Source organism: Acanthopagrus latus, chromosome 12 (genome assembly GCF_904848185.1).
Source record: "Acanthopagrus latus isolate v.2019 chromosome 12, fAcaLat1.1, whole genome shotgun sequence".
Taxonomy (NCBI): domain Eukaryota; kingdom Metazoa; phylum Chordata; class Actinopteri; order Spariformes; family Sparidae; genus Acanthopagrus; species Acanthopagrus latus.
Genome location: NC_051050.1, coordinates 3,595,350 through 3,738,248, shown reverse-complemented (window position 1 = coordinate 3,738,248; position 142,899 = coordinate 3,595,350). Strand labels below are relative to the sequence as shown.

The following is a 142,899-nucleotide window of genomic DNA, read 5'->3' as shown; positions in this document are numbered from 1 at the left end:
TGAGGGGAAACACACATGAGGGCACAGCTCTGCCGTGCTGCTCGCGCAGGCTTTCAGACGACAGCGCCACTCACCACATTGTAAGAATCCAGAGGCAGCACCTGAACCTGCAGCTGCCTCCTCCGGCCCTGCCGAGCTATCCTCTGGGCCGTGTCCTGGGCCGTGCCGGTCTGGCTCCCATACAGGACCCGCAGGGTGGGCTCCGACATGATGACCGACAGACGACGTTACAAAGTAGTCCGTTACTTTAGAAGGACTTGACTGGAAACAAACACATACAGAGCAGCTTAAAGATACGCGTGTTAATAACATTAGCATTATGTCCGGCTGTGTTCTTTGTACGGTTCCAGTAGCTTCATCATATTGTTGCCGCGTCGTGTGTTCACTTCCTGACGTCTCAGTGAGCTGTCATAACTGCAGTGACGTCAACGCGTATGGCGTCGTGCTTGTCTTTTAACGGTTCAATGTTAACCAAAAGGTGTTCTTCTTACAGCGGGAAATACAAGTAACACATTGACACAGTTAACATTACACCTACATTACCAAGACTGACTCTGAACACTGTGCCTGGCTCCTGTTAGCAGTCAGCAGGCTAGTTAGCTGTTAATAAAATACAGACAGATATCTAAATCGCACATGTTGCCCACACCAAGGAAACTTACCACCTGCCGCTGCTGCCTGCAGATGTTGCTGCCCACCACTGTAACCTACCTTACATAAAGCTAGCACCTGATCAGACTGGGTGAGACCCAGCCGGCAGCTCCTCACTCGCAACATCGACGTCACACTTTACGGCAAGCCCGTTTCACGTTGTGATTGGCCCGTGCGTTTGCGCTACATTCAAAGCCACACAGGAAAAAAATTAAAGTAAGAATCAAGAGAGACTGTAGAGCTATAGAACAAGACATGTAGCACATGACATGAGTGGTCAACACAGAGAGGAACCGTTCAGTTTAACCTCCTTTTACACCCTCAGAATGACTATCGGGGCAGCAGTGCTCTTTTTATAAAAATCGTTGAATTTCTGATGACGTGCTGTATTTCTGACTTCTTCTGCATGTTGTTCCTTAATGCCTTTCAACTTTAAATCTCTGATTTTCCGTGTGCGGCTGTGAATGTAGCACACTGTCACGGGCCAATCACAGCGTCAAACGGGCTTGCCGTAAAGTGTGACGTTGATGTTGAGAGTGAGGAGCTACCGGTCGGGGTTTCGCCAGTTAGATTAGCTAACAGCTTGATAGTGTTATTGAGGGCGGCAGCTGGGTAACAGCAGCAGGTAGCAGGGGCCGTATTTAACTAAGCAAATTGGTCAGAGCCTTCCATTGGATAATTACTGCAGTGAAGTTATTTAACCCTGTCTGATGCAATGAGTAGCTTCTCGTTTCTTTGACAGCCATGTCTGAAGACATATCCTGTGGTCGTGGAAAACATGTTGACACTGTTTCAGAGGAGTCAAGTTATGGGCCTGCAGTAAGCAAAGAGAAAAACTAAGGAGGTTGCTGAAACTACTAACACTGTATTAAGAACTATCCAACGCATTATTACAACCTCATCTTAAAATCAGTTATGCTAAATTAAATTAAATACAAAAAAGTCACCACTAATATTTGGTGAAATCAAATGGAATAACATTGACAGTGGAACTCACTGCTATGATTAATAGTAAAAGTAAGAACATTTCCACACTCACAATGTAAAGATAACTCAAGGGATCGGGGCTAAGCAGCTGTCTAGCCTAGAAAACCACTTATCAGTGAGACTTATCTGAAAGAAGGCCTCAGTTTGCTAGGAAGCGTAAAGAGCGGCCCATCAAGGTAAGACCCATCATGCCTAGTGGTTATTGCACAAGCATGTGGGGGCAGTGTTATAGTCTGGGGTTGATTCAGTTGGTCAGGTCTAGGTTCAGCAATGATGTGTGTCCAAAAACAATGAGGTCAGCTGACTACCTGAATATACTGAATGACCAGGTTTTTTCCATCAATGGAATTTTTTTCTTTTTCGTTTATTCCAAGATGACAATGCCAGGATTCATCAGGCTCAAACTGTGGAAGAGTGGTTCAGGGAGGGTGACACAACATGTTCACACATCGATGGCCACCACAGAGTCTGGACTTTTTTTGTCTGGGCAGTGCATTTCTGAAGGGTTTTTTTTAGGTTTATAGAGGCCATAATAGGAAAATGAACAGATATCAGTTGTCAGTGATTAATCAGAATCCCATGAGAATAAATCAAAAATATGAAAAAAGTCATGTCACTGATAAATAAAGAATAGGACTTTTCTTCTTTCCAGCCTTTAACAATCATGTCACAACCCCTCAGCTTTATTGTGACCCTGTGAAACCACCGGTCTCAGCTGTAAATGAAATAGTTCAAACTGGCTTCTCCACAACAGTAAAGAGCACCAGGGTTAACTATCTCATGGTGTGATATCTCACAGAGGCAAGTTTTTTGTACTTGAAGCTCATTTTTATGATATTTCTGTATTTTTAGTGAGTTGAATGTTTGACTTTTACTCATAAAGTAAAAGGAGTACTTCTGTCACCAGTGTTTAAATGTACCACATTCAGCCTCATTAGGAGAACAACAGATTTCTATGGTAAAGGCGCAGCTGAATGACATCTCACTCCCTCCGTGTGTTCTCATCTGAGCCCCTCTGTTCTTTATTTTGGTAGCTCGTCTGTTTTAAACGTGGCTGCCTGGTCACAGACCTTATCACATTACCGCTAAACGATGACGCAAAATGAGCGCCATAAGACAAACTTTACAGGGACACTTAAATGGCAACATGCTGACTCTCTCCGAGATCTCTACCGACACAGTATTTAAAACAGTTTGATATATGGAGACCCGACAACATCACTGGGCTTGTATACTGTATTTCAGTACATTTCCAGATGTGGCTGCTTGTGAAGTCACAGACACAAAGCTTTTACATAGACCACGATGTGGGCGCAGGAGAATGACACATATACATATTCTGTTGATTGAAATATGTGATTGATATAGAACACACAACATTTAACAGACTCACACACAGTAAAGATATTTCCTGAAACATGCTGAGATGTCAAAGTTAAGAGCACTTGAAAGAGCAGAGTAACATTAGTGATGGCGACCGACAGGTGATGTGTACCATATGTAGCATTAAAAGACGTGAGAGACAAGTGGAGAGGAATGTACAGTGAGGTCAGAGGCTGGATCAACATCCAAGTGAGCATACAGCTGCAGACAGCGAGGGCAGGACAGGTTGAGTGACACATAGAAGAACAACGAGCACTGAGAGCAAAAAGCAACAATGTTTAAAACACTATGTCTTAGTTAACTTAGATAAATGTTGGACAGGTGTTACTTTGGTTGACAACACAGGAGTATTGCTTAAGAGATTTCCAGAAAAAGGCACACATCAGTTGAGAAGATAATAAGGCAGAGAGTCAGTCTTCAACAAGTGAGTGGTGTAAAATACATATTTAAAAAAAAACAAAGAAAGAATTTAAAAGAAGAAATTACAACATGCCTGGATGCCAGTGACGACCAATAACGCATAAAAAAACCCCCAGGTCTGCTTCAACATGTTTCTGCATATACATAAAGTACTGTTACTGGTTAATACAGGAAAGTGGCTCAGCTCATTGAAAACCTTCTAAAAGCTTTTCTATACATGGTACAGTTAACTCATGCAGATATAAAGTACATTGCAGTGGGCGAGCGGGGGGCTCTAGCTATGGTAGAGGCGTATCCGCTGGGATATGTTGCTACGACACAGAGGGCAGTTCTGCAGAGCGTCGCTGCAGACCTGACAACAGCAAACGTGACCGCAGGGCAGGAAGATGACCTGAGCCTGCAGACACACAGAGACAAGGCACAGTCAGTCCTCTGGATGAGTGTGAGTGTATGTGTGCAAAGGTTTTATATTTGCTCTTTCTGGAGTTGCTGAAGAATGATCATCTGCATGTAAAGAGTTCTTATCTTTTTTTTTTTAGCAAAAAGCAGCAAGACATAAGTGTGAGGAAAGTATCTAACAGTGTGTTAGTTTGTCCTGACACAGGGGGTTCTAAAGTCTGACACTCTGGCCACCCCCTCACACAAAATCAAGACAAATGGGATTTGGGGGATATAAACAATAAGTATGCCAAATGTTGCCAATAAGTCAGTGTCTGTTTCCTATTCTTCATCTTTTCTTTGTAGATAAATAAAATGATGATGAAGTGTTAAATCTACAATCATTTCAAAATGGTTACAAAAGCTTCATATTACCACTATCCGTAAAGAGTGAAGCATTGCATCATGGGTTTATTGGCAGAAAAGTGGTGTGCATGACATGAACGCATTTTGTTCCATTGTTGAGTTCTGAGTGAACAAAATTGTATGCACACTCAGAATTTAGACCCTCATATAAAAAGGTGGACAGTGAATATAGAGTGCTTTCTGACAGATCTGGTCAGTCAGCTGTGGGCTGTAACTAGACTCCCTTTTTCTATCGTCAGCATTGACCTTTAGGGAAACTGGCACCATTTAACATGCTGAATTAACTATCAGCACTTCCTGTTTGTAGTGCACGAGCGATTGTAGAAACAACTTTCACTGGGTTACCTCGATTGAAAATAAAACAAACCAAAAAAAAAAGAAAATTAATGAAATGAAAAAGATGATTCTCTTGCTAATTTACTCAACAAACAGTAAAGGACACTTGGCTGCTGTGGGCAGAGGAAATGAAATAAATGAATACTTCACTGAAAGACTGCTGCTGTATTCTTTCTGTCTACTTTTAATGTAGCCTTCTTGAAAACTATTATTCCCAATGAACAGGTGAGTTTAGGCTATATTTGTGCTATCAGTTTGTTGCTGCTGCCATCTGTGCAGCTGAGATTTAATTTGTTTTTTACAAACAAAACAGGACCAGGACAAAGCCTTGGATGTAGCTGTGTTATAAATCATTGATGCCATGCTGCTGGTGTAAAGTCCAGGTACCACGTTCATGAAACAACAGGAACAAATGTTGAGTTGATTATTATAACAGAGTGTTTTTCTTACCCCGGTCTCCATGCAGACCACACACTCGGAGGTTCCTGGTCCCTCCACAGGGCTGGGGGCTGACGGGGTGACTGGGGTCCCTGGGGTCCCTGGGGTGGGTGGTGTGCTGGGCATCTGAAAGGCTGAGTTGTTGGGAAGAAATGGAGGGGAAGGTGATGGAGCTGTGGGGACGTCTTCGGCCTCCTCATCCTCCTGGGGAGCCTTACAAGCTCCTGGTAGAGGAGAAAAACAAACAGGTGGGTTTTTCATTGACTTCATTAGTTTGTAAATTGGATTTACACATGTTTGACATCAGAAACTTAAAATTCCAAGATGACAGATTGTTGAGACTTCACACATCACATCGTACTCCATCTGGTAACTTGTTGTGTGGACAGTATTAATGTATAAAATAAAGAGATATTGGATGTGTGTGTTGTACCTTCAGGAAGGTCCTGAGCCCATTTCAGAAGAGCTTTCTGGATTCCTACTTCATTGATGCCAAGCTGACAAAAGAGAAATGGACAATGCTGATTATTCTGCACATCAGTTACACCTGCATCTTATCAACTTTTAAGCTGATATTGTAAAAATGTTAGCAGTCATTTGGAGTCATTAATGTCCACTTGGAGAATTTCACTCAGATATTCCCTCTCTCTTCAGCTCTGCTTATGGTCTTAACCCCAACAGTCACCCAGAGATGCTAATGGCTGAAACATGAATTGAAACTAAAAATAGAAATTCAGTCTGACTTGTAGGCTGGTTAGGCACACTTTCATGACGGACCTGAGATGGCATGTTTTATGTGCTGGTTACAGTGTGTAGTCAGGTGACAGTGTTATTAATGATGCCGCAGACTGACCTTCTTGAGGTCGGAGGCGTTCATGTGGCGAAGGGCCTCAGTGGTCACTCGGTGATGAGCCAGGATGGGCAGGTAGTGCTGAGCTGACAGTTTGCACAACAGATTGACCAACTCTTTCTCCACGCCGGCTTCCTGCAACCAGATTAGAGGTTTAGGTGCAGCACAGTTTGGTTTCCACATGTTATGCGTGTCCTCCTCTGCTCTTTACTGTACCTGCATGCGCAGTGACAGAGGCTTGGCATCCAACAGTCTCTGGTACTGGATCATCCAGTAGTTCTGCTGGTTGGACTCAGACTTCCGCTCCATCTCCGCCTGGAAAACACACAGTGATTGTTGATCTCACTTAACCACTTGACAACATGGGAGAACAGACTGAACATTTCAGTACACATGACCACTAACTGATACGTGTGGTTGACTGAACAAAAGGCAAATGTCTGCAGCCAATAGCAACAAACAGGATGCTGTCTGACTCTCTCACTCAGGGGGAGGGATCTCTTTTTCTGGGGGAAAGTTCACTGAAGTCTCGGTCGTCGGAGGGGATCACTGTCGCTGTGATTTTTTTTCCAAGGTAGTAACTACTTATAACACAATAGTAGGAGGAGACAAATGCTTGGTCAGTTTAAGTGTTTAGCTGTCAGAATGTGAACACCATCAGATGGACACGCCCTGGCTCTTCCACTCACACAGACGCCAGCTCGCCTCTGCTGGGGCTGATACGACCTCTGGAGGTACATCAGAGCCGCAATGAAACTGTCCCCCCTCTTCACATCTCTAACTTTCGGCGCATGATCCCCACTCTGAAAGGGCAGTGTGAATGGGGGGTGCTGTTTGGTACTGAAAGGAAAAGTTTCCTCACCAGAACCTGTCGCAGCTCCTGCTCTCTCTGGTCTCTCTGCTTGAGCAGCTGCTGCAACAAGTCACTGAGAGCCGTGCGCTGCTCCCCCAGAACCTCCTACACACACACACACACACACACACACACACACACACACACACACACACACACACACACACACGCAGGCGTAGAGACACACACTCATTAGTAAATACTGTTGAAAGACTCAGGCTCTGAAATAATCAATACTATGAGCATGAGTGTATCGACTACCCTTCATTTCCTTCACCCTCAGTATGTACAATGATAAACAGTTGTTGCGATGGAGCAATGACATGAAATGATACTGTAATCATAAACAAAACAAAACAAAAAAAATCTGGTAAATTTGGGAAGGCAAAGAAAGAAGGTGGTGACACCTACCTGCAGGTTCTCAGCATCCAGATTGCGTCTTTTAACCTCCAATTTAGTCAGCTGCTTTAATTCACCCTCTATGAGCTTGATCTGGGGACAGCGGAGGAGCAAACATGAAGCTAGCAGGAGAAGGGACATGCTACTGAACGCAAAAAAACGAAAACACTGATGAAATGACTTTCTGTCTGCGGGCTATACTACCCAGGTGTCCTGGGAACATGACTGGTGAAAAAAAGTCAAAAGCATTTGCTTCAAGAGGATGAGTTAAATGAATTAGTAATGGACTGGCTGCTAGTGAAAAAAAGGAAATGAAAGAAGAAATGTCAATAATGCTCAGAGTCAGCAGCATATAATTTCACCTTCAACTTGAACAAAGGAACTGTATCTCTTGTAACAGCCAGTGAGAAAAACAAACCTCTTACAGCTTTTTCACTCCTGCATTAATTTAGTTTTTGGCCACCTGGAGGCAACATAACAAGCTGCAATCATGACACTGGCTATATATACATTTTAAGCTGATATGGCATACAGACACAGAGCAGCACCGGCATTTAAATCCAGTCTTTACAATCTTGAAACTATGAAATTAAACAAGCTTTGACGTACTGTAAAGCTCCCACACATTCTTTAACATCAAATTCAAGGACCTTTTTCTGGACTTTCCAGGCCTAATTCAATTAGATTTGACACACAGAGCCGGGTTATTTACAGCGGGTTATAACTCAGCAGGTATTCAAACAACATGCTCAAAAGCAGTGTAGTGTTGACATCAGTGAGCTACAACAACTGGCGTCAGCTTTCAGTGTCACTGGTTTCTGTCACAATTTAAAAAGTAAAGAGCGTAAAGAGCGACACAGAATGTTAACTTGAGGAATGAAATGCAGAATCTATTCCTGTTATGAGAGATAAGAGATGAGTGTGCTTCCTCACCGACTGAACAGAAACATGAATCCAAATATAGCTGATCATGTTATGGTGGGCTCCATTCTATCAGTACCATAAAAAACAGACCCCACTGACAGGTTTTGACCCTAACCCCACCCATCTCCACCCTCCCACACAGACCTGGTTGCGGATGTAGCCGTGCACAGAATCTTTCTGCAGCTGCAGAGCCTGGAAAGCTGCTTTCTGCATCTCCTCCTGCAGGGAACAATCAGAAGGGAACAATCACAATTCACTATGTCTCAGCAAGCTGGAATGATCCTGGTGTTATCTACAGCAGGCACTCGGTCACCACATACCTCCTGTAAGATTTGGGCGATGGCTTTAGATTTGTCCAACACCTGGAGGGACAGCATCTTATCAAACTTCTTGTCCAGAGTCTCCAAACTGTTATAAGACAAGGGAAGAGAAAACACACTGGTTTGTTACTTTAGCATCCATCTGATCTGGGCTGGTGTCTGTGTGTGTAATTGTGTGTGCATGTTTGACCTTCGGCAGGCCTCAGACACCAGGCTCTGTCGGCGAACATCACTGGCCTCCTGCAGGAGGCTCATAGCAAAGCTGTCTGACAGCATCTTCTGCATGGCCGCTACAACACACAAAGAGGAAAAGAACATCTGTCGTGAGGCAGACTATACAATGTCTTGGATTCTGTTTAATCATTATGCCGTAATAAGTCGTAATGGGCTCATTACATCTCATTGTGTTAATCTCATTGTGAGAGATGTCAAAGTATTGTTTTGTATGTATCGTTTCACGACAAAGCCTAAAATACCACAGTATTATTTTGAGGCCATGTTGCCAAGCCATAATTAAAACCTGTAAGGTTTATCAATTTGGGAGAATGAATGAGCCCAGTTACTATTATGCCCCTGTGCTTATGAGATATCTCGTGTGCAATGTTTATTATTAAGTCCTGAGGGTGGTGCCAGAAGAGAAGGGGTCTATCCTCTGGGGATTTTGAATGTACACTGAAAACTGCTAAATGTAAATGAATGGAAAAATTTTAATTAGCGCTTAAAATGACAGCAGGTCGCCGTCAGAATTAGGTACATTTTTGAGTCTTTAAAGGGAAGTACATCAGCCAAGCTGCTTACTTGCCACTTCCCTCTTCCTCAGTGAGTTGGCTTCTTCCTGTGTGATGGCAGCCAGATGTTCCATACGGATCCTGGGGAGGACATCAACAACACGTTTACATTAAAGCTCTCCTGACTTCTAACTGTCAGCAGGGGGAAAGAGAGTGAAACCTGCCAGCTTCACAGCTCACCCAACTACGAAAACATTGTCTGTTTTTAAACTCTGTCAATCAGTAACATTCATTGGACAATTTCACCAACAACAGTTGCGTTTAAAAAGGAAGAAGTATCTCCAGAAGGAGACTATGGGACGGACATGATGATGTTACATCAGTAGGGTGGTTGGGTTAACCACCAATCAAGACACTGCTACACCGCTGACTGTGAACCAATCACATTACAGCCAGCCTGACTTTTACAGAATTAACTTTCTAACAGCTAATCAAGTCATTCAATATTTTTTTTCCATGTATGTTTCCACTCCAGTATGCTGCCGTTCCAGAAGGCCTCCTGTGTCGTGTAATTCTGCACTTTGTGTATCTTACTTGGAAAGTGCTCTATAAATAAGCTGGGCCTGGTTAAGTGGAAAACAATTGGATGAGTGCTACTGTGTGTTGGAGTGACTCATATACTCTGGCTGTAATAGATCTGGATGTTATGGATCAGTAGTCTGTCCACTCACCGATCTTCTTCCATGGCTTGAAGAAACTCTGCACTTTTCTTCTGCCTAGAGAGAGTGAAATAATACAACATCTATAATGTGACTGCAACTATTAACCTATTAAATTAATCGCTAACTATTTTGAAAATTAATTTGAGTCTTTCTTTGAAGAAAAAAACCCCTCAAAACTCTGTGTTTATATGTTTGCGTGTGCTGGACTAACATTGTTTTTTGAAATAACATTTCATCTTCTCCAGCTGTATTTTCTGGTTTCTTTCCTCTCCTGTGACACTGAACTGGATATCTTTGGCTTATGGACAAAACAAGACATTTGAGGATGTCATCTTTGGCTCTGGAAACACTGGTCAACATTTTTAACCTTATTCTGACATTTTATTGACAGGACATCTGATTGTTTAATGGAGAAAATAATCTCCTGCCTCAGATACACACTTCCTTCAGTTTCTACCTGTTTTCATCCATCAGCATGTTGCTGACGCGACTGCTGATGCCATCTTCAGCCTGTCGGACTTTCTCCAGCACCAGCAGCCTCTCGGCCTCCTGAGCCCTCTGCTGCTGGTTGACCCCCAGCTCCACACGCTCCTGCTCCTACGCATCCGACAGATAAACACACTGATGTAGTGGAAATAAACACAAAACAATCACAACAGCTTTCAAACACACAGAAGAACACTCTCCGATTGGTCCGATTGGTGGTTAACAAACGCTGTCTGTCTTGGCTGGCTCACATTTACCTTCCGCAGTTGGGGTAAATAAAGGTCCTGAACACTGTCTGAGGACATACGTTACCTAGTGAGCATGCTGTGTACCTGTCGGACCGAGTTGAGAATGTTCGCCTTGCGGGACGTGTTCATGAGCATAAGCTGGGTGTGCTCCTTCTGCTTCTCCTCCAGGTGCCGCTCGAAGGCCAGTTTCTGCTGATTCTTCTCTTCCTGAGGAACAGGAATATATACGATATGTGTGTGTGGCATGTGCATGGCAACTTATATGCTACAAACCAATCGACTGTTTATAATCATATGGATGCTGTTATAATGGGTAGTGATTGACATCCTGACCCACCATGCATTGTTCAACGTGACAAAGTTACGTTTTTCACTCTAAATTACTTAATTACATTATCACATCAGTAAATAGGACCCTGTCTGACTCTCACTCAAAGGGAGGAAGGCTGTTTTCTGGGGGAAAGTTAACTGAAGTCTCGGTCAGGAGGGCTGACTGTCATGGTGATTTTTTTCAATACAAGTTATTACAAACAGTGACTACAACAACACAGAAGCGGAAGGTGACAAAGACAGAGTTAAAATGTTTTGCTCTAAATCGTGTCACATAATCACTGCCATTCAACAGACAGAGCAGTAATGTGAGTCGGTAGGACAGACAAGATGACAGACACTTTTCCATGTATGGATGCAGTATTTTGTTCCTCATATAAGATGCTGAAGACACAACCTGCTACCACATTACTGTTGTTTGGTTCTGTAATGTTGCTTTGTGGGTCATTTCTCTTTTATTTGGTGAGTGAAGGATCTGTTTAGTTGTCAGACTGACACACTCCTGATGCCGTTTCGCCTCTGCTGCGGCTCTGATACTACTTGCGGATCAGAGATGGAACTAAACTCTCCCCCCTTTCCGCATCTGTAGCTTTCACACAGATAGCAAGGTGGCGTATCGGCACATGATTCCCGCATTGAAAGGGCAGAGTGAATGACATTAGTGACTGTGTCACAGGAGTCTCGTACCTTTCTCTTCTCGTAGTCACTGAACTTGCTCTGCAACAGAGAGTGACAAAAGACTAAATGACACATCCAGTTAATTCAGTATAAACAGCAAATAATAAGGTCCAAGTAAAGAGCACTACATTCTACTTCTGAGTGTTATTGTCACATATTGTACCTGCCAGGCAACCTCCAAGCTGTCCAGACAGTCAGTCGGTTTGCCACAGTCAGTCTCCAGCACAGGCAGGAGATACTGGGATGGGGGGCAGTACTCCTCTCCCAGCTCTGAAAACAGCACAGTCAAATACAGTTACACGACAATATTAAGACTTACACTTCACTATCCCAAGGGTACATTTCCTTTTCAGAGCACCATACCCATCACACAGACCGGTTACCTTTTAAACTTTATTTCCCATGGATGGATTACCCCTCTTTCCACAACTCCTTCAGTGTGCTGCACTAACGTGGATTAACGTGGCTCAGGTTTTACACCTGCTGGACATATTGTGAAAGCTGTGAGATGCTGCAGCAGATGCAGCTTTACTTTTAATGCTGCAGGACTCTACTGTCATTAAACTATCATAAGAACTAAAAGAAATACACAAGAGTACCACTCTTTGGATACCACTGCATTGGCTGATGCTACCACTGTGTTGCTTCAATACAACTGAGGCATATGGTTCAATGTTTGCACAGCTGTGACCTATGAAGGCAATATATATGGGAAAGAGCGTGTCATCAGAGCTCAGCCTTGTTGTATAGGATGTAACTACAAATACCCAAACTTTTATCATTGTATTACACATTATTTATTATGATTACTTTAACGTTCATGCATTAATTTGGGATGTCTATTGTCTATTATTATTATTGTTTATATGATGAGTTGCAGTACCGTAACTTAGGAATGAGTGGAGTCACATTACATTCACCAGTTATATTCATAGATTTCTTTTGTTAAATACATTTGACTGATTATTAAGACAGCTGTAGCCTGAAATACATGTATTATTCAGACCTACTGATTAAGAGAGATGAAGGGCTGAAAAATGCTCTAAGGCCTCCTGCATAGATGCACCTTCAGTTAGTTTTTTGAATGTGTTTTCAGTTAAATGACTGAAATAAGGTGTGGTTACCACAGACTTAGAAGATATTCCCATTTTACTATGACATAAAATACATTAAACCCCCCGCAGATTATTATAAAGCTGTTGCGTGTGTTTATATGGGCAGTTGCTAACAAGTGTCTCAATGAGACTACAGAGGTTGTCATGGAGACTCATAAACTTGTGTTTGACTCAAAGATTTTTTTCTGCAATAATCCAAATGCCAATTTAATAATGGAGTAAACCTCACCAGAGCAAAGGAAGCGTTGGATGCTCTCTGTGCCCTCTGTACACACAGACACGGGTGGGTAGGTCATCGTGGCAGCGTCAAGTGTAAAGCTCTGTCACACAGCACAGACACAGAGAAACACACACACACACACACACACACACACACACACAGGTTTGTATACAGCCATATATCAGTGTTTAGCATTCCTGTGTTCAAGTTGGTTTCTCAAGACACACACCTCGAGGGTTCGGATGTAGGCCAGAGTTTTGGGCAGCTGGACGATGTTGTTGTCGCTCACATCGAGAGTGCGAAGGCTGCTCAGTGAACCAATTACTGACGGCAGCTCACTGAGAGAGTTACCTGTACAGGCATACAGTGAAGGGCAAAATCAATTAATCAATGTCATGTGACTTGTACATGTCCTCTCACTCATGGAGTCAACAGGGAGCTGTGAGCATGATACCTTTCAAATTGAGCGTCTGCAGAAGCCGCAGATCCCCGATGGAGTCTGGAAGCGTCTTTAAACGGTTCTTCTCCACATTTAGAATCTAACAGACACACAACACACACATGGATGGTGAGTACCATTAATTTGCTAATTTCCTCTGTATTGTGACTCTTGGTCAGAAGAGTATTACCTGTAGTGACGCCAACTTCCCAATGTCCTCTGGAAGACAGGTGAGCTTGTTGTCATGCAGATCCAAAACCTTTAAAAGGTTGACAGAGTCAGTCAAGCTTTTCTGTCTTAGTGATGCAGCAGGGCTCAGAGAGAGACCGCAAAAACTGCCAAATGAACAAGTGGTTTGTAATGTTTACTGCAATAACAGCCACTTAAATGTTCCATCATTGCTTGTGTCTAGCTTACATCACCTTTAAAGTGACAAGAGAGTTGATGTCACATCCTTTGGGCAGCAATGTCCTCAGCTCATTGTTATGGAGGATAAGGACCTGAGGGAGAGTAACAGAGGACATGTCTGACTGCTGACTGTACAACCAGAGAGACACACACAGACTCGGTGTGTGTGTGTGTGTGACTGTGTGTGTATTAATGTATATGGTAATGTATCACCAGTAATTCTTGTATAATCACTGGTGATACAGTAACACTGAAGAAAATTGAAAGCACACTGACATATGTAATTGACACAAACAAGTATGTTCCTGGAAATGTCTCCATGTTGCACCCTTACCTTCTTCTGTAGCACCCTGCAAATGGAAAAGGCACTTGAGGGAGCCTGTAACAGAACAAACCATGGATTTAGATAAATAATGAATAAGCATAGTGCCAAAGGAAAGGTAAAGGTAAAGCAGTGGACATATTCTAAATATAGCGAACACTCAAACTAATATTTATTTCTTCGGTAGGTGAAATACGTTTTGCTGCTGACCCCATACACCACACGCAGCAGTACAATGCTTAAACCTAACTCAGTACCACTGTTACAAACTGTGGGCCAGTTACTGTAGGAACTACCCTGACTATGTGCCCCACACAACCCCATTTAATAAACACCAAACAAACCCTTAAACAGTGCCTTTGGTTCAACTCAACTTGTTCTACAACATGAACCCATTTATTCAGGGGCGTTTGCTGAGAGCAATGCTCTTTTTCAGGTACACCCTGATCACATTTACACAGATACACATTCACACCGTCAAATGTTTGACAAGGAACATTCAGTATAATAATAATATAATAACTGTTGACATACTCACCTCTGAGAGCTCACAGGCTGAGATGTCCAGGATGTCATCAGCACCTGCCTCCTTAGACTGAAGAGCAAGGAATAGTTATTGGGTCTTTTTTAAACAGATATTCCATCTTTAGGCGAGGAAACATAATGTTACGTTCACAAACTTCCACACCAGAAATGAGACAGGTTTTTGATGAATAACCTGCCTCATAAATGAGGGCAGTCATTATAAGTTGTTGACGTGGCCCTCAGCACCAGCACCAGGGTGTTCTAAAGCTGTGCAGTCAGCTGGTTAACACAGTGACATCAACATGCTATTCTTACCCGGCATAGTTGATATTCCAGTCTCTTCTGGGAGTCCTCGCTGAGCTTCTTCTTTCTGAAGAACAGAGGCATCCTGAGTCCGGCCTGTCTCCCTCTCTGTCTGTCTGTCTGTCTGTCTGTCTGCTGGGTTTCCCTCCTGTTCCTCCACTACAACAAGAGCTGCTCCAGAGTATTGATGGGCCGGTTGGAAAACACTCAGGACACCACCTGCGCACTAAAAAATTAAGAACAGGGCGATATCATGGACTAATCATATGAAGTGATGTCACTTGAAGTCACTCTGCACTGAAACTTTTGAACTTCCATAACATGCAATAACTATAATCAATCAAAAGTGGAAATTATGTAGAGGGCAAAGTTTAATGAATTATTTGGCAACTTTGGGGCAGCACAAATAGCTAAAAACACACAATACCAACTTCAAATTTTGACAGTGGAAAAGTGTTAACCTCCAGTTGCCTATTTACATGATCAGCAAGGTGGGTGACTTTAGTATTTAGTTGAAATCATGTATGTTTCCAGATGCTGATGTCCACGAAAGTCCAATATTCACTCTCCTGTTGCTCTAGTTTTGGTCTGCATCAAGCCATCAGAAACATGTATGGCTCTTTAGCTGCTAAATGCTCCACTTTGCTCACCAGCTGGTCTCTTACAGGCTGGCCACACTGTCTCCTTGTGTGCTGTGTGGCGGCTGCATTGCTGAGCTGCTGCTGCTCACTCTTGTGTCCATGTGTCCACACAGGCAGCATAATCTATAGGTCATCTCCATATCCATTTATGATGAGAACCACACTTGTTGGGGTAAAAACAGGCGCCACGAATCTCTTTTGCAGCCGTGCTTGATATGCGCATGAGCAGCGCAGCACGTGTAGCCAGTGTGTCTGCTCGAACCTGTTCATATGGCATAGAAATTAAAAGCAAGACACCACTCCACACACTGATCACAAAGCTAGTATGGCCAGCCTGTTAGAGAGGAAACTATATGCCCTAACCACCCTCTTTAAGCTGATTATGCTGATCTGAAAATGTGTAAAAATTCATTGAAAAATGAAAAAATATCTTGGTGGAGTACCCCCAAACCATCTAACAACACATCAAATACATCCACCCACATAAGTCTTTCTCAAACCAGGGGAAAACACTGCATATTTTACATTAAAAAAAGCCTTAACACCTGGAAACAAGAGAGCAAAGGGTTTCATGCAGTAAATAAAATATAGTCTAGTTAATGAATGGTCAACTAAACCAAACTGATCACGAGACAAGATGTCACCACCATGTATCTGCACAGTTTTCTGATTCTTCTTCTCAACTCTCAACCTGTTCTAATTTTAAAACAACAAAAACAAACACTAGAGTGGCAAAAAATATTCGTAACTACAGATAGTCCAGCTTTGTTGAGCTCGCTACGCAAGACAGAAAATATGAATCAAGACTGCCTGCAGTTGTCACGTGATAAAATCCCAGCAGCATGTTTCCATTTCATTCTGATGTACAGGGAGAGGAGGAGTTAGCTTCATCTGTACACAGCAACAAACCTCCTAGACTGTGTGGTGAGATAATCTACTTGACAGTTTTACTACTGTTACAGCTAATACGCCTCAGACAGCAAGTGCAGCAAGACAAACTGTTAGTGCTGGACTGCGGTGTAGCAACAAATCCTAAAGATGAAACATACAAAGTTGTGGTGCCTTGAGGTCTGGCCTTGTGAGACTGCTAAGTGGTTTGCTGATGCAGAACTGGCTGCTCGCATTGGCCGCCGGAAAACATGTTTCAGAAAGAGCTGGCTCTGTGTATTATCTTGATGTTGACAAGCAGAAAATAGACATCCATTAAATCCCCCACCCAATGTGTGTGTGTCTAATGTGTGGAGATGTAAGAGAATCAAAATGTGTCATCCGCCTTGATTGACAGCAGTCAGCCTCGCACTGTCATGAGCCATGTGTTTGATGAAAATTATGACTAGTAACAACTGGATTGAAGATATCTGAGATGGGAATTTTTCCTAGCAAGAATTCTGTTGCAGATATCCAGAATTTTAATTCTAGATATCCAGAATGTAATTGTGGATATCTGAAATTGAAAGCCCAATACACATGAATGGCAAAAGTAACGTCATTTGTCCTAGGAAGAATGTCATTGTGGATTTCTGAAATGACAACTGTGGATAGGAAGAATGTCATTGTGGATATCTGAAATGTTCTTTTTGACGAAGAAGAACTGAATTACAGATATCTGCAATACATATCCAGTCTAGCTATTAAATGTTAAAACGGCTTGCCATAGTGGCTAAGAAGTAGTTCACCCCTTTCAGTGACATTAGTAACTACTGTGACCCTACTACTGTTACTGTGTAATAAAGTCTCACGAGTGACTAAACTTGAACCAGTCGGTCTGTTGATTGTCCACTGTGGTATGAGACCATTAACGGAGACGCATCTCACAGTCCTGTCTTAATGACAGTAAAGCGGAGTCTTGTTTGTAACACGGGCCTGTGGGTGTAGCAGAGAGGAGGTCTAACTGTAGCTAACGTTACACAGACACACAGCGAAGCTAGCATGCCAAACGGTTATCAACCGCGCACAACGTTCCGCCTTATAACAACCATCACAAAGCTTCCTATGCTAACCCCAGGAGCAACACTACGAGTACTAGCTCGCTGTACGTAGCAGTGGTTTCTAGCGACACCGCGAAAGGGTTACGATGTTGACAATGACAACTTGCCGGGTCGAGCTAACGAAGCTAGCACGTAGGGATTAACTCGAGCAAATTAGGAAGTCAGATGAACGCTGGGTATCATACTCACAGGCTGACAGGCTTCACTCGCGGCTGTCCAATGCCGTGGAGCTGGGAAATACAGAGGGCGACTTCCGATGATGGCTGGGCATTTGACGTTAGGTAGGTTTAGAAATAGGCCAGGTCAGTTATCAACACCAGAACTGAAATCGAGCATATATTCTATTATACTCCTGTACTTCATACAACAAGATATATCCAGCAATAGTCTTGGTTTTCACCGTGTGAGCCCTGAGCAGCTGATTCATCCTCCTCTACGAAGCCTGCTTAATGAAATCATAACAATCTCTGACTTCTTCCTTTAGTCGGAAGCAGAGTGCGACCTGACTGCAACCGATGCATACCGCCCCCTGCAGGATGGAGTGTGCAGTGTCATGTCCTCCAGGCTGCAGCAGAGGTGAATCAGTCTGGTCACATTGACACATTGTTTGGTGTATAAGTAAACGTAATTCTATACGGCTACCATTCTCCTCTACTATATATGCTTCTTGTCTACGTGAATGTAAATTAGTAGGTGGAAAGCACCATGTGATTTCATAGTGGTTATAATGAATTTATAATTTGTTTTGCATTCACTACAAGTACCTGCAGTTACACCCAGAGAGCCAACTGAAGGGACCTTACATGTAGGGTGCACATGAACGTTGTTAAAGGATGAGTTCACCCAAAAATGAAAATTGAGTCACTATATCCTAATGACCATGTTGATTTTGTTTGTTTGTTTGTTTGTTTGTTTGTTTTTTTTATTTGTTTGTCTTCTGTTTAATTTAGCTGGAAAGCATTATGTTAATTTATTGCCAGTGCGTTTGCATTTTTCTAAGTTGGAAAATTATCAAAATGAACAAAACTAAACTAAACTCAACCAACACTCAGTCATTATCTCCTCACAACTGTGCTGATGGACAAAAAAAAAGAAAGAAAGAAAAAAAAGAACAGAGGGTGAAACAGGACGTAAACACAGAAGCCAGGAAACGTTTTGGTTGTTTTTCTTTTACATTTTAAAGTTGTTTACGAGAGGTGAATCTCCAGGCATGTTTTGTAGATTATGAAACTTCACCTCACTCTCCATCATGATGATAAGTAATCACTGAATTTTCAGTTTTTGGTGAATTTATCCTTCATAATTCCAAGCAGAATACTGTAAAATAAACCTACAAAAACTCACAAAAATGGACTGAACTTTGGGGGGGTTTCATCAGCATATAACTACTTATTATTATTCAGAGAGTCTCAATGCACTCATGTTTCAATTTGTTCATAGACTGAAAAATAAGATTTTCTCGTTTGAACATGGCACAAAACTTTTGGTGTATTGACTTCCTGGTTCATTGTTGCTTCCTGGACAAAAATACTTGTTTGGTAAGGAGAACCCTATATAAGGCATCAAGGTGAATGTGACGTACATGTTCTATTCCACTTGCTTGATTTTGTTTGACATTCATCCTTGCAATTTATTGGTTTTTCCACCAGAGGTCACACTCCACATATTTTTGTTTAAAGACAAAGTGTCAGACAAGATAAGGTAAGATAGGCCTTGATGCTTTAGTTGGGGCTGGGTGCACTCGAATGATAACTTTGTCATTCTCTCAGCTGCAATAAATCACATGTTTAATTTATACACATTGACTCATGACACAGAAACAATTTACATTAAATGAGTGTTTTATGCATTTGAGTGTATAACAGCAGTGTAAAGACAGAAATATATAGACAAACTCACTAAAACAGGTGATAATAAGCATATGAAAATGGTAACAGAGTAAAAAACATTTTGGTTCCATAACATCTTCTCATATATGTCTGCACTGGTTAATAAGACTATGGACACAACCAGATAATCCCTCAGCAACACAATCCCATGCACTCAAACTCTGCCGTGCTTATTACAGACCTCTGCAGGTGTGACGTGTGACTGGGGTTCAGGCTCTAGGCTTTGTTAGACCGCAAAAGGGAACCTGGAGGGGGGGGGCAGACCACAAAAAAAGAAAAGAACATAATTAAAGGTGTTGAGAGGCAACTGATGCTGTGGTTAGAGCAGTGCTCCCCTGAGCCCTGTTTGGTTACCAAAAGTCTCACAGCACTGCAACTCAAAGCCACAACTGCATCCCCAGAATATCTGCATTTGCAGGCCTATCCATCTTAACTCTATTGTTGACTAGTGACAGTGCTGCACTGAGTTTTGTATTTACCGTGATATATATCTGTTAATGTGGTGAGAACTGGTGGGAAGTGCTTTTTTCAAGTACTGCACCCAAGTACAATACATGTACTTTACTTGAATGTGTCCATGTAATGCTACTTCTGCTTCACTACGTTTGAGATGTAAATGGCCACTGCATTTGTGTAACAGTCACCAGCTTTGGTAAGAAAATAATGGACTTAAATACACAACACAGCCACACAGGTGTTTTCACTTATGACGCTGATTAGACTCACTCAGAATATCTCTATTGAATGTATTTAAAACACTGGGCTGACTGGCTGGGAGCATTTGATATTTTGCAGGACAGAAACAAATAAGATGTATTTGTGACGAAACACTTTAACAACTTGTATTTGTGTACTTGAAATACTTAAAATACATGATTTAATATGTCTTATTCCTTAATAGGACATTTTATTTACTTCCAGGTTTAAATGTAATAAGCAACAATTTGTCTCATCACAGTCCATTAGATGGTTCTATTTGGTTATGTGTCATATTCTGTCGTAGTGCTACTGTTTTGTGTCTTTTGCATCAGCTCGCTGTTAAAGCTGACGATTTTAGGTATTTAGTTACTGCACTTACAGTACATGTATCCCTCTTGAAAAGGGCGTTGCTAAATGTCTTCTTGTTACTGTCATGTCCAAAAAAGAATGATACATTTTTATTTATTCATTTCTTATGTGATATAGTCATTATCTTTTTGGATCTTGGGGGCTCCAGATGTTTAATACAAAGGAGACATTCTGCATGATGTGTATTTTACATTTAAATGTTGATGTGTCAGAGGTGGCCGAGTTGGTTGTATGAACCTGCTCCTGCACTGAACAGCAGAATGACACATCAAATAAAAAGTTTAATACACATGTGAAATCGTATTTTTATACTTTTATACCAAACATGAGGTGAAATATTGCAGTTGTGGATATGATGAGGTCTAGTATAATTACATTCAATAATTAAAATCGTCTATGTGGACACACACCAATCAGAGGTGAAAACATTAAACAAATCATCCATAATCCATACAGAAATGTAGGATCAGTTTACACTTGGAGCCACTGTTTTGATGACTGGCAGTTTGACTTAAAATAATAAATGACTTGGGGCTCGACTTGGAAGTTAAGGACTTGAGACTAGACCCAACTTGAAACATGATGACTCGAACGACTTGTCTGTGTTCGTTTAACGTTTTCAATTCATTGTCATACTTTTTGAACAGGTTAGAGAAATAGACAAAAACAAATGAAACTCTGGACTTTCTTGAGACTTGGACCAAATAATTGGGTGTTACGTGTGCTTCTTGCTGAGCTGAGCCGAATACAGTCTGCCATCAGGGAGAGCTAACATCCCATGTCCCATGTAGACAGGCGGCGGGAGCCACGCCCCCCCGGCACGTCACCAGAGGAGTGCCTTATAAACGTGTTAAACCAGAGCAACCGGCTCACCTCCTCTCAGGGACAGGGAGAGGGACCGGGACAAGGACAAGGACAAGGACACTGAAGGGAACCGGCCGGCAGTTACTGAGCTGTTGTTGTCTGTCTTCGGCCAGAAAGCTTCGTGTCGCGAGTGGGACCAGAGCAGGGGAGTTTTGCTGACAGTCCCCGGGCAGTGAGCACAGGAGACTACCGGAGAGTACAGCAGCTGAAAAAGTTTCCATCCGTCTCGTTCCCGCTCGAGCGGAGGCTGCTGCTAAATCACCTCGTCAGCCCGCCCGCCTCCAGCTGCAGCCAGGTGAGCAGTGGACCCTTCTGTCCGACATGTTAGTGTAGCTTCACTCTCCTTCTGCAGCACTGGAAAACCACACATGTTCACGTCCTCCCATTATCGCCTCCACGGAAACTGACGGCCGTATGTTTTTTTGTAGTAGTACGACTAATAACTCATGGGTGAGCAGGAACCTGCCGCCAGAAGATCCGTCTGTTCAGGTTAGACACTTTAAGGAGCAGGCTGTAGCTTAAAGGAGCAGTCAGTAGTTTAAATGAGTTTTTCTCTGCTAAACAAACTCTCTTTTTTTCATAACTGAATAAACGGAATACTTATTAAAACTGTAAATATAAAAATGCTGAGAGTCTCTAAAAGTACGTAGTGCCCCTTTAAGGTTTGGATCAATTCTATTGCAGATTTTTGTCTTATTCAAATAACTAACTAATGTGATGGGTAACACTTCATAATAACCATTGTAAGAAATTGTAGATTTAGAGTTAATCCAACTTAAGGTAATAGTTGACTAATAATTGACTATTGAGGGACAGTTAAGCATTTAAGAAGCATTTATTAAGTCATTGTTTGTTTGTAAAGTTGTAACTGATGATGTCTTTACAATGACATGGCTTATAAAGCATTTCATAGTTTGTAAGCAGTGAATTACCATTAAATTAAGGTTAATTAACTATGAATTTACCATTTATTAGTTATGGTTATTATTAAGTCTTACTCTGTAATGATGATGACGAAGACGCTAGAAATAATAATGAAATTAAGGAGGAGTAGTTGTATTAGGAGAAGAAAAATGAAATGATATAAAATTATTTAATTTGCCTCTTTTTTTTCCCTTCTCTCCTCATTTTATCAAACACGTTAATTCACATATGCAGTGAGCCACTGGTTTGTACTGAAAAGAGAGAGAAAGTGAATCTGTCCCAGTATGACCATGACTCTCTGTGCTACTGGAGACTCTGGAGATGTTGCTGCTTTCATACTCACTTGGTCGCTTTCCCCTGATCTGTGTGTGCTGAGGTTATTTGTTACTGATACCTAAGATGCAGAGTGACTGTGACATTGGTGGTGGAGCCATGTTTCATTGATTGTATTTATACAAAAGACGGAAGGAGGTAATAACTCCTGGATAAAATGACTGCCCCAATAAAGTGGTGTCATTTCACATCTAAGATCTATTGGGCTGTAAATTAGGTCGTAAACTGCCGCTAAATCGTTCCCAAATTACAGCCGAAATGTCAGGAAAACAATGTGGACCCGTGTCTGATGGCTGATAGGTCGAACCTTTGAACAAAATCTTTTTTTCCTGCCTCTGTGTCAATGTGAGCACAGCAAGCAATTGGAAAGAAACAAGTGAAAATGAATGCCAAGACTTCAGTTTTTCAGTATAGACCAAAGTTGCAAATCACATTGCCTCAGGGGCTTCACAATCTGTACAGTGAACAACACCCTCTGGCCTCTAGTCTCTCGATTGGAGTGAGAAAAAAAAAAACAACTTTCTACCAGGAAAAAAGGAAGAAAGCTCAGAAGGGTTCACAGAGGAGGATCCCTTACCCAAGACAGACAGAACAGAACAACAAAGTGGCGGAGTTGACAAACTACAATGACAAAATGTCTGAAACATATAGATTATAGATAGGGCTGGGAGAGTAAATGCATATATGTAATGGGATTACAGATACAAAGGGGATTATTAACAGGATTACAATTTTAAATTGAATAACTATATACTCATCTGTAGTGTCTTAGTGATATTCATCTTCTCTCATCTCTATTTGCATATGTTTGGCATTGAGTTTATTCGAAAGTGACAGAATAATAAAGCTACTTTTTGATTTGATTATGTTACTTAATACATTTTTGAACATGCGATTAGTAACTGTCAAACTGAGCAGGCCGAGGCGTCGCTCCGTGGTGCCCGAGCCACACGACCTCCTCACCTCTGTGGCGACCTGCAAGACGATAGGCTCCACAAGCAAAAATACATCAGAATGGGATTTTTGATCCAGATGCATGATTGTATAGCATTAGTGAGCAATGATCTATTCATAAACATTAACTTGTCCGGCCAGTAGTTTACACAATAAATGATCTCACTGCAGTATGTGGGACCACACAATCTTTTTAGCTTGATCAGTAACTTTAATATTTTATTGAAGTTGTGGCCCATTAAATTTCTATTGACTAGTTGAACAATCTGCCCTTTATTTGACTCCTTTCTTATCCTAATGCATGTACAGAACCTCAGTTACCAGTCATCGTCGTGGATCATGAATAACAACCCCTGCAATGCCTAAAGGTGATTATTAGGCGTTAACCAGTGTTAACCAGCGCAGGGTGTGATAGGAGCTTTAATCCATGAGTCTTTCTCGAGGCGTAGGCTTTTTAATGGAAGCAGATAACATATCATTATAACCTTAAACTCTTTATGCTAATAGGATATTCATATTGTCATGGACTTAATGAAGACAAAATTAATCCTGTGTGAGATTTTACAGTGTGTGTGTGGTATCAGCCTGTTGCATTCAGTTTGAGCGAAATGAGTCATTATTGGCTCTGTCAACCTGAAAACTGCATGTAATCCATCAGAGTGTCCAGGCTGCAGTGCAGCTGTGTTTCTCTCCATTAGCTCCTGTTTTTATTGACTCCTTCATCAGAGCGTTTGTCAGAGCAAGAGTAGCTGCTGATTTACTGGCCTTTGTGTTGCGCGAGAGGTTACAATTGTCTGTCAGACTGAACAATGGGCGTTAGAAAAGGTCAACTTGCTTGAGATGTGTATCTCAGGGGAGTGACTAAAAGCTACAGTTAATTCAGCAGCTTTTATAACCACGCTGTACTGAAGTCACATATGTATTTATTGCGTTTCCAGATTAACATGGTATTTATTCATTTATCCAGCTTTTACTTAGTAATCAGTAATTGTTGTAAATTGTTGTAATTGTGTCCTGAATGGGTGAATTCAAATTTAATTTTTGCTGCAGATGTTTATCCGTTATCACTCTCCTTGATAACTAATAATCAGTGTCAGAATAGGCCTTAAAAAACATATTGTTGGACCCCCTACTGTGAAGAATGAAATAAAGAGCACTTGAGAGAGAATCTTGCTCACTCAATCAGTCAAGACAGTGTTTCCCTAGGAGGAAGTTAGGAGGAAGTTTTGGCAGTCGTGCAAAGTGTGCCCAAACCCCTAACCCTAAATGTGATTTGCCAAACAGAGGCAGTTTGTTTTTTAACTCCCACTTTTCTTTCACATTCTCTTCCTCCCTCCCTCCCGCTCTCCCCCCTCTGGATTTCTCGCTCTTTCAGCGGGGGAGAGGAAAATCACATCGTCATACTGTATTTATTGATAATTATCAAAGTCAAACTCTATGCAAACGGACATGGCAGACAGGAACCACACTCTCAGGTGTGTTAATTGACCTAGATATGAAGCATCCATAGTGCAAAATAATGTAACTTCTCCCTTCTCTACTCCTCCTTCTCCTCCTCCTTCTCCTTCACCATCTGCATCTCCTTCTTTTCTCCTTCTCCTTCTTCTTCTCTCCTTTCCTTAGCAGTACCAGTCAAATTTGATCAGCGCTGGTGTACATAGGGGAAACACTGCAGGGCAGCAGGACAACAGGCAGTTTTATTTGCAAATTTCCTAAGTATCTGAATTACAGAAGCCCCAGTTTTTTCTTGTGATGACAAATTTAGATGTTATTGCTTTCATAAAATCCTGAGTTATTTATGTCATCAAATCAATCAGAGGTAAAACCTTGAAACTGCAAGTTCATAAGAAGTTCATAGTGTTTGCTTTAAATGTCCCTGAACCTTTCTTATTGTAGTTTTGATTATTAATGATCTCCTGATGAGTAAGCAGCATTTTAAAGTTGTCATGAAATTATCCCTCAGTGCATTCTGTATTGTGTATGTATGTGTATGTAACAATGTTGGACAAGTTACTTTCAAAATGCAATATATTTTAATGTTACTGTCTTCACAGGGTAATAAATTACTTATTAAACTATTTTTTAATTACTTTCAACAAAATGCCCTAATAACCTATAGCCTAGATATTTTTGAATGAAGGAAAGGCCTTGGACAAAGGGATAAGCAGGCAGACAAAGGATTATTGTCTGATATATTATTAGATAGGATTGAATATTTTTAATTGCAGGCTTAGTCATGTGAAACATGATATAGCTATACCTTAAATGATGTAACCTCTAATGACATGATAAGACAAACATCCCTTTTTCTATGGCTTCTTATTGTAGTCACAGAACAAGGAATGCATGGACATGTGTGATTCAGGGATGTAAATTAAAGTGCGCTCAGAGGATCAGGCTTCATCACCTACGAACTACAGCTCATTTCAGTCACACAGAGACTGAACCAAGAATTTATTGGCTCAACTATATTAAACACAAACAGATCCGATATTGATATGGTCATGTTCGTGTGGATGCATTCAACAACAAGCTATTCAGTTCAGTCGGTAACGCGGATTGTAACGCATTACATGGCATAACTTTAGTACATTAATACATTTAATTTATACATTGCTGAAATATTATTAGGAACACACTATATTACTCCCTTACGTTAAAAGAAATAAAGCATTGTAACCCCCAACACTGATAGTAAATTTAAAAAAAGAGCAGTGTTTGATTCCTAATGTAGTGGAGTAAATGTATGAAGGGGAAATTCTTGAATAAAGTACAAATACCCAAAAAAAGAAAAGAAAAAATCAACACCACTGACTTTTCATAAAAGCACAGGCGTTAATTCTAACAGTAAGGATGGCTCTGTTTTATTCTTGTGTAGCGCTAAGTCATGACAGTGTGGCAGGGAATCATTCATTTCATTATTTACACCTGAGCTTTTCTTCCTGTCACATGTGTAAGGCTGTGTTTCGAATCACATACTTTATTTCATACTAACCATGATGTCACATTGAGTATGCCGTGTGTTTGAACTGCAGTGTCCTCCTCAGCTCAGCAGCTACTTACAGCGCTGTGTCCATCTATGAACTGATTTTACCTTTCCTTCTTTATTCTTTAAACCACGTCTCTTTACCTTTTTTCTTTACTTTGCCTGTGTAGTATCCATGGAGTGGTAGACATAGTGTTGGCTCACATTTGTGTAAGTAGCTGGCACATAGCTGTAAGGAGGAGATGTTTTGTCCACTTTACTTAAGTATGAACAGTCTACAGGTAATGACATACTTAAAAGTGTGATAAATAGGCCGATTGAGTCATAAGTAGGCAGATAATACCTGGAGCATTTTATCAACAGATATAAAATCAAGGGTAAGTCACAAGTTAAATGAAGGTGTCGCTCAGAGATGTTATGTGAAGCTGCCTCAAAGGAAGGATCACAGGGAATGAATTCATCTCAGTGATTCCGACCATGATCGAGCCATATATGGAGGTTTTTTAATGTTTGGACAGAGGATGAAGAGGATGAATTCCACACTGGAGCATTAGCACAAACCTGAGCATCAACCAGCTGCTTGGTTACAGATAACAGAGTGAATAGTACTGTTAACAGACAGCTATACATGCATGTGTATGTGTCTATATGCATAGTTTCCATAAGAGAAGAATGCCTCAACAGTGACAGAAGTATACAATCTCTCTTTTCTCTAAATAATCTTAACATAGTCCCTCTTAATCAGCGTGTCCAGGTGGAGAGCATTTCTTCATGTTAAATGAACAAGGCACATGGTTCATTTATGATTCATGACCATCATTCTACAACAAAATGCAAGATGTAGTATTTACATGGGACTCACAAAACAAAAATAATATGAATGAGCCATTAGATAATAAGTCATGAAAATAAACAATTTGCTCCTAGTCACCACGGACAGATTTAACAGAATAAGAACACGGATGACTGATTTTTTAAACATTCTGACCTGTGGACAGCTTAGATTATGCAGTCTTGTTTAACACTGAAATATCATTATTAATGCGTCCACTTCCCGAGACTGACAGCACATATCAAGGCGATGTAATGCAGAAGATGATTTTATGCAGGATTTGCATCTTAACTGGATAAGAATTGTACCGGAGAGCTATTTGGCAGATTGGAACATCCTGAATTAACACAGGTGTTGGTGTGATGATTACAGTGGCTGCTCCTCTGCAATTAGTTCCACGTGTGACCAGGAATATTTAACTCAGATTAAGGAAATGTCACGTGTTAGCCTCTGAAGGATTTAAGGACTCATTATCTGGACTGCTTTCACTAGCTGCAAACTATCCAAAAGAGATTCTAGTGATAACTGCAAGTAAATGATAATAGAAGGGACAAAAGGTGGAAGAAGTTATCACGTTGGTGCATGAGCTGTTTGATCCATCCACAAATTGCGCTGACTTTATTTCACAGGGGTGGAAGCTGTTGTATTATGCAGACTCGGCCCGCTAATTGATTTCACGGCTGGTGATGTGCCGCCCAAAGGAATCTGGCACTGAAGACAGGAAATAGATGGGGGGAAAAACAGCAAGACCATTGAAGCACAGGGTGACATAAGACATCCTGTGTTCTCACTGTAAATCTAGTAAAGTATTATATTCATGTGACGTAACAACCACTTCACATTTATTGCTTATAATTCAGTTGTCACATGGCAGAGTTTAGTCAGAGGCTGAGCTTTGTGATAACTTTAGAAATAATGATCATTTCACTCATTCAGATGCATTCAGCAGCTGTGGTGCAGTGCTGTAGTTCTGTATGTGTATGTGCTGGCCCAGGCTGCTACTGACATTTATTTTTATAACTGATGATACTTTTTTTCATGATTTATTGGTAATTTCTAAAATGTCAGACAATGTAAAAAATGCTCACAACAGTTTCCTCAGGGCCCCAAGTTATGTCTTCAACACTGCTTCTTTTAAACAAAGGAAAGAGGTAAATGTTCACATTAATGAAGATGGAAGCTTAAAAATGATTGAAATGTTTAATCCATTATCATAAGAGTTAATTATAAAAATAGCCTTAGTACTATAATAGTATTCAATAGGGCCCAGCTGATTTAGATTATTTTTTGGTCAATACAGATATTAGGCAAACATCAAACATTCAGATATAACAGCCAAATACAATTTTAAATAAAAAAGACTATAAAAAAAAACATATAAAACTATACAATATAAAGAAAAAAAGAATTGTGCCCTTGGAAAAACATCAGTGTTCCCTTGTCAAAACATAATTTGAAATGCACCTCTCTGATGCCTTCTAAATGTTAATTCACATTTTCTCTCTTTTTCACCTTTTGCAGTTGTTATTTTTTAGTTCGTAATGGTTTCAGTCAGGCAAGAGATCCTCTCAACATATCGTACGTTAATGAGAAAAAACCACACACGGTGCGCTGCAGTGAATATGATATACGTATACATGTGAACATGTATAGTAAAGCAAAGTTGATGCTAGCTGTAGAATGGTAAAAGTATTTGTTCATTATAATGAGGAGGTTCGCATATGTTGTGAAGGTCTCAGTGACACGGGAGTATTGGCCGTGGCTTCCCTCCTCAAGGCTTGAGCTGTTATCCTCAGGAAGGCCTCGTGTCACAGCTCCTTCCTTTTCACATTACAAGCCGCCATGGCCTCTCACACACACACACACACACACACACACACCACAGGCCAACAGGGTTTAGAAGACCACACTGCGGCATCTTGTCAAATACATTTCTGTGTTGGGTTGTGGCAAACTCCAGTGTGCTCTGCTGTGTTGTTTTTAGTGTGTTTACATAGTCCACATCAACTCTTTAACTGGAAAATTCTCACATGTCCAAAAGCTGATTTAAGAAGTGGACATGGACATGAGGATCCTGGGTATGATCGATTTTTCAGTCACACGATAGTACATGCAAACATCATATTCTTGGGCCTTTTTACAGAAGTCTAAATTCCAGTCTCAGCTTAGTTAAGGTAGGATTACAGTTGTTGGTATATTGATTGAAAATTGAGCTAACCGTCCTAACAGAAGAATTTTCCAAGTTAGGAAACATAAGTGTGTTTGGCAAAGACCTCGTCCTAAATTCAAAATAGTGTGAGCATCAAAATATTATAATTAAAATGCTACATAAAACACAACTGTTGGAGAGGCTAGCACTAATGTTAGCCTATTAGAGAAGCTAACACGGATGAATGGGGCTTCACTCCCAACACTTTGTCCAGTAATAAAACTTCCTTAGATTCATTCCAAATTCCTTCCTTATTCACGGGCCAGCACTGGATGTTACAATGTGTCATCACCTCAAGAGGGAGAATTTAGTGTGTTCACCCAGATTCATTTGTTTTGATCAAAGCCCAGCCGAGCTGAGGCGATAAAAACATGGGTCTACTGCAGAGTTAGTTGATTCGGGTGTATATGCAGAGTGTACACATTCCCATTACATGCACAAGTCCCATCTTAGCGAGTTTAAGTGGGATTTTTGACCAGTGGAAAAGGTATAAAAGAGGCTAACTGCGGCATCGCACTCAAGATATCAGGCATAGAATGTACAGATAACTCAGTAAGGAGAGGAGACAGATTAAAAAGGCTCTTACAACATCTATACACTGTAAGCTACCCAATGTCCACGTTTGAACAGGGACAATGAAGGCATCTGATAAGTCTGAAAAGGTAATTTTTTTGTGTATATATATTTTCCTATAGTCTTGCCCTCATTTTGTGATTTTAACTTGACTTTTGATTTTAACTTGCTAATTATGTGACTGCTGACCTACTCATACTGATCATATGACAATTTACCTACCTGCGTTGTCTGTCATGTGGTTATCTGCACCAGTCATGTAACTGCTGACCTGTCATCATTGATCATGTGTCTGTAACCTATAAATGTAAGAGCCCAAAGGTAGCTATTTTGTACTGCCCTGAATGCATAGGCATTTTTTTTTACTGTTGTTTTGATTCAACAGCCATGACTAATTAAAGGATTTTGAACTCATCACCCTCTTGAGTGCCTCAGATTTTTCTGCAATTCTGAAAGAACGAGATCCCTACACTGATGAGAACCAGAGGGACAACATTTTCCACAACAAAGCAGCACTCCTTGCATCCTGTTTTTTGACTGATGTTAGCCTTGAGTTTGTTGAGCAGCCAACTCTTTTTTGTAACAGGAAGATGAAGACATGCATTTAGTATTTTTTTTTTTTTTACTGTGTCACACAATTTAGGATTATTCCCACATTAAAAGCCAAACACTGTAATCTGTAGACAACTAAAAAAACAGATACTATAGCATGTCACTGGTTAATCAGAACAACAAAACTATCATGAAAGTGGACAGTAGAGCTGAGGAAATATCATACAGGTCAGAGTCTCCCATTACTGCTGAGCACATGACCAAGGCTAATCAAGTTCAACAGGAAATTCTTTAGTAAATGAACAAAGCTGGGTTCATCCTGAAAGGCTGAGGTAACTCTTCTCAGTTTATACAGTGATGCAGTCCTGGATACCATCCCATAGGTATGAATAACCAGATATATTATGTTCTAAGTAAACATCATGTCCTGTCTATAATCGAAGCCAGAAAAAGACCATAAGTGTTTATTTACCTGATATATGCACTGTAAAAGTTGGAAAAGGGCGACATTTCACAGTATGTGAGTGATTGATTTCAGCTTGTAATCAGAGATCAGAGAAAGTAATGCTAAGAATTGTGACATCAAGATTCAAGGTGGTTAATTGTAAAGTTGAATTTGTGAATTAAATTGACAGATTTTAAAAGATGGGCACATTAATGAACAAGCCTCCACTAATGGGAAGGTTTGGTCTGGGTGCATGAGGCTGTTTGTGGTTTGAATGCAGCCTTGGGCTTCTTAACATGATGTTCCTGTGGCTGATTAGAGCCAGGTGTCTACTCTAGGAAATGAGGGTATTGAGGGCATCCTGCTTCACTGCACAGGACCAGCTGCTGCAATCTCAAATAATCTTGTGGGAAGGCTAGTCGTAAAGCTAAACATGCCCTTGCTGAAATTAGATGCTCAGAAGACAAATTGTGCTGCTGTTGCTCATTTGGAAAATGAAATCTAGCCCTGCAATTATTTTATGTTGTTGTTGGCGCTAATTATAAATCATGGAAGCAGCTGAAGAGGCAGTGTTGCTGACTCATTGCTGGGTAGCACACTGCTATGTCTGTACCCGGTGTGGTTCAAAAGCAATATTATTCCCAGCTGTGCATGAAATCAGTTTGTAATGGAAAAATGAAGAAAGCAGAAATACAGTAAATGCTGCCCGACAGCATATGTCTAACACTGTCCATCAGCAGCTAGAGCTCACTTTTCAATTATGAAACAGTTCTATAATAAGTTTGGCTTTTGCGGAAAGAGATGATGAAGAACCGAGCAGCTGAATCAAATGAAACTACATTTCCAGAGAGTGTGGGCCATAACATCTGTTAGAGGAGCAAACGCTGCTCCGCTTCAGAGAGCGTCCTCACGGGACATGTTACCAAGTTAGAACAAGACTTATAATGATGTAGGTCCAGATCAGAGTGTGTGTGCTTTGTTTCAGCTTTGAACATTTGTTGCTGTGTGTGTTGTCCTGTCTGGATTTCAATTCAATGGATTCATAGACAGCATGACATTTTTTGTAGCTATGCCTGAATTTAGCATCCCCCTGGTTTCTTTCACAGTAGCCTACTTTGAAATACTGCAGACTAATATCTGTGTCAAAGACAAGTTTTTAAGCATAAATTAGATCCCGAACAGTGAAATGTTAATGTTAAGCTATAAATAGACTACATCACAAAAATGTGAGTATCTCTTCAGCTTGTGTTAACCACACGGTCATCTAAGGCCTTGACACACCAAAGCTGTTTGTCAGGGCCGTTAGCGAGCGTCCGTGGCTCTAGTCGGTGTGGTTGGCACCTTCAGCACCAGGTTTTTAAAAGCAGTCCACTGATATAACTTCATACTCCTTTAACACTGTTGGACTAAATGTGGAGAGTTTTAAAACAGATGATGAAAACTGATACAGCAGAACAGAGACATCACCTGTTATTCCATGTGGTCTTCATCCTAAACCTGGTGCCTACATTACCCACAGTGCAACTTAGACTGCCCCCAGTGACTTTATACTCCCTTTTTACATAGACAGTAGTACTTTCCGACACTTGTTCAAACAGTTTAGTGTGTAAAACTGGTGGACTTGCCCTTTAAGTATCAGTACTTTTGAGAAACCCATACTATTACCACACAGTGTTTCTTTACATTTCCACTGTCATGCTTCAATTGTTTGTCCTCTGTCCTTTCTTCAGGTTGCTATGGTGAACAGCAGGGTGGAGACACCCACGGTGGCAGTGATGGGTGGTGGCGGGGGTGCACCGGGAAGGTCATGTGCAGGATGTGGAGGTCGTATCGCAGACCGCTTCCTGCTCTTCTCTATGGAGCGGTATTGGCACACACGATGCCTCAAGTGCTCGTGCTGCCACGCTCAGCTGGGCGAGTACAGCAGCACCTGCTACAGTAAAGGAGGCATGATCCTCTGCAAGAACGACTACATCAGGTGAGACATGACATTACTGTCACATAAGGCAAAGACAGGCAGCAGGTCTTCACAGTTGAGCTGCTGGAACCTCCTAGCTCCTATTGTTTTGAAAAGAATTACATAAATGATCAATCATTTCTCAAATTAGTTGTAGGTAGATTTTTTTCTGTCGATTGACCAATTAAATAATTGAATAATAGTCACTTTGATTGGAATTTGTTTACTAGTTTCAAAACATCCTGCACGTCTTAATCCTCTCAGGTTACGCTCAAAAACATGACCGACAAGAAGTGTTGCGGTAATTATTCTTGTTATGTTAATTGATATAACAAAGGCTAGAACTCATATGGATTTAAAATGCATGGACAAACATACTTTATCTACATGATACTTCACATTTTATCAAAAGGTTTTAACATTTGGCTGAGGTGGAAAAGTTCTCATATGAAACCTATTTTGCAAACCAGTTACTCAAATGACATGTTGAGACCTGCTAAAACTTTGTCCTATTTTTGATTTCAAACAAAAAATTAGCTCAGTTGGGAGTCACATGTACAGGGGCCTTGTCCTTGATGCAGCTGCCTCGGGTTCGAGTCCTGGCCTGGGGCCCTTTGCTCCATGTTGGCTTTGTCAAATAATGAGCTGCAGCTTTATCGTTGCAATGCCAATTTTCAGCAGGTCGATTACCCCATTAGTTTTAAAAAGTGTCCAGTTGGACTGAAAGCCTGTTTCTCTATACAGCCTATTCTTCGTAAATGCTCATTGCTCAGAAGGCTGTGACAATACACATTTCACTATCACTAAATTACACGCTGTAAATAAGCAGGCATGTGGAGTAACAGAATCATTGGAGCTGTGTCATTTAATTAGGATACAAAAACAGTAACTGTATTGTATGTCAATAACAGAAGAAAGTACAAAAGATGTAATCAGATTACCAACACATTTTCTTACAGTGTGGATCATTACATTATCAGGATTACACTTTCAACAGAGCTGCCCGCTGTCATGCACCGACTGTGAGACTCACCTAGTGAATATTTCTCACATGCTTCCACGCCAACCGGTATAACTGATGTAACTGCTGACGATGTAGCACCTGACTTAGTCCTATCCTGCACAACCGGACACACTGAGATATTACACGCAAAAAACTGCAGGGAGAGTGTGTGTTTTTAGAGCAGTGGGTTTTGTTTTTGGGATACTGGACTGTCAGATAAAAATGGTCAGCTTCATCAAGGCTTGAGATAGAAGCTAGTGCAGATAAAGAGAAGAAAGCAGGTGAAAGGGCAGACCTAAGGGAAGAGGGCACTACTGCATGAGCAGGATGGACAGCACACAAAGTACATGTCAAACTGGTGATAGTAAAACAGGAGAGAGCCAGCTTGTGTCTGTGTTGTGTTCTGTGTAGACAGTGAGCCATTTAATGTCTGCGAGGCAGCCTGATGTAACACAGACGGGGATTCTGTTGGTGGCCATGTCTCCGGGGGCAAACACAGGCTGGATGTGGAAAGCCACAGCTCAAGGCCTGCTGAGGTGGAGCTGAGACACAGCACACTTTGTATGTCAGGCCAGTAATAATACATTGGCTTTTCAGGACCTCTCCTGAAATAAACAGAGCTCATACTGTACACTCAAATTACACCACCATGTGCAAGAAGATACACTGCATAGTCATGAGAGTTCTCTGTGTGCTGAAGACAGTCCACATTTAGTCCACATTTGAGACGTGTCAGATATACACGTTTATTCAGGTACATTTCAAACAGCTGATTGATATTCATGTGCTATAACAGTAGTGTTCTTCCGTATCGGAAGTTGGATGTAGAGAGGTTCCTGCTGTATCTGTGATGAGCCTGAGGTCAAGCTAACTCGACCAGCTCAGTTTTAATCAGTGTGGTTACAAACTTGGACTGGACTCAGTTCACTGTTTCTGCAGATTTACATGATAATGATAGTCAATACCACATTTCTTCTCTGAACTCACTCTAAGTTTGTGTCACATACATACTGAAAACTATTTATTCTTGTATTTTATGTGACTTCTCAGTGAAGCAGATGAACGCTAAGATTTTCCTGCAGCAAGTAGAAACTAGGTGGGGTGGCCAAATGTTTCTCTAGGAGGACCAAAAACCAAAACTTAATGGTGAGCCATGGCCAAAAGCAAACACCTTTTGTATTGCATAGCTACTAGCAGTGTTGTTACGAAGGAATACCATTGGCTGGGTGAGCCTATGTGTTTGAAAAGCCTACATGCGCTCTAGCATATAGTTTATATGAATGTGTTGAATTTGATGCTGAAAGCAGCCTCTGTAATCATAAAATCAGTGTATGAGTGGTGTGAACCTGCCTGTGTAGACGTATCTTACTATCTGAATGATGCGCTCATTGAGTAGCAGGAAGCAGACTGTGCCTCTGACTTCAGACCAGCTTTTTGTTGGTCTATGGCGCTGTCACTTTCTGCCATCAGTTCGCTTAACCACACCTCAGTTTAAGACAAACATGCCCAAGGGTGTTTGCTGTTTACACAACGTGGGCGCTGGGTGCAAAAATGATAACTGCGTCTGTCTGAAACTAGCAACAACACTTGTGCTGTGCATTGCTTTGCACCGAGCATAAGCTAGAGCCCAGTCAGGTACAGAAGAGGCTGTGAGTAGGATGGACAGCATATTGTTCTTCTGCTGGAGAAAATAAGTAAATGATTGTAAATAGTTGTAATGTAGGATGCTAGTGGCCATCGCAGGTCCAATAGTTCAATACAACCGTGCCCTGGTTCATGACCCCTCTGTTATGTGTGCTTTCAACAATGTTTTAAAAATATAGCATCCATTATGAATTGAAGGAACACAGACACTGAGCTGCATTCAGACTTAATTCTAGTTATTCTAGATCTAGTCAGCCTACCTTTCTCTATCAGACTCCTGTCTAATATAAGCTTGGAGAGATGAGAGGAAATGGGATGTGAGAGATGGGGTGACACGTCAGATTCAAACCCAGGGCCACTGCAGTGAGGACACAGCCTCTGTACATGCTCCACCAGCTGAGCTGCTGTGGTGCCTCAGTCTGCGTCTCTTCATGGTGTTTCACCGTTAGCAGTTTGTTTAAAGTTTGTTAGGTTACACTTAGTTTGGTCGATCCTGAGTCATAGACAACATAGTGGTGTAATTTCATTGTATTTCAGTGAAGTTTGTGGAACATCACGTTAATAGTGTGTTTGTTTTTTTGTTTGTTTTGTGGCCATAATAATCGCATCATAAAAATTTGATACCATCACATCCTAAGTTTACACTGTTTAGGAAATATCGATTAGAAAATTGTGTAAAGTACAGCCACATAGTATCTGTTACCACATCAATCACAAAGGAGCAGATGTGTTTTCATTATGCTTGTTAAACAAAAATAGCATGCCTCCAACTCACCTGAAGCCCACATGCAGGCCTTTTTTTATTCCTTAAATAGCCCCAAACCAGAGAGACAAACCTCTGACTTAAAAGGTAACACCACCAATTTCCTATATTAAAGTGTTTTTTCAGGAGTACTGCTGCATATGTGAACAAAGTAGTGTAAAGTGTTTTGAGGCTTCAGAGGAAAATAGGTGATATCTCTTATCTTCGGTTTTGATTTTGATCATTTGTTCTAAAGCTGTACATAATGAGTTAGAGGAGTGTAATGTTGTAACTACTCGACTGGTTCCTGGACTGTTCCAAACTGGTTCATGGTCGACTGAAGCCCAACTAATCAAGGTGCATGACAGGGTCCATCATGTGAATTTCTGTCTTGTGTTGACCTGTAGAATTATTATTTGTTAGTGTATTTGTGGTAGGTGGCAGTTTATTCGTGTATACTATTAGTCAGCTGTGCCAGGTCTTCATATTGTCTGGCTTAAACTTGACATTTATTCAGTTTTATCGCTCATGTTAGCAGACTGCTCTCTGGCTCTGTGGATCAAGACCAATAGCTAAGTTGGAGAGCTGAGGTGCACCAGAAAGTGCTGACCTGAGGCCTGGTTCAGGTCGGGTCCTCAGATCTTCACCCTTCATGCCAGTAAAGCAGGATGAGCTGTAACTGAGCTTGGAGAAGTGTGTGTGTGTGTGTGTGTGTGTGTGTGTGTGTGTGTGTGTGTGTGTGTGTGTGTGTGGGTGGGTGGGCGGGTAGCTTAATTAAGAAGAACAGGAATCCTCTCAGGCGTTCTCATTAAATGACTGTTTGGATTAAGATAAAAAATTCATTACTCTGTGCAGTTGCTGAAGGAGAGAGAGCAAGAGAGAGACTGAGAGAGAGATAGAGAGAGAGAGAGCAACAGACAGACAGAGAGAGAAGCACCCAAACTGGTCAAGTAGGTGTCACAAGGCATCACTATCACAAGAGCTTGTAATGATGGCAGAGACCTGAACCTGCTGCAGCTCAGGAGCTGACATGCCTCCAGCCTCTGATAGACACAACAACACTGACTGTTGCTGAGAGCTGCCACAGTCAGAGAGCACAGAGCTGACTTCTCTTCTCCTTCTCTTCTTTATGTCTGTGAGCATTTGTTGAATGTGCTGTTTTTGCCAGGGATGTTGCTTAAAGGAAAAGTTCACCAACAACATAAACTTCAGGCATTACTCTCCCGTGTCATTTCTCCTAAACCCCTCCATGCAGATGGAAAGTCAGGTGAAGTTTTGTAGCCCACAGAACATTTCTGGAGCTTCACAGCAAAACAGTGTTGCAGCATTCTCCTAAACAGCTGAAGTAGCTGGAAACTTGTTTTAATATGCCCTGAGATCCCAAACTGATTAAAGATGTTATTTACACTCTAAACATGTGTTAGAGCTTGTGCATACTAATGCTTTTAGCTTAGCACAATAGTGAACATTTGGGTTTAAAAAAGGGGCTTGTATGGAGCCATACATATACAAGTCCCTAACTTTCTGTCAGCATTAGGGTGAATGGATAATGACTTGAAAAGTTGTGCCAAATGTGCTGATGCTGCAGAGCTTGTGTTTGATGAGTGAGTTTAGTTTATTCTCACCAGAGGCCAGCGTGGTTGAGGTGTTTCTGTCAGATGCAAATGAAATATAGATGGCTTGTAAATAATGCACATGACCTGGAGGTGCCACACAACAGCAAATCCACATGGCTGTGATTGCTATGGCAACGCACGGACATTGCATACAGCAGTACAGGCATGAGACAAATTTCACAGACTTTAAGGATCTCAGTACAAGCAAGCAGCCTCCCCACACTCAACCAAACAAGGAAGCATTAAGTTTGTGCTGCAGGATGAGTATGAGCAGAGCTGAGTCATGAGATGGATTTATTTTACTGCACCAATGTAATCACAAGCCTGGAAATGTCAAAACAAGCTCTGTGTTTCATTCAAAAGCACCACACAGCTCCATGTTGGTGCACTGTTTGAGGTTTAGGTGAGACAATGAGAGTTCCTGCAAAGCTTGTTTGAGTCATGGATCCATCCACTCAACACGACAGACCTCTGTAAAGGTATGATGGCATCAGCCTCATGGCTGCAGGTCTGCTTCTGCAGGATGAAGACTGCACAATTAATTAAGTGACATCAGCAACTGGAAGTTTAAAAAAAATACTATGAGCGGTGAGTGGTAGATCTCCCACCAATCATCATCACAAACTGCATGCAGTATGTGTTGTGTTGAAAAGGAAGAATTTGACATAACAAGATTAGAACTTCATGAGGATGGGGCTCAGTGAACAATGGATTATGACAAAGTTACCTGCTGGACAGACCTCATACCTGAAACATGACAGGAAGAGCTCAGCTCACATAAACAGATCAACATCTGCTCAACACTCAGTCAGGACACTGAGCTCTCCATTGTGAACTAAGCATATAACGACTGGAGTCTGAACTGTGTTCAGCAAAAATGTGTTTGGCAGTGTCAAATAGCAGAGGACTGCTGAGGGTAACAATAATCAGCCTGCATCTGAAGTGAACTACACTGCTATAAGTATTGGCAAAAATGTCTTCTTAATTTCAGCCTCAAATAACTGAAATGAAAAGAACTTGGAGGACTTTCAGGTTTAGGTGCTGAATGTGTCAATTTAAAAACGGCCAAGATGGTGGTAGTAAGGATGGACAGAATGAAGATAAGGGGAAAAACTGGGGGGACTTAAGGCGGTGAGGAATGTAGAAAGAGACATCCTCATACAAATAAATCAGACCGTCTTGAAATGATCAGTTCCTTATTAAAGAAACTTTGAGCACTAAAGTTGTGCTTTTGGAAACGTACTGTGTGAGTTGTGCATCATGTCCAGTAGCTGTTAACAGTGACAGATGGTTTCATCCGCAGGCTGTTTGGACACAGTGGAGCCTGCAGTGCGTGTGGACAGTCCATACCAGCGAGTGAGATGGTGATGAGAGCACAAGGCAACGTTTACCACCTCAAGGTGAGCGGCATTATGTCATTACTCAAACATTTACATTAGCACATCGTCACGCTGTTATCAGTGTGGTCATCGTGGTTATGAGATGGTACAAGAGAGTCATAGTGGCATCTCCTCTTTGTATATTTCTTCCCAGTGTTTCACCTGCGCGACCTGCAGGAACCGCCTGGTCCCTGGTGACCGCTTTCACTACATCAACGGGACTATCTTCTGTGAACATGACCGGCCGGGAGCAGGTCTGCTCAGTGGACACCCAGCCTCACTGCAGACCAGCAGCATGATGTCTGACCAGAAGGTGAGTCGGATCATTGCAGACTTCAGACTAAACTATTCAAGATCAGTGATACCCAGTGAAAACATTGACCCTTATCATCATCTTTTAGAAACGCCTTTAATTTGACATTATGTCAAATGTGCAGACTTTATTACAACACATAGACACACACAATGACGACAATAAAAACATAAGCTCTTACCCAAGTAGAGAGTCTGTAGATGTTTTCTCAACCACTGTATATATAATGTATTATACACTATCTTTGGCAGTCAGTCAGAATTCAGAAAACTGTTCATACATACATAAATCTGGGTTAAAGTAACAGTATGAAAAGAGATGAAGAGAACACAATGGGCAGTCTCAATTTAGTTTCCCTCCAAATGAGGTCCCAAATTTAACCGAATTTACAGAATGAATGTGCATTTCTATCTATTATTGTTGTGTGAATATGGCGAATGGCACACATTGAGATTAAAAGCTGGTGACACTAATACTCTGCTTGGGATATGGCACAAAGTGATGACGTAATTAAAGAAGCAGTTAAAGTCAAATGATGGAAATCTGTGTAGAAAATATGGTAGAGACATGACAACATGACTGTTGCAGTGTACCAGTGATGATAAACAGCAGTCTCCTGAATGAAAGGCTTGTGCTTGTTTGACCCAACCACCTGTCCCCGGCCTCCTCCGCATGCAGACACTTTGCTCTTTGTACTAGATTTCCTCACTTTCTACGTTGTAGTAATTACTACAGGTGCTAGAGGTTGTTGCCCAACACACATTAGCTGCTATACAGGTGATCTATATGGTAGTTTTTCTGATGTGGAATGGCTGAACTGGTGGATGAAAATGGATTTATGGTGTGAGAGCACAGGTGTTACTAGTGCCATTTACTACGTCTTGTATCTGCTGTTACAGGTCTGCTGAGGAGGAAGAAGTTGGAAAACCAGATGTGTGCCTTCTCCCCCCACTTTTCTCCTCTGTTTCTCCTTCACCCTCCTCCTCCACCTGTAAATCCTGCCATTGGCTGACTTCATTCTGATGGACTGTCACTCCACAGTCTGGATGTAGTCATACTGCTACAGCTCCAGTGTTTTGTTGGAGGCTCAAGAATGCTGAGGATGGTTGGAAAGTGTTGATGCAGTAGAATGTTGTCTGCTGTGAACTATGGCCATATTACTGATAAGAACTAACATGGGAGACTGTCATGGAAGGATCATGTTTGTGTGAGTTCAGCGGAATCATCTGTAACCTTTACCCAGCGAGCCAGAGTTGGTGTTGAATAAACAAGCAACAACTGACAGCTATGTGATTCCTGCTGAAGATGAAGTATATTTCCAAAACAATCAGTGAGACCACGCTTGTACTGTGACCATATGTTGGTTTGAGGAAACATGTATGGATCTCCTGAGTCGTGATGTCAGCTGCTGGATGTTTCCTTTCACACTTCAGGAGACAGCTGAACAACAAAACATCTATATTGATACTTAGACTTGTTCTCTGTGTGATGCTGTATGAAATATTCAACAAACATGTTAGTGTCTGGGCTTTTCTTTTGTTTTTGTGATAGTCTGAAGTGATAGCATTCCTACCAAAGACAGAGGAGCTTGAGTTCTCCAACTTTTGTACAAAACTGGTATCTTCTGGTAGCTAAAATGTACTTATACAGGACCAAACCAGGTTTTGTCATGTTTTAGCCCATTAACTACAAATTGTGTATAAAGGGCATTTATTTACCTTATTGATAGACAGAGAAAAAGAGAGAGAGAGAGAGAGAGAGACAGAGAGAGGGGGAGAAAGAGAAGCCCTTATTTCTAATTAACCCTGTTATCCAGTTCACAGATTTACATGTTCTGGTGTGTAAATTCATGCTTTCCAAAAGTTTTGTCTCTGGTCGGCTCCACTGGTGTTTATAGCTTCCTGAATGAACAAAAACTTCACCAGCACACATGTCATAGACAGATTATGATCTTCATTAGCTTAATTCTCACTACCCAGCAGGCCACTAATGTTACAGCTTTGTAATGGTCTTTGTATGATGTTAGCAAGCTAACTGCTGGGTGCTAATCAAAGTCACACACGGTTGCCGAGCAAATGAATTCCTGCAGTTTGAACATTTGTTTTTTCTTAAACGGTGCCATATCGTTGTTTTTTTGTTTTATTTTCTAGGGCTATCAAGTAACTTCACAGCAGCAACACACACATGGTGCTTCACCTAAGGTTGAGTTGTAGCAGCGGAGGTGTCAGACAAGCACAGATATGTTTTTGCATGTTGTCAAAGCCTCAGAGGTTGTGCCCCCGCCGCTGTGATTTACAGCTATGTGATTTGACAAACAAGCCATTCGTTTATATGACCCCCATCACCCACTTGGTCTAAAATGTACCGGTCTGTGCAGCTGACAGCAGAGCAGTGGTGCTAAACTCTTTCATTCAACAGAATGCTAAATCTGGCAGTCTGACACTTACCAGAAGAACAATGTTAGATCTTTGCAGAGGTAGTTCTCAAGTCATGCTGGGGATACTCACATTGGGACAGGAATATTTAAATGACTTTATTTCTGACCTAGGCAGCCCACAAAAAAACAGGTATATCTTATTTTTCTCTCTTACATCACAGTTTGTAGCTTTGGCCATTGATTCTGTCAGTGATGATAACATAACGTGACATGATACACAACATCAAGCCATCATAAAACAACCTGTGCAGTCCTTAAAAGCAGCAATGCCATAGATTCAGCCTTTGTTGTTAAATTGTGACATATGTATATGAAGGAAGAGTTTGTAGAGCTTCTAACAGTGGGGCTTCTTCTCTGTATTTCACCTATATTCCCCAAAGGCCTAAACCTGATTCCAGTAAGTAAGCTGTTCTGGGTACAGCATTAAGGAGATTTGTACAATGATTCCTGACTTTGGTAGGAATGCAACCACAGTACTTCAGATCACAGCCCTCCCTCCATATGAATGGCCTTTCTTTAAGCTTTCTCATGATGTACTTTCTCCTTCTTCGGCCGTTAATGGTCATCAGACAACATGGACACTTTTAGAGTCCATACAGTGTTTGTAATTGTGTTTGGAAAGAATATTCTACAAGCCATTTAGCAGCAAAGACATATACTGTGCATTCTAAATGTTTATTGCAGTAATGGTCAAGTTTTTACAGTGGCTCACCTGTTTATAGTTTATGAAGTGTCGAAGGATTAGGAAGTGCACTAATATCCTGTTGTGATGTGTACTACAGTGTATGAGTCATGTTTTCTGTGTTGCACTTTGTGTTTTGGTTTTTTTTTTCAGTCAGGTCTTCGGGTTTTGTTGCTCTTAACTGTGTATGAAAAGAAATTAAGTCCTCTCAGAAGAACTAATAATAATGTAGCCTTTGAGCAGCTACAGCTGCAGTAAGTGTGTAGCAGCAAGTTACAGTTAGCTGCTTCAGACTGACGAAGAAGTAAGAAACGCTGGCGGTTCTCAGACAAACATGGCTGATTACCCCCAGGAATGGGATTTCAAAGGCCTGAGCTGAGGCCATTACAGAAGCAATTAAAGTGGGATGCGCTGGAGGCCTGCATGGGCTTGAGCTGCGCTCCTGTGTTGCAGCCTAATGAGGCCTAATCTGGTGAGCTGGTCTAATTAAAAGGGAGGGAGCTTTTTCCTGTGGGGTCCAGGCAGCCAGCAGTTTGTGCTCTCTTTAACCGTCTGAAGAGTCAGAATATACATTGTTTTAAACCTTAGAAAGTTTCTCCATCTTCATTCTCTGTCTGTTCAAATTAAAACCTTTAACTTGACATTTTTAACATGTTGGCTGCTCTCTGATCTTTCCAGGGTTTCTCCTCCGGTTTGTCATGATTGCTTTTTGGCACGTCAGACATGTTTAAATGAGTTTTTTTTATATGTACATTTGGCGTGGAAACTACAAGACCATCTTGTCCACACTAATTTGAGGACTGTTCCTTTTCCATATTGTTTGTGTGGCTTTCTGCAGAGCAGAATTAAAGGCTGAAGTGAAGCACGCAGGACTGGTGCAGGCACACATGAGTAGCCAGCTGTGACTCTTCAAATTAACGGGCCCACATAACTCAGCAGCTCCTCTCACAGGGTTCGTCCAATTAGCTTCACATTCACGGTAACAATGGGGCTTTTAATGCTAGTGTTTCAAAGTGCTCTTTCATAATGACAGAGGGCGAACACATTCCTCTGGTTTTTCAGTCATGACTCCAAGTGTGAGTCACACCGAGTTTTACTCTGAATCGACTGCAGCGCTTGTGTTCGTCCGTCCCCACGGTGGCTTCAAATCCCTATGAAGAGCTTGTGCAGTAAATAAGTGATAAGATAAAAAAAAGCCCCCACCAACACAGATAGCTTTGTATTAAACACAATTAAAGGGTCAATTAAATCAACTCACTAACCTCTAAACCATTGAAAGGGCTATGAGATGCTCCCATTGTAGCACATTTCTACTGAAGAAATAGTTTCTTTCAAACAGGAAGATTCTTACCTTATATTAAACCAAGGCCTGCTATTCGGCTGGGGAAAAGTTGCATTATTCAGCTCTACTAATGGAAATGTCAGTCTTTACCCCACAATCTTGTACAGATACTCCTGGTTTGGTAATCCCCTCACTTCTCAGGCAGTGCCTGCATCCAGCTCAGTAATTCTGTCCATGCACTACTTTAGTGACTTTATGACCAAACAGCTGCCAAACTAATGACATTCCATGTTTTGCGATCATTTTAATTAAAGATTCATAAAAGCAGGTAAAAACCCTGCATAAGTGCATACATAATCCTGCGTGTGCCTTGAGGATATAAACTGCAAGTGATGCAGGTTTCTCTTTATGTTCAGTATCTTCAAACGCCCCTTGCTGAGAAGAACAGAGTTGTCCCCCTCAATCGTCTGTATCATTGTGAACATATATTTTGAAATAATATGATAATACGCATTGTAGACTGGGTCACCCCTCCATGTGCCTCACAGTGGTTTGGTCCACTGTACCAACCTGCGCCTCCACAATCAGCAGTCTGTCAGAGTGTGTGTGGACAGTCTCTGGAGTGTGTTGCTGGAGGCTGACCTTCAGCGGTCACTTTGCAAAAGCGGAGACAGAAGATGTGTCTGGCGTTTTTTCTTTACTTCTGCCACTCTAAAGAGCACAGATAGAGCTTCAGATAGACTTCATTGCATGTTAACAAATGTCAGCATGCAAACACAAAGACGGAGACCATGATAGACAACCGACAAACATCAACACATCGGTATTTTCATAGTGTGAAAGTTAGCATGTTAGCGTTCAGCTCAGAGATCCCGTGTGCCTCAGTACATCTGAGGGAGGGGGTCGCCATGTTTGATCCGTCCAGATGTTGTTCATTAGAGCCTGTATGGCTGTTAGATGTGTTTATTCCATGTTCCGACACATCTTATCAATCGATTTGAGGATTAATTCCTGTGAAAGTGCATGTTAACTATTCTAAATGAATGCTCTATATCCTGCATCTAAACTGAACTGTCTAATAAAAAGGTGAGTGAGTAAATAGGTGTGATCTATAAGCTGGTAAACTGACTGATACTGAGTTCACTGTATCAAGAGATCCTCCAAAATCCCGTTCAGCCAGAGAGACGCCCATTTCTTCTGGAAGTTCTTTCTGATGTGTGGACAGCGATGTGGCTGTTATCTAGCCTGTCGAGTCGTTTACAGTAGCCTCTGAGCTCGCCTGCCTGAGATCGCCAGGCAGGGATCTCCACAGCTGTGGAGCGTGGACAGCGAAGGCCCGGTCACCTTTTGTGATGAGACGGGACATCAAGACCATCAGCAAAGCTGCAGATCTCAGGTAGCGTTCAGGCTCGTGGGGTAACAGCAGGTCACAGATATAGGCAGGAGCCTGAAAATGCATAGCTTTAAAAACAAGCAGTAAAATCTTAAAAACAATTCTAAAACTAAAACTGATAAAAGTTTATTTCAGCTGACCTGGGAAACATTTGTGCCAGTGGTGTTGTTGCACTGATGTGAGCACACAGTTGAGAGTCATCATGGTTTCAGCTGATTTGGTGCAGCTGCAGACACTTGTAATATTCATGGAAGAGGAGGAAATGACTCGAATACACAGGATTACCAAATTAAGTTCAGGTTCTTCAGGCAAACACTGAGCTCTTGAATTTGTTCAAGTGCTCTGATGGGATGACCAAACAGCGTATATAAAGTTTTTTTTTGGTTGGTAAGAAAATAGTGTCTAATGCTAATTGGCTGTTTAGCTTGTGAACGTAGCCTGTAGTATATGTATAACGTTGCTGACAGAGCTGAAGAGTTTGCTCAATTAGATTATAAATCCAACAGTTGGCTGATTCTTACAGATGGCTCATTTCGATGCCACGAGCCCTTTTCACATGAAGGGCTCGCCATTGTTTGTTAGCACTGAACCAACCAATGGTCGCCAACTGTCAATCTAAACATAACGACTGACTGTTTACCAAATCATATAAACACTGTTATAATATGTCGTGAGTGAGATCCTGACCCACCATACATCCTGGAAAATTACAATGTAACTTTTTTTTTTTTTTTTTTTTTTTTTTTTTACTGTAAACGACATAATTAAATAATCATCATCAGTAAATAGAGGACCCTGTCTGACTCTCACTTGTTGGGAGGGAGGCTATTTTCTGGGGGAAAGTTCACTGAAATCTCAATAGGGAGGGCTGAACCATCACGATTTCTTTTCAGTGGAAGTTTCCAGAGACAGTAACTACAACAACACAGTAGTGGAAGCAGTGGGAGCCACCTGGCTCTGCTGCCAGGGACGGACGCTGTTTCTTGGGAAGAAGTGTGATGAATAGTCGGTAGGACAGACGCGTATGGATGCAATGTTTTTCTCCTCATATGAGATGCTGAAGACATGACCTGCTACAACTTCACTGTTGTGAAGGCGGAGGCGGATCAGAGCCAGAGCCAAACTGTCCCCCCTCTCTGCATCTGTGACCCTCACACAGACAGCGAGGTGGCGTATCGGTGCGTGATTCCGGCATTGAAAGCGCAGTGTGAATGAGGCTAGTGTCACCATGTTCACAAGCTAGTTGCTAACTTTATCTTTCTACTGTTTAGTGTCAGTCAGAGCTGAAAACAGATTGACCCAAACTGTGAGGCACTGACACTCTCTAGGTCTGACAGTATGAGCGACACCTTTAACATGACAGATGGTCATTGGACCCAGTGTTACCAAAAACATATTGATCATTGCAGCTTTACACATTCATTCTTATTATATTTTCATCTGTTCAACAACTTGTCGAGCAAAGAAGAACGAAGAAGAAAGAAGATTTGACTTTATGATTCAAAACATTGTTTCTGTAAAATAAACTGTATATTCTTCAGCATTCAAATGAAACAATAATGAAAACTAGTGTATGTGTTGTTGATGAGGGTTCTCAGTCGTCCAGGCCATGGTAATTCTGAGTGCTGTATTGTAGACAACTGGACGTGTTTCAGTTTCTTGAAGATATTCACCTAGCACTAGCAACCCTCATGAAGGCAGGTTGGGTGAACGACCCACAAGTGGTCCTAAAGACTCTGAAACTCACATGTGTCCTTAACGTCTCTGTAAGGACACTCCCACACAGAGTTTACAAGCCTGCAACTCCCCTCCAGTTAGTTAGAACTGAAGAAGCCTGTTGGATGCGAGGTGAAATGTCTTCAAGAAGCTGAAACAAGTCCAGTTGCCTACAATACAGCACAATACAGAATTAGAACATGTCTCGATTAATGTCCTGACACTTAAAGGTTTCTTTTTTCAAACAAAGTGTTCATCCATTTGTCGGCATGACATGATGAAATGACACTGTGGAAAACTGAAATTGTCGTGTAAGATTGAGATAACAGAGACAGACAATGATTAGCACTCCAAAACTGAACTTAAACGATTTGCTCACAGATACTGTCATAAACATCATGGGGTTGTGTATGTCTGTACATATGAGGCCAATTGTAAGTCGTACCCTCTGAAAACTTTTTCTCCTCGTCTTGTGTCTTTGCAGTCTTGCTAATTGGTTCTTGAATTCGTCAGGCTAATTAATGATATGCAGATGAGGCTTGATTGGTTTTGAGTGTGGCATGGAACTCACACCATGGAGGGAGATTGGGAGACCCCCCTCTTTGCTTATCAAGATATGGAGATAATTGCAATTAAAGTCATTTGCATGCGTTAATGAATTTGTCTTATGCTTGTCATGATCACAGACATGCAGTAAATAATTGATTTCCTATCAGCACTGAGCATGTCAAACTGCCTTTGTCACGACTGTGTGAAGTCGACAGACTGAAAGCTACCTGTATTATTTCACTGCTAGAGAGAGACATTGTGCTGCTTCTCCTTTAGAAGTGTATATGGATGTGATTAATATGTAAAGGTGTGTCCATCACTCAGTCCTGACCCTGAGCCCTGCTTGTCTTTTAGCTTCACTTCTTCTCTCCGTCGTTCCTGAAGGCGTGTCTGTGCTCACAGGTCAGTTTTAAATAAAATATAATCATATACACACAAGCTGTTTTAGGTGTGAACACTGGTGCATACCTGTCGCCAAACCACAGTGGCGCTGACCATCCGATGAGGAACTGGCGTGGTTTATGTGAGGGTGAGCATAGATATCCTCACTGAAAGCGAACTCTCCTCCAGGTTACGTTGCATTTGGAGATTGATACTTCTCAGCTGCCATGACAGCGGCTAGCAGAACAAGCAACTGCTAACATGAGTTGTTCAAAAACTTTCTTTTTAGTAAACTATGTGTGCCCAAACAGTGTTCTCAATGCTCGTGTTCATGTGTAGAGACCCTAGTGATACTACGAGCAAAGTTTCATATTGTGTTGAGCGTTCTTAGTGATTAAATAGTGATTTTGACGCTATCGTAAAAGTGCCCCTTGCACTCCCATTTAAAATGAGCTTGACCCGAAAAACGAAAATATAGTAAATCTTAAAAGTGTCTCTTTTGTCGAAATTATGCTTTTACACGAAGGTTTGACTCATATACATTAACAAAAAAAACCTAGGTTGCATTTTGGCGAGAGTTTTGCTTGAAAGGAGAGCAAAGAATGGCTCCAAACTGTGTGTGTGTGTGTCAAACTATCTGGCATATCAGGTTCATACAAGGAAAAAAACAAATCTAATTTTACAAGTAACGGTTGTTTTCTTTAGATCAAAGTCTTTATAAGAATAAAAATATGAGGATGTGAAAGACTGCTCTCTGCTGCAGAGTATTGAAATAAACCTTTTGTAATTTTGTGTTTCAATTCTTGAGTTCAGTTTTACTTTCTTGTAAAATTGATACTTATTCATGTGATATTTTGAGTGTATTTTCCCTTAAGGCTCATTTACACCCTGTTTACCTAACTCAAAAACAACTGCCTCTCTTATAAACCAGCTAAGCATCACTGCCCACGCACTTCAAAGTAATACAACCCCTAGTGGGCGCCGCTAAGAGTCAAATCTGTGTTGCACGAACATCCACTTTTCCTTCCCCATCGTCCAACCCCCAACGTATTCCTGTCCAGTCTCATCCCAGCTGTTCTGTAGTCACTGTTTGTCTCTGTGCTTGGACCTAGTGACATCATACAGATGTTTAACCTCTCCTCAAAAAGTTCTGCCATTTTTAAAACTTTTCCCCCTCATGTTGTAGTTGTGTCTTTCTTTCCCTATTATTTATACTGCTGCACTGCCCCACACAACTGCCTGAGGTACTGATCTTCGGTCAGCTTTCAAAAAACGTGAAAATAAATAAATAAATGAACGGACAGAAGGCCTCGTCCATATCTATGTAAATGAGCCTTTAGCAGTGACCCAAATACCAAACACTCCCATTGTGCATTAACATGGGCAACACAGAAGAACCGCACACATACTGTAATGAGCAAGAGCAGCAGCGAGTGTGATTGGTTAAATGAATTCAAAAAGAAACCGTCGCGATTGTGATATTTTTGGTGCTGCAGCGAACTCACCGCGAGGCTGCTCATCTGCTCAGTTCAGCATGGAAGATCAGCTTTTCTTTCAGGCACGGTGTTGAACACAGAGCACATATTGTGGATGTGAGTGAAACACACTCAGCTGCAAGTCTTTAAGCTACATATGCTGCTGTTGCTCGGCCATTGACAGACTTGTGAAGTGATTTGAAGAGAGAAAGTTTCTACATCAGCACCAGTGACTTGTACTCTAATGCTGTTTTTTCCATCACATCTGCCAGCCTGGCTCTACTCAGCCTGACTTGACACAGCCAGGGTTTTACATTTCCATCACCACTGGACTACCTGCCCTAAGGTGTGTATTAAACCAATGACGCACTTGTTCCGCAGTTCTATTGATGAATCACTGCTAACAAAGTGATTCTGCGTATTCAGTAACAAACTAGTGTAATTTACCACAACTCCTTTACAATAAACGCCTCCCATTACTTAGTCACTTAAAGGAGAACTTCGGTCGATTTAATCATGCAGCTTCATTGTTCAAGCTACCCTTGACTTGCCAGTACCGAAGACGTGAACACATTTGGTCCAACCCTTACAGGGCTCCGTGAATGGAGAGTTAGCATTGACAGCTAACAGCATAGGGTCAGAACTTTACACTGTGTTTTAAGCTTCTTAACATGCTCCACAACTCACACCAAAAGTCATGCAACATCAGCAGACACCTTACAACACAGCGCTGTAGCGTGTATGACTCAAAATGAATAAAAAAGTAGTTAAAACAGTGTGTTTGTGCAAGGAGCTACATACCGGTTTGTTGACATCCGTGTCCTCCAGTAGTTAGACCAAACTAGTCAATCCGTAGAGCTTGCACTTACTCCCTCACTGGCAGAGACAGAAACGTATTCCAGCATTTTCGTTTTTCTGTTCATAATGTACATGTCCATGTTACAGCCTGTCATGAGCCACGAGCCTTACAATAGCCTGTTGAGCCTGTTAAGCACACGCTCGATGGATTGACTAGTTTGGTCTAGCTGCCGGAGGACACGGATGTCAACAAACCGGTATGTAGCTACTTGCACAAACACATTCTGACTCTGTAATCATATCTTTACCTTTCCCCATCTATCTCCTTAACCTGGCTTGAAAAGACATGTGTGGTGATGTGGATGCACATAACTCCTGCTAGCTTCTGGTCTAGTTGTCCGCAGCTGTTAGCTCTAAAATTAGCGCAAGTAAGTAGAAAAAGACTGATACGAAACTGCGATAGGGGGCAGCCAAACAAATCAAAAATCCCGCTCTGCTGTTCTATTACAGCATAAAATATTATTTCACTTTGTGGTCTGAATTTGATACATAGTTACAGAGACAGGGATACTTTCAGGGATAGCTCCAGCTGGAAAAGGCCACCAAAAAACAGGGACATCTGGTCACTTGATTGTACTTGCCAAGTGGACTTTGGCATGGACTTGAAGCTGAGTCCAAACCTGACCAGATGCAGGACCTTTCTTCACACTGAGCGCAACATAACTAGCTCCAATACAAACATGGGTGGACGGTACCATTTGTACCATCAGAAAGAAAGAGGCATAAACTTTACAGTTACATTCAAAAAAAGAGACATGATGTCTTTACGTTAGAAACACACTGAGAACTGACAATCACACACTAAATGTACAGTATTATTACGTCATGTTGGTGCTTTGTGTCAAATAACATGTCACAGCAGCTTACACCACTTTCCAGCTAGGTTTGGTAACTTTTTCTGGAAGCCTTCTTTTGTTGTATTTGTAGAAAATCTCTTTACATCCCCAACAATGTCCTGACACATATAAGAAAAAACATCCACGGTGGCTAGCAGACCTCTACTAAACACATCCTGACATCTCATTTGGCCCTCATGAAATGTTTGAGCAGACTACCTGTCTCTCTATACATACACAGTGTTGGAGGTAGAGCCGCGTTGATTCCTATAAAATGTGCTCAGTGGTGTTTTACAGACGCTTCTTTCACAGTGGGTCTATTGTTTCTTTCTCTTCTCTTCCAGCAGTCAGTGACGTCAGTGATGGACATCCACAACATAACGCTTCAGATAAAAATCATAGAGTAGCTGTCTTGCCTCTGGGAAGAGGGAATGGGGTCAATAGAACGGTCAAATAGCACTGGTCTAATATCCCACTTAAACCCGCTAAGATCGGGCTTTTGTGTGCAATGGTTAATGTGCACACTCTGCATTTACACCCATGTCAACTGACTCTGCAGTAGACCCGGGTTTTATCACCTTAGCCCTGTTCATTGCTATGAAAGCTGGTCATTGGTGTTCAGAAGACAAAAAAGCTTGACTTCCCAGCTGTGAAAATACCTGGATCACCAACTGAGCTGGTTAACTTCCAGTTTAGCACCCGGCTTACTTGAAGGGGGATAAAATAATTTAACTGTGGGGCTTTTCCAGACTTTCCAACAGTTGTTGGGCCATATGGATCAAATTATGATGGTGAAACTGTTTCATGGGGTTATCCACCATTTTATGGATGCTTCTTTCACAACAAATCTATTGTTGTTCTCTTCTGTTATAACTGTTTCCGACACATACGTAATGTCAAATGTACAACATGACGCTTCAGATAAAAGCCACAGACGAGCTGTCTTGCCTGCATGAATTGGGAATGTGGTCAATAAGTGATTTTTAGCGGGTTGATCTGTGTTTAAAAAACCTGTTTGATGCTGTGTCCTGAGGGTCCACAACGGGAGAAGGTGAAAGGCCTCATCATGTTAGAACACGTTTTTATAAAGTAACATAAATACACTATCAAGGAGACAAGTTTCAAAATCAGAGAAGTCAGAGAGAACAAGTGGCCATCTGCCATGAGATCACTCAACATGTTCCTGCTCTGACCTGTAACTACTCAGTGCTACATTGTTACATGAGACCATGAAACTCTGCCTTCATTTTGGTCTCAATCACACACCTTTGAACTTCTGGTCTGCATCTGGCACGGTTTGACCAAAATAGAATCACCTGGCAAAATACTACGAATAAGAATAAATAATCTGCTTCTGTGTTAGTTCCTGCTACACAAGGTGACTCCAGGAGGGTATTATGTCATTTTGATACATACACACAGAGATTGTGTATTGGTTGAAAAAATTACCAGCAGATGCTCACGCAGCTGAAAGACGCTAAGATAAAAAGCCTTAAAATATACTGAGAAGTGCAGTCTGTGGGGTATGACCTGAATGTTATAGTGCACACGGTCCTGACCAGCTCAATCCCTTTATGGCCACATTATCAGTATCATGTTCTTGAACAAAAAGGAGCTGGAGGGGAAAGGCTGTTTGGGGCAAATAAACAATTGTGTGAGTAATGTGAATATACCCAAGTGATCCTGCAGTCAAAAGTCACTTGAGTAATGTGAGGCAAAAATTCAGTTGACTTGTGGTGAACATTTATCATCATATATTATATAAAAACTCCTCTGAAAACACATCTGAATTACATTGTTCACATCCTGCTGTGGCCTTTTCATTGGTCCTCTCGTGTGATGTATTTGGCAGTGATTACCTGATGACCTGGTGAAAATGGGCCACCTGATAACTCTGAGCTTATCTAACTGAAGTAGGAACACCTGAAGCTAATCCAATTCATGCAATGCATTGTGGGATACAGCAAAAACAAACAAAACCCCCCCACAAATCTCAATTTTGGAGGAGCCTTTAAAACCGGATGAACATTCATACCTCGATGTGGAGAGGGGTCCAGCAGCAAATGTCACATCAGGGCAACGCAGTTTTGAGAGCCAACAGGAAGGCTGTACTGTCCTGAGGTGTGAGCTGTACATGTCTTTATGGTCACTGGAAGTGAACAATTGCTTACTTTGCTGCCACAGGAGAATAAAAGGAAAGGGGTTTACTGTCTCTGTGCTTTGAGCTGGTTTTCAGTCAGGATTAGAAGGTCAGTAAAGAAAATTCTGCATCTCTTTGCATAATTATGCGATACTAGTTTAACAGGCCAGGTATGATTGGCCCATGGCTGCTGTCTGACAAACAGCATTGTGTACAGTATGGTGCTGAAAGACCTGTGAGGTAAACTCTGTAAACATTAAATACATTTCTAAAGGGGGGAAAGGAGTGATGGATCTCCGGCTCTCACGCTGTAGCGAGGCCTTCCTGGTGTAATGGGACACATAACATTAATGTCACCTTCTCACCCACCTTCCCTCCTGAAGGTCAAATGATAATGAGTGTCCATATAAGCTTTGAAAGAGACTCTACCCCTTTTTCACTGGGACACAGTGTTTGAGAAACACAGATATTGCTGATGCTTTGATAAAATATGCGCACCAGCCATGAGTTCCTACAACACGAGATGGACATGCTGCGAACTCGAGTGTGAGTCTGAGGCAGGGATTTTTATTTTTTTTTGTGAGACGGGGGGATGGGGTAGTAATTTCATCCAATCAGAATACTTTGAATAATTAAACTGATCATCTTAATTAGCTCAATTAAGTTGATTTGACCACGGAACATTGCCATATGGCGCAAGGAAACAAAAGAGGGGGGAACTAATTAAAAGTAAAATAATGAGGATTTTAATTAACTGGTTCCCCAGACGTCAGCAAGCGGGGATGTGGAGTTGTAATTAAAAAGTCCTGTAGTGCTGGCAACATTCTCTCCCTCTCTGTTTTAATAACGGCAAGGGCTCCATCCATCTAATTAAATCTGTAAATGAATTAGCAACATTGAGGGTCCCTGCTTGAGTTTTACACCCCACCTCCCACAGCAAAGCTTCAAGATAGTTCTCATAATTCTGTAATAATAGGGAGGGATGGAAAAAGAGGCAGCCGATGAATAGTGAGGGAGTCGTTTCTGTTTGAATGAAAGCAGAAATGTCTTACTGCTGAAGCAGTGACGTCCTCCAAATGTTTCCACCGCACAGCACATTGCTTATTTCACCTGTGGGAAAACCAAAATGTACAAGTCCAAATGCTTAAATAATTCTATAGACAAACAGCAATCATATGAGTACCATTATTCCGACACACACACACACACACACACACGTGCACTTTTTGTGCCTGGGATTGGAAGAATCAAGTCACAGAAGAATCACAAATCCATGATTATCAATCAATCAACAGGTTTTGTATTGTTTTTTGTAAGTTGAGGAATAAAATATGTTTTCTTCTTGTTATGTGGATTAATGGAACATACGAGGCACAGTGAATACAGGTTTTACCCTCGAGGAGACCTGTGCAGTTACCGGGGAGTATGTGGAGAGAGCAGCTCAGGTAACATAGCAAATATGATTTGATTCGAAAGCATTATCGAAAAACAGTATGGAGTCAACTGTCGCATCTGAACCACATGTCTGAGGGGGGGGGGGGGGGGGGGGGTGAACTATATCACACACTACTACTAAACTATAGCAAGTGAACAGAGAGTCTAACCAGTTAGCCAAAGGTGAATGATGGATACATGGTGGATACAACAAATTTATATACAGTGTTTCAGAATTTTGAGGGGATGGACCTCAGACCCTTTGGGGGAGTCTGTGGCCAAAGTCTGCCGGAAGAAAGGTTTGCACATTTTAAAGTTTAAAGACATTTACCAAGCACTGACCAGAGACATATGAACTGCCAGCTAACATGAGGACGACCAGAGACAGCTAGAGTGCCAGCCAACATGCAGATGGACTGCCAACTAACGTGAGGATGGACTACAGACAGATGGACTGTCGGCTGACGTGAGGACGGACTACAGACAGATGGACTGTCGGCTGACGTGAGGACGGACTACAGACAGATGGACTGCCAACTAACGTGAGGACGGACTACAGACAGATGGACTGTCGGCTGACGTGAGGACGGACTACAGACAGATGGACTGCCAGCTAAGGTGAGGACGTGAGGACGGACTACAGACAGATGGACTGTCAGCTGATGTGAGGACGGACTACAGACAGATGGACTGCCAGCTAAGGTGAGGACGTGAGGACGGACTACAGACAGATGGACTGTCAGCTGACGTGAGGACAGACTACAGACAGATGGACTGTCAGCTGACGTGAGGACGGACTACAGACAGATGGACTGCCGGCTAAGGTGAGGACGTGAGGACGGACTACTGACAGATGGACTGTCGGCTGACGTGAGGACGGACTACAGACAGATGGACTGCCAGCTAACCTGAGGACGTGAGGACGGACTACAGACAGATGGACTGTCAGCTAAGGTGAGGACGTGAGGACGGACTACAGACAGATGGACTGCCAGCTAAGGTGAGGACGTGAGGACGGACTACAGACAGATGGACTGCCAGCTGACGTGAGGACGGACTACAGACAGATGGACTGCCAGCTGACGTGAGGACGGACTACAGACAGATGGACTGTCAGCTGACGTGAGGACGGACTACAGACAGATGGACTGCCAGCTGACGTGAGGACGGACTACAGACAGATGGACTGCCGGCTGACGTGAGGACGGACTACAGACAGATGGACTGTCAGCTGACGTGAGGACGGACTACAGACAGACGGACTGTCAGCTGACACACCAGCTTCACGTTCACCTGTCAGAGGGACAGTCCAGCCACTGAAGTTGTAAACTTACAGTACAAACCCCGCTTTGATACGAAGGGGAGGCAGTGTTACTCAGAGGCCTCGGACCGGAGTGTGTTTATGTGTGTGTGTGAGAGTGTGTGTGTGTGCACATGCAGCAGGGGCTGGGCTTGACTGACTGGGAGTGAAAGATGCTTTGCTGAACAACGTTTCTAGAGTTACTTTAAGCAGGGAAACATAGTTTATGGCTCATCATGAGACCATGCCAGGGCTCATTAGACTTTGGTCTAATTAATTCTGATTCTGATTCCAACTTGTAACTGTGATTTTGTTCTTTTCTGTACATGCAACATGTTTTGTATGTCTGTCCATCCTGGGAGATGGATCCCTCCTCTGTGGCTCCTCCTGAGGTTTCTTCCATCTTCTTTCTTTTTTCACCCTCCTGTTAAAAGTTTATGTTATTTATTTTTTTCCATCAACATGGCAACATTTTTCCTCACTCAAACTGAAGGTCTTGCGACAGAGGATGTTGTTCCCTGTACAGATTGTAAAGCCCATTGAGGCAACGTAGTTGGGATTTGGGGCTGATTAAATTAAATTGATTTGACATGATTTGATGTCCAACTGGTATTTCTGTTGAGCTCTTTGGACAATGTTCTGAAGAATGAGAAAATGTGTGTGTGTGTGTGTGTGTGTGTGTGTGTGTGTGTGTGTGTGTGTGTCTGTGTGTGTGTGTGTGTGAAATATTTCAATTAAATACCTTGAATGAGATGATGAGGATTTTACTGCAAGAAGCATAAAATGAAATTTTCCAATTCCTGTGCTCAGCGTATCCTGATGGAATTACTACCTTCTGGATATCACACAGATTATGTGCAACATGTGACCTTTCCTCTGAAGAGAAAAAAAAAAAACATGTGGACACACTGTATTTATCTTTATCTAACAAAAATGGGAGGAACTGGTATCTTTTACAGTCTTTCGTATCGCACATTCCATTGTAGCACAGTTAGCTTTGAAGTGGGCATCATGGTGAGTCCACTGTAGCGTCTCATTCCAGGAGTTCAGCCTACTTATCTTCTCTGAAGGACCAACAAGTCCTCACTCCTCTGATGACATACAGTGCAGAGATGATCTTCATGCTTAGAATAAACTAATGCTGAATGACAGTAGTAGTAGTAGTGGTATCCAAGCCTTTTGACGGTCAGCCCTCCTGGCCGTGTCTTCAGTTTGGTTTCCAATCACCAGCACGCTGTATGAAACGTCAAACTGGAGCGGCCTTATGTTGCTGCTGCTTGTCTCAGTGTGAACAAACAAAGGTGGCGTTTGAGGCGAGCCTATGTTGCAGCGGTTATTGTGTAATCTCTGTATGAAAAGGGTCTCCAAGGTCACAGCCAGAGAATTTGATCCGTGCACTCTGACCTCCTCCCTAAGACCGTTCGAATATGCTAGTGGAATGGCTGTAGAGAGGGCGGTTTTAAAGCAAACTTGTGAAAGTTTGCCAAAAATATCAAAATGTGAATCTGGTCTAAATCTAAATTGTAATTTGGTCACAGGATGATGCAGCGTTGCGTTTATGTGGCAGTGAACAGAGGTTAGAGGTAAACACACCAGGAGACACAGTGGAGAGAGGTCTTCAGGAATGACTTTCCATCAGGCAAGTTATAATTGTTCTTGTATGTCAGCTAGTGTTGGCCATGTTGCATGTTGTTCCAGAGATGACAAAGAAATGCAGAATGCGGACAGGAAACAGCTGATCAGTCATATGAACTGAACTGAATTTGGTATGTCACAGTTCGTTCAGCACGTCTGTTTCCATCAAACATTTTGCGGATTAACTCAAAAAACTAAAAAAAAACAAAAACAAAAAAACCCAAAACTCCTCAAGCGAGCATACAAACGTTTAAGCAAATAAGAGGAACTTTCCTCACAGGTTGGAACACACCGATTCCTACGCGCTCTAGTGGTAAAAATTCCCAGACAGCCTGAATTACTATTTTGGAGTTATAGTTGGGACCCGCCGGCAGCCTGGGATGACGACGACAGGCTGTGTAATGACAGCCAGAGGTCTGCAGTGTACCGCAGCAGCTGTCCGTCCATGATCTCATGATCAGCTGCTGCCCATCACCTCTCTGCCTCCATCAGCCTTCAAGATGGGCCGTGTTCTGTTTGTGACTCCGTGTGTGTCGTCACTCTCCTCGCTCCTCTGAGTGGCACCGGCGAGGTGCCAAGCTGGTCCTCAGTAGGCCCACCAGGAGTACAGGCTTTCATTAGCACTCTGTAATTAGGAACAGATGCAATTTGCAACACGGCACTCGGCTCACACAGTGGCTCACACACACACACACACAAAGCTTACACACCTCCAGTTCCTACCGACACATGCTGTACTTCAATCACTGACACAGACCTGTGCCCTGTTTCACCTCACAGGCATACAGAAGGTGTCGTTCACATTTACAGTCCTCAGTGCTCAGCGCTCTCAGAGCATCTTGTAATATGAATTTCTTCGTCTTCAAGAACTTGTGCATTAAAAAAGGTCTTCTAACTCCATGAATTCATGTTTCTGATTACACGAAAGGAAGCAGCTTGCAGAAGTGGTCACTCTTAGAGTTTGTTACCCATGTCTGCATTTCTGTTGAGCTTTTCAGCCTCTTTAGCTCAGTGTTTTAATTTAATGGCCATTTTCTGTACAGTTTAGTCTCATACCTCTCATCTTCCGCAAAGGATGAATAAATAGATAATTTACGATTAAAAAAAAACAGAGCTTAAGCAAGAGAGAATCTTTCTAAATCCAGGTAATAAAGTGAATAACTGAATTTCCAAAAATTGAAAAACTATACTACTTTAACTAAATAAATCTTTGAAGTCTTACAGTTGTAATAGTTACTGCACCTTCCACATCATTTTCCTTGGAACCGAGACAGGCTGGTGTTTCTCTTTTAAAAAATCAGAATTCACATTATTTGCTTTTCTCTTTTACAGCTGGTCATTCCTGGAGCCTGAACAAACATGTCTGCAACCCTACACCCCTGTCCTCCCTCTGCCCTCACCGCCTGCACTACACTTCCCAGTTCCCCTCAAATCTCCTGATAGTCCAGATACAATATCACTAATATCCCTAATTGCCTCATTAAATTGACACACAAGCCAGGACCAAGGCTGAGGCAAGGACCCTAATTAGACACCTAAACATGAAGCCAAGGGCGTTTTATGGAGGGGCACTTTGGGGAATGTTTTAATGAGGACATGGTGCTGAGAATAGCTTTAGAGTCATTTGTTGACGCAGGAGCTGCACCCGGTGGCCAGCACTCCCTAACCTTATTCACACACACACACACACACACGCACGCACGCACGCACGCACGCACGCACGCACGCACACACACACACACACGTTGCGAAGCCACACATCAACTGTTAAAAAGTCCAAAACCTGGACCACATCTCATCCAAAACAGATTTTAAAAGGAAAGAAAAAGGAAAATGGGTCAGTGAAAGTCATAAATTGCATTGCAGGGGCTGAGATACTGTATAATGACTTTAGTCCCTATTGTCTATTGTCAATTTCCAGAACCACCATATCCTACATCTCCCATAATGCAACTCGGTAGTGTCTCTAATTCCCAGTTAGTGCCACAGGCTTCCTGTTATAAAATTGTGGCCTTAAAGCAGATAGAGCAAAAGAAAAATAAGCAGATGAACTGTTTATACTTATATGCTTGCCCTTATTCAGCGTTTGTTTCTGGCAAATTCACAGTCAAACTGCACAGAAGTGCTAATTATATGTTACCCTATAATGCACAACAGATATACCGATAGGGGGAGCTTTATACTATTCAAGTATAAAGCTCGCCCACAGAAAACACTGCTCCTGCATGGCCTTCAAGACAACTAGACTGGTTTGGAGTTGAGCCTTTACTTCCATAACTTATGGGCGTCCCAATTTAAGCCATTATATAAATAAATATTTTAATGTATTTATTATGAAATATATACACTCCAGTCAGTTAGCAGACATACAGTTGCTACTGCTGTAGCAACATTATTTCAGATCACACTACCGTGCTCTGCATGTCTCGCCCTACAATGCTCTGACTGGGTACATCCTGCCCCCTTAAAGGGATAGTTTGTGTTTTTTGAAGTGGGGTCATATAAAGTACATATCTATTGTCGATCTGTTCCCTACCGTAATCAGCGATCAGCACAGCCTCAGTGTGGAGAAGTAGAGAGCTGCTCCAGCCCAGACGCTCAGCTTCGTACTGCAGTGAACGGGGTCCAGAGAAAAAGCTAAATAAACCACAGAGGCGAGATATCTCACTCACTCCACAGTGTGAAAAGAGAGGCTGCAGCAATGCACCATATGAAAAGAATAAGTGCATAAACCTATTTTACTAGGACCCATGAATAAAAGTATGAACCTGAAAGTTAGCACAATATGGCACCTTTAAGTTACGTTATGATCCGCTCACACATAGGCAATACAAAGTGATTAGAGTGGGGTTGGCTGGACTGTAGAAACCAGCAAAGACAATTAAAAATTCCAATCTCCTCCGGTCAGGCCTCCCTTCAAAGCCACTCCTTCAAAACACATAAAACCCGCTGCTTGACTAAATGGACTGCCCTGTAGCACCTGCTGGCCAGCTGGGGGAAGTATAAGTGGCAAAATCACTCTGTTCAACACACTCTATTAGTTTTTAAGAACAACAACTACACAAGCAAACACCAGAATGCCACAATCATGTAAACACAAACAAAATGGCCATCACAAACATACCCCGGCCTGAAAAGGCTTCCCAGCACAACAGTTAATCTTGATGTGTGATGCTTTAAACTGAAGAACACCAGTCAGACCAGGAATCAGGATCTGCACATTTACTTCCAGCACAAAAGCTCCCAAAGTTTTTTTCCATAACATAAATAAAAATACTTCTATAAATAAAATGTAAACACCAAAATAATGTGTGCTCTTATAGTAATGACATTCTTTTATTTATTTTTTTGTATTTACTTAAATTACAAATAAAACAGGAGTATTGAGTAGACAGTAACAAAACAAACAAAATATTAAGTTCCTAACACTCCAGTTAAGACAAAAAAATTAGGAATAGTTCTTCATGAGAAAAATGAATTGTACCTTTAATATATGGCTTATTCTCACTTTATTAAACTATGCACTCATTTATAAATTACATAACAGAATTACAGATAACAATTTTGTACCATAATATACCTACAGGAGTAGCAAGGGACACAGTCAGTACACACCCACAGGCACTCTCTCAGTCTCCAGTGCTAAAGCTTCCCAAGTTTAGCTGGGAAGGAAGAGCTATGTCATTATAGCTTCTTTGTGTACAGGTAATTAAAGTCGTCCATTGCAACGTCAAAGTGTGATGGGTAGAATGCGTGCAAGCTGGCAGGTGTGTGCAGTAGTGGTCAAAAGATTACACCCATAACCCTAACCCTTAATCTTTATCAGTCCCACCACGGTTACATTTGCATTATCACCAGTGATAATAAATAAGTAGAAAATATGTACCAAAAAAAATAAGTAGAAACAGCAGTAAGAACAAAAGAAATGGCAAAAATAGAATTCAAAAACTCCAGTAATTGATTTGTCACTTGGAGCCATTTCACAGCAGTTACAGGTCCCAAACAACTGTTTGTTAGTATGAAGTTCATGGCACAGTTGTTTCATCACCACGATCAGGAAGAAAACACAAACTATCACCTGCTGCTGAGAGGAAACTGGTCAGGAGGGTCAAGAGTCAACCAAAAAGTCAAACCATCAGCAAGTCTGCAGTGAATTAGAAGCTGCTGGAAGTCAGGTGTTAGTGTCTATAGTCAGGTGTGTTTTATATCAACATGATCTGGACCAACAGCTTCTCTCTCACACAGCAGCCTCTCTCTGTGAGAAAGAAGCTGTTGATCCAGACGCAGTTTGCTGCTGATCACATGGACAAAGAAAAAAACCTTCTGGAGGAAAACTCCATGGGATGCTATCAAAAGCAGCAATGTAAGTTTGAACCAGCAGGTTTGATCACATTTTCAGAAGTCCTATAATAAATTAATTATTGAACCAAACTTCATGAACGTGTTTGTGACAAAGCAGTTTGTGTTCCACTCATTCCATCACAGAAAACAGAGAGCTGTAGAAATCATTCTCACTGAAGCCTGCTAACACACACACACACACACACACACACACACACACACCCTACCAGGGCCATAACTTGTATGTAGTTTGAAGGAAACAGTTGTCATGTATCATCACTGTGGCTCTTCCTGCTCAGCACAACTGTTCCATTCATCTCTGATGTGACTAATGGTGGAGTCAAAGAGTCACAGGCCAAATGATAAGCTGATATCTTTGCCAAACACAGGTCATTATTTCCATTCCCCTCTTCAACACTGACCACCTCTGTCTTTATCTGCTCCACTGTCAGCAGAGTCTCAGACACAGTCCAGGACTCTGGGCTCAGGGTACTTCAGAGGCATGTTCAGGGCAACTGCAGCAGAGCCGAGGGCACAAAGAGCCCATTCACAAGAGCAAAACAGGAAGCAGCCATACCAGCGTGCTTCCTCCTGGAAGCACGGGGATGAATTTCTGAACCATGTTTTTCTCATGCAAGCAGATCACTTTTGGATTTACTAATGTCAGATTAATTAAATCTGTTCTACCTCTCCAAATTCTTATTCAAGGATGGTTATAAGCTGTAGCGCCAAAGGCATTAAATCTCAAAATGAATTATGATTTATTAGATTTAGTGGGTATGCTGACACAGCCCATTCCAGACAGTAATAACGTTATATCACATAGTATCACAGCTGTTTTCTTCTCCATAAACCCCCTACAGTGCCTAATTTCTAACAACAACATACAATTTCTATTGCTTAACCTTCAGACTCAAATTCTGTGTGTTAACAGAAAGCTACGTGACCTAACCTGACTCTATAAAACAATTCAAAATGAGCAAACCTGCAGGATCCAAAGAGGCACGTTTCACATTTCCCCGGGATGAGGCCGCCATCTGTTGAGTAAATAAACCTCTTCATTGGGTGTGAGGTAATGCAGTTTAATTTGATGTAATGTGATAGTCATCTGTAGGAAATTGCTTGTGAGCATCAAAAGCCACTGAAGCATTATGAGAGAAAGCAGCTGGGTGACCAGATGAGTCTGCCGCTCAGGAAGAGCGTTCACTTTCTATCATATTTCCTGTCCTGGATCTCTGCTGATCAGCAGGGGGTGAAATAATCACGGTGAACAAAATACTGAGTTGGAACTTAAATAACAGATACAGTCGCGGTGAGAAGTTTACATCCACTCATTAAGAGCATGTGTATCATGGCAGGCTTCAGTTCCAATCATTTCTACAGCTCTCAGTTTTCTGTGATGAGTGAGTGGAACACAAACACCTTTGTCACAGAAACATTCATGAAGTTTGGTTCGATTTGTTGTAAGTCAGTCAGTTTTGGTGATTAGAGAAAGTTGTGTGAATCATGTTCTTTGTAGCATGGCCTCTTGACTTCTCCTGAGCGATTCTGATTGATAACAGCTGCTGACTTTTCTGGGCCCATTATAATAGGGCTTGTTTGATACAGCCATTAGACTCAGCCATTAGCACCGCAGTGGGAAAGTCTGAGGAGCTCAGCTTCCTGGTCTTCTTCCTCTAAAAGGGTGCGACAGGAGTTAGTAAGGTTATTCTTGCAGCTGTCCTCCAGGGAAGAAGAAGGACTATCTTCATTTGATCACATATAATGTAAACTGTGGTTCTCTGCATTTAACCTTTCATGAGGGAGCAGTGGGAAGCCAACATACAGCGCCCCACTGACACGAGGAGAAGGTCTCCACCACTGCACCAGTAAACATGTCGATGAGAGCAACGCCCATAATTATGAAAAGGACGACGAAAAGGAGCATCCGTAAAACAAGCTGTTCTTTTACTTCCACATCATCCAGTTTATCATACATGATGTTCACCCAGCCATCCTGAGGGTACGTTACAAGGAGCCTGAGGCATGTTGTCAAAGTTGTTCATCTCTCGTACCCAGCTGTAGTTGACCGACGGATATGACAGTCAGAGCTGTTGGTGATGTTTCTTGGATCTAGAGCCACACAGTAGTGAACCTTCCCTTTTAACAGCTGCACCCCAAGAAAGCCTTAGAAAAACAAAGGCACCAGTAATAAGAGCAATGTCCCCAATGGTTTTACTGGAGGAAATCAGAGCTTCCACAGACAGCTTCAGTTTGGGGCCTTGATTGATCACCCTCAGTGGGAGAACTGTGTGTAGCAGGCATAAAACTTTGAGAATGCCCCGCACGTAATTGTTGCCTGAACTTGCCAGAGAAACATGTGGTCTGCAGACAGTCACCAACTAACCATCCAGAGCATTCCAGGGTGACTGGCAGTAGCTCTTCTTCCCAAACAGCAAACCAAAGAGCTCGGACCTTAAAAGCATCTTTGCCAAGATGTCAGCAGAGAATACCGAGCAAGGGACATATTCAGGATCCATCACTCCATGCTTGGAGGCTGAATTCCAGGCCTTTCCATAGCAGTAGTGACAAACCTCAAGATAATGAAAGACAGATTCACCTGGACATGTATCTCTATGGAGGCAACACCTAGAATTTCAGCAGAGAACTTTTTGGCTGAAATTCAAAGACCTACTGCAGGGCCCACTGCGTGATAGGGAGCAGTCTTGGTTGGGATTTAAGGAGGCAATTTTCCATGTTGATGTCTGTGAAGTGGTCTACTTGGTTGAAGTGGGGCTGGATTGTAACTAGTGGAATGCCTGTTCACAATGCCCATGAGTATGTTTTCCAGACAGCAGGCCATGGGGGGGATAGCAGCCATGGCCTCTGTCTTATAGCAACAGATCTTTCAGAGTCAAAATCTTGAAAACAGCGATCACGGACCAGAGGAAGTTGTCAATTGTCAGTGATTTTGTCACAATTCTGTCTTAAAGCACAATTAATCACCAAATAGCTGCGCACATAGTACACTAAAAATCAACGTGATGAACAGCAGCAGCCTGCAGAATAAAGCTGACTTCTCTATGGTCACACACAGGAACACACGCACAGCTGACGATCTGCTCCCACAAACTGATGACAGCAATGACAATGTCAAAGATGTTGTTTCAGTGCCGAAATGCCCAACTGAGAGCCAGCAGCACAAAGAATATGATGTTACTGATCTGGAACAGATTAGACATTGTAACAGATCCTTTGGCTGCTCATGGGGCTGTGTGAACATGATGAGAATACTGAGGAAAACAGCGAGCACGATCAGCCGAAGAGTTGACTTCTGACTACGCTCTGCAGCCTTCTCTTGAATGGCCTCCGGACCTGAAGCAATGGGGGTGTATTCCTGCTGCTGCTGCTGCTGCTGCTGCCACTAGGGTGTGCTCTCTTAGAATTAACAACTTGTCTGTTGAATCTACCGAACATTTCCCGCTCCGAGCTGATTCACTTGCTACAGAGCAAGGCAATGGACATTGCCCCAGCATGCTGCTCTCCTGTTTCCACATGCATGTTCTCTGAGAACTGGGTGAGCTGTGCAAACATTCATTATGATGAAGGAGCCCCATAATAATGGAAAATACAAAGCTCCAGAATGAAAAAGCATAATTCACTCAAACACGATCATCCCTCCAGTCAGACAACCTGCAGTATGGCTATCCAGGTGAAGACAATATTAACAGAAAATATTGCTCCTGGTTGGCCCAGACACCATAGTCACTCATCCACAGTTGAAGCATGGTGGGTGAGTAGCCAATGACCCTAGCCCATCCTAGCAGTAAGGTTGCATGTCATAGCTGCAGACCTTCCTGTTCTTGTTGTCAGGCGAACGGACGGATGGGATTTTTTTCACCCACAGCTAGAATGTTCCCTCCTACCCGGGTTGGGTGCCTCGCATGGCTTACAATGCTACCAGCTGACACAACCTGGTCAGCAGTCCTTACAACAGCTGGGTGTGCCAAATAAAAAACACTCTGAGAGGGCATGTCATCATGTCATGCCATGTAAAATTTATCAAGGAGGATGGTCTAGATGAAATTACTTTTGTTGTGAATCGGTCCCACACAATTAAAGATTGACTGACTGATCGATTGATCGATTCATTCATTCATTCATTCATTCATTCATTCATTCATTCATTCATTCGTTTCATTCATTCATATAAAAGTTATGTCCTTTGACCTGTTCTTGCTGTTGATAGAACAGTCACTGTAGATGGCAATAGCTTGAGACATGTGGAGGGACGAGGCTGCTGTTAAAAAGACCTTTTTGTTCTCTCTGTGGATGACAGCTCATACCTCTGCTGGGCGATGCTGAAAATAACCTCCCAGAAAGAGGCACATTTCCCTCGTGTCAGAATAACTTTTAAAAACTACAATGATCATCTGTTTGGGGGAAGTTTAGAATCTGTTTCAAGAACCAGTGTGTTGCCACAGACAAGAGAAGGGCAATCAGAAAATATTATAAGATGGATTCACCACATTGTTCTGGCCTGTCTATATTGATGCTCATTATGATGATAATTATAATAATAATAATATCAGATTTAAACTTCTGACTTGTCTGCATTTGTTGGAACTACTGACTGCAGTGTTTCTTTGCAGTCAGTAGTTCCAGTTGACTGGCTGTTCTTTTATTTGTCCTGTTACTCATATCCTAAATTCCCTTTTGTGGCTTTACAGGGATCCAATAAAGTTTATTCTTCTAATGTTCATCTAGCCGGGGGTGCACTTCAGTTTCTAAATTTAGAAGACTTAACAAGTCAACTGTGTCCACAGTGATCACATTTTATGAGAGTGTCTCAATGTGCTGCTTTTTTAGGCTTAACTGACTCTGAATACCAAGACTTACCAAATCCCCCTTTCACCACTGACATTACATTTTAAGTGTTTATTATGAGGCTTAAATGGGCCCTGTGTTGGCTCTTTTGGTGGGTTTGTGCAGCTTTCAACTTTGAGGCAACTGAGAATGATTTAGCCCATGTATTTGAGTGGTGAGAGTTTGGTTTGGACAAGTTCTAAATCTGGCTGCATTTGTAACCCTGGTGTCAGCAAACTGGGCAGTGTTTGCAGTCGTGACTGTAGTAGACTTGAGAAAGAGGACCCGAAAGGACTTTTTAAAAATTGCATATATGCACTTGTCATTATATTTAGTTTTCGATGTATTAGTATTTTGTTCTTATAATGCCTTGTCTTTATAACATGATTAGATGATATCAAGTGTGAGGCAGCAGAAGCAGCAGAAGCAGCAGAAGCGAACACGTCACACAGAAATCATGGAGGGGCTAATGCAAAACCCATACAGTTCGGATTCTGGATTGTCTTGTTGATGACAGTAAGAACAGAGTAGTGGTTTGCAAGGCCTGCAGCTCAAAAAACAATGATACAGAGTAATAAGCCACTAGAAAAAAATTTGTGGGCGCTGGTCCTCTTTCTCTGCAGTTTAAAGCAGCTCTTTAATACAATATTCAGTTAGACTTGTGTGCCCCAAATCACTTTACTGCCGACATTACAGTTGATGTTAGCTAATGCATATGTCCCCACCTGCTTTATTGAGATCATCCTCACCAAGACCCCAAAGCCCCAGAACTGATACTTGTGTCAGGGGTCCTGACAGACTCCAAGTTCTGGGCTGGTGGCCTGGCTGACATCAGCCTCTGGTTCCCCGTTGGCGGCTGAGTCGCCTGATTCCCAGTTGGTGGTCCAGCAGACATCCGCTTCTGCTGTGCTGCCTGCCTCCTGCTCTGGTATCCAGCGTCTAGGCCCTGCGCCTGGTTTCTACTTTTGCCGCTGGCCTCCAGCCCATCATCCTCTGCCCCTCGTTCCAATCTCCTGATCGCCTCCTAGTCCCCCCCTCCAGACCCCTCCAATGACCTAGCCTCCTTTGGACTGTTCTGTTGTTAGCTGTTGTTTAGTTTTTTTCTGCAACATTTGGGAGTCGTCCCGTGAAGGGGGGTACTGTTTTGCTTTTCAGTTCCTCCCTTTTCTGTTTTCCTGCTGTTTTCCTGCTCAGTGCAACACTACGTCTCCATGTCCCGTTTATTATTGCCTTACCAATCCAGCTTATCAAGGGGAACCCAAGACACTTGGTTAAATTTGTAGCAGCAGTGTTTCATTTCCCACGGGCCGCTGTTTCTCTCAGTCATGCTGTAATTATACACAGTAATCAGCTTAGCTTCCTTGGCTAGTCGGCCAGCGTTGTTTTATACATATGAGGCTGAAAAAAGTGAAGTTACGGACATGTGGGACAGAGATGAGAAAGCTTTTAAACCTGGCACAGGGATGTATGTCAGTGTTAATGGAAAGGTTGAGACAGCTGGCGATTCATTTCAGTCCTGTCTGTATCCTTGTTCCTCATGTTCCCAGCTCTTCATTGGTTTGTCCCCTTTTGGTTTTTGTCATTTTTTGCCATTTTTAATTTCTGGATTCTCCCTTGCCTCCTTCCTTTGTTATTTGATTCGGTTTGTATCTTCCATGTTGGATTTTTGTTTTGTTGGATTTTGTGTTGTTTTAGTTTGGACTTATTGAAGCTCACTTTTTGTTTCTATTTCTTGCCTTTTTTTGTCTTGTGTTAAGGTAATTTTTGTTTAAACTTTAACATTTTGGATAGTCCTCATTTCAGAGATTCCAAATGTCTGATTAAGATATGTATTATGAAGGACGTGATGCTTCTGTTGTGAAATGATTAATGTAATCACAACTCTTGTTTGTTTACAAGAAAACTCCTCAGGTCATCACTATGTTCATTCTAACACAGAAATAAGTATCCCAATGAAGCAGGAGGAACTAAATCAACTAAACTGCTAGCTTACACATTTAAAAAGCTAAAAAGACAATTCATAAAATAAAGGACCCTCAAATAAATGCCATTCAATCCAAATTAAAAGATATACAGCAATCATTTGAAACCTTTTATAAAAACTTAGACCTGCTGTTTCCCATGATGAAGGGCACATACAACCATGTTCTCAAGACTGGCATTGTTCCTCCTTCTTGGACAGATGCAGTGATTTCTGAATCAAGATTACAACATCTTCACACACATTATGGCAAAAGGAATTGAGAAAATCAGTCTAGGCCAAACAGGATTTATCCAGCAAAGGCAGAGACATCATTGACTGAACGCCACATGTAATTGAATATATTTTTAAAAAGTCATCTTCAGGCAGTACTATGTAGCCTTGATGCAGAAAAGGCATTTGATCAATTAGTTGGGAGTTCTTGTATAGTCTGTTAGGGTAATTTGAATTTCATCAGAACTTCATTAAAACTATAAAAAAAATTAAAAAAAACTCACATAATGACCCAAAGGCAAGAGTAAAAACAAACAGAGTCGTATCGTACTCATTTGGCCTCGAATGAAAGACCAGATGTTGTATTGTTAGTGCAATTGTGATTACCAGGTGAATTATTATGAATTTAATGTCTTGATTTATCTCTGAAAACGTGTCTTAATGTTAACAAATTAACAAAAGTGGCCTGTATGCAGAGATTGAGATTGTGGTTTGGAGCTCCCATGAGCTTGATTTTACCCCAAACAATCTGGATGGGAGTTATAAGAGATTGGCTCATTCAGGCCTCTCCTCATATTGTACATGTTTCAATAAGGGGACACTGAGTGACTTTCAGGCACTGAAGAGACTACATGGATCCAGGAATAGTGGCTTTTTTTTCTTCTCAGGTATGTCACCATATAAACAGCTTTATGTTACAGAGTCAAAAGGCATTTGAAAATAACATACTGAAGGTTATTATTACAGGGCTCACAAAGGAAGCCAACCTCTACCACTTGTTTTGGTCCTGCTCAAAAGTAAATGCTTTTTGGCATAACATGTATACAGGATTATTAATTATGTTTGGGACAAAAATTCTAATTAAGTGGGATGACCTTGTCTTTGGTCATTTATGTTACAAATATTAAACAAATATTAAATAAAGTGTTGCTGCTAAAAAAAAAAGCAATTAGAAGCAAATGACTCCAGCCAGATTCCCAATTTATAGAGAACTGGTAGGTATTATTTATGACATTTTTGTAATGGAAAGAATTACATTTTCAACGAGGCTCCAGGAATACAAATTTGAGGAAACATGGAAAATGTGGAAAAAGTGTATTTCCTCTCAGTTTAAATTTCACTTTAAGACGTACCAGGACGATTTTGTGACATCACAACTAGTTTGGAAGCCAGTTGTGATCCAGTATTGAATATTCATAATATTCAGCACACATACATTCATAGATGGATTTATAAATCATATCAAGTATTTTTATGTCTTAAAACTCTTAAGAGATTCTAACGCAATAGTGTGAAACTTATTCTTTCCCTCTAAAGTCAAGGATGTGTAAACACTGGAGTTAGTCTTATCTTACAATAAATCCTTTCAAGATGTCAAAATAATCCAAATCCCCCGCCACAGCACACAGCTGCATGAGGCTGCGGTCTGCTGGGCGGGACATAGCCAGGTCGTTGTTCATCAGAGACAAGCGGACCATCACGGAGGAGTGAGTGAGGAATAAAGGACAAAGACAAAATGACGTAAACAAGACTCGGTCTCTTGTCCTGGTCGCCGCAGCAGCGTCGCCTTTGTTGAACCTCTGTGGGCAGCTTGAAATACCTCCACTCCTCATCCAATCAGAACACTGCATTGGCTGTGAATCAGGATATTACAGTGTTATTGCTGGAGCAACACAAAGAAAGACAGTCAAGCAAATGTCAGTGATTGTTCAGTTTGACCCTATAGTGATAGATCCTGTGTGAAAAGAGGATATATAAAAAGTGGAAGTGTGTTTTTTAAAAATAAAACTTGTTTAATCCACATTCAAATACATGCACACAGTCCACACTCCAGGCTGTGGAAGAAGAAAGCCGTGAAAGCATTTTGAAGAAAATGCTGGCCTGTTGCCATATGGCTACCTGACTTTTCTGGGGAGGCCACACACACACACACACACACACACACACACACACACACACACACACACACACACACACACACACACACACACACACACACTCAAAGGAGTATGCTTCATAAACTCACGTTTCCCTCAGCTTGTCTGCACAAAATCAATTTTAATTCAAAGCTACTCTGCTGGTATGAAATCCAAAAGTAGATGCTGCCGCACAGTTACCATGACGATGTGAGAAAACTTACCCGAAATACTATAATTTCTCTTTCCAGTAAAAGGGTGCACATGCACACATTGTAAACCCATCATTGCACTGTGCCATTATTATGTCTAACACATGCTTTATTAGACTGCCCACACACCCTGGACATACACTGTCAGGAGCTTCTCTCACACTTCTAACAGTTAGTCACGATGGTTGTGTCTGGATTGGCTGCAGCAGGAGCTTTTATGACGAAAACACTGACGATCTGCTGCGCACGAAAATAGAAGGTGCAGCATATTGATACAAGTATTCTATAAAAGCTATTTTGTTTTTTGTTTTTTGCATATGTTGTTGTACAAGAACAGATTGTACCATATCTAATTTCATTACACTATAATCCAGATTCCTCCACATCGTTTCCTATTCTGTTACCAGGCCTCACCTCATATGCTACCACCAGGATTTGTACCATGGTTACTGTCATAAAGTAAATTAAGGGTTTAAAAAAAGCATTTGTCTTGTCAAGAGAGCACTGTATGCACTGGGCGGATATCCATGATATCAAACAGACAGGACATCCACACACAGATATAGAATTTGGTTTTAAATGAGATGATGGCAGACAAAATGTGCCAAAATAAGTGATAATTAAAAGGATATGCTTTGAAATAGCATTCATCATATATCATTATACAGTCTTACAAGTCACATGTAAAGGTTCAGTATGTATCTGTGACGCCAATACAAACATTTCAGATGACAGCTGTATTTTATATGGGTCCACACCCAGCAGTGATGGACATAAACCAGAGATAAGAAGTTTACCCTTCAAGCGAGTAAATGTTATTACGGAAACAAAAGTTTCTGTTTTGGTGGCCTGGAGTCTTTTCCCTGTGGGGGAAACGTGTGCATGTTGAATGTTAAAAAGCATCTCCAAATCCTGGCTAAAGCTCTGAAAACATGGCCAATAAAAGGGCAGTTGTCCTGTTGGCAGGCCCAGCTGGCCACTGAGAGGGCACTCTTTATGACTTGGCTGATAGAGATCTGCAATGACATTTCCCTCTCCTTTCTATCTGAAAGGGCCCAGGACTGACATTACAGCTCAGCATTTCAAAGGCCCAGTCAAATTGCTCTTTTTGATATTCAGTCAGGCCAGCCTTCTGGGGACCCGTGGCTTGGGGAGTCATATAAAAGAAGAGATGACAAGGAGTATCTAAGAGCTATAACACTTTTCAACAAAGCAGGGAGGAAGCTGCAATATAGAAGCACTGTGACCGAAAATCCAAGACCTCTGTGAACTTTGTCAGCTCCATAATCGCATGTGTCCAATTGAAAAAGTCCCAAAATATCTATTTGTGAAGGCTTTGACAGATTTGGGGTTGAGGCATGAACTTTACAGATAGTGTTTTCGTTGGATGCGGGTGTCCGTGCTGAGGACAGTACGAAAAAGTCTGATTTCAGGATGAGATGACACGGACACGCAGCCTGACACTGGCCCCACAAACATGAACCCAAAAGAAGATAAAGGAAACAGTTTCACTTTTTGTCAAAGCGGAACTCTAATAGCTTTATTAAAAGAGAAACTGAATTCGAATCTAGGGGACAGTGTTTTCAGTTGCTTAGACCCTGGAGTAACTGGGGTTAGATGTCTATTATAATTATCTTTTAATCTGAAAATTAACAATCACTGAAGTACACGTAAATAAACACATTCAATGGGTAATTATATCATAACAGACTTTGTTAAAATTCTGACCTGCAGCCCTCCTGTCAGCAGAGCTTCGAGCACTGCTTCCTGTCTCTGGACCTTGTTCGCTCTCACTTTGGCTGCGGTGAGAGTTTCAGGATGAGACCTGAAACTGAAGGGCCAGTGGTGACAGAAGACAGTGTAAGCACTGTTTAGAAGAAGAAGAAGAAGAAGAAGAAGAAGAAGAAGAAAAAGAAGAAGATTTTTTGATCACATACATTCATACAGTTGACAATGTAGTGAAAGTTGTTCCTGCATGTAAAACATGGAGCCTCCGAAAGATGCCGGCACGCTCTGGTTGTGGGAGATGTGGGGAAGTCGGGGAAGGCTGTTGGCCAGGTGGAACAGCACTCCCACATTGGGAAAGTGATCCACCTGTTTACCATAGCCTCTTTGTCTGTAATACAAGAAACAGGATGTACGGAGTGCTGAGCTTACAGGATTACAGGCGCTGTTCTATATCTTGATCCATGTGGGTTAATGCACTGTCTGAAGGCAATTGTTGGTTAAAGTTATCAAACAATTCAAACAAGTCTCCACTCCCGGTAACCTAGCTAGATTGCCTCCACTTTTCATGGGAACCACAGACTTATCAGTAAAAATTTTTTCAAATATTGTAAAGGGGCGGATGACTGAAAGCGCCATCACTTCTGTATGTGGGCTTGTTGAAAAGGTTAAATAAATAGAACATAATAAATCATCTCTGTCAAAATAGAAAAAATAATCCCATAACGATGCTATAGTTTACATTTATTTACACAAAAAAATGACAAGAATTCAAATTTCAGTTCAACTTAATATATCAGTCGTCTAAGTCGTGCAGCTGTAAAATGTAGACTTGGGATCAGCAGATGCTCAGTATGAAGGGACTGGGACCACACATATGATCAGCTCAGGCTGGGGCACAGAGGGCCGTGCCTGCTGTGTCAGCCTGCTAACCCATCATCATATGCTGTATGGGCAGAGACTCTGTAGGCCCGCCAGCTTTAAACTGTCATTAACATTTACACTGACACGCTGTCTCTGTTCAGGTTACTCCATGCTGCTCTCTGCTGGTGCAACACCAACAAGTAAGTCAGTCAGTCTGTCAGTCTGTTCACACTGAGCTCACCTGGGAGGTCGTGATGGTTTTATACATGAGTGACAGATACCAGACATCCTCAGAGGCTGCTGAATCACCAGCATTGTGACAGTGGCCATGTCACGGTGCAGGCAGAGTTATTCTCTTCTTTATTGTGTCTCACTTGGATTTCTGCCTTGTCAGTAAACATACTGGAAATACATACAGTAGTGGTATTGGGCCTGCTAACCTAAAACCTGTAACTAGATTTTTAAATTGAACCCAAAAGTATCAGTACTTAGATATGTCTGATATGATTGAATCAGTGATAGATCTGCTCAGACAGTCTCCATGCAGTGCTGGCTGCTGTCTTACGTTACACAACTAATTTTCTTACAGGCAAATGCTGCAAAATCCGTCCAGCCACATTCATAAGAACAGGTTTAGTTTAGGTGCTTCGGTTCAATCTTCCTGTCTTATGATGGACATGAGAAGTCCCCAGTGGAATGAGTCACAGGAGGATACAGCAGTGACTGGCAGGACCACCACCGAGAATCTGATCCACGCACACACACCGGTGAGAAAAGCAAGGCATCATTACCACCTTTGATTTCACTACACATATTAGCTATGCATGAGGTGTGCCCTTGAAAATATTTACATTCAGGTGGCAACTAAAACTCAGGGATTTGAAATGCATTCATTTTTTTGAAAAAATATCAAAAAACAAAAAAACAACCCTGATCATGAGAGTTGTTGTTTTTTTCAGGGCCTGGTGGCGTTTGCTTCTCCGTGATCTCAGTTTAGTATGCAGCGATTAGCATCATTTTCATGGTACAATTATAGTCAAGAAAATACCCAATTTCATGATAATTACACACCTATTTATTTCACAACACTACTGATGTATAAAATCCATTGGGTATTTTGATGTATTTTATTCCCATGAGATTTCTTTTTTGGCTTTTTTTTTTTTTTTTCAAACAGCTGCTGCCTTTCATCAGAGTAATACTACATTTATCAAAAAGCACAGTAGCCTATAACGCTATAATAAATACAAAATTAACAAAAAGTCAGGTCAAAGTGCAAAGTTGTGGTAAAAAACGAGAACAAATGAAGTGAGAAGACGTCTTACGCAGGTTTTCTACCCTTGAGGGAATAAATGCTGTTTCAGTGAACGTTTATGTAAAATAATGCAACGCTTCTTTTCCTGCTCCTGCTGATAGTTTATGTTGCACTGAAAGCAGGTTGACAGTGACATCGGTTAATGGCTGCATCCCATGAAGTTACATGGTGAAAAAAAAAATTATAGTAGAAACTGAAAGTGTTTCTGACCAAGGATTCCTCAAATACTCCTCCGAGGGATGTGTCACTGGCCTTCTTTCATGTTAGACGTGTACATGGTGGGCACTGTTAGGTGGACAATACAGCTTTAAAAATGACAGTCTTCATACGACCAGGAAAAGTTCTGTCAATCTGTGAAGTGAAACTTTGGAACACTTTTAATGTTGAGCTAAATCCATGTCCAAACATAAAGTAGCTCAAAATATGGTAGAAAGATAATTATATATAAAGACATCATTTTCAACAGGCACAGGGATGGAGAAGAGGTTTGACAATCACCAGCTGTTTTACAGGGGTTACTGTTTATTTTTCCTTTTATTTATTTGGTTACTTAATGCTTTTTTTTATTCTATTCTATACAGATAGAAATAAGGAATAATCATCATATTTTATATTATCATATTTTATACACATAATATTGTGTGTGTGTGTCTAAATATGTGTATATGTATATTGTATATCTTATTGAATATATATATACATATATTATTGTGTATATATATACACTATATTACCAAAAGTATTCGCTCACCCATTCAAATGATCAGAATCAGGTGTTCTAATCACTTGGCCTGGCCCCAGGTGTATAAATTCAAGCACTCAGGCATGCAGACTGTGAAACAAGACATTTGTGAAAGAATGGGCCGCTCTCAGGAGCTCAGTGAATTCCAGCGTGGAACTGTCATAGGATGCCACTTGTGCAACAAATCCAGTCGTGAAATTTCCTCGCTCCTAAATATTCCACAGTCAACTGTCAGCTCTATTATAACAAAATGGAAGCGTTTGGGAACAACAGCAACTCAGCCACGAAGTGGTAGGCCACGTAAAGTGACGGAGAGGGGTCAGCGGATGCTGAAGCGCATAGTGCAAAGAGGTCGCCGACTTTCTGCACAGTCAATTGCTAGAGAGCTACAAACTTCATGTGACCTTCAGATTAGCCCAAGTACAGTACGCAGAGAGCTTCATGGAATGGGTTTCCATGGCCGAGCAGCTGCAGCCAAGCCACACATCACCAAGTGCAATGCAAGGCGTCGGATGCAATGGTGTAAAGCACGCCGTCACTGGCCTCTAGAGCAGTGGAGACGCGTTCTCTGGAGTGATGAATCACGCTTTTCCATCTGGCAATCTGATGGACGAGTCTGGGTTTGGAGGTTGCCAGGAGAACGGTACATTTCAGATTGCATTGTGCCAACTGTGAAATTTGGTGGAGGAGGAATTATGGTATGGGGTTGTTTTTCAGGAGCTGGGCTTGGCCCCTTAGTTCCAGTGAAAGGAACATTGAATGCTTCAGGATACCAAAACATTTTGGACAATTCCATGCTCCCAACCTTGTGGGAACAGTTTGGAGCGGGCCCCTTCCTCTTCCAACATGACTGTGCACCAGTGCACAAAGCAAGGTCCATAAAGACGTGGATGACAGAGTCTGGTGTGGATGAACTTGACTGGCCTGCACAGAGTCCTGACCTGAACCCGATAGAACACCTTTGGGATGAATTAGAGCGGAGACTGAGAGCCAGGCCTTCTCGACCAACATCAGTGTGTGACCTCACCAATGCGCTTTTGGAAGAATGGTCAAAAATTCCTATAAACACTCTCCTCAACCTTGTGGACAGTCTTCCCAGAAGAGTTGAAGCTGTAATAGCTGCAAAAGGTGGACCGACATCATATTGAATTCTATGAGTTAGGAATGGGATGGCACTTCAGTTCATAGAATGAGTAAAGGCAGGTGAGCGAATACTTTTGGTAATATAGTATATATATACTCATATACAAAAAAATAATTGGTCAACATGATAGAAAGATAAATGATAAAATAATATGTTATTCATGAATTCATATTTTCTGATAAGGATAGTATATCAGTAATGAACTTAAGTTTTTGTATGACAAAAATAAAAGCTATCCATTCTAAATATACACAAGATGAGGAGAATGAATTAGGGTAAAGGTTTAGACCGTTAAAGCTGGTTAATTATCATTCAATGACTTATGGAGAAAGGATGGAATAAATAAGTTTATACTTCTTCTCACTCCTTTTCCAATATGTAAAAAAAAAAGTCATAAAGTGTTTGACAATTTATTTTGCTTCATACTTTTCATTGTCTGTAAGTAACTCTCTTAAGTGCTATTATTTCATCAGTATGCTTTATGATAATTTACCTTGAATACACTTGAAATAGTCACATCGTAGTATGCTACATAATACCAAGAAATGCACTCTTACAAAGGAGAAATGCATGTATATAAACCTTTAACACACAGTATGCTAAAAGTGTAATTTATATCACGTTGATGAAGAGGTCAAATCATACAGTACTACAATACTGCAGAGACTGGAGAAAACAAAATGTAGCTGTGTGTAGCAAACACTTATTTCTATATCTCTTCCTAAGTGGACTGGTGATCTTTGTGTTCCACTTCTACTCCACTGCTAGTTCAGACAAACCAAACAAGGCTTAGAAATGAAAGCAGGAGTTTCCATCCTGTATGAACTCATGTGTGTGTGAGTCGGTGTGTGTGTGTGTGTGTGTGTGTGTGTGTGTGTGTGTGTGTGTGTGTGTGGGCCGGTGACAGCTTTCATTTGAGACGCAGCAGAATTCAATTTTCTTCTTCTCTCCAGACGCTTTAATCGTCTCTAAACTCCTGATAATTATCTCGTTATCCTAACTGTAGATGACGTAGTTACAGGTAGCTCCACCTCAAACAGCTACAGCAGTAAAAAAAAAAAAAGTCTATTATTACTATTATCTACTATTAACAATCTGATATTAAAAAAATATACAATAAGTCATATTTCTGCAGTCATTACATTTATGGTTGATACTTCTGTGCTCTAACCAGGACTTTGATTGCAGGACTTTTACTGTTAAATTAAAGGTTCTGGGTACTTCTTCCACCAGTGACATGAGCAGGTGTGAACATACGATCGTATTCTGGAGGCCTGAGGCAGGTCGGACCTCCTCACCATCACTCACTTTTTCTAACCAGTGAGCTTATAAAACGAAGATTTATTTGCAGTTAGCGCTCCAATACGGCAGCATAATGAAGTGTGTCCCTCTCTCAAATCCGTTATGAGTGGGTGGAGAGAATGACGGGGCTGGTGGGGTCATGTAGTTCAGAAACCAGGAGTCCAGGGCTGGCTAGGCGCACCCCATGTGCTCATGACCCTCCTCCGGTCCCAAAAACGACAGAAGAGAATAAAATGGATCATTAAAGTTGTAGTGGAGAGAGACAGTTTCTCCTTTACAAAACCAATTCCTTTGAGCGATGTAACACACACCAACACGGCGAGCACCCCAGGACTTTGACAGCTTCTGTGTGTGTGCCCTTTGATTGATGAGGCCTATTCCAAATGTTTTTTCATCCAAATCAGTGGGAGTTTAAGTGCCTCGTGCATGTTAATACCAAACAAAACATTAGCCGAGCGGTCCCATCGCTGACTCCCTCTCTGCTGATTTCATCAGTCATCTCTCTGTGGCTCCACGGGACTCCAGGACACAGAGGGGTGTGAAGGGAAAAATGAAAGGCAGACACATTAGAGGCTGGTAATTTTACACACATGCTGCTATGAGACTTCCACATGTTTTATGCAAACTGTCATTTTATCTGTTTTCTGTCAGTGACTCTGGATTTGCCCTCAACATTTTGTGTTGCATTTCTTACGACATTTAGTGGCCTGACTGTATGTGGAGGCCAGCTGCTGACAGGATGAAGCCAAAGAGGAGATGATGGTTGATTGTGATAGACCGAGGGTCTGAGGACAGACTGTAAAGCCCACTGAGGCAATGTGGCTGGGATGTTGGGCTATATCAATACAAAATAAAATAATACATAAAAATAAAAACATGTGGTGTTGATCTAATTGGCATGCATTGGGCCGTGTTAGACTCATCAGCTGTCACTCAGAGGGGGAGGGGTGTCTGCCTCCCCCCACTGAGTGGGATCAAGTTGGAATTCACCTCTTCCTTCAAAATCCCAGTCGATACATGACACAGCAACAGCGAGCAACTAACAATTTCTCACAATACAAACCCCAACAAGCTAGCAGCATTTATCGTTTTTTGACAGGGTTCGCTCCCCAGATAGCGATATGTGGGCAGTCCAGTCCTCTTTGCCAGATCCGAGCCATGCATCATGCTCATGTGTCAACCAGAAGTGGCCCAAGTCTGGGTCAGATCCAGCCCATCACCAACAGAAACAAACTGTGGCCCAGACTTGGGTAGACCTGCAGTCACATAGGGTAGGGGTTGGGAATGAGACTCAAAAATCTGCTTTCTTATAGGCTGGACTGTAAAAGAAATTCAAACAAGTCAGAGTGTTTTCCCTCTCATGGAAGAATGATGATGACAGGTGCAGTCAGAAGTTTCTCCAGTGCCACGCAGTGCTGTGAAGATCGGTGTGGCCACGTGAGACTGCAGCCTCATCCAGACCAAACCAGGCCTGAGCCAGCCTCTGCTGCGAGCATGCTGGTGCTGCTCATTCCTGTTGGTCCATTTCCACAGATTGATAATAATAGTCAACAACCAGGATGTGAGGCGCATCATTAAGGTGAGTTTTAAACTGAGCAGTGTAATCCATTAGAGTACACTAAAAAGCAAAAAAGTAACGAGTAACATAACCCATTATTTCTGCAATTCAAGTAATCTGTTTTTCATAAAAGTAATCCATTACTGGTAAAAATAGTAAGAAAGCTTCTTCTTCTTCTTCTTCTTCTTCTTTTTTTTTTTCCTCCACAAAAATGTTCCCAACTGGAACTGAAGAGTTTCTGGCTAACTTTGACCCAAACTTGTGCTTTATGACACTCCTTTGTTCCATTCACCTGAGTGAACACTAAAATCTCACTGATGATGCTCCTGAATGTCAGGTCTTGCAGTTTGTTTAGTTCTCCCCTCACGGAGATAAAGACACTGATCAAGGTCTGGTGTAAAATCTCGTCGTCCTCCACAGAAAGATTTCCAGGGACATGGGATAAGCTACCGGGAGCTGCCATTAACTCCCCACAGCTCTGTGAGCTGCGGCGGAAAAGCTACACATGAAATCCGCCTGAGGAGAGAAGCAGAGGGCTGGAGTGCCACTAATGGCTCGATGTGGCCCCTGACTGTGTTCATTTCAGAGCAACCCAAGCTCATCCTCTCCCTACTGGGCAGCTAATGCAATTACACCCTCACATCTGCAGGGGGCTCCCTCTGTCTCCATCTCCACCTCAGCCCACTGCTTTCTCTGTGACTTTGTGTGTGTTAGGTGGGTATGTGTGTGTGTGTGTGTGTGTGTGTGTGTGTGTGTGTGTGTGTGTGTGTGTGTGTGTGGTGGAGGGAGAGGTAGAAGCTGGGACTGGTAGGTCTCATGCTCACGATTTACGGTTAATCAATCATCGTGCCGCCTTAATGACACCCTGCTGCTTCCCTAATGTCTTCTGGCAGAGGCAGCCCGCCGCTGGCACAGAGCTCATGCAGGCACACATATGGTCGCCTCAAGTGAGTGACAGGACCCCTTTCATGTGTGCTGCCCTGCACGGCGGATGCCATCAGCCACATACAGCCGCCGCTGGCGAGGAATGGAACAGTGGTGAAGGGGGAAAATGAGAAAAGAAAAGAGGAGGAAGAAAGTCATAGAAAGAGTAGAGCAGAATTATTGTGCCTCGCCTGATTGGCTCGTCCTCCTGGTCTCCTAAAAGTAAACTTTAAGGAAAAATACAGCGTGATAAGCGAGGAAAGTGTCACTGTCAGCTCCTGTGAGGAGTGAAATCAGCATCTGAGGAAGGCACACAATACTCTCTGATACGTCATAAGACTGTAAGACTAAGGTACATCTGATAATTAAAATGAATACTGAGGAAAATTAACTCAGACATTTGATGGACAAAACTTAAATCATACTTTTACCACAATGTTCACATATTTTGGTGAAGTCCAGTCCTTCTTAACACTGCTAGCTGTGTAGCTCTGTAGATGGTGGTGTCAAGTGGCCAGTCCGTCACTTTGATCCACACTTAAACATCCAGTATATCCTCACACCTAAACGACTGAACGGGCCAGAAACAGCACGACAACTGTGTGGAAGCGAGGCTGAGTCTCCTGTCCAGGATCCTTGTCGTTCCCCACGGCTGTGATGTCATGATGACGCCTCACACCGCACCACAGAGGTGTCCTGCCTTTAGAGTGTGGCAACGTAAGAAGGGAAGGTGTTGAATGTTTTTGAGGAAGTTAACATGTGCAATCAAATGACCAACCTACCATGCTTCAGTTGCTTCATAACAACTGAGCAAACTCCACCCACGTGTTTGTTATGTGTAATTTATTAATTGGGTCTACACTGAGACCATCGATGCTGTATATAACTCATCATCAAGACCGTTTACAGATACATGTAGGGCGAGTTTGGACCTGTCTAAGCAGGAAAAGTACAGGTGGATTTTATAACATGGCTGCATTCCATTTAGGTGAGCTGGTTTTCAGGGCTCTGGTACTGTGCACGCTCACTCACTGATATGGCTTACTCGGACACTAACTAGAATGGCGCCACCGTTAATGTCATTGGACACACCTGGGCTGTGCGAGTCAAAATGTCTGCTGTGATAAGGGTCTGTTCGCATCCCAAAGATCTGCCGTCATATGATTTGGTAGAACTCATCCATTTGTCATGATCGTCAAGCTCTGGTTGGCCACACCGCAGATCTCTGGTTCTGGTCAAATGAGCTATTGCTGAATGTACAAACACGATCACATCTTATCTCCTAGAAATAGGCTTTAACCCTTTTTTCTGAAGGGCCTGGTGAGCTGTCATTCTGCAGGACAAAGTGTACAGCCATGAGGTGCTTTGAGCAAAATGCAGACTTCACCGTGCTAACATGCTGCTGTTTAGCAGGTGTAATGTAAGCAGTGATCACCAGGTTAGGTTAACATGCCAACATGCTTACATTTGCTAGTTAGCACTGTACATGATGATGTTGATGGAGATGTCATTTGTCACAGTTAAGTTTTGGAAAAATGGAAATTCTGGTGGGATGGTGGTACATGATGAAAAGTCCAGAGACATTAGGATTCATCCTCTGGGAGCATGAATTAAATATATATATTGTATAGTATAGTATAGTAATCCAACCAATAGTGGCTATTTTAGTCTGCACAGGGCCTGCACTGCCAGCCTTAGAGCCCAGGCACGCCATCTATATGTCTCTCCAGTATGTCTACGGCATCAGCATTACAATGCAAGAAACTCACAGATGCAGCTCTGTGTAAAAAGAACTCACACAAAAGAACAGAAACGGTAAATAGTCAACAACAGTAGTACTGAAATCACTGGATGTGGCCTGAGGTCAGTCGCTGCCTCAGAGATGGTTTTGGGAAAGAGGAAAGAGATGAAAGGTTTCACCCATGTAGCTGATAGATGGTGCTTTTCTTCTCAGTCCTCTGAGGATACCACCACCGACCTCAGGAATGCATAGCATGTATCAGGCTGTTCAGATTAAATTATGTCCACGGTGCAGAGCCATACCAAATATAGCCGCGATGTTTCCTGGCTCTCAGGAGACAAACCCTCTGAGAATCTAAAATGACATTTATCCTAATCTGACATGGCATTTGCCCCAAACAAAGCCCGAAGCCGAGTGTCATCACATCAGTCAGAGAGAAGACCATAATAGGCCCTTTGGAGCCAGTTCACAGCGTGCCCTACTGTGGCCCAAACCTGGCACGGTACGGAGCGTCATTTTGCATCCCGGCATCTCATCCACACAGACAATCAACAGCGCTGTTTCTATGGAAAAGAGTTGGGAGTCCATTTGCATGCAGGCGGGTGCAGGGGGAGGCCCATCTGTCCAGTGGAGCGCTTTCTAATTTATGTTAGTTGTTGTTGTCATCGTTGTCAACACACAGCAGCACCTCCTCGTCACTCTCCACACACACACACACACACACACACACACACCCTCTCCTCCTCAGTAGAAGTGACAGCGAAGGAGCTCTGGAACTAAAAAAGCAATCCATCATGTGAGTAAAGCCCCAGTTTGACACCAGACACAGACTGTTGTTAGACTGACAAGAAAAACTGAGCCTGAGGTGATTCATTCAAATACATGCACATGGAAAATATATACATATTCATAAATACCTCCTCCATATGATTTCTTTCATATAAAAAAACCCATATCATTTAAATTGTATCCACTGTATGTATAGTACAGAGAATAAAAGGCTCTACACTTCGGCTTGGAGCAGCTGCGAAAGCCTTTTGCAACAATGTCTGACATGGTTCTTTGAAAAAGGTAACCGCAGAAATCAAAAATACGATTATGACACCTTTTTTCGAGTCTGTCACTGTTTGAACTCTGAAAATAAAAGTTTTTTTTTCCTGACATAGAGCATCAGAGTGAAACACATGATTTCAATAACAGCTTATGTTAAATGCCACGTACATAATTACACACCAAGACTTCATTTGGTGGAAGCTCACTGTACGAGCACATGTTCTCAGACTGACGAAGCACACTCGGGATGAAATGCATTACTTGCTCTTTGGCTTGCAGAGGAATGCATCATAAAGTGGCCATAATCAAAACATCTCTGGATCAATCAGCTGCTGCAGTAGCCGCGAGCACTTCTCGGTTCACCGTCGACAAAATCAGTTTAAACAGGGCTGCTCGAAATATTCTGCTCCTGCCTGTAACCTTGTTACATTTCACTTTATTCATGTCATGTTGCAGCACTGTGTGCTGTTTTTTTTTTTTTTTTTTAGATTTGCTAATTTGATTTAAAAAAAAAAAAAAAAAACATTTAGGGGATTACTCTACGTACGCCTTGTGGGAGTTCAAGTTTGTGAACAGTAGGATCAATGTAAATGTAAATGTGTAATGTGAAAGTGGCCGTTTGTAGTCATGAAACCACAGAGACGTATCAGCTGACTCTCAGCTCCACAGGCCACTTCGGCACCTTTCAGCTCAATATTTTGGTTTCACCACACACAACTTCACTGTTCTGGTTGACTCTCACTGTTCTCATAGCAGTCCTCTTTAGCCATTGTTCTATTAAGACCCACTGTGCACTATCTGCTCTGTACTAAACAGCAATCTGAAATCAGGTCAGTGACTAGTTGGTGAAAGTAATGAGGCATTTCACAGCTAAATAGAGAAGGCGGAGATCAAGCCAAGGCTAAAATGAAAATAAATTCATTCACTTTTGTCCAAAGCACCTGCCATAATCAGTAGTAAAATCAAATCAACCCCATATGCATATTGTACAGGAAATACATGTGCTCATACTTATATTGTACTTATCATTTGGGTAGTGTGACAGAATTATTTTGACTAAATGATCAAATCATAAATACGTTGAGTCTTACTTACTGAATTATTTAGATAAAAGTGAAAATTCCTTCAGTAGATTTATATAATAATAATTATTTGAGATGAATTAAATGTTTATCAAATAGCTGTTATATATTGTGTATGAATTGTGTATATTAAATTATATCACCTTTGTAAATTTTCATGCAAGCCATGATAACATTTTCCTGAAGAAAAAAAAAAAAAAAAAAGATTTACCCTTTGTAGGTGTATTTATATAGTATCAACTATAACTATATGTTTTACAAGCGAGGCCCTTTCTGTCTGAATCCAGTGCACATAATTAGGCACATGTAGCCTTGTTCAGGATTGTCTCGTGTGCGCTGCTCTGGTTAATTTTCAGCCTTGATATCTTTTCCTTTGAAAACCAAAAGCTGTTCAAAATCCGTCAGATGCCATACTCAGATAAAGCTTAAATTTCACTGTAGTGTCACTCGTCAAAGTAAGTCCCCCAGTCTGAGGTCCTGCCTCATTGTGGTGCACAACGCTGGCGACCATTCCTGAAAGCACCTACTGACCCCCAGCTGTGGTGGGAGATTTCCCCCCACAACAAGGGACAATGAGCCTGTTCTACACTCAAAAACAAACTTCGGCAAGCCACACACAGGTGAGACAGAGAGGGGGACATGTATTGATGAATACAATATTAAAATCCAGCTGGACTGTCATAAGGTTCTGGATGCTACCATAAATGGAGGTTCTGTTCATGAAGCCCAGATAGCTCGTAGGTTTATAGAACATTCAAATAAGGTTACAGTTGTAACCTTCAGAAAGGAATGTAGTTTCTCTATGCAGAGCAACCTGAAAACATTGTGTTGTTATTTTTAACAGTTGCCTTTCTAGCAGGAGATAAAGGAGACAGACATGAGGGGAAAGTTTCATCACTACTAAATTAATATAGATTTGAAGGTTTCAGTGACAAGTACACAAAATTTGTATAGTTGCTACTTAATGTTACGGTAATGTGATGCTGCCACCTACTGGAGGTTGTTCATCAGTGTGTCCTAGACTTGGTTCTGGTCCTCTTCATGTTGAATCTATGGTGGTGTTGAAACATGGGATATGTAGTTTGCACATAGAAAGACTCATGAGGTTTGAGAGTGTAAACTCGTCATCAACATTTAAAAGACTGTATTAGATTGAGTGAATAATTGTCCAGTAATCGCAGGGTTGAGAGATACTGACTCCTACTCGCCTCATGGTTCTCAAGTGTCCTGCTTAAAGGGTCACTCCACCAGTTTAACACATTAAAGTGTGTTTACAGGTGTTGGGGAGTACTACTGCATATGTGGAAACAGTAGTATAAAGTCGTTTGTGACTCCAGAGGAAGCTGCACGTAATCCGATAAACTACCTACAGTGATGTCACTCAGTGGCATTGTGGGTAATGTAGTCGCAAGAATTTGAAAAGCTCACAAAAAAGGAATATATTCAGTGTTTGAGCACAACTCCCAGTAAAAACCATGATCACATAGTCATTCAAGTTCTGTGAAAATAAGCATTTTATTTTAACCATGTCAACATAGGCAATGGCTCTACAAAATGGTTTGAAGTCCAGATGAAATGGTACCCCGAGTAGCTTCTGTGTCATGACACATTGAATCTTAGCTCTGTGCTGCTATAAGATTACCTGATGTCACAATATTGTCGGTTGGTTCCAACATTTGTAACCACACATCACTTCATAAAAACTAATGTACTGTATCACAATATTTCCAAATACCGATATACCGATATTGATTAGTAGGTAAGTTCAGAAACCGAAGCAGCCTTTCTACCACTTAAACATGAAACTATACCCAAAACTTAAGACGATACAGTCACACTAACATGTGATATTGCTGTATGAGAACACAAAAAAATTCAATCAGGTTTTGTTTTTCATAGCTTATATTGTTAAACAGGTGCACAATGATGTGATCTGACAAGGCATTTTTCATTTCGACTTTAAAAGTTTCTCACTTTATCATAAAAATGTTTTTAAAAAAAACTTAAGAAAAAAAAAAAAATACTCCACAGCCTATAAAGACACAACTATATTTGTAAAAAGAAAAAAAAATGATAAAAACATGTACATGCAAAATGCCACTAAAATGTCAGACTCAAAAACCCTCAAAATTAAAACTGAGGCTTTGGTTAAGTCAAGATGACATGAGAACGAACCCAGACTATGAGCTGTTGATGTCTCTTCATTAATTTTTTTTTTTTTTTTTTTTTAAATATAAAAAAGAGCACAGAGTTGGAACATAGCAACGTTAACAGTCCTGTTCCCGGTCAACTCAAGATAACATGCATCCTCTTGCTGTTCTCACACATCGATCATCAGACAAAAAACTGTAGGGATCTTCAGGTAATGTCCACCAAACCTCAACCAGAAAAGGAATGTGTAGTTTCCTCGATACTAGGCACACTGGGAAATTCAGTTGTCATTTTAAGTTAAACACAAATTCCCACCAGGCCAACTACTTGTCCATTAATGTCTTCAACCACTAGAACACTCGGTCGAACTCCGTCTGACTGGTGGTGGCTGGGTTTCTGTTCTGGTTGGGCTGTTGCTGTGGCATGTGGCCTCTCCGCCTGGGTGGAGCCAGATATTCAAACATGGACGTGTTGTGGGTGGAGAGCATGTTCTTCAGGTCTGACGGCATGGGGTCGGACCAGAAGAAGTCGTGGTTGAGCGCGTCGTCACTGTCAATGCGCGTTGCCGGGTCCAGGACCAGGAGTTTATCTATCAGGTCCAGGGCGTACGGGTCTTTGACGTAGGCTTTCAGACGATCTTTCACTTTTCTTTTCTGGCCTTTGGGCAGCTCCATTTTCTGATACAGCTCGTACTTTTTATCCACGCCAGGCCACACCTGATGGAAAAACAAAATGTGTCAGGATTTAATCAACAAAGACGACAAGGTATGATTCCAAGTAACGCACCTTCTGTTGTGTTCCCATCGTGATGTAATCTTACCTCAGCAGTGATGGAGCCACAGAGCTGGCTGATGAGAGTGAGCTGGTGCTGCTCAGTGTTGCCTTGCATTATTGGACTTCTGGTCCACATCTCTGCCATTATGCAGCCCCCTCCCCACAGGTCAATGGGGGGGCCGTAGTCTCGCTCACCTACCAATAAAAAGGAAAAAAAAAAAAAAAAAAAAAAAAAAGCTTAATTACCTTTAAATTAATCTGCAGCAGAGTTGGCTGCTCATCCTTCTCACTGAGAGATTTGCTGACAGAAATGTAAATTCTGTTCAAAGGAATATTGATTTTGTCCTGTTTGATTTAGATATTTCAGTACATGAGCATATTTGTGCTTTTGTGCGTTGAGTCCGAGTTAAGATAGTCGTCTCTTACCCAGCAGCAGCTCTGGAGGTCTGTACCAGAGTGTGACCACGCGGTTAGTGTAGCGGTTTCCCTGGCTGTTTTTAGCCAGACTGAAGGCTCGAGCCAAACCAAAGTCGGCCAGCTTCAGGACACCGTCTCTAGTGATGAGCACATTGGCTGCTTTCATATCCCTGTGAAGAATCTGAGCCAAGAGAGGGCAACATTAGACCACAAGCCTTTGTAACAGGGGAAAAAAAGTCAATTTTCTTCATTCATCTACCTTAAAGGTTTCTGCCGTGAAGGTATTTGATTTAGGCTGGCTCAAAAGCTTAGTATTCAATATGAGCACCATGCATTTCTTGCAAAGGATAATGTTTCATCTCAGTACTTGCTTGTACTAAAACACCTATATTCCTCCTGTCTCCTAACTCTGCCAATAAGCTAAAGGACTCAAATGCAAACTGTGAGAGTAAAACAGACCAGTTAGTGTTTTCTACTAAAAGACTGTCTCTATTTGGGAGTTCCAGAGCTAGTGAGCCTGTAACATGACTTCTTTTCTGTGGTAACGTAATCCCAGGCAGATTTCTAAACCAATCCAAGCGTGGGAAAGCAGCAGAGAAAAATGTCCTCCAACAATTCATTCCTCAATGTATAATGACAATAATATAATAATAAAATGAATATTTTGCTTGAAGTTCTGTGGTGGTTAAAAAAAAAAAAAGAAAAGAAAAAGGTTCCTTGCTGCGTAAGGAAGTGCTCCTGAAGGTTGATTTACTGGTGCAGGCAGGCACTGCAACCTACACAAGTGACCTACAATGTACTGAGCATTTATACATTTATGCATGTCCTGGGGTGTGGGGTTTCTGGCGATGTGAATGGATTGCCAGCTAACTTTCCCCTCTAAATACACTGACTCACAGCTTTAGACTCACAGGGTTAGGGAGAGTAAACAGGCAGAGTGTCTGCAGGGCTCCATCAAAAATCAGCTTGAATGACTCTGAGTTAAGGGGCAGCCTGCCCTCCAAACATTCAGCCGTCTGCTCTCCCTTGCCCAAATAGTATGCGGCAGCGCAGGGAGGCTCCATCAGGTTTACAAAGCTTCTAGTCAAGTGGCATCAGAGAGTGTTGACATCCCTAATAACAATAATAACGATGTTGTTTTAAGATCACAGATATAGGCTTTAAATTACAAGAAAACAGGATTTATTCATTTAGGATGCCAGTATGTTGCAGTAGCTGATACAGTATCAATGTGACCAGGGATACATCCTCGCACATTAAAAGTTATTTTAATGAGTAATACTGATTGTGTTATTCTGCACCACCATCAGCAGCAGCATCTGCTCACTGTGTCAATTCAGTGTGAGCTTTCTTGAGTGGTTGTTCGCCTTCATCAGTGCCTCACCTTGTTTCTGTGGATGTAGTACAATCCATTGAGCAACATCTGCATGACCTTCTTGATTTCTGCCAAGGTGAACTTTACATTAGCATTGCTCAGCAGGCCAGCCAGGTCATGCTCACAGAAGTCAAACACCAAGTAGATGCTGCCTTTGTATCTGTTGAATTGAGTAGCTTCAAGAACAATGAAAGGGAAACAAAGAATGAAACCATCAACATCTCTAGAGCAAATGTGTGACCAAGAAAGAACAAAACACACACAAATCAACATTTAGAACAAAGTTATGGATTGGGGACATGCAACACCAACCTTTGGTTCTGCAGATCTCAATCAGATTGACCACATTCTCATGTTTGAGCAGCTGCAGGATCTTGATCTCTCTCAGGGCAGTGATTGGGAACTGAAACAAAACAGCCAAAAGGAAACTATATAAATACCTAGGCTTATGCAACCACAGCAGAGCAAAGACAAGCACCACCATTACCCCTATTCAACCAAAGTGAACAAGTGCTGGTTCTGGGCTGGTGCTAGTTCGGAGACAGTTCCACCTGTGAACTTTCTAAGCGCTGGATTGCTTTTCCATGGGCATGAGAGCCACCATAGAGATACATCATGCAGTCACTGTATACAGCTCCAAATTCCCAGCATTGCTAGGAACAACTATGGTGGACTACACTGACGCTTTACAAGCGTCACTCCTGGCTTTGCAAGCCTACACTGGCATCCAAACATGGTGGTCCTCAGACCACTGTTGTGCCGGTTAGTGAAAATACTTAAAATCTAGTTTATGCTACTGTGAATGAGTCAGAACAAGCAGAACTAGCTCTGGATTCTAGAAAAGGAAAGTCATCAGTAGAATTAGTTTGTCCTTGGTCACAATGCGGTTCATTGTTCTGGACCAGCAAATGTTGGTGCCACTCTGAAGCCAAGTTAACCTGGCTGGGAGCCACTTCTCTGGCTGTCGAAACAAGGAACTGGTTTCAGAGTAGGCATTGGCTCTGAACCAGCACCTGAACCAGGGGGTATATGAGCACAGGTTGCATTAAAAAGCTAGTAATTCAGTCACAAAATGAATATGGCCCTTCTCACCGCAGTAAAAAAGATGATGGAAAAGCAAATCAGCGCAGCTCTACTTGGCTTGGTGTGGCTAAAAGTGTTAGCGTGACAACGGCATAGGATACGCAGCTCCTTTTAAAAAAAGGACAGTTCTGCTTTATTACAACTTGAGTCTTGTTTTCAATGTCCTCCTGTGGGTCGGGGGTGTTAAACCAGACTTAAATCAAACTGTCAATATTAGTGATGATAAACAATACACCAAGAGTGTCTTATTATACTGCTGTAGGCTTTCAACAGATGGGAAAATACACCATCCCCTTTTTTCTTCTTGTCATGTAGCACCAGTTGCACAATTCAGCACACATTGACAAGTGCTCACAGAGCAACACAAGTGTCCCAATCAACATATGAAACATACGATAAACTAATACAGTAGACTCTGAATGGCCCCTTACCCCTTCTTTCTCGTTTTCCATCAAAACTTTCTTCAGTGCGACCTTCTTCCCAGTCTGTCTGTGTTTTGCCTTGAACACCTCCCTGTGAAGAGAATTTAAGAGACACGAGAGATAAATGAACACTTCCACTTAGCTGACCACATGATGGTCAACACTCACAAACAGTGAGTATGGTTGTGAATATGAAATACGTTGGTGAATCGCTCCTAGGTCAACATAGACTATTAAAGCAAATGTCGACATGGATCTTCGATACAAGACAATATCAGGTAAAACTAGATATAGTTCTGACAGCTAACTTACGTTTTAAGGAGTAGGTTCCCCAAATCTCCCAATATGTAACAGGTGTGGTCATGAAACGCCCCGTGCCATCTTGTCTTGTACCGTTAACATGTTGTTTATTACTGTTAGCTGGTACTGCTAATGTTAGCCACGAATAATACACAAATGGAATTCCCAGAAACATTCACACGACACAATGTTACCGTTATACTCACCCAAAGGTCCCTTGTCCTATTTTTGCCATTTTTTCATATTTGGAGAACTCGTCACAGAAGGGAAATTCTACTCCATCGTAGTATTTCGACATTATGGCGGCCTCCCGGTCGGGCCTGAAGAGATATTTCATTTAGTATATGGGCATTTACGTCAAAACACGATCTATATGAAACATGATGGAATTTCTTTAAATTGATGACAATACACAAGTTCAATGAATAAAACTGTAAGCGGCAATTTACTTACTTTTCAGCCCCGCCGGCGTTGCTGGTTTTATCTCGCTGCATCTTCTCACGGTCCATTCGAGTCTGCGACTGCGTCGACGGATGCGCGACCTTATGATGTCACTGCGATGCATTCACGGTACAACTCGGGCTCGGAGACGTCTGACCGTGGGGAGTAGTTTCATATTTCATCGTCATTCTGAAAATACACGACATCCCATTGATGACACAGGATGCAGTAACGCTTAAGATAAATAGATGAATAAAAAATATTTGCATTCTCATTATCCGTCGTATGTTGATAGTTTTCATGAGTTGTCATCTAGACAACAGCTCAGCTGTTACAGTTACAAGTATAGCCCGTGATCTGTATGTTTTTTGTGTGTGTTTGCGACGTTGTAGCTATATAAACGTGGAAGTTGTAGCTGTTGTTGTAATTATCAGAGCAGTATTTAATGGTGGCAATATGGGACAAGTGTACTCTAATGACCTGAGAGCGACACCTAGCGGCCCGGAGGAGTGTATCTTTCATGTTTTTTCCAACCGATTTTCTTTTGACTTTAGATAAAACGACCAACCAAACATCATGATTTTTCTTTTGTTGTTGTTGTTTATCATATTATTACATTATGGCCATGGATTTAACAGACATGTAAGGCAAACATGGCAATACAAGTACATTTGCTTTGCAACTTCCCTTCATAATAACTTGACGGTGTTGTTTGATTTTTTTTTTTTTAATTTTGTCAATGTGAAATAGTACGAGCTGCATTACATTTGGAATATGTTTTATATAATATTTAATATTCAGGCAATGTAAAAATAATACAGTTAGCAGATTAGTTAGCTGCGTTTCACACATATACAGGTGCCCAGCCCATATGTATTTGAACAGAGTTAATATCAAGTACACTGTGACATGAAATTATGAAATTACATTAGCAACTTAAATCAAACTAATTAAGTGCTGGCTGAAAGAAAACCAAAGCTGTAGCAATTTTTAGCTTACTGGACTTTGATGTAGGTTATATGTATGTTAATACAGTGTGGTGTGTGTTGATGTATGTGTGTTATGTTATATATGTATATATGTTTTGTGTTGTGGTTATATGACACTGAACATTGACTGCTGTATGCTTTAATCATGCTTTGCATGTAAAAGCACATTGAGGGACAAGAGTTGAAGATAAGCCTCTGCTGTGAACTCTCCGTGCAGCATATCCGTGACATTGTCTGGATCTATGCATCGTCCCCTTTCAAATAAAACTACATTTGTTGATAAATGCAAACGTGACCGAGTAACATTTGTCATCATCACAAAACCCGACTGCAAATGTTTTGAAGAAGGGGCGTGGCGTGATGTCATCACGCATGTGAATGAACTCTACCATATTTGGCTGCAGCTTCCTGTGACAACACGACGCTCATCATGGGCTGCATGTCGCGCGTGTTACAGAGGAGCTCCGCGTTTACCGCGCGGCTCCGGCAGAAGGACTGGGCGTGCAGTTTGGCGGGCCTTTCGTTTAGACACTACAGCACCAAGACGGCTCCCCAAATACCAGGCATGGAGTACCAGGTACGCGGTGTTACAGTTTTTTTTTTCTGCGCGTCTTCGAACCGGCTGCTAGCGAGCTAGCTAGCCACCTGTGCTAGTTTGACAAGTTTGTCCCAACTGAGAGTGACTGCACCGTTGTAAGTTGATAGAAACATGGCTGACACGACCATGCGAAACTTGATGAACTCCAGCCATCGTCGACTGGCAGTCTCGCGGTCGGCTGCCGAGTGTCAGTCCCGGTGAGGACAGAGCTCACAGCCAGTCGGACGGTATGTGACTGCAACTCTGGCTGATAAACGTCAAAGTGAAGCCTGTGCGTTGACACGTGGTGTAAACCTTTTCTGATGCCATATCTGATGGTTTGGCTTGACAACTGGACAGTCCCAAAATGTAGGCTAACGTTGTTTATTATGTGTATTCTGGTGGTTGTGATTCGTTTTAAGGTTACACAACTCGTTCTGCTACTTAATGTTAAATTTCACTGTGCGTTCAAGAAAGAACGTCCTTGTCTGTTGTAGATGAACATGGTATACAGTGTGGTATTGTGGTACAGTGCGTACAGTTTGAAGTCGAAATGTCACGGTGCTGCTGCTCATCAAGGCTGATGATTTTTTTTAGTAAACACGTCCATTACAGTTGTATTTCTCCACATGATCCAGCTATCATTGCCTTTTCTCTACCATACAATATAAACTATCTAATAATGGATGTCCAGGTGTACGGACATGAGTAGAAATAAATTAGCATTTGTTTTGTTCAGGGATAATGAAAGTACATGCCAGCCAACAGTGGGGTTTGCTGTTTTCAATTCTTTTTTGACAACACTGGAGCTCTATGACACCAAGGAACGAGATGTATTTGGATGTGACACGCACAAAATACTCGTTAGCAGGATATATTCATCTGTTGATGATAAGAAAAAGGAAGCATATTATCAAATTTACCTTGTAATGAGGTACTTAATACAAAAACCCGCAGGTGGAACTAATACAAGGGCTGCAACTAATGATCATTTCCATTATGCTTAATATTTTATTTTAATGTGAGAAAATAGTGAAAGATGCCCTTTGTAAATTCCCAGCTAATCTTCACAATGTTTGTTTTGTTCGACCAATAGTCCAAAACCCAATCAGGATCCAGTTTAAGGAAACTACCTGATGAGATCTGCTGTTACCTGTCCACGCTAGGGTAGTTATCTCGTCAACTGATGGATAAGAGCTGGACTTCAGTACAAGCTGCTGTCAGACATGAGAGTCTTTAGTCCCGGACTTTATTTCACTTGTTCATCTCTCTCAACGTGTGCATGTAGAATGGAAAAGGTAGCTCTGTGGTCATGTGTGCTTTACACCTAGCATTATGTCCTTGGTAGGAAGTGCGCATGCAGTCTATGCTTCTGTCCTGCTCTGTGGAATTAATGAGTGGTTGGTTTGTTTTTTGTTTTTTTGGAGCGTTTGCTGTGGCTGTAATCATTGCGCTTGCTGCTTTTGCTGCAGGATGCCATTTGCACACTGAACACACTGCAGACCAATGCCAGTGCTCTGGAGCAGGTACGGCGAGAGCGGAATCACCCTCAGCTACAGCTCCAGGCCATGAGAAGCTACCTGGAACGAGCCGGCCTCACAGTGAGTCACTTACAGCAGATCACAAAGTTCACAGGGCAGGTTTGACACATAGCTGTGTCTGCGCCACGTTTTAAAAATTATATTGTTGTTTAATGTGTTTGGATGATAATATTTATTCTAATCTTATCTGCTCTTTGTGTGCATGTGTGTGTAGGTGGAGAATTTAGACCATCTCAATATCATTCATGTGACAGGAACAAAGGGCAAGGTGAGCTCATTAGACACACAAGCTGCATGTGTGTGAGGCCCAGTCAGTATATCAATGCATTCACATAAAGCACAGAGGAGTTTGACTTCTACCGCTTTTCCACCAAAATCAGTGGGTCTACACAGGTTTTTAAATGGGTTCAACCTGCTAAAACTTGCCATTTGACCCCATTCCCATTTCCTGCAGGCAAGGCCTATGATTTTTTTTTAAAAATCTGAGTTGTATGTCGCTGATGGTATGTTTCACGTCACAAATGTGTGTTAACAGAAGAGAAAACAATAGACTCAGTGTGGAAGAAGTGTCTGTTAAAGGGTGGACAAATTCTTTCGAGCATCACACACCTGCAAAGTGATTAAATTATTATATCTCCATTCAAGATAGCCGTCACTAAACTGAAAGTTCCAGGTATTTTCATAGATGGGAAGTGGGGCGTTTTTGGCTTGATACACCACTGAGTAGCTTTTATATGAATGAACAGGGCTCCACCTTCAGCACTGTGTCCAGTACGTAAAGTTCCTTGGATGGATGCATCCCAAATTACTTCCTTATTTATTCGCCATCACCGGATGGTGATAATGCATCGCGTTCACCCAAGTCTTGTGTTTAGATACACTACAGAGTGTTCCTTTTCATATGGACCTCTGAACTCCCATTATGTAAGCTTTGACGAAGGTCATGCAAACATGTTTTCAAGCGTCACGTACGATTGCGACAGCTGTACGATTTCTCTGAGTGTTTGTGTTTATCTTTCAGGGCTCAACATGTGCGTTCACAGAGCAGATTTTGAGGGGATATGGCTTTCGCACAGGATTTTACAGGTAAAATTGCAGTGTATGAGTAATATATGCACTATTTACACTTGAAATATAAATCCAACACTTTTGACTTTGCTCCCATTTTTTGCAAGCTTAAGTAAAAGTTCAAGATTTTTTATTCTCAGTGCTTATTTTTTCAGATTTTGAGTTTAAATTCACAACAGAGATCTGTCCACTGAACATGGATGCTAAAGTTAGTGGTGCAGACCAGAACATGAGTTTTTGGTGGTGTTGTCCATGTAGTCAAGACCTGCTCTTCTATGGGATTTAGACACGCTGTGGCATGGTCTGTGTAGACCATGAAAAGTTAATTTTTTAGAGATAGCTGGTTCTCACAGAAGAACCAGGCTACAAACATGGTGACCTAAAGAACAATAGTTTACATAAAGTAGTTAAGATGAGCTCAACCTGAAACATCTAAAGCAGTAAAATGCAACATACCCATTAATGCAGCAGTGATATTAATCCAATAATATGATAACACACACCCAGGGAACATTTGATGAGATAAGACCACCCACTAGCTGGTCTGGACCACATGGACAACTCAACTGATGGATAGAAAAAAGAATACATGGTGCAACAGGCATAATCACTACATTTATTTAAATAAGTATTAGCTGACATCTCAATATTAATGTAGGCTATATTTATAAAAGGATCATGATTCCTGACATTGGAGATGGGAGTGTGTGGATTAGGACCATAAAGACTACTCCTGTTCTGTGTTAAGTAACCATGGTCAGTGGACAGACCACGGAATTGGCCACACTATTTTGTTGCACTTTGCCAAGATATTCAATCCACCTGACGGGTGTGTCTTATCAAGATGCTCATTAAACAACACAATGATTACACAGGTGTTCTTCGGAATGGTCACAATAAAAGGTCAACTTTATCACATAACACAATGGGATGGGTTTTGAGGGAGCGAGCTGGTGGTACTTCAAACCAGCCTCACAACCGCTTAATTGAAATGGAGTGGAAACAATAGCCAACTGGCTCAAAGCCAGTTCATGCTATCAGGATTTGAGTGCATCCATTGTTTGTGGTTCTGGTTTTGTTTCTGCTGATGTCCACCACTATTCCAGTAGCGAAATATGGGGACTGCTTAGGAGATGATGCTAGATAGAACCTCATTTTGGTCCGATGCCAATACCGAAATTATGATGTTAAAAGGTTGCGACACTGATATATCGGCCGACATAATTGCAGTGAATTTTTTTGCAGTGATCTCTCAGGTGTGGTCTTTAAACACCAGACATCCTACAGTTTGAATTATCCAACCATCATGTGCAAATAAAACGATATCGTCTGCATGCATTAAGATTTTAACCTCAGAACTATCAGCTGGATAACTGTTGATATATAGACTGGTTCATGATATTCATTTAAAATATCCTAAATATTTGTACACTAGTTTTGAGATAAAACATCATTGATGGTTTGATACAGGTATATATTTACATTGATCCAAGTATAGTACCGTAAATTAATGTATTACATCAGTTAAAAATGTTTTTCTATTGATGTTTCCATCTTGGGTATAGTTCCCCACATTTGGTCCAAGTAAGGGAGAGGATTCGAATCAATGGACAACCCATTGGAAAAGAGCTCTTCACTAAATACTTCTGGCAGGTTTATGGACGGCTGGATGAAACAAAGGTAGGTCGTAATATTTTTTTTACAGCATAACCCCTTCTCAAATTTTAAATGGCGCTGTTGTCTTTATCTGACCATGGCTACTCATTCACTTGACTCAATGGAAGGATTCAATGGATTAACCTTTGATCGTCCAAGGTAACAGTTGGCATTCCGAGGAGTGATTTCTGTAACCTGATGTGCATCCTGTTTGCTTCCCAGCCTGAGTAGAACTTCAGCCTCCACTGTGTATTATCAGTGTCACAGGTTGTAATGAGGCTAATAGAAAACGAGACCCATCATGTCAGGATGAGCATGACCCTCATGTGACAGCACAGTTGGGTCACATTACTGGTATTTAGTTTGCAGTGCGACTCTCTTTGGCATAGAAAATGGATGCAGCTTATGCCGTTTTCCCATCAGCCATGGCGAATTGTTTCTGCATCACCAATTTCGGGTTGAGCGGAACTGCACTCACAATGGACACAGTGATTCCTGTGATGCTGCTTCGTAATAGTAGCTTTTAAATGACAAAGAGATGTGTGGGGCTTTTATTTTTAAGAAGTTATAGGGAACCACTTTGTTAGTGGTGATTCTTATATGGTACTGCGGAGATTGGGACAAGGGCATCATTGGTTTAAGTTGCGATGGAAATGCAAATCCCAGCTGCACTGCGTTAGACCGGATAGAATCAGGCTGGCAGATGTGATTGAAAAAATGGCATAAGTTACAGTCAAATATTCTTCACAAATCATTTGATTTAAACAGGACATATGAGCAGATACAATCCAAGGAGTGTTCATTCAGAAGCTAAATCCAACTGGACATCTGTTTTTAGGATTTTTGGAACAAGTAGTGGCAGTGCAGAACACTTTTTTTGTGACTGTATTATCACAATTTCCATCCATCAAACACAGAGTAACATAGTCATTCATTTGGATGTGATTGCTTGTTGATACAGTGTTAACATATAGGGAGAGTGCTGAGATTATCAATGTCAAAAACAAACATCATCATGCAGCCTTTGCATTAACTAATGTATATTATTGCACAGAAACTTTACAGACTGGGTGATGCAGCCTTTTTTTTTTTATTTCTTTCCTTCTTCTCTTTGACCTCTTCAGGATGCCCATGGAGGGACGATGCCAGCATACTTCCGTTTCCTCACCATCTTGGCCTTCCATGTGTTTCTTCAGGAGAAGGTAAGCTAACAGGCCAGTGCAGCAGCTAGCTGCTAGGCTGTGAGCCAGTGACAGGGTTGCTTATAGATGAACTACAAAGTATTTATTAACCATTTACTAAGTATTATAAACATCAGTTGCAAATTCACGATCAACAATTGCAAAGGATATGCGTAATACATGTTATATAAACCATTTCATTGTTTCTCAGCTGTCAAATTACTATTAACTAGAGTATGATTAACTATACATTTACCAATAATTTACTATGGCGATAATAATGTATTACTTTGTATGAAAGTCATGGAAAGGTTGATCGACTGATATCATGATCCTCAGGCCAACGAAAAGACAGAAACTTAAATGACTAACTGAACAAATTCCCATCTAAACAACCCTGCTCTTTGTCCAGGTGGATTTGGCAGTAATTGAAGTTGGGATTGGAGGAGCATATGACTGCACCAACATTATAAGGTAAGAATCTCCATTATAAAGCTGCTCTGTCTGTGACCTACACACCTGTCTGAAGCAGAACTATTATTAGATTATTTTACATTCATGATCACTGATTTTGTCAGACTTGACCATTCCAGTATGTACCATACCCAAGATGTTCCATACATCCCTGATTCCAAAAAAGTTGGGATGCTGTGTAAACTGTAAATATAAACAGATTGCTGACAACATTGACTGTCCCAACCTTTCTGAATCAGGGTTGTCTTAGAAAGAGTGGTATGTTTGATATACATATACACAGCTGTAATATCTTTTATGACACTGTCTTGGAGACAATAAAGAGCGACTTTATCCAACTTCATCAGAGAGCTGAGAACACTTAAAAGCAGCTGATTTAGTCCTGATGTATGCCTTTTAGATAATTAGTAACTCGTGCAGTGTATGTAAACCAGGTAACTGTACATCTTTTGTACACATGCAGCAGGTTTGATCACTCATTGCCAGATATGCATTGAGGTGTGCAGTTGGAGTTACTTGTTTACAACTTTCAGTGTTATAACAAGATGTGGTTCTGTATTAACAGGAAGCCTTGGGTGTGTGGGATCTCCTCTCTGGGTATAGACCATACTCAAATTCTTGGAGACACCCTTGAAAAGATTGCATGGCAAAAAGGAGGCATTTTTAAGGTGTGTTGGCTGTAAGCATCAATATAGTGGCATTGTGACTGGACTAAATATTAATATGTAAGTGAAAATACCAAAAAATGTTACAAGAGCACTTACTAGGCTTTTTCAGACTAAATACATTTAAATTATAAACTAATAGTTCAGTGGACCTATGTTTGTTTTTAAATGGTTTGATTGGTAGTAAAAAACAATCAGAAGATCTGATCAGATAAACACAAGGCAGTTTCTGTACTCACTGCTAAAATCCCATAGTGTGCTGCAGGGCTGGAGACTAACAGTTTCCTATGTCCCCCAGTCAGGGATGACAGAAAATGTGCTTGGGACAAACAGACTGTTGCCTAGAAAATTACAAATTTTAGTGACTTCTACTGACCATGCTGACTACACCGAGCTGGTCTTCACAAGCTGTCATCTTTCTCACCACAGCCTTGTGTCAGCACCATTTAGCCACTTGCTTGCTTCTCAATGCAAGACCAGAGAAAAATCTAAAGATTCTCAAATACTCTACCAGTCCATCTATCCCCTCAGCCAGAAACACTCACTGGTAGGACTGTAAAATATATTGCACTGGTCAGAGCAAGAGGGCACTGAAAATCTGTACTAAAGTCAACAGGAGGCTGTTATTAGCTGTTAGCAGCTGGTGAGCAGCAGAGTACTGGATTGTGTTTGACTAAGGGAGCTAATGCTAACAACGCCAATAGCTTACAGCAGGGCACTTGAGTTAAAACTTAGTTGAAGATAGTGAAGCCCTTTAAAATCAAGCTAGCCATCACTGTTCAGTACTTTTGTACTCCATTGCTCTGTTAGCTCACTGGCTGTTCATCATGTACATGTGCTTTCAGCCAGGGGTTCCTGCCTTCACAGTGAAACAGCCAGAACATGCAATGTCTGTGCTCAGGGACAGAAGCAAAGAGATTGGGGTAAGTGACCATTCAGACTTATAGTGTATCTATCAAAGATTGTTCAGCAGAATGTCAGATTTCATATACAATTGGTTGTTGAAATCCTTCCTCCAGCTGTCCAGTTTGATGTAATACAATGTGTCTTGTTGCAGTGTCCTCTGTGGGTGTGTACAGAGCTGGAAGACTACCAGACAGATGGTGGACCTTTGCGTCTGGGCCTGGCAGGACAGCACCAGCGCTCCAACGCCTCATTGGCCCTCCAGCTGAGTCACACTTGGCTGCAGAGAAGATGTTTACCAGGTAGGACAGGATGTGAACCAATATTTGAACTGTATGTTAATGGCAGTCAGGATGTCATGCACTCAAAAGAGTGACTGGCTTCACTGTAAAGGCATATATGACCAGGAAGCAGCATTATATTAAAAAAGATTTTGACGGTAGTGCCTCACTAAACAAACAAAAACATAGGTCTTCTCACAACAGTCGATCACATCAGTAGATCCCTTGGTGGATTCCCCCTATTGCCCTTATACACCAGTTCTCAAGAAGCGTTCCAAACACACTCATACAACATTAGATTTACAGCATGCAGGATACACAGTGAACTGCCTCACAAATGCTAACTTAATCGCATGACACCTCCAGACACTGGGCTCTCTATAAACTAATGGTATAATGCACCACATTGCTCTCACACAATGACCCAAGAACATTTGCAGCCAGAGCCAACTAGCCAGCATTTCAGCTCCTCCTACAAACGTAATGTCTGAAAAACATAATTTTCACCTAGTTCTAAATGGGCAAAGGCAGGCAGAAATGATGTGTGTTCCTGTAGATGATTTAAGACTGGCTTCTTCATGTCCTCTCTCAACAGATAAAAGCTTTTCCTCCACCAGTGTTGAGAGCACAGGTCGACTTCAGGCCTCTGGCTTCAAGCCCAGTCCCATCATGTTGAAAGGTGAGTCCTGAAGAATTATCACTTCTAATGAGATCAAAATCAGGATAATGGTCATTACTTTACCTCTTTTTGTGTCTCTGTGCTAATTCAGTATGCTGACTTGTGACAGTTAAGAGAGAGATCTATCTCCAACATCAGCAGCTGTGAAAGCTAAATCTGTCTTGTAGTATTTCCACCTTAAAAGGTAGCAGCTAGCACATAGCTGACAAACAGTCAATTATCCAGAAATTTCATGTACTGTTTTGTTTTTGTTTTTTTAAACAAGGAAGTAGTTAGAGAATAGTGATGTTGATTTGATATTTGTGAATCAGAAATAAAGGAAGTTCCCAGGCTAAATATGATGTCATCCAACATGGTGTGTCTGTGTGTGTGTCTGTGTGTGTCTGTGGTATCAGGGCTGGCAGACACAGAGTGGCCTGGCAGGACTCAGACTCTGAAGCACGGAGCAGTCACCTACTTCTTAGATGGCGCTCACACCATGCGCAGTATGCAGGCCTGTGTACACTGGTTCAGAGAGACTGCAGCCCAGCATGAGAGGAATGCAAGGTGAACATTTCTCCCTGATCACATGACACTCACAGTGTGAGTTTCTGTATCTGCATTCATCAGACCACTTGATGTAATACTGATTATAATTGATGAGTCTTATCCACTGCTTATAAGATGAGAATCACATTAGGAACAGTTGTTACGGGAGGTGCTCTCAGTTCTGAGCCTGGCTGTTGAGGTACAATGATATTAATTACAGATAAGATGGTGCCAGGTTGTGAAAGATATTTAGTCAGGAGTGGAATCTTAAAATCAATGTGGGATTTGATAGGGAGCCAATGAATTTGCTGCAGGGCAATAGATGGAGTTCTGGTGATGATATGAGCGGCAGCGTTCTGGACATTTGACGACATTTCTGAGGAAGACCGAAGAGAAGAGAATTACAGGATTTGGACAGGATGTAATCAGGACGTTTACAATATAGTGGGGCAGGTTGGTGTAAGTGAGGGACAGAGGTGATTGATGTTGCGTAGATGGAAGTATGCAGTTCAGGATGAAACCCAGGCTCTTTACCTGAGGTGATGGAGGAACAGTGGAATTATTGATGGACATGGAGAAAGTCCAAGTGTTTTCTTAAAGACACAGGGTCTTTTAAGATCATCTTCTTGGACTTTACGGCCCACAGCTGAACAGTTTTTTGGAAATGTCTGGCAAGAATCCCCAAATCAGAGGCACATTATCCTGTGTGCTACAATCACCAACATGTCACTGACAGCTTCTGAAGGCTAAGGAACCTACGCCAGGATCCTGTTTGTGGATTTCAGCTCTGCTTTCAACACCATCATCCCAGCTCTGCTACAGGAGAAGCTCTCCCAGCTGAACGTGCCTGACTCCACCTGCAGGTGGATTACTGACTTCCTGTCTGACAGGAAACAGCGTGTAAAGCTGGGAAAACACATCTCCGATGCACAGACTATCAGTACCGGATCCCCCCAGGGCTGTGTTCTTTCTCCTCTGCTCTTCTCCCTGTACACCAACAGCTGCACCTCCAGTCACCAGTCCATCAAGCTCCTGAAGTTTGTGGACGACACCACCCTCATTGGTCTCATCTCTGATGGTGACGAGTCCGCCTACAGGTGGGAGGTTGACCACCTGGTGACCTGGTGCAACCAGAACAGCCTAGAGCTCAATGCTCTAAAGACAGTGGAGATGGTTGTGGACTACAGGAAGAACTCAGCCTCACCTGCCCCCATCACCCTCTGTGACTCCACTATTGACACTGTGGAGTCTTTCCGCTTCCTGGGAACAATCATCTCCCAGGACCTCAAGTGGGAGCTGAACATTAGCTCCCTCATCAAGAAAGCACAGCAGAGGATGTACTTCCTGCGGCAGCTGCAGAAATTCAGTCTGCCAAAGACAATGATGGTGCACTTCTACACAGCCATCATTGAGTCCATCCTCACCTCCTCCATCACCATCTGGTACGCTGCTGCCACCGCCAAGGACAAGGGCAGGCTGCAGCCTGTCATTCGGTCAGCAGAGAAGGTGATTGGCTGCAACCTCCCGTCTCTTCAGGACCTTCACACCTCCAGGACCCTGAGGCGTGCAGGAAAGATTGTTGCTGATCCCTCCCATCCCGGTCACAAACTCTTTGAGACACTCCCCTCTGGCAGGAGGCTGCGGTCCATCAGGACCAAAACCTCACGCCACAAGAACAGTTTCTTCCCGTCTGCTGTCAGCCTTATCAACAAGGCCTGAATCCCCCCTGACACTCCTCACACTCCACCTCTACCACTGACTCTACTGTCACACTGACAGCACCATAACTTTATGCATTATATTAACGCTCAGCTTGAACATCCTGTTCATTTGCACATTTTCATTTGCACATCATTCTTGTAATTGTTCACTGCCAGCCGGTCTGCTCCTTTTATCCTTTTACCCAAAAAACAGATTGTGTATTTATATTTATATTGTATAGTTATATTTTCTACTTTTTAAAATAGTTTATATTGTTAATTTGTTATATTTTCTATTCTTTAAATAGTTTATATTGTTAATTTGTTATATTTTCACTTAATAGTTATTTGATGCATGCACCAATATCACCACAACAAATTCCTCGTATGTGTAACATCGTACTTGGCAATAAAGCTTTTTCTGATTCTGATTTTTCTGATTCTAAATAACTGGCTGAGTTACATTATTTCTTCCTCTGCCGCTTTGACGCAGTGTGACTCTTCACTGGCATCACGATTCAATCAGATTACGATTAAGAGGTAATCTACAATATTACAGTCTTCACTTGGCAGCTTTAAAATAAGGCATTTATTAACTCTGTTGCAAACACCTCTCTCAGAGTTGGACGGCAGAGTTGACGGCGCCTCCTTAGCTGCACCTGCTGTAACAGTTATTATTTATGGCTGCAGACATTAGCTTTGGCTGAAAAGGGCTAACAGGATGAGTAGTTTTTGTGTGGCCGAAGTCACGACATACCTCCTAACATTAGCCTAATGTCTGCCCACAATTCAAAGCATGGGAGCAACATTTCAAAGTAACTCTGTCAGTAGCTGAGGCCCTGGCGATGCATCTTATAATCGAGAAATTTCCACACCTCTAATCTTGAGTCAGGCAGGGAAGTGAGATCTCATACTGTACATGTTCTACCAAGTGAAGCAACTGAAATGGAACAGGCCACCTCGCTGCTTCTGACACCGGAGCACCTACCTGTGCACCTCCCTAATGCTGGCTGGTCATTGCTTAACTAAACACATACTAATGAAACAGCTGAATGATACATATGTAAAACCTTGTCATGTTTGTGTTGTAGTGGACCTGTGGCCAGAGTTTTGCTGTTCAATGCAACAGGAGAGAGGGACTCAGCAGCAATGCTTAAATTACTGGTGGTGAGTACAGCTGCCTTCCACAACACAGAGCATGAGGCTATTGTCTTTGCATTATGTTGTCATGGGTATCATAGTGTTTATATTCTTGTCCTTGCAGATGAAATGTAGAGACTAAACTAATTTGATTTTGTTACATTTCAGCCAGTTAGCTATTTTTTCATCCCTATATACAGTAAACATTAATATCTTAGAAATATATTCAGTTATTTTACATGTTAAAGGAGCAGTCTGTCGTGTAGGTGAAGAAAGGTTAATAAGAAGAGAAAGATCTTCATTGGCTGACTGTTTTGATGCCTAAACAAACAGAATAAAGGTATACGAAGTATACAACACGTGAAATACCTCTTCTCTGACTCACATTGCCACTGACAGATGTCTGTGTGTGTCACTCACTGGAGACGCCCTGCTTGTCCAGATACATTGATTTGATTGACTACATTGCGTCACGTGAGATAATTTACAGCACATGCAATTGGTCTGTGGGTTTCCATGGGCCACTAAACCAGTACTGTGAAGCCTGGAACAGTGGTGCCAGTCAGTATGGAGACTCACCATCAATTATGTATTGGTTACAGGGTATTGGTCCAGGCACCAGGAATTTTAAACAAAGGCGGCAGCCCGACTTGTCATCTTGTCATTTGTGCCACTTGCAACGTTTCTCTGTTTAGTTATTGTTACGGCTCTGAAGTAAACAAAAACAAAAATTCAAACAAAAAGAGGTCAGTAACATATGAAGGACGCCCACTCAGCACAGTAAATGATAATGTTTTATTTGATAAACTCAGAAAAAACGTCTGTAGGCGAACACAACCAGTTCCAAAAGAAAAAAAATAACTAAACAAAAGAAATGGGCAGGAGTTCCTGGCCAAACTGGGAAAAAAGAGAGGGAAGAGACCCCAGTGGCCACACCTAACAGTAATGTTTCTCATTTTTGCGTGTTTTTCTAAATAGGAAGCATGTGTTGTCAGTCAAACTGAGGAAGATTTGTTATAAATGTGCATGTGTTTTGATTATTTTTGTATTTGAGCTTGAAGGCCACCATTTATGTAAGAATTAAACCATATTCCCATCAAAAACCACCTCCCTGTTTAACCTGGTTTGGAGATTTGTACCCGGAAATGTTTTTGTTTATCTCTGGCAACATCTTCTCTCTCTGTCCAAGCGAACACTTATTTCTTTTTTATTTGTTTCTTTTTCAGCCATGTCAGTTTGACTTTGCTGTGTTCTGCCCAAACATAACTGAAGCCATCGCTTCTTGTAATGCAGGTGAGACCAATGAGCCTTTTGCTTTTGAGTGAGTAGTTTTTTTCATGACTGCTAATGTTCAAAACATTCTGTAGGTTGTAGATGTTGTTCATTTAAAGGAATAGTGGAACATTTTAGGAAACGCTAATTTTTGCTCTCTTTCAAAGAGCATGAAGATGCTGTTAAAACAAACAGAACAACTTTGAACTTAATCAGTGCTTCTTTGTTCCATTCTTCTCAGACCAGCAGAACTTCAACGTTTCAGTGGAGAACATGTTGACTCGCTGCTTGGACAATGAGAGGAGCTGGCGTCTCCACCACGGCGTGGGGGACAACGAAGGTACACAGCTGCTCATCAAGGACAGCCTGCCCCTGGTGCCTGAAAAGAAAGATGACACCCTGGTCTTCCCCTGCATCCTCAGCGCCCTCCGCTGGATCACTCAGGGCAGGGACTCTGTGGTGGCTGACCCCGCCAAGACTGTCTTACCAGTCAAACCCAGCGTCATGGCCAAAGCTGCTCCCCTCTGTGATGCAGCCGAGATCCACGTCCTCATCACTGGAAGCCTCCACCTGGTTGGTGGAGCACTAAAACACCTCGACCCAGCTTCTTCCAAGTAAATGGACCATGTGAAACTTAGTTGAGTGAATTTCAAAGCAGTTTGAATAATGGGTCAGAGATCTGCTTATATACACACACTTACTTTGTGGAGGGAAAGTAATTTCTGTCTGTGTAGTTGAGGCATTTGAGAAACTAGGTTTTTGGACAATGTATTTAGGTGTTTACCTGAACTGGATTAGCTGCACCCAGGTATTGTTTTTGTCTTGGTAGCCTCACTGTAGTGGCTGATGTTCGGAAACCTGTAGTTTTGACCAAGGCAGCTCAGGGCCTCACAGCAGGCCCAGCTTCACCCAGAGCCTTACAGATGATTACACAAACATGGGGAACTCATGTCTTTAGTCTTAACTTGAAGCCAAATATGTTTACATGATGAATTGCAGAGGCTACATTCACACGCTACATACACCAGAGTGTGCATTGAGTTGGCTCAACTCAAACTATGTGTGCTTCAGCACTCAGTGAAGCCACGTGGATGACCAGAGGGCTTGGATGGTTAACATTTGTACAAAAACTGCAGATTATTGGGCACCAAAAGGAGCCTCATGGACTACATGATGTTATGAGTTTTCTGTTTTTTATTTCTGTTTGGAAAACCTGACAATTACGTTTCAGTGTTTTTAAATGAAAGACATTTTGCACAGCTTCTACCTACATTACATCAGCTGCGTCTAGTGCTTTATACACAGCGCTGACTCCTCTTGGTTGTAGATGTGCAAATATTTTAACACTTGTGGTATCATCATAACTGGCCTCAGTTATAATTGAATCAAATTCTGTGACACTCTGAAATTGTGATAATTAAATTATCCTTAATTTAAATGTACATTATCTGACCATAATACATAGTTATTATATGTGTGTAAAATAGGTTCACAGGTGGTTCAGCCACATTCATTCAATGTGTAACTTGAAATGTGTTTCAAATTGAAAGTGACTTCACTTGAATGTTCCCGCGGACCCATCAAGACAAAAAATGCACTTAATTGGAACTCATCACTAATTGTAAGTAAAGAAGATCAAATCTGCTCACATCTGAATTATGAGTCAATAAAAAAAATACAGATATCGAAATTATTCCCACAACTGTTTTGATATGTTTCCCTGGTTACTCCCTTGAGAATCTTAAAAAACTTCACAAAATGTGTTTTCTGTCTGTGGCACTCAGCCCATAAAAAAAAGGTTAATTGTGCTGGGGCTTAGGACTATTTTCAGCAGGTGATTAAAACACAATTGGAGCTCCTCTGAGTGCTTGGGGCAGCAGGATGGTGTCAGTGGGATTGAGTCAAATAAATGACAATGGGGTCCAAAAGTCTGAGGCCACATTAAAGATCTCTTAAATTGTCATATAAACCTAGAAATTGCCAGAAGGTTGGAAGATTCAGAAGGTAAGTGAAAGTGTCAAAGTTAGATTGTTATTCTAAGCAGAAAGGTTTTCTCAGCGTCAAATCACAGCTAAATTAAAAGTTTCTAAGGGGGCTGTGCTGGAACTCTGAGCCTCTTTACACAGTCTGCATGATCAGTCAGAGCCAAAGTGGGCACACCATCAGGTGATCAATACATTGAGCTATACGGTTCACTGAGAGATAGAAAAGAAACTTTATCGGTGATACAGAATTTACTCAACTGAGAGGACAAGGAACAGTTTCTAAACCACTTCTTCAAAAGGAAACGAAGATGAACACTTGAGGCGAGCTAAGAAATAGCAGAATTTCACAGTAGATGATGAAAGCCTATTTACCGATGAATCCCAGCGATAGATTAGTGTCAGTAACAGAGGGGTGTATGTAAGGAGACGAACAGGAGAGAGAATGACACCACAGTGTTTCACAGTCACAGTGAAACATGGTGCTGGGAGATGTTTTCAGACTCCTGCACAGAACTGACTCCTCCCTGACTGAGGAGAAGCACCGCTCCATTCTTCAGAGACATGCTCCACCCTCTGGTTTCATCTTTGTGGAGAAAGATTCATCCTGCAGCAGCATAATGAGCCCAAACACACCTCAAAGCTTCCACACAACTACTGAAGACCAAAGAAGACCAAGGAGTCCTGACTGTCCTGATCTGTCCTCCTCAGTCACCTGACCTCAAACACATGACATTTTTGTGAGGGCAGGGTGAGATATTCTGACATTCACTGATATTTTTCCAACATTAAACTTTTCACTCAAACTGTTAAACTGATATTATTAGCCAATAATGCAAAACCAAATCGCTTTTTTTGTCTTCACAAGTGCAGCATCTACACACAGTAGGTGGTGGTATGAATATTTACAGTTTTATGAGCTGCAAATAAAAACAGAAGAACAACAAACACACTGTTGTGTAGAGCCACGCAATGCCATCATGGGTGCAAACATTTATTATTTTTTTAAAATTACTTGTATTCAAGTTTAACCATAAAATCTCATCACAGCTGTGGAATATAAAGTAAACCATCGATGCACTACAGCTTAGCCTTTCTTGCATTCAGGTGTGCATAAAAAAAAGAATTAAAATGTTGGTTTCTCTTAATGGTTAGTTTGTTGGTATTGACCAGGAGTCAGGTAATTATCAGTTGCAGTATCATCTGAAGAAAAAAGCTTTATGTTAATTATTTTCTGGAATGAAATAAAAGCAAGCCCCCACCTGGTGGGAAGAGCAGTGAAACACCCAGAACCAACTTCCTGCAAGCAAACAGACCATGAGATTGACATTCAGTCTAGTTTAATGAAAGGCACGGTGTTCTGCTTATATACACATTACATTTGTGGAAGTGAAGTAATTTCTGTCTATACTTGAGGCTTTTGTAATGCTACTTTTTTGGACCATGTCTCTAGGCATTCACCTGAATATGATTGTTGTCTTTCTTCAGTGATCAGCTTCCACTAGTTTGTGTGTTGGTTGACTAAGATCATCAGTTTGTTTTGAAGAGTGGTGGGCACATAAAGGTTCAGATGAAAAGAACATGCATGACAGTTGATTATGAACGATGCCCTCTTTATTCTCTCATTAAATCTTGTGCCTTTATGCCCATGAGCAAATATGAGGTGTCTCCTGATGACCGAACATGTCCCCTCATGTTCATCAACTAATTTGGAAAACAAAAAATGCTGGGCGCGCTTCCTCAGCAACTATGAAAAGGCGGAAAAACGAGCTAAACCTGAACGTCACCAGCCAGTGAAACGTATGACGCAGGACGTACAGCAAAGGGACGTCAGTGACGTGATGAATACAGGGCGCCGTGCTGCTGGCGCTGAGTTTAAAGAGTCCGTTTAGGAGGAGAGAGCAGTCGGCCCGGTGGACACGGTGCCGTTAAACTTATATCATACACATTCGAGCAGAAGCGGAGGAGCTGGCCACACTCAGGTACTGTCACCACTTTTCTACACTTTATTTAGCTCAAGAAGCTGTGCGAGCAAGTTAATGTTCAACTTACCGTCCGTGTGAAAACGTGCCAACACTGGCTGGTCAACTCATAAGTTATCTGTTGTGTTCTCGTTCGAGAAATGGCTCTTTTTTTCTCTCACAGTCAGTCTGAATCAAAGTGCAGATGTGGGGACTTTATCTCCACCAGGTCTGTGTGTGAGTCGCTGCTGTGAGCGGGTTTACTGCAAACTGAAGCTCGTCTCGTCGATACCGCGCTTTCACCGCTGCCAGGCCTCATGTCTCTTCCTCCTTCCTTCATTAATGAACTGCAAAGTATAAACTGAATGTGAGAATAAGAAAGCCAGATTAAGTCCACACACGTCTCCAGAAACGGGGGACAGAGTATTTTTGTTCTGCTAGTCAGAATTGGCGGGGTCACACCGCTGGTAGCTGCGTCAATATGGCGGGCAGACCGAGGTTGATCACAGGAGGAAGCTAGGTAGCTAACACATCGTTCTCTGAGACACTGCGGCTAGTGGAAAGGATTAATTGTCGGATCACCTCGCAAACATTTTGATGTTAAAGTGTTTGACCAGTTTGTTCTTCCAACAGCATGCCACTGCGAGATCTGCCCTGCCTGAGTCCTCAGGGCTCCCTGTTGTCTCAGTCCAAGAGGACCAACAAACGCAAGTCAAAAAGCTGTCTGAGTGAGGGCCTGGACACTGAATGCACCCCAACAGAGCTCATCCAGCAGTGGTCACCGACCCACAAGCACCAGCGGCTCATCAGCAAGGGGAAAGAGAACGATGGCAACCAGTTTGTCCTGGCCAGGAGGTCGAGGAGGAAGAAAGAGTGTACATCAGGTAGGAAACGGTTTTCTGACCACCTGTATCCAGCCGCATGGTAGTTTGTGTACATATGAGAACTGCCATATTCTGCTCTTGCCCATCATCATCTCCCTCAGCAGGCATTTCGTGGGACCACCTGCCCGACGAGCTGCTTCTCAGGGTCCTCTTCTACCTCCCTCTGCAGGACCTCCTCAGGATGTCCACAGTCTGCAAGCGCTGGCATCGCTTGGGGTGAGTCTCCACTCAGGACAGTGAACCAAGCAGTCTGCTCGACACATTGGAACAGTAAAACTGTGATGTGAGCCTAAGCACATATGTTACGCAGGCCTCAGAACTAACCCTTTTCACTTTTCCAGTGAGACTCTATTGGAAGTGCATATGTCCAGATGTAAATATTAAGAGTCAACCAATATGTTTTTTTTTTTTCACCTACTTAATACTTCCTATCCGCTACATTTACTTGCTATCTTTAGTTACTCTGCATATTCAGATTATTCGGCGCTGACAAGCTTCTGCTTCTGATGTGTAACCAATCCAATAGTGTTTTGGGTGGAACACTGAGTGAGCCCACAGAGTGGTGACTACAGGCAGTGAGGAGGCCGCGTCAGAGTGTATTACAGATTTAAATCAATTTGTTTTTAACAGCAATTGGACACCAAAAATAATATCAGTTACTGGACAAATGCTGAGTATTGGCCATGATAACAGGTCTACTCATAATTAATATAAAGGCAGCTGTTTAACATCACATAAAACTGTTAACTGTCAGTATTTTGTCATTTTTCTCATAATACAAATCCAGCTCTCTTAATCATTAGAGTGAGCTGTATAAAATCTGTTGTTAGTTCTGTAGCAGAGGATGACGGAAAGTTTTTAAAATGTCTAGAATTTGGATGGTCATCCATTATTATAATTAAGGTGTGGCTAGAAGTCTCAGTTTCCGCAGCTTGACTGCAGAGAATGCAAATATTGATACTTTACAATGTGACTGGATCAAAGGGGGTTCAGTCAGGCTGTGCGGGCTGTTTACTGCAGACTGTCTGAGACGTTGCTTCTGCCTGCGTGTCCGTCCCAGATTAGACGAGTCTCTGTGGCGCAGTGTGGATCTGGAGGGGCTGACCCACATGGATCCAGCTCTGCGGCAGGTTCTGAAGACTGGAGTCCAGAGGCTGCGCTGCCCTCGCTCCTTCGTGGAAGAGCTGCATTTCACTGACACGGGGTGAGTCCAGCAGCTTACGCTCGCGCCACATTTAATTCTGTTTCAGCGATTTAATTTCAGCCAGGTTTAAGTTGTTTAAAGTGTAAGAGGTGATTGGTAACTGTTTTACTTTTAAGACCTTTTTCCTGCTGCAAGAAATACTGATGTGTACAAATTCACAGAGGAAAATAGTCCCTGTCAAATGCACTATTTCCTCTTTTTCACTAAATTGCTGATCAGAAAATTGTGAGATACTAATGTCCATCTGTTGAAGTTGCCACTTTATATATTTGTATGTCACTTTATACATAAACATGTGCTAGATGAGTGTAGTCTAATGACTAATAGGACTTCAAATGCATAAATGAACACTAAACAGAATCAATGTTGAGTTAGGCTGTCACACAGATCTAGACTTTGCAGCTGTTTCTGTTACCTCTGAAATAGACACGTCTCAGCCCTCTAATGAAAGTAGAAAATGAACAAATCTATCAGAAGGGCCTGAAAAAACAAAAACGTTCTTTCCGTTGTTCAGCCCACTGCAGATCCTTCATCTTGATCTGTCCAGCTCCATCATCCCCACCTCGGCTCTGGAGAGCATCATCTGTCGCTGCAGGCTGCTGGAGTGTCTGAGCCTGGAGGGCCTGCAGCTCTCAGACTCCATCATCAGGTACTGTTCAACATTTCCTGTGTTGCATCAGGGTGTGAGATGTGTCAATCATTCATCCTCCCAGGAATCCTTTGTGATGTGGCTCATACCTCTTTTTTCAAGAATGACAATCATTGATGAATTTATTATATTCATTTATATTGCATAACAAAGAAAACCAGCATATCCTTATCTTGTGGAAGCTGGAAACGGCTTAAGTTTTGCATTTCCTGTTGGAAATTTTTAGTGATGAATCAATTAGTATTACTTACTGCATTATAAGTATAGACAGAGGTGGGTAGAGTAACTTAAAACTGTGCTCAAGTATAAATACTGTAACTTGTCAAACACTCAAGTAGAGGTAAAAGTAGTGATCAAAATAACTATTTGCAAAACGTACGCACTTACTGAAAACGTTAAGTAGTGAGTCATTTAAAAAAAGAACATATTCTACATATTTTATTGTGGATCTGATTGGAATGATTACATCAACAGACTTCACCATGGGTAAAGAAGTGAACAGACAACACAATAGTGAATCAACTCCTGATTAATGGGCCACATTTACACCCGAGCAATATTCAGTCTGTATCTGTCGAGTGTGATCGCACAATATCAATCATATTGCCTCAACAGACACACTGACAGCTATTTGGCAGCGTTACTCACATACATGTAACAGAGTAAATGTAACTACTTAATACTCTAAAGCTGTCAAAGTGTGTGTGTGTGCGTGTGTGTGTTTGGTCTTTTATTAACTGATCCAGTTGGATGATAGTTGACCATTGTTATTTCTGCCTCAGCGCTCTGTCCAGGAACCCAAACCTGCTGCAGCTCAACCTGAGTGGCTGCTCGGGCTTCTCTGCTCCAGTTCTGTCTGACATGCTCCAGTCCTGCTCCAGGTCAGCTCCTCTGTCTGTTTCACTGGTTCAAATCCCACTGGGGGAAAAAAAAACAGTGGCTGTCAGTGGCTAATGCTGTGTGGATTTTTGTTTTCCCTGTGCAGTATACAGCAGCTGAACATATCATGGTGTGACTTCAACAATGATCATGTGAAGACTGTCGTCCATAATGTGAGCTCTGGTATTATTCACTTCAACCTCAGCGGGTACAGAGAGAGCCTCACGCTGGATGGTAAGTGAGGAGTGATGGTGCCAGATCAGCCATTATTCAGTGTTCTAGCACTTCATATATTTGTGCATATTGTTTTTATTTCAGAGCAGGTTGCTTCTAGTCTCTTCAAATTCAAATATGTCAAATGGTCTTACTTCAGTTGATGCTACACTAGATTATTTTCCTCAGCAAAGTCTGTGCACTAGCTGACTCGTTAATGTGCTTCTGTTCCACCAAAGTCTTGGTCTACATCAACATGTGTTACTGCAGGAGTTCATTTTGCAGCATAAAAATAAACTGCCTTAGAACCCAGAATTCACTGTAGACGACTCTCCAGACAGGGACCCGCAGCAGGCAGGAATTTTAGTGTTTAGGGATACATGAGTGGCCAATAAGCAACAAAATGAAATAATTGTTGTTGTCCTGAGAATGAAAGTTCAGGCAATAATTAGGCCTGATAGTGTTGAACATTAAACAGGATGAATCAATGTGTTCTTCATTCTAGGGATGACTGATGCCCTCCTTACATTGGTCTTCTATTAAACAAATACACGTCACTTTAAAACAAAGTCCTCTTCACATTTTTGCATTAGTAAGATTCATATCATCAGTTGCAGTATTGGTGTCAGCCACAACAAACGGCATACTTGATATCACTGTCAGCCTCATTATTGGGCCTGTACAGTTTATGATGTGTCAAAGGCCGTACAAAGCTAATCTGATTAATGGAACCGTTTCTCATTATGGCTCATTGGAGAGCTTTCATTTCTAAGCTTCCAATGCATGATGCATTTTCAACACAGAGGGAAATTACAATGCTTATTCTTATGCTGGTAATGTTGTATGTTTTTTTGTTTGTTTTTTTTTGTCATCTGACCGAAATGCCTCACCTCTCCAGTCACATATCATAGATGACTGTACTGTGTGTTTTTACAGATGTGAAGGTGCTGGTGACAAGATGCCCAAATATTCAAACTCTAGATTTAAGGTAAGATTGTGTTCCTCATGAACGCTTTTGAAACAGACTGGACCTGTGACTGTTAATCAGAAGCTCTGACATGTCAGGGGAACTGTTCCATACCAAGTGTTTCACATACCATTATATCTCCTAAAGGTGTTGATGGTAAACATGGACAAAGCTACATTTGTCAAGTTGAATGCTCTATCATGTTCAGCATGCAATAATGCTGATGTTGCTAAGTGTCTGCTGGATGTGTAACTATCTGTAAACACCATTGAACAACTTTTTCAAGGTGTGCCATGTGAAATGTTTTCCAATTGTTTTTGGCCAAAACCCTCTGAGTGCAGTGTCAGAGGAGATGGATTCGTGCATTAGACATTTTTGTTAGAAAGATTTAGGGCGATAAAAGGACACAACTCAGCAATGGTTAAACAAAGTATTACTTGTGCGAGTTTGACCGCAGGATCTTTTTTTATTCACATGAGTGTTTTTCTCACCTCAAACAGCCAAATGACTTTACTGTAATTTTTCCCCTTCCCTCTCTGTAATGTTACATTCAGGAAGTAAAGTGCATTTCCCCTTCAGCTCAATTCAACAGTCAACATTACAGAACATAAACACCCCACAGTGGAAGTCACCTCCACAAATCACCGCTGCAGTCAGGGTGATAAACAGGAGTGAAGATGAATCCATTTTCTAATTGCAAAAGTTTCAAAGTAATCTCTGAGCTCTCCTCCGGTCGCTAAACTGCTCTGGATCGGAATAGAATCTGATGTTACTCCTCTATGCACTCGGCAAACATTTTTTGTTTGGAGTGAGAGATGACCAGCAACAGAAACAACACTGCGTATTTGAAATGTCTCCATGACTGTCGTACAGTATAAATTCAGATTACTCTGTTACAGTGACAGCACTCTGCTGATGGCCGACAGCTTCCCTGTCCTCAAACAACTGAAGTACCTGCGGCATCTGTCCCTGAGTCGCTGCTACCACATTCACCTCGCTGCTCTCACGTGAGTTCCCCTGCTGCTGTTCACTTCTGACTGACTGAGTTTAGAAGTCAAAAACTGAAGGGGGTGTTTTTATGTTGCAGCGACCTGGGTAAGATGTTTCCCCAGCTGTGCCTTCTGGATGTGTTTGGGATCGTGCAGAACAGCCACCTGCCCTCTCTGAAGAAGGAGATGCCTCACGTCTCCATCAACTCCAGGCCCTTCTCCAGCGTCGCCCGGCCCACGCCCACCAGCAGGCTCACCGGCTGCCTCAGCGACCGCACCATGTGGAACAGGAGGTGTCGGCTGAGGGTCAAGCTGTAACCAGGTTTTAAGCTGAGTTTAGCTTCTGTTGCTGAGTGTTTGGTCCTGCCTTACTCTAACACTTCCAGGAAGTCGGCCCATTCTACGCGATGGAGCCATGTTTCAGTGTTTGGTGCTGCTACAGAAGATGCTTTTAGTGTTGGCTTGCATTAACATTACTGAAGGTCACTTACCGGACCAAGCCTTCATGTACTGAGCATGCAAGCTTGTAGAGAAATGTAATACTTTTTAATTAGGAAAGTCACATTTGGATGTTGAATCCAGTTCTTGTTGGAATGTGTTAGCACAAAGTTTTAGTGGATTTCTGAATCTGTTTGGTTCAAATAATGTTTTATTTAAAATATTTTGTAAGGGAAACCTGTTTTTTAAAAGGCTGGATTGATGTAGAATGTCTGTAAATATGTAGGGCAATTGATCCCTCAGACATTTTAATAATACTGATGTCAAATGTGCTGTTCTCAGCTGTAATGATGAGTTGACTTGAATCAGCAAAGTGCTTTTAATGTAAAATGTCGTGTAAACCAGCTGCACATGGAGCAGCCACCTCTGAATGTCTGCAGTCTCCAGTGTCACTGTGTGCTGCTGGAGAGGTTTATCATTACAGCCTCTTTTACTATGAGCTCATTGTGTCAGTGTTCGTGTGCTGTATTCTCGGTGCTCTCTTTACTATTCCAATTAAAAGTCATTGTCTGAACTGTAACGGAACATGACTTTTGATTTGTAAACTGTTCGTCTGAGTCTGAACAAGTAAACCACTGAATACACACAAACTCTGTCTGTTTTTGTTTTCATGGGTTTGAATTTAACTATTTATTGATGGGTTGTGTTCAGAATCTGCTCTAAAAATGGAATGTTGTGTAATAATCCTAAGTGGACCTAGTTAATTCTAATGTAGTTGTTGGGGGGGAAAAATCTTTTGGGAAAAATGCTGTTCATCCATTCAACAGTTCCAGAGCTGCTGTTCTGGCAGCATGTGGGGGCCTGACACCTTACTAAAACACTGTTGGTTTTTCCTACCTGTCACCCATCTGCACCAATACAGCTGCGTAAACAAAGGTTGGGTATAGCTCTTATCAGCTCAGATTAAGTGACACCATTAAAGTGATGCTTGAGTGTGTAAGTAGTATTTACTGTTAAAGCTACAGCTACTGTACATATAGTATATAACTGTAGGGGTCAGGCCTCTCGAAAGGGTCACCAGATGATTATTGGGAGAGGAAAAAAGTCTGTTCGATATTCATGTAAATTTTTTTTCTTTGATTTGTGAAACATCAGATAATTTGATAATGATTTTTGGGATCCACTGGTTTCATCTGCAACAGTTTGCTTTATTTTGAAAGCAAGAGTTTTTAATGAAAAATCTTAATTGGTAAAATAACTAACATTCGTCAAATAAACGTAGAGTAACTCCAAAAGGACAGATGAGTTAATTGACTTAGTTTTGCTTTCCACAGCTGCATTAAGCCGTACATCACCACAGGACCAAGAAACATGAAAAGAAAAAGAGACAGGGAAAAGAGCGATCGAAGAGTTTTGATATCACAAACGGCACGATGGCTGAGCATCCATTCAAAAATCATCAAAATATTGTTTTCGTTTAAGTGTCAAAGATCTCCGAACAGAAAGCAACATGATCAACAGTCATCTCAGTACAATTAAGAAAAATAAAAACAAAACAGAACTTCTGGCGAGTCAGCATTAACAACACCACCACCCTGAAACTGAAGCAGCCACCATAACTTCCATTATGTACCTTTTTTTCTTTTTGAACATGTCACATGTTTACATCTCCTCTGCAAAGGGTTTCCCGATTCACTCTATTTCTATTACATTCAATGAAGGTGAATGGAATTTAATTTCAAAGATGTAATAGCAGCTTAACATACATACAAACTCTCTGCTGTAAGTTGACAGTGCTAACAGCTGTGCCACACTGCTGCCCACTCACACACATCCATTGTTTACGGAGGCTGGCGGGGGCTGGAGGAGGTCCTGTCTGACATTGGGCGACACTTGGGGTACACCTCCTCAATCTCCAATTCATCATGAGGCTAACACTTAAAACAGACAACTATACACATTCTGGCATCTTACAGCCGCTAAGTACCCTGCTGGACTTTGTAGAAAGACAGTGGAGTTGACAGGACATTAGTAAAGAATGTACTGTACATGACAATGAGGCAGTAATGACTCAAAATAAGCACACAGAAGCTTTTTGTTTCATGTGTTTATCTGATTCAAAAACAAAACACTTCCGAACACACTGACACAATATTGTCATGAGGAACCCGGTCTTTGGCACGCTGCATATTACAATGTCCTGATCATTTTGTAGGTTCGACTACAAACACAGCCCCCTTTTGGCTCGCAGTCCAGGGCAGGAATGGTGGCTTTGCTGATCTGACATTGTATGTTTAGATCACTTTCCATCAGATACAGTTCTAACTGTTCAGTTTGTTTTGTGAAAATATCAGGATGTCCACCTCAGGCACTTCTACAGCTCACTGTCCTGCTCCCAAAGGAGAGGTACAAGACAGACTTTTGACCTAAAACACTTCTGTTTTTAGTGCACTTCATTTTTTCATCTCAAACTTAATAATTAGAACCAGAGTGGCTCAAACAGCTAGAAAAAATATACGCTATGCTCCAAAAATATCTTTAGTCAACAAACCGCCGCTGTGCTTTCAGTTCACCAAATACACTTTATATAATTCAGAACATACCATTTAATAAAGAAAGTCTGCTGATACTCGATGGGTTTCCTGTTGTCTGCAGAGCTCATGAGATGTGTGCCACAGAGCTACACTGTTGTCCAAAACACTATTACAACACATCAGTGAGCCACACTGTAATACTGGCTGATATGTTCCTTCATTACCACGAACACACACACTGTAGTTTCTGTTGACTCACTCCCACATACACTGACCTGCTGCTACAAGAACTGCAGCAGCTGTGGATTAATCTGCCACTGGTAATAGTCCCCAAGAAATTCACAATTTCCTTTGGTAAAAAAGAGGAAACATTTGTAAGCAGTTTTCAAAGATTTACATCTTTAGAAGGAACCAATGGACTGACTAGGCGCTTCAGGAAGTAAGCTGGACTAATTGGGATTTGTTAAAAAAAAAAAAAAAGAATAAATTCATTTTTGTTCTTCAAGTCATTAACCAATGGCTACTTGGTTGTGAAAGCACATCACAATCTTCTGTCCAGTTGCATTGTCCCAGATAAACATGTGCAATCATCAAGGCTAGGTATCAGTTTTATAAGGACCAACATCTCATCAGGAACAGATTTAAACTATTCATTTTCTATTAGCTTAAGCCCTCCTTCCACATGATCTATTATCTCCTCTGCCAACAGACTCACCTATGATTTGATGCATTGAAAGACGGTGAGTAGTGTTACAGTTTAAACATTGTCTAACACAGTAGCTACAAAGCGGATTAAAGTCATTATAATCCAGTGGATACTATCTGGTTATAATCGATGGATGGTGGGATGAAGGTTAAAAAAAAGGGGAAAAAATGTCTGATTTCAAGATAATTCTGGGAAATCCACAATGCACACATTTAATAAAACAATTGTAACAATAATACCTTTTTTCCACAGGTATAAAACTATTCAACACGTGTGAAGACTAAAAGCTAAAAACTGGTTCTTCCCTTTGACCACATCCTTTTGAACTCTGGAGAGAAACCAGTTAAGTGTGGAGCGCTACTGACTCATCTCAGTGTTCAAGAAGGACCGTGCGGAGCTGATCCTCTTCACTCATGCTGATTGTAGCAATGGCACCATCATTGAACTCGAATGAAGTCCCACCGTCGACCACCATGCAGGCATCCCAACATCGCGAGCGGACACACACCCTGAAGCAGCAGAGGACATGGAAACATTCAAACAGGTGCTTCATGACAGCTGGTTCACCGTGTCAACTTTAACTCAGCTTCTGTTCTGAGGCTGAGGAACATTCACTGACTTGCTGGCGAAGCCTCGCTGCCGACTGCTGGAGAAGACTCTGTTGACGATGGGCTCCCTGATGCTGTACAGCAAACGTCTGTCGTCCGGACTGAACACCAGAGACTCGTTGTATTCATCAGTAACTGAACACACAAACCATCAAGAAATCAAACACACTGCACAAAAATGTACAACAACAAAACTAATGAGGAGTACTGACTCACCTTTTTGAATGAAGCTTTGATTAAGTGGGATATCAAGAGCTGTTTGGGACTTCCCTGAAGACAGACACATTGTTTGTCAGTGAAGTCAGGTGATCTGGAGTCAAACCTGCTTTACTTTAGACTTCAGCGTCAAAACCTCCAACCACACATACCGATTTTTAGAACCTCCTCCACAGCTTGTTCAGCAAGTTTGTTGATGTTGTAAGACCTGTGGACACCAAGAGGGAAAACTGTCAGAGCAGACAAGTGGATAACTACAGGATTTCAAGCTTCACTCCATTTTACATTCATAAAATACACATTGCTTACACTGTCCTATGCTGCAGCACCCTGTCTTTAATAAATAATAATAAAGCTGAAACATGGATTTGGAGAACTAAAAAACAACATGGAAAATCTTCCTTTCTACTATATGGGAAATTTAACACAGAGGATATCATATCACTGTGTACTAGTGGGTCAGCAATGACACAAAACAGCAAATGCATGTCAGGCCAGAGAGAAAAACAGGGTTTCAGGGGGGAAATCTGTCTTTCACACAGTCAGTCACACATCTGAATAGAAAAATGATTACCTGTCTAATGGCAGATAAGTCTTGTTAAGAAATATTAATGCTATGTTGTTAGTAATCAGACCAAGAGGATTGCTCCCTTCTGTTCCCTTTTAAGATTTGGAAATGTAAAATTTGGGGAAAATAACACAAAGCTTGAACCCTAAGTACATAGTGGATGAAAATTAGGCAAAAGTGACACAACGACTATTAAGCTGAAAGTTGAACGGTGTTAAACTTACCAGGCTTTGGATCCTGTTCCAGTGCAAATGCCGAGTCCTGAACTCTTCTGTTTTTCCCAAGGGCCGTCATCCACAGAGATCTCGTAGTAAGACGCCCTATGGAGCAAGAGGTTAACATGGTGTTTGAAGGATTTTAACTTCACCCTGTGGTGGACAGAGATTCCACTGATGAGCCAGGGAGACGAGCATGGTGGTGGTGAAGGGGCTGGGGATCAATGAGGGTTACAACATGCACACACACACACACAGGTCCATCATGTTTAGATGGAACTACATGCTGAAGCATGTAGTTCAGATGACAGCGGTACCTGGAGGACAGAGATTCTCCAATGAAGATTTCATTGAGACTTCTGATGGGGAGGAGACTGGGCTTGGAGAAACTTTCTGTAAGTGTTCCTGTCCCTGAGAAAAGGTATTGGGAGAACAAGAAGAAAATCTTACATAATAATGTTCCAAATTAGAGGTGATTCTCTTTCCATTATTATCAGTCTAACCCTAATCTACACATTTCAACAGACAGAAAAACAGACAGACTGGGACAGCAACACATGGCGGATGCAGTCGTACTCTGCTGGATGTCCATCGTGGTGATACGGTGAGCTTGGTTGTGCTGCTCCAGGCTCAGCTGCTGCTCGTGCAGGTCCACAGGTGTGGGATTGATACCTGTGCCCTCTAAGTGGACACGGATCCTCTGACGCCACAGCCACCTGAACGCAGCACAGGAGAGGTGAGGGGACATCATCATGTACCACCATGCTGTAAACAGCATCATTAGGCATCAACTAAACCAGAGGATCATCTATCAAATATCATACCACAGTCTGGTATTTCAGTTGACCTGACATGACCCCAATGCTGCACAAGTCAGTTTTTGGCCACCAGGGGGAAGAAGAACTCTATTATGAGCTGATGGACACACAGCCCTGACATGTTGGCACCTAAAATGGTTGTTATGTCTAACATAGGGCATAGCACTGCCTTCTTATAGCTACCTGCTGCAGCTAGACACAAGGTTGGTGGGAACGCAGAGACTGAATCAAACAATAAGTATGTCATTGAACAAAAAGAATTAGCTAAATGCTCTGTAAAGAGGGCTGTGTTTTTTAAATAACTGCTGTTAGTGACTGCGTTATCTGATTCACATGCCTTATTTCCTATTCAGCTTGACAGGATTACTTATCGTCTTTACTTAACTGGAGAGTAGTAAATGAGTAATCATCAGTGATCACTGATGACCCTGTCTTTGAGTTGTTTCTAAATATTTTTACAATTTAACTTTATCAATGTCACAATATCATGTTTGATCAACACCTACTTTAAAGATATCTTCCTAACTGCCTACATACTGAAAGATATTCATTTATAAAAGCATTAGCAACGGAAATGTGTGTGAGTGTTTCGAGAATAAATTAGGTTTAAACATGGTTTGGTTCAAACAATAACAACCTGCTTCATAGTCACATCCATTTATAGACCAAAGAATCCCTCAATCAATATCTGACTGGTTTTACTAAACTCTGTAACTTCTACCTTTTCTACCAATAGGGGGTCTTTGTATTAAAACAAAAGGCTTGGCCAGTTCCTTCTGGAAAAATAAACACCAAGAGTCACATTAGATTCTGCTCTGCTCTGATCTGGAGCCATTCACCGATAGAAGGAGAGCTCAGAGGTGACTTTGGAACTTTTGAGATCAAGAAGTGGCCGCAGAGAACAAGAGTCTCTGCAGAGTGCAGAGTTCACTCAGAGGTTGGTGCTTAGTGAGTGCCGTTGGGAGCTACAGCTTACTCACAGTCATCTGGCTGTTTGGGGCAAATAACGACTTGCTTCATTGGTGGTACATGCACCATTAAACAACCATCGTTGCTGATGTAAAACCAGGGATGAAGTAATGTTTTAAAAGTTTTATTCATACTATGTTTACTTTTGTTCTCTGACTTCCTTCCTCACTCTCTGAATCTCTCCAGGAAGTTATAGCGACAGGCAACAAAGTGAGACACGCTGTTGCTTTCAGTAAACTTTGATTTGAACGTCATTGGGAAAATTAGGGAGAATGTAAGACACAACTCAACAAAACATAACAATGGTCTAGACTACATGTTTATCAGAAAGAAGCTGCAGCACTCAGATTGTTTGTGGGCCAATACACACCTGAACTCACCACGACAGAGTTTCTCCAGTGCCTCTGGGAAGGCATGCGTATACCGCACAGGCAGGCACAGATGACCTTCTGACCTTTGTTATAAAAGAGAGAAATGAAAAGAACTCCACTGAATGTAAGAGGACCTATAATAGTAACAGCATGACAATTTGGACTAAATTCCAAATAGTTAGTGATAGCTATAATTGTTCTTCACACATATAACAATCAAAGCTCTTCCCAAAAATGCTGTTCAGTGGTTTACCTCTCAGGGTCTGTGTTTACTCCAACAACTGGTTTGTCCTTGCTTAAAACCTTACTGGCAACAAGTAGCATTGTCCCATCACCTAACAAAACAAACTGCAGTTAGAGAACTTGTATTGTGTATCTAAAGCCTTTGTTCAGGTGACTTTTTGCCCTGTGTTGAATAAGTTAAAGTCCTGTCCATTCTGTGCACCGTACCTGGACACAAAAGTTGGTGTTCAAGGAGGATTATCTTATTCAACATTCATTTATTCAAACTAATAGTAGATATAATTACCATGAAAGCCAACAAATCTGAACTGTCCTGGAATCAATGAAATGTGCGACCAAACCCCCATCATGTTGTGCTACCAGCAACACTTCCACTTCCAGGCGGACATCTCATGGTTTATTTGCATTAGAAATGTGTGACATCAGCTAAGTGAAAGTGAAACCACATGATCTAAATGCTTACCTCCAGCAGAGATAATGGCATCTGCCCATCGCACTACTTCTTCATTGTATTCTCCTCTTTTCACCACTCGTACGTCGATGCCTTCTCTCCTGCACACACACACACAGAAAACAGTGTAGAAAAACAAAACGTGTAGTGCATGAGGTAAAAAACAGACATTTCCAGTTTGGGCATAGGAATGTGGCTGTGTGTGTTATTCCGGTGACAAGCCATCTTACCGCAGGCTCTTCACAATATGTTCCACATTGTTAGTGTGGATGTTGTGTCTTTCCAGCAGGCCGCTGTAGCTGGAGCCCTTCATGGCAAGCTGCAAAACACAGACACAGAAAAGCTCATGAGAATGAGGTCAAATGTTGGTTTGGCTTAGGATGTCACAGTCATACCTGAGGGCAGTCCTTACCAGCTGTTTGAGGTCCTCTTCAGAGAGCCCTGCATACCGATAACGCTGCTGTTCAAACTCATATCGAGTAGTCTTTGTGACCACTGCTACCTTCTCCGGTTTGAATCCGGCTTTTGGCTGCGAGGAATTGTTGCATGTTGAAGTGTGGAGAGGTCGAAGGGAGTGTCCATACAACAGACTGACAGCTCGATTCCCGAAGCATACCAAGTTCCCCAGTGAGCGGCGAGTCATTCTTAGAAGTGAACACACAACCATTGACTCAATCACATGTCCGGTGAGTTAATAAAGTGATGAATGAGGTCCTGCTCGGTACTGCTGTTACTGGCTCACATACCGGTTCATGTGTTAGTCCTCTGGCCAGGTGTAGTTACTGTCCATTCACAGAAGTCTGGGAGTCAAGAAGTCAGACACACACCCAGCTGTCAGGGAAGGTCACCAGGTCTAGCGAGCCTTTCCCGAGCTAGCCGTGGGGTGACCAGTTTATGACTTTAACTTTCCACGTCCAGCCTGTCCTCAAAACAGTGAGAGCAACAGTTAGTTTAGCTCGCTATTACACTGTAAGCTAGCTGTCCTGCTAACCGTATTTGGTAAGGTTTAAATCCAGTACGGTTACCAGCTGAGCTGTAAAGGCTAAAAGTAGCTAGCACCTTGCTCACAAACCGCATGCGTGTGCTCCTGAATGTCACAAACTCCGACTGTGGCTCTGAGAACTAACACACCGCACTCCGTCACGTCCTCAGGTCGGGCAGGTGTGTCAAACCAGGTCATGCACGGCCAGTTAACAAAGCCCAACACAACAGAACGCCAGCGACACAGCACGTCCGGGCAACATGGCACGTACTCGGGTCGTACGTTGTACGTACGCTACGTCGAGTTGGGTTTAATCTGATTGGCTACGTCGCTGTCAGTTCCAGCGGTGACGTTTTGTTGTGGCCCGTGATCCTGTTGCGTTCAGAACTACGTGAAAGTGTGGAGAAATCAACACTACCAGAAAGTACCGTTCATCCTAGAAGTGGGCGGTAAATCACCTCAAACATGTTTGGAAAATTAGTCAATCTAAATCTAAAATGTCCTTTAAGGAAACTGTTCAATCAGGCCAACATGTTCTTAAAGTTTTATTTACCACCATGAGGGTCTTAAAGCGGTTCCAAAGCCCTCGGCACACACCCAGAATACAATTCTGCTTGGGAAACACTCAAAGAAGAAGGCTGTGGTTTAAGGGACCAGTCTGTAGTTTGAAGGAGCAGTCTGTATAGTTTAAACGTAGTTTACAGAATCAGTCTGTAATTCAAAGGAACACTGTAGTTTACAGGAGCAGTCTCTGGTTTAAAGGAGCAGTCTGTAGTTTGAAGGAGCAGACTGTAGTTTAAACAGACAGCCTGTAGTTTAAAGGAAGACTCTGTAGTTTACAGGAACAGTCTGTAGTTTAAAGGAGCAGTCTGTAATTCAAAGGAACAGTCTGTAGTTTACAGATTTCTGTGATTATACAAATGAACAAACTCTGTTTTCATGACTGAATAAACTGAATGAACAAACTGATCTTAAAGCTGTATTCTGTAACATCTCCTGGAAGATGTCAAGCTTGAAGCCCCACCATCTACATGCACACACATGCACAACATTTAGTAAGTCTGCCATTTTGATTCACAGTTGAGAATTTGCCTCCAATTGGCGCCATTTCCCTGCTTCATACTTTAACAAACTCCTCCTACAGATTTAACACCACCGACTCCACATTCAGTCAGTATCATCCTCAGACGTTGAAGATGAAAAGTTATCAAAATCTTTTGCTTCCGTTATACCTTGTAGGCGTGGAAGTGCAGTCGATTTCAAACCTTCGCCATAAAGCAAGAAGTCCTTATAACTCCAAAATACACTTTCCCATCTACACCAAATTGGTCACACATGTAGAGGGTTTATGCAACATGCATTAATACTGTGTCATATCCATAACGCCACCCACTGGACGCAGGACGTCAGCCTCATATCAATCAATCTGATTTTATTTATGTAGCATTTTTCATACAAAACACACAATAAATGTAAGCAAAACAAACCAGTAAAAGATTAGATATTGAAGATATTGAAAGAGGGCAACTAAAGAGCTATCATACTCTCAGCCATTAGCAGTGAGGACAAACATCATGTGATTTACATGAGATTTACAGTTTGTTTTCTCCACATCATACACTGCAACATGACATATAATTGATGGGTGATCTCCAGCACCAGATAGTGGACAAAGGCAGTGTTAGTTTACCAATTCAGAACACGTCCAGTAAACACATGCACATGATGTTTTGCAGCTTTAATTCATGCCCTCTACTTTTATTTTCTACATTCTTCTGAAAGTTGACCTTTGATTTGACATCCATCATGGTCTGTACATTAATTGTAAACTGTATGAAAATGTAAGATTAAATAAAAGTCTGAAGTCACTCCAGTTCTTTAGCTGCTGAATGCTCCACTATGTTCACCAGCCAGTGTCTAACTGTGTCTGTGCTGCTGAGCGGATGGTGTCCAGTGGGTTTGACAGAGCACTGTCTCTAAAAACAGCTGTGTGCTGCTCTTCTTGTTGGTGAGTTGATGAGAATGGTGAGACCGAACATCAAAGCAAGGAGCTGAATGAGGTTAGTGCTTCATAGAGTTGGGAGAACTGCAAAGTTGGCAGATAATTCCATGTTGGTTTGTCTATATGACTCATGTTACATTACACACATTTATTTGATTCATTGCAATACAAATAGTTAACAGGTACAGCTTTAACAACATTTTTGAATGGCGAACTAGAGTATTTTTGCATTATGATAGTTTAACTTGTACGTAATACTTCCAACAGTCATCGTCACCTTCAGTATGTTCTCTAATATCCTCATTAAATGGAACATATTTCAGGTAAAAATAGGCAGACTGAAAGCTAAAACGAAGGATAACTATAAGTAATCAATTCGAAAATTCACAGAATTTAATGCACTGACACGAGCACATTACATACATCTACAGAAATCTTTCATTCATTAGTGTGACAGTGACCAGGGAATAGTGTTTGTAAAAGGCTATTTGACCTGATTTTAGGGGTATTCTTCACTAATTATATTGAACTTCACCAGGGAATATTTTTCCATACAGTGAGGTCACTTATTACTGCACAAGCTCCACTTTTTTCTGCTAATTGTGGTGTGTCATTTACTCTGCGGAATTACCCTGAACTATAACACGTCCCAAGTGTGATGATGCGTATCGGCTGAACCTGGTTATTGTCTGATGCCAGAAACAGTTCCTCACATGTCTCTACGATGTGCAGACTCCATTAAAACAAGAAAAGTCTTTAAAACACAAAGAGAAGGGAAGAGGAAGGGAAGAGAGGAGAACAAGAAGCATGGGTGAGAAGAGAGGTGAGGAGAATGTCTAACTGATATCAAACTATCCTTTCTCAAGAGGTAATTCTATCATGATTTTCATAACAATTCTCAACAAAGTTTTACGTACATCTGGGCTTTACCTGAAACTGTGTCACAGGGCTAACAGTGTTATTATGGGAGCACCTTTTTCTAATTCGTCCTCTTCGTCTCCCTCCCTCCCTCCCTGTCTCTCTTCTGGATGTCTCCTCCTAGGTTTTCCAGTTACAGCAGTTGCAGGAGGGCACTCTTTCCCACAAACCCAGAGTGATTCACATTAGAGCTCCATCTCCCAGTCACTCCGTCCTCCTGACTCCCAGTACGCTCCAGTAGAACCCCGGCACGTCTCACCCTGCCCTGCTGCTGCTGCTTCCAGGACGAACTGCGCCACTGAAGAAAATCAACCGTCGGTCCAACCAGGTATGTGACAAACAAACAACCTTTCTTTATGTTCTACTTTAAAATGCACAAGGGTTACAGGTTACTTTATCTGCAGCGGCTGTTTGATTTTCTTTGGTGGACTCTTGGTCTTTCTCTTGGTCTCGGAACATAAAAGAAGGTGAAAACATGGATATTAAAGGATCAGCTCACTTGATCAACGCACTGGTAGTTTTGCTGTCATTAGTCCAGTTTTTGAGACATCTGCCTTCACCCCATTACAATAGAGGTGAATGGATTATCATTGGTAGTATTCACAACATTGAAAAAAAAATATCAATGGAGCAAATATTTCAAAATCTGTAGCATGACTCGAAACAACTAAAGGTGAGTGAGACGAAATGTTGTTATTTGGCTGATTTGACCCTTTGGCCGAGTGAATGCTTTATACTGTTGTATTCTGTGCTCTAGACCTCTGGTGAATTTATCATGCCATCTTTTAGTGGTCCTTTAATTCTACTTCTCAAGAATTCTACATTCCACTCAAGATTCAATGTCAGCAATATCTTTATATTCTTTTTATTTTTTCATGTTTATTTTTTGCTTCAGAAGGCTGTTGGCACATTAATTCATGGATTTTTGCTTGTATATTAAAAGCTGGGTTTTGATTTTTTCAACTTGAGAATCTACATACTTAAAATAGTGCATGTATTCCCATGTGTGCCTTTAAAGGCTAAGAGATCCAATGAAACTTCAGAGTTAGAGAAAGTAACAGTCTTGATGCTGAGCAAAAAATACACCAGCAAGTTCAGCTGAAGTTAATTTAAAGCCTCAGCAGTTAGTATGAAATTCACTTTTTGTTTCATCAAAGCACTTCCTGATGAACTAACTTTGAGCCACTTTGAATTTATGTCATGTGGACAGCTGTCTCATCTTCGTCCATGCATGATCACTGAAAGGACATCAGTGAAATGTATCCACTCATCGCCGGTATCTTCGGAAACATCCTTGAGGAGCTGACATCATGCTAACATGTAGAAATTACAAGTTTTCTAGGATTAACGGAGACTGGACATCACTCATTCCACAGGAGGGTGAATGATCGACTGTAAAGGACTTGTACAGCCATCGGTACAACTGGCAGAAGGAAGTGGATGAATGGTCCTCTGTTGTGAAGAAAACAGTTTGACATTGATCAGACAAAAGAAAAAAAAAAAGTTTCGCACAGAAGTTCAGATGGATGTTCTGGTTCTCCTTCAGGTGTGATGGTAAGTCTACACACATTCTATTTGCACTAACCAACATATTTGGGTCCACTGCAGCAGGATGCAGCGACTCAGGGAAGGCATTCACATACGCACCATGAAGGCAAAGAGGAAAGTGGAGGAGATCTCCAAAGAGGACATCCAGGCTTTCCTCAAGAAGAACGCCTTTGTGCTGTTTACAGTCGCCGCAGTTGTTGTAGGTGTGTATATGCCTCTGCAGAGTCTTGTCAATGAGATTTAGACACGCAAACACTGAACACATTCCATTCTCTCTGCAGGTATCGCTCTGGGATTCACGCTTCGCCCGTATAAGATGACCTATCGAGAAGTTAAGTACTTCTCTTTCCCCGGAGAGCTGTTGATGAGGATGCTTCAGATGCTGGTTCTGCCCTTACTCGTCTCCAGTCTCATAACAGGTACGACACATGCGCACATTATCACAAATACTGATCTGTTTATGGAGAGAGGACTTGTCTTCTCTGTTCTCAGAGGAATGATTCATCTTCTCTTCAGTCAAACTTCCTCTGTTCAGGTGATATGAACACTATGGATATTGTGTTTCTAACCACTTTTCAGGTCAATTGGTGCTTCACGTCTCTCCTTCATCAGCAAGCACCACCTCATATCTACTGTTTACTTGCACTGGATATGAAATGGCGACTAAGCAGTCAAAGTACATCTGAGAAAGCAGCTCTGACAGCTGTGATCTGGTTTCAGTCACACACTCACACAGCAAGCTTAAATGCAAGATTTGGATTTATTAATTACAACTTTTTGTTCGGCTGTTCACACAATGTTTGTGGCGTCACCACAAACACTGACTGCATATCCCAAAACGGACTGCAAGAAATTGCATTAAATGTGTCCTCGCACATTTTGTAAAGGAAAATTTAAAATATCAGAAAGTAACTTCATAGTATACCAATTGAATAGGTTTTGGTTATACGCATTTGCCAGGGAGATACAGTACATCAGTTGGAGATAAAGTGGTGAACTTGGGACATTGGTTAGAAATCTTTTTTTCACAGACAGAATTATTTTTCATTCAAGTGATCTTCGTTCAACGACCTTCTGGTTTTCCAAAAGCTCACTGGTTAATCTTTTTTTTCGCCTCCAGCTCACTCACGAAGAGACTCCAGCTGATTGTTATAGGAAAGATTTGGTTCAAATCAGTTACAGAGGATCTTTCATTCTTGTAGCCTTGAGCTGCACTGGCTCTATTCTATTCTATTCTATTCTATTCTATTCTATTCTATTCTATTCTATTCTATTCTATTCTATTCATGGTTTGCAGCAGGTGAACTTCAGATTTTAAAGGCAGTGCACTCTGCCACAGAGACTTTAGAAAACACCGGGCACAAGAAAGAGAAAACATTTTTCTGTTTCTAAATTGCTGCAGTTCACAGTTAGTTTTTAGTCTAATAAATGAATAAATAATCAACTGTTTTGAATGCCACTATCACATTAACACTAGAAAAACAGCCGTCAGTGAACGTACCTCAGTCTGAAAAGGCTGTGTGTTGTGTGCAGATGTTCCTGTGTTGGCTGCTGAAGGTCTGTCACAGCAGCAGGAGCTCTGTTGTTTGGCTCAGTGACTGTGTACAACTAGCACATTGTACTGTTACGTTATCAACTGGCTTATTTTTCATACCCATGTAAGAAAACATCAAATGATCATTACAATAATAATGATAGTATATTTATAGTATATAAATATATAACACTTTTCAAGAAGCTCAAAGACATCTTACATGATGTAAACGTACCCTAGCAACACACTTAAAGATGGGCCTATGGATCTGTGGCCCTGGTTATCGTGGTGTGTCCAGCACCATTGTTGGCTCCTTTTCGGCCAACTGAGCGTGTAAAATGAGTAATCTTCAACTCAGTACATGAGAAAAGAAACAGAAAAAGAGAGGGAAAGCCTCATGAGCCTGTCCCAGTAGTAACCGTGATTTCACCCATTTAGTGCCGTTTCTCCTTATCTTTCTTCTCCACCCAAACCCTCAGGGAGAGCATCAGGCTGTGAAGCCACTTTCTGTGGTGACCAAACTGTGTAGTTGCACTGTCATGTAACGCACTGTGGCCCAAAATAAGTTTTTCTATAAACTTACAGTGTGAAAGAGGTGTCAGTAAAAAGGTGAATACATTCCGTCCAATACAATTTGGAAAGTCTAGAAGAGCCGCGTGATTATATTATTTTCTGCACATTTAAGTTAGCTAGGTGTAGCCAGCTTGGTTGGTGGAAGTCTCGTGTGCACACTCTAGAGGCCTCACAACACAGAAGATCCAGGTATTTTCATACTGCCATAACACTGAGCTGCTTTCATAGAAATGAATGCAAGTCCACCTCCATTGCTATGTGCAGATTTAATATAACGTCCTTGCCTCCACCCAGAGTCCTGCACGGGTCTTATTTTGCAAACCTGAACCCGCCTGTACCCGCCATACTTAAAACCACATCAGACCCGTTTTCCAGTAGTAGCACAAGTTACATTCCACATCCGAGCTGACCCGCTATAAATTGATAGTGATGCTGGACCCGCACCCAAAGGAAAATTAGACACATTAGATAGCCTACATTTAAGAAAACATTTATTGATTGCCACGCCATACAAACACAAGTTTAACTTAAGTTGAAAGTTGAAAACGCACAGTCTGCATGATGAAAACGTAATTGGTTTTCGCTCACAATAGCCTATATCCTTTATACAGTCAGCAAACACAGATCCAACCATAATCCAGATACGGCTGTAACACAAATAATAGGCTATCGACACAAAATAGCCTCCACGGTTGCCTACTATCAAACAATTTAGGCTTCTGTTACCGCCATGCAAAAAAATAGAATAGCATGCCGTCCACAGTGTCTAAAATAAACAGTGTCCAAATAACCTTAGCACGTGGCCCGGTCTTGTGAAACCAAAAGTTTAGGTGATACAGTAACAGGCAAGAGGTCTATTCAGTTCCTAATAAAGTGCACAAACAATATAGGCTGCATTACCGGATTATGCATCAAGCTATTAAACTTTATACAATTAGACTACAGGCCTGACGTGGCTCAATTTGTCTTTGATTGAATGAGGGCAATTTTGGCCTTCCTTATCCTGCGCCGGGGAATTACACTATCTGGTGTAAAATAAATAAATAAATAAAAAAAGCACCTTGTCATGCGCAGGTAGTGGAGGGGTTAGAGTGCATGCCACATATGCAGTGGACCCTTGTTCAAATCCCAGCCAAAGGACCCTTTGCTGCATGTCACCCCCTCCTGTTTCTCATCTACTCACTGTCAAAAATAAAGGTGTCTATACCTGACGAAATCCTTATAAACAAAAAAGAACATTATCCACTGTTGACAGTTTTATTTGACTCCTTTGCTCCTGAATCACATATCCAGCACAGGAGAAGTATTGCTTGCTGCAGGGACGACGAGGATAAATCTCGCAGTCTGAGTAATATTGGTAAACTCCCGACCTGAGCTCTCCAGGCGTCCGACCCAATCTGCACCTGTGTCCAACACAGTACATTATTTTTCACCCGTTTCATCCAAATTGTACAGGTCACCCATTGGGTTTTTATATGTAGGTTTTACATATAATTCATACTCAAAACAAAAAGAGTGCACCATGTCACAAGCTAACTGCTGCGTACTATAGTTTCTGTTACCTGGTTATCTCCATTAGCCATCCAGCTCGTGGTAAAGATTGGAATATTGGAGAATCAGGGATGTGTTGCTGTTTGCACCATTTGCACAGGAGCTTTGGGGATGGGGCTAGCTCATTAGCATGCTGACTATAGTAGAAAAATCTGCAACACAGTAAGAAGACGTCATAACATCAATTTTTTCAATTTTTTTGTTATTTTTCACATTCTGTAGATAATTTCGTTAATTTTTGTTTTGTTTAATTACTACATATTCCTACATATTGCACCTTAAAAGTCTGACACAATCTGTTCAACCTATTCAGAATCAGAATCAGAATCAGAAAAAGCTTTATTGCCAAGTATGATTTTACACATACAAGGAATTTGTTGTGGTGATATTGGTGCATGCATCCAATGACTATTAAGTGAAAATATAACAAATTAACAATATAAACTATTTTAAAAAATAGAAAATATAACAAATTAACAATATAAACTATTTTAAAAAGTAGAAAATATAACTATACAATATAAATATAAATACACAATCTGTTTTTTGGGTAAAAGGATAAAAGGAGCAGACCGGCTGGCAGTGAACAATTACAAGAATGATGTGCAAATGAAAATGCGCAAATGAACAGGATGTTCAAGGTGAGCGTTAATGTAACGCATAGAGTTATGGTGCTGTCAGTGTGACAGTAGAGTCAGTGGTACAGGTGGAGTGTGAGGAGTGTCAGGGGGGATTCAGGCCTTGTTGATAAGGCTGACAGCAGACGGGAAGAAACTGTTCTTGTGGCGTGAGGTTTTGGTCCTGATGGACCGCAGCCTCCTGCCAGAGGGGAGTGTCTCAAAGAGTTTGTGACCGGGATGGGAGGGATCAGCAACAATCTTTCCTGCACGCCTCAGGGTCCTGGAGGTGTACAGGTCCTGAAGAGATGGGAGGTTGCAGCCAATCACCTTCTCTGCTGACCGAATGACACGCTGCAGCCTGCCCTTGTCCTCGGCGGTGGCAGCAGCGTACCAGATGGTGATGGAGGAGGTGAGGATGGACTCAATGATGGCTGTGTAGAAGTGCACCATCATTGTCTTCGGCAGACTGAATTTCTGCAGCTGCCGCAGGAAGTACATCCTCTGCTGTGCTTTCTTGATGAGGGAGCTAATGTTCAGCTCCCACTTGAGGTCCTGGGAGATGATTGTTCCCAGGAAGCGGAAAGACTCCACAGTGTCAATAGTGGAGTCACAGAGGGTGATGGGGGCAGGTGAGGCTGAGTTCTTCCTGTAGTCCACAACCATCTCCACTGTCTTTAGAGCATTGAGCTCTAGGCTGTTCTGGTTGCACCAGGTCACCAGGTGGTCAACCTCCCACCTGTAGGCGGACTCGTCACCATCAGAGATGAGACCAATGAGGGTGGTGTCGTCTGCAAACTTCAGGAGCTTGATGGACTGGTGACTGGAGGTGCAGCTGTTGGTGTACAGGGAGAAGAGCAGAGGAGAAAGAACACAGCCCTGGGGGGATCCGGTACTGATAGTCTGTGCATCGGAGATGTGTTTTCCCAGCTTTACACAGATATTTATAGAATATGTGATGGTAAGAAACCGCCATACACACTGCAAAATGTAATTTTGCCACCCGACTTGGTGCTGGCAAGGCTTCTTTTCTTTCTAAAGAGCATATTTTGATACACTGACATTGACCATACTCCCATCCTGTGTCCATTAGGAATGGCAGCTTTGGACAGCAAAGCTTCGGGAAAGATGGGCATGAGAGCTGTGATTTACTACATGACCACGACGTTTATCGCTGTTTTCATCGGCATCATAATCGTCCTCATCATCCACCCAGGAAAAGGATCCAAAGATGAGTTTGGAAAGCAGCAGACGATAGAGCAAGTCAGTCCTGCTGATGCCTTCTTAGATCTGATCAGGTAGCACGCAAAGAAGAACGACAGTGTTTACAAATCCTGACTTTAACAGCACAGCATCCTCTCTTAACCACTGTGTGATTTCTCTTTTCAGAAACATGTTTCCACCGAACCTGGTCCAAGCTTGCACACAGCAGGTGAGCTTTACAACCAGGATATATTAAAATTACAGTGCTTTGTATTCAATTCGTAATTTTGTGGCAAGCAGCTCTGAAACCCTGCAGTGTTCATCACATCCCAGTGAATTACAGATCCAACAACATGCCAGAGTAAAGGACTGAAATTTTGTCTAAAAATGTTGTCAGAATGTTTCAGCTTGAACCTCACTTGAACCCAAAGTCAAGGTGTTAGCGCCAAAATTCTGTTTCTCTCCTCCCCCTTATCCTTTTTGCTCTCTCTCTCTCCTCCTGACACACATTGAACTCAGACACAGAGGTTTAGATGCTCAACCAACCCCCCATAGTTCATAACACTGAGCAATCTACTGTACATGCTCTAGTCTTTTCTTTTAAGTGCTGTATCGTAGGCAGCTGACCGTGTTCTAGGTTTTTGAAGACATTTCACCTCTCACCCAAGAGGCTCCTTCAGTTCTAACTAATTGGAGGGGAGTTGCAGGCTTTTAAACTCGGTGTGAGTGTCCTTGTGAGCTCTGAGTTTCAGAGTCATGAGGGCCACTTGTTGGTTATTGCCCCAACTGGCCTTCATGTGGGCTGTTATGGCTAGGTGATCCCTGGTGTGAATGGCTGTTAAGCTGTGTGGGGAGGGAGCTCAGTACTGCATTGTAGGTGGGTGATAGGTCATGTTGTAGGCCACGTCCTCGTCTCATTATGCTCTGGATCCGTAGCCTCTAAGTGGCATTTTAACTTAAATTAATGTTTTGAAGCTGATATTTTGCCATGCAGAACACATTGTTGTCTCTCTTTATTATGCAGCGTTGTACTGGTGAAGCCGAGGGTGAAGCCAATTACATTTACATTTTAGGGCTTTTAGCAGATGGTTTTGTCCAAAGCGACTTACAAATTCTATCACATTGTTACACTGATGGTAGCGGCTGCCATGCAAGGTGCAACTGCTCATCAGGAGCAATTTGGGGTTTAGTATCTTGCTCAAGGACACATGCAGTTAGGGGGGACCCTGAATTTGAACCAGCAACCTTCTGATTACTAGACGACCCGCTCTACCTACTGAGCTACAGCCGCAAAAATGTTGAGTGGGAGAATTTAAAGAATGAGAAACCTTTTTCCCCAGTAGTAAGGATGAGCCAGTAGGACGCAAAACAGCAATGCAGTGTCTGTTTCGGCTCTGTCAAGCTCCGGTGGTCTAACCTTGATCCTCTAATTCTTTCATTCTCCAGTTCAAAACCAAATATGGCAAGCGAGTGGTCCATGTGACGGTGACGGTGAATGACACCCTCTTCAACTCAACCAATGCCACCCAGGAGGTCATGGAGATCACCCGGGAGGAAGCGATCCCAGTGCCGGGTCAGGTGAATGGGGTCAATGCTCTCGGGCTGGTGGTCTTCTCCATGTGCTTTGGTCTAATAATTGGCAACATGAAGGAGCAGGGCCAGCTCCTAAGAGACTTCTTTGACAGCCTCAATGAAGCTATCATGCGGCTGGTTGCCATCATCATGTGGTAAGAGTTCATTCTCAGTGGGAGGAGCTTCTTGTTGAAACAAATGTCACCATCACACGTTTCTTCAATAACTCAGTGTTCCTCTTCTTCTGTCAGGTATGCTCCTATTGGTATTCTGTTCCTGATTGCAGGAAAGATTGTGGAGATGGATGATCTGACACAGATGGGTGGTCAGCTGGGCATGTATGTCATCACAGTTATCATTGGCTTGATGATCCATGCCATTCTTATTCTGCCCACTCTTTATTTTGCTATCACTCGGCAAAACCCCTTTATCTTCATCGCTGGGCTCCTGCAAGCTCTGGTGACAGCTCTAGGGACCTCCTCAAGGTAAGTCATACCCAACACTATCACACATCAACAAATGGAAAACACTTATTCCTGGAACAAACAGTCTTGAATTTTGTTACACTTGGTTGCAGCCAAACTCAAAGTTAGATATCTACTCTTGTTTTTAGCATAAAGACATATAGCAGGTGGAGGCAGCAGGCCTAGGTCAGTTAACAGATAAAACTGGGTTTGCTCAAGGCATTAATATGCTGCAACCTAAATGCCTAATTGTCAAACAGGCCACCCACAATGTTTTAGTGTTAGAATTGTTGGGCTGCATCAAATGTGTGAGAATATGTAGGGTTGAACTTCTTTGTAAAACCATCCCTCATTATGCACACAGTTATGTCATTTAACACTCACTTCCTGTTTGTATTTTAGTAAAGCTTTTGGGCATGATAACATCCCTAGTCCTGTACATTTTTTTTTTTTTTTTTTTACCATCAGCTAGCTGATTGACTTACTGTTATTGCTGACATTTTTTAACATATTACCTAGATCAGAATGCTGTTTGTTGATTTCACATTCAAAACAATCTCCACTATAAAACTGATTGGAAAACATTCTGGGCATGACTGGATATTGAATATAGTTGAATACCTTTAATACATTTGTTTTTTTTTGTTGCAGCAAGCTACAATATCAATATTTGTTGCCTGAAATTGATTTTCAGTTTTCGGAGCTGCACAGCGTGTTGTCTTTCTCTCACATACACATATATACATATTGCTTCACCACAAATACTTTACTTGGGCAGGCCAACCAGGTGTTTTAACTGCTGCTAACTTGGTGACCTATTTTTGCATTTCTTATTTTTTCATCTGCATTGGGTTGACTGGTGGTCAATCTGCCAGTCTAAACCTGCTATACCTTCTGTGCACCTATACCTAAACCAGTACCTGCTCTCTTTTTACAGTATGTCCAAACTGAGAATGCACACTGATTGTGATGCAGCCTCCCCTGTTTAATGTAGGCCATTGTTTTGTGAAAGACTGGTAAAAACTGAACTTCCACCTGGTTCAGCATCACCTTGGTTCAGCTTGTTGTCTGCTATTGTGAAAACTGTAGAACTGCAGGTGGAAAAAATCCAAAACACAAGGTATGTTTTTTATAAAATGTACTGCTGATGAAGAAAGTGCACAGAGCACACAGGGGATCTTATTCAGAAAAATGTTTAATATGCATCAAATATGTATGGTGGTTCATTGCGAGAGACAGTAGTTTTTTTTTTAATCTAATTTGAATTCTGACATAAATTACACATATGATGTGATAAGTGTCAGAGTTGGCTGCTGCAGTATAACTAAACTGACAGTAGAAGAACTGCACGGAGCATAGCATTACAAATGGTGATATGAGCACACACTGATACAGCGAAGTGCATTTGAACAAGATGCAATCACATAATCCCGCTCAGAAAAAAGGGAACCAAGTCAGACTAAAAATTTTATACAGAATTACGTGAAAATAGTCATCCATAAGCTCCACAGTAATGTATCACTGTTTCCTCAAACTCTAATTCTTTCTCTCCCAGCTCAGCCACCCTGCCTGTCACCTTTAAATGTCTGGAGGAAAACAACAAAATTGACAAGCGAATCACTCGTTTTGTGCTGCCCGTCGGTGCCACCATCAACATGGATGGAACAGCTCTGTATGAGGCACTGGCAGCCATCTTCATCGCCCAGGTCAACAATATGGAGATGAACTTTGGTCAAATCATTACCATCAGGTAAAAAATAACAACACTGGTGGAGAATAAAGACTTATTCTGAAACCGATAAATAAAATCTCTCATCTGTGAATGCCTGTGTGTTTCTCTTCAGTATTACGGCCACTGCAGCCAGTATTGGAGCTGCTGGCATCCCGCAGGCAGGCTTGGTCACCATGGTGATTGTACTGACCTCTGTAGGACTTCCCACTGATGACATCACTCTTATCATTGCAGTTGATTGGTTCCTGTGAGTAGCTATTTGTATCATGAACATGTGGACAATCATCCTGTAAATGATCCATTCAAACACAGCTATGTGTGACACATTGCTCTGTGACTGTAACATCCCTACATCAATCATCTATGTCAGCTTAACAGTCAGAAGCAGCTCTGTAGGTACTACCACCTAGTGACACACTTCTCCCATCTCCCTGGCGTCTTGCTCTACATCTTCCCTTTTGTATTGAATATTTTTTGCAATGAGTTTTAACATAGAAACATAATTAGGTTTCCCAAATTAATCATTTCAATTAGAATACCCTTCCCAGAAATTACTCAGCTAACTGGGGTAATAGGAAAAAACCCTTCTCTCCTTTAACTAGGATGGACCAAATATGAGTGTCTGTCAGACTTCCTTCATGAAGACAAGCCTGTCTTACACTGAACAGAACAAAGTACAGTGTTTAATGAATAAAGACCGGTATGTTTGAAAGCTAAGGGCTGTGGATGTAACTTATTATTCAGAAAATCATGTTTGATAATGGAGGTTTAAATATGTCTATCCTAAGTTACGGCCACTGTCAGTAACAACAGCCAGTGTGAGAGAAATCCTGCTGAGTTGAACATAGATATGGCTGCTGGTCCAGATAATATACCTGGCTGCTTACTAAAAACACGTGCTGATGTTATTACTGACATTCTTAACATCTCACTCTAACAAGGGACTGCTCTCTCTTGCCTCCAGACAGCCATCATTGTCCCTGTTCCTAAAAGGGCTACTGTGTCTAGGCTTAATGACTCCTGCCGTGTAACTTTCAGGCCCGTCCTGATAAAGTAGTTTGAGAAACTGGTTCTCCAGCACATCAGAGACATCATCCCTGCCAGTCTGGACCCTCACCAGTATGCTTTCTGAACCAAAGGTTCCACAGAGGCCATATCTACTGCCCTCCACTCAGTCTCCACACACTTGGAGAATAAGTCAGGGTGCTGTTTGTTTCATTCATTCAGCATTAGGTCAGCTTTATCTTCACAATATTTTAAAATAGAAAATAAAAAAAGAAATATAACAAAAGAAAAAAATGCCCATTATCCTCTCTGCCATTATCACCATTCCAATTCTAACCAAAGTGGGATGCACCTCAACAGGATGCTCTCGATGGCTCCTCTGTAGAAGGTGATCATGATTGGTGGAGGTGCTTTGTGCAGCCTCTGTAGGAAACCCAGGTGTTGTTGTGCTTTCTTGGTGAGTGCTATAGAGCTCAGGGTCCAGAAGAGGTCATGTAATCCGAGATGTGCACCCCCAGGAACTTAGATTCAAGATTCAGTGTTTGAATCACTGTTATGTTATCAGCAAATTTGATGATGTGTTTTGAGCTGGATGCTGCAGTACAGTCATGGGTAAGCAGAGTGGTCACCAGTGGGTGGCAGTGGCTGAATGTCTGCTGCCAATCCAGACTGATTGTGGTCTCCCCAAGAAGTCCAGGACCCAGTTGCAGAGAGAGATGCTGAGGCCCAGGAGATACAGTTTTCTGATAAGCTGCTGTGGAATTATGATGTTGGGGTGTAAACCCCTAAACCTAATTCAACACAGAGTCATCCACACAGCTTATTGGAAAACTAAACAGTCGGATCAGATTGGCAGTCACACCTCCTCTATGTTGATAATAATCATTTCAAGAGCAGAAAAAAGTGCTTCACAACAAAATTACAGAGAAACAGAGCAAAAAAAACATCAAAACAGCCAGCCAGACAGTAAGCTAGGGGCAAACACAGAACATAAAATGGCAGGCACACAAGTTTAAAATAAAATTGTCTTTAGCTGCTTTTTAAATGTGTCAACTCTTTTCACATTACATAAGTTCAACAGAGAAGAGTTCCCTTTGTCTTTAGCCTGATGCTAGGAACAGTAAACAAACTCTGGTCAGCGGACCTCAGAGTCCTGCTCGTGCTGCAGGGCATTAGGAGCTCTTGAGTGTAGGTTGGTATCTCACCATGCAGGGCTCTAAATGTGATTACCAGGATGTTGAAAGTAATTCTGAATTGTATGGGCAACCAGTGTAAAGACATAAGGATTGGTGTTACATCAGATATTTACTGCAAATTTTACAACTTGTAAATGGTTGATGGAAGTTTTTCTTAAACAGCTAAAAAGTGAGTCGCAGTTTTTTAACTTGTGAGTATTTTATCTCATTTCAGTTAGATGAAACTTAAAAAAAAACAAAAAAAACATCAAAGTTAACGTTACCCTCAAAAACAGCTGGAGTTACCTATACCCCATGTGTTGTCACACCCATTTGCCCTTCAAATTCCCTTTTTTTCTCTGGGTTGTAGGGACCGCCTGCGTACCACAACCAATGTTTTAGGGGATTCGATTGGAGCCGGCATTGTTGAGTTTCTGTCTCGACATGAGCTTCGCAGCAAAGACGTGGAGATGGGGAACTCAGTGCTGGAGGAGAAGGAGAGGAAGAAACCTTACAAGCTCATCTCCCAGGATAGTGATTTTGAAAATGACAAACGTGCTCACAGTGAATCAAACATGTAGTTCAAACTTGGAACAGCTGCCACATCCGTTAACACGTACCAACACTTGCACCAGGTTCTAGTTTTGGGGAGTAGGGACCTAATTGTGAGATGTTGTTGTCAACTATAGTTTTACTGTCATTATTTCACACTTTGGATTTGTTAACATGTCTTTATTGTCATGTCCCAGAGGTGAATTTCTTACATTCCTATTTCTCCTAAAATCACCAAGAAGGCATCCTTTAATACATTCATCTTCAAATAGGACTGGTAGTTTCTGCTGTGTATGTGCACTACTATATCAGATATTTTTAGCTTCATATCAACCTGATGTAAACGTTGAGGTGAAAGTACATTTTTATATATGTTGGATGAAGGATTTAAAAATTGAAGTGGTGTTTTGGAAATAAACCACAGAGCATCTAAGACCAGTTAGCAGGGACAGAAAGACTGCAGGGTACGATTAGTCCCATACAGTCATGTGTCATGAGTTAAGTGATTGCTTCTGAAGATATCATATGAACAAATTATACATTCAGACATTTACCATTTTGTCACTAGGACACGATTAACTCGACTTAAATTCCAATTGTATCTACATTTTCCCAGCATTAGTTGGTTAGTATTGTGGTTATTACAGGCGATTGCAGACATTTTCTGATTCAGTGGTACAGCTTCTTTCTCACACACCTATAATTGCATATGCATGTGTGTATGCACATTCACATGTTGACTATGTGTAACTTGCTGATTTTTTTTTTTTTTTTACCAACATTACTAATTCACTGTAGACATGAGACAAGTAAATATGTCCGGTTATTTGTACATGTTAAAGCCTCTGACTTCACTACGAAGGTTGAAAACAGATTTCCGAGTATTGAGCGAAATTCAACAACTTTTTGTGAGAACAGTTGTCTTAGCTCTTGTTTATTATATCTTCAGTGAAATAAACAGAAAAAAAAAAACATTTCTGGCCTGTCTCTCTTTTGTTGAAAAGTCAGGGGATGTTTCAGTCAATTCAATAAACTGTATTTTCTAATTGTTCTCATACAGTATGCAGATCTGTTTTTGTCCTTATCACTTTTATTTGAAAATAACATAACTG

At 41.7% G+C, this 142,899-nt stretch overlaps 8 protein-coding genes across 15 annotated transcripts in view; 4 read left to right on the top strand and 4 right to left on the bottom strand.

Moving 5' to 3' along the window:
- Positions 1–859, bottom strand: part of ndor1 (NADPH dependent diflavin oxidoreductase 1) — an 8,564-nt gene extending 7,705 nt beyond the window's left edge. Inside the window, exons 1-2 of one of the 2 annotated variants that reach the window (XM_037117539.1) lie at positions 712–859; positions 75–261 (exon numbers count right to left, since the gene is read on the bottom strand). In XM_037117539.1, coding sequence (XP_036973434.1) covers positions 75–209 — 135 coding nt within the window. In that variant the 5' untranslated portion in view covers positions 210–261; positions 712–859. Of the gene's footprint in view, positions 1–74; positions 262–662 lie in introns of both variants that reach the window. The other variant, XM_037117538.1, reaches the window with a different exon arrangement.
- Positions 860–2,858: 1,999 nt separating this feature from the next.
- Positions 2,859–18,054, bottom strand: lrsam1 (leucine rich repeat and sterile alpha motif containing 1). 4 transcript variants are annotated; one of them, XM_037117073.1, is made up of 27 exons: positions 17,919–18,054; positions 17,708–17,840; positions 14,902–15,115; positions 14,600–14,656; positions 14,074–14,118; positions 13,754–13,831; positions 13,522–13,590; positions 13,347–13,431; positions 13,122–13,243; positions 12,902–12,992; positions 11,721–11,827; positions 11,567–11,596; positions 10,634–10,756; positions 10,273–10,412; positions 10,027–10,113; positions 9,825–9,869; positions 9,164–9,234; positions 8,556–8,655; positions 8,366–8,453; positions 8,190–8,264; positions 7,134–7,214; positions 6,732–6,827; positions 6,086–6,184; positions 5,873–6,004; positions 5,453–5,516; positions 5,032–5,243; positions 2,859–3,838 (listed from the first exon to the last, which is right to left on the bottom strand). In XM_037117073.1, exons 3-27 carry the CDS (start codon positions 14,971–14,973, stop codon positions 3,716–3,718), a joined length of 2,292 nt encoding a protein of 763 aa, XP_036972968.1. In that variant the 5' UTR covers positions 14,974–15,115; positions 17,708–17,840; positions 17,919–18,054; the 3' UTR covers positions 2,859–3,715. The 4 variants fall into 4 exon arrangements, with proteins under 4 accessions (XP_036972968.1, XP_036972969.1, XP_036972967.1 ...); XM_037117074.1 differs by adding an exon at positions 15,540–15,792 and having other exon boundaries at positions 17,708–17,996; XM_037117072.1 differs by having other exon boundaries at positions 17,708–17,996.
- On the top strand, positions 17,290–43,561 carry LOC119029891 (LIM domain transcription factor LMO4.1-like). Its single transcript, XM_037117076.1, has 7 exons — positions 17,290–17,799; positions 18,003–18,094; positions 21,453–21,634; positions 32,878–33,125; positions 39,413–39,509; positions 39,643–39,801; positions 40,701–43,561. The coding sequence occupies exons 2-7, from the start codon at positions 18,034–18,036 to the stop codon at positions 40,707–40,709; spliced, it is 756 nt and encodes a 251-aa protein (XP_036972971.1). The 5' UTR covers positions 17,290–17,799; positions 18,003–18,033; the 3' UTR covers positions 40,710–43,561.
- Positions 43,562–86,370: 42,809 nt separating this feature from the next.
- cdk9 (cyclin-dependent kinase 9 (CDC2-related kinase)) lies at positions 86,371–92,010 on the bottom strand. Its single transcript, XM_037118016.1, has 8 exons — positions 91,853–92,010; positions 91,606–91,719; positions 91,109–91,190; positions 89,907–89,997; positions 89,604–89,770; positions 88,229–88,400; positions 87,849–87,997; positions 86,371–87,744 (listed from the first exon to the last, which is right to left on the bottom strand). The coding sequence occupies exons 1-8, from the start codon at positions 91,906–91,908 to the stop codon at positions 87,379–87,381; spliced, it is 1,197 nt and encodes a 398-aa protein (XP_036973911.1). The 5' UTR covers positions 91,909–92,010; the 3' UTR covers positions 86,371–87,378.
- Positions 92,011–93,227: 1,217 nt separating this feature from the next.
- fpgs (folylpolyglutamate synthase) lies at positions 93,228–108,187 on the top strand. Its single transcript, XM_037117665.1, has 15 exons — positions 93,228–93,406; positions 94,879–95,007; positions 95,162–95,215; positions 95,969–96,033; positions 97,581–97,695; positions 98,796–98,873; positions 99,265–99,326; positions 99,892–99,994; positions 100,837–100,914; positions 101,049–101,196; positions 101,771–101,854; positions 102,250–102,400; positions 105,174–105,249; positions 106,449–106,515; positions 106,736–108,187. The coding sequence occupies exons 1-15, from the start codon at positions 93,260–93,262 to the stop codon at positions 107,110–107,112; spliced, it is 1,734 nt and encodes a 577-aa protein (XP_036973560.1). The 5' UTR covers positions 93,228–93,259; the 3' UTR covers positions 107,113–108,187.
- Positions 108,188–110,288: 2,101 nt separating this feature from the next.
- Positions 110,289–117,310, top strand: skp2 (S-phase kinase-associated protein 2, E3 ubiquitin protein ligase). 2 transcript variants are annotated; one of them, XM_037117186.1, is made up of 10 exons: positions 110,289–110,458; positions 111,071–111,321; positions 111,423–111,537; positions 112,382–112,525; positions 113,040–113,174; positions 113,957–114,055; positions 114,160–114,287; positions 115,203–115,254; positions 116,133–116,240; positions 116,321–117,310. In XM_037117186.1, the coding sequence occupies exons 2-10, from the start codon at positions 111,072–111,074 to the stop codon at positions 116,538–116,540; spliced, it is 1,251 nt and encodes a 416-aa protein (XP_036973081.1). In that variant the 5' UTR covers positions 110,289–110,458; position 111,071; the 3' UTR covers positions 116,541–117,310. The 2 variants fall into 2 exon arrangements, with proteins under 2 accessions (XP_036973081.1, XP_036973082.1); XM_037117187.1 differs by having other exon boundaries at positions 110,290–110,458; positions 111,426–111,537.
- A 1,442-nt stretch (positions 117,311–118,752) lies between these two features.
- On the bottom strand, positions 118,753–125,646 carry nadk2 (NAD kinase 2, mitochondrial). Of its 3 annotated transcripts, XM_037117184.1 has the most exons (14): positions 125,419–125,645; positions 125,106–125,278; positions 124,772–125,003; positions 124,590–124,678; positions 124,372–124,460; positions 123,919–124,000; positions 123,665–123,748; positions 122,084–122,223; positions 121,825–121,918; positions 121,517–121,660; positions 120,877–120,932; positions 120,725–120,778; positions 120,520–120,643; positions 118,753–120,409 (listed from the first exon to the last, which is right to left on the bottom strand). In XM_037117184.1, the coding sequence occupies exons 2-14, from the start codon at positions 125,111–125,113 to the stop codon at positions 120,271–120,273; spliced, it is 1,335 nt and encodes a 444-aa protein (XP_036973079.1). In that variant the 5' UTR covers positions 125,114–125,278; positions 125,419–125,645; the 3' UTR covers positions 118,753–120,270. The 3 variants fall into 3 exon arrangements, with proteins under 3 accessions (XP_036973079.1, XP_036973078.1, XP_036973080.1); XM_037117183.1 differs by having other exon boundaries at positions 124,772–125,278; positions 125,419–125,646; XM_037117185.1 differs by having other exon boundaries at positions 121,517–121,612; positions 124,772–125,278.
- A 4,227-nt stretch (positions 125,647–129,873) lies between these two features.
- Positions 129,874–142,085, top strand: LOC119030060 (excitatory amino acid transporter 1-like). Its single transcript, XM_037117387.1, has 9 exons — positions 129,874–130,012; positions 130,091–130,228; positions 135,178–135,382; positions 135,474–135,516; positions 136,734–137,014; positions 137,111–137,344; positions 138,879–139,073; positions 139,168–139,302; positions 141,606–142,085. The coding sequence occupies exons 1-9, from the start codon at positions 129,874–129,876 to the stop codon at positions 141,814–141,816; spliced, it is 1,581 nt and encodes a 526-aa protein (XP_036973282.1). The 3' UTR covers positions 141,817–142,085.
- The last annotated feature ends 814 nt before the right edge of the window (positions 142,086–142,899 follow it).

What these genes read in the sequence shown, in the direction of transcription:
- lrsam1 (XM_037117073.1), bottom strand. Translation starts at nt 14,973, where the DNA reads ATGCCTCTGTTCTTCAGAAAGAAGAAGCTCAGCGAGGACTCCCAGAAG. An exon ending in TGGAATATCAACTATGCCGG is followed by an intron (nt 14,657 to 14,901) that starts GTAAGAATAGCA and finishes CTTGCTCTTCAG; the next exon opens with TCTAAGGAGGCAGGTGCTGA. An exon ending in ACTCTCTTGTCACTTTAAAG is followed by an intron (nt 13,591 to 13,753) that starts GTGATGTAAGCT and finishes AACCTTTTAAAG; the next exon opens with GTTTTGGATCTGCATGACAA.
- LOC119029891 (XM_037117076.1), top strand. Translation starts at nt 18,034, where the DNA reads ATGCATACCGCCCCCTGCAGGATGGAGTGTGCAGTGTCATGTCCTCCA. An exon ending in TCCTCCAGGCTGCAGCAGAG is followed by an intron (nt 18,095 to 21,452) that starts GTGAATCAGTCT and finishes GTCTTCGGCCAG; the next exon opens with AAAGCTTCGTGTCGCGAGTG. An exon ending in GCAACGTTTACCACCTCAAG is followed by an intron (nt 39,510 to 39,642) that starts GTGAGCGGCATT and finishes ATTTCTTCCCAG; the next exon opens with TGTTTCACCTGCGCGACCTG.
- cdk9 (XM_037118016.1), bottom strand. Translation starts at nt 91,908, where the DNA reads ATGGACCGTGAGAAGATGCAGCGAGATAAAACCAGCAACGCCGGCGGG. An exon ending in TGAGATCTGCAGAACCAAAG is followed by an intron (nt 89,771 to 89,906) that starts GTTGGTGTTGCA and finishes TTGTTCTTGAAG; the next exon opens with CTACTCAATTCAACAGATAC. An exon ending in ACTACATCCACAGAAACAAG is followed by an intron (nt 88,401 to 89,603) that starts GTGAGGCACTGA and finishes CTCTTGGCTCAG; the next exon opens with ATTCTTCACAGGGATATGAA.
- fpgs (XM_037117665.1), top strand. Translation starts at nt 93,260, where the DNA reads ATGGGCTGCATGTCGCGCGTGTTACAGAGGAGCTCCGCGTTTACCGCG. An exon ending in ATGTGTTTCTTCAGGAGAAG is followed by an intron (nt 98,874 to 99,264) that starts GTAAGCTAACAG and finishes CTCTTTGTCCAG; the next exon opens with GTGGATTTGGCAGTAATTGA. An exon ending in ACAGAAGCAAAGAGATTGGG is followed by an intron (nt 100,915 to 101,048) that starts GTAAGTGACCAT and finishes GTCTTGTTGCAG; the next exon opens with TGTCCTCTGTGGGTGTGTAC.
- skp2 (XM_037117186.1), top strand. Translation starts at nt 111,072, where the DNA reads ATGCCACTGCGAGATCTGCCCTGCCTGAGTCCTCAGGGCTCCCTGTTG. An exon ending in ATTCAAACTCTAGATTTAAG is followed by an intron (nt 115,255 to 116,132) that starts GTAAGATTGTGT and finishes ACTCTGTTACAG; the next exon opens with TGACAGCACTCTGCTGATGG. An exon ending in ATTCACCTCGCTGCTCTCAC is followed by an intron (nt 116,241 to 116,320) that starts GTGAGTTCCCCT and finishes TTTATGTTGCAG; the next exon opens with CGACCTGGGTAAGATGTTTC.
- nadk2 (XM_037117183.1), bottom strand. Translation starts at nt 125,026, where the DNA reads ATGGTTGTGTGTTCACTTCTAAGAATGACTCGCCGCTCACTGGGGAAC. An exon ending in GTAAACACAGACCCTGAGAG is followed by an intron (nt 123,749 to 123,918) that starts GTAAACCACTGA and finishes TTTATAACAAAG; the next exon opens with GTCAGAAGGTCATCTGTGCC. An exon ending in TCAAAGCTTCATTCAAAAAG is followed by an intron (nt 120,644 to 120,724) that starts GTGAGTCAGTAC and finishes TTGTGTGTTCAG; the next exon opens with TTACTGATGAATACAACGAG.
- LOC119030060 (XM_037117387.1), top strand. Translation starts at nt 129,874, where the DNA reads ATGCAGCGACTCAGGGAAGGCATTCACATACGCACCATGAAGGCAAAG. An exon ending in CTGGTTGCCATCATCATGTG is followed by an intron (nt 137,015 to 137,110) that starts GTAAGAGTTCAT and finishes TTCTTCTGTCAG; the next exon opens with GTATGCTCCTATTGGTATTC. An exon ending in GGTCAAATCATTACCATCAG is followed by an intron (nt 139,074 to 139,167) that starts GTAAAAAATAAC and finishes GTTTCTCTTCAG; the next exon opens with TATTACGGCCACTGCAGCCA.